The sequence below is a fragment of the Ahaetulla prasina genome, chromosome 7, assembly GCF_028640845.1.
Source record: "Ahaetulla prasina isolate Xishuangbanna chromosome 7, ASM2864084v1, whole genome shotgun sequence".
Taxonomy (NCBI): domain Eukaryota; kingdom Metazoa; phylum Chordata; class Lepidosauria; order Squamata; family Colubridae; genus Ahaetulla; species Ahaetulla prasina.
The window spans coordinates 83109816-83233723 of NC_080545.1; the positions used below are offsets into that span (position 1 = coordinate 83109816).

Consider the following 123908-nt stretch of genomic DNA (forward strand, 5'->3'; position numbering starts at 1 on the left):
GCAACATAGTTTCTAGTTTTGGCCAATTATTTCAGTGGGGGTAAGAATCTCCTATGATTGTTATTAATTATTAAAAATTCTTTTAATTCTTAAAATTAAAATTCTCAGAGTTAACAGATGAATGGCAAAATGAGGACATATTCTCCTTTTCATCTTCATATCCTGTGTCTGCCAGGCATGCCCTTAAAATCAAATATTGGGTCTTTTGTGGGCTTTTTTTATTGTTTTCACAACAGTAGCCATTCAAACATTCAGACCTTATAAATTGTCTACTTTTTTCCGTTCTCTTGTCCATTGACAGAAATGGCAGCCTAGTTTATCTTATTTAATTAACTTCTTAATTTCATCAATTGCCTTCAAATATATTATCACTATAGTCTGGAGATTGCATGACTTATATGTTTGCATGGTGAAATTTGGAGAGTGCATCATTATCAATTCTATATTATCACTAATATATGTTCTTTTAAAGCAAAGAGTTGTTGGAAAAATAATGTGATTTTAAAAAATACTTTTTCATGCTGGGAAAAGTAATTTCATACAGATGCAGGCCTAAGTACTTTTTTCTTTCATTTTTCACTGTAATTTTGGTTGTGGATACCAAGAAAGTTAATTGTAGGTCTGTCCTCTTTTGTCTTTTGGTAAACCTCACTATGCTGGAATTTCCCTGGGTCAAAATTCAGCTTCTGAAACTATTTTGAATTATGTGTTGTCTTATATTACAGGTAGTTCTCAACTTAGAATCACAGCTGTGTCCAAAATTTCTGGGACAATTGTTAAATGAGTTTTGCCACAAAAATAATTGCTACCAACTTGCCTTCCATTGAGGACCTGTATACTGCACGAATCAAGAAGAGGGCCGTGAAAATATTTGCAGATCCCTCGCATCCTGGACATAAACTGTTTCAACTCCTACCCTCAAAACGACGCTATAGAGCACTGCACACCAGAACAACTAGACACAAGAACAGTTTTTTCCCGAAGGCCATCACTCTGCTAAACAAATAATTCCCTCAACACTGTCAGACTATTTACTGAATCTGCACTACTATTAATCGTTTCATAGTTCCCATCACCAATCTCTTTCCACTTATGACTGTATGACTATAACTTGTTGCTGGCAATCTTTATGATTTATATTGATATATTGATCATCAATTGTGTTGTAAATGTTGTACCTTGATGAACGTATCTTTTCTTTTATGTACACTGAGAGCATATGCACCAAGACAAATTCCTTGTGTGTCCAATCACACTTGGCCAATAAATTCTATTCTATTCTATTCTATTCTTTTACAACCTTTCTTGCCCCAGATCAGGGGTGACAAACTGGCGGCCCGCAGGCCAGAGGCATCACGCTCAGGCCACGCCCACCTCAGCTCTGTCAATAGGGAAAATGTCGCGAAACACCAAGTGACGGCAACGTGATGCGGTGAGTTTGACACCTGTGCCCCAGATGTTAAGTGAGTCATTGCAGTTGTTGAGTTAGTAACATGGTTGCTAAATGAATCTGGCTTCCCTATTGACTTTGCTTGCCAGAAGGTCACAAAAGGTGATCACATAACCCTGGGACGCTCTGACCGTCATAAATATGAACCAGTTGCCAAGCAGAATAACAGAGTTGTAAGGGACCTTGTAGGTCATCTAGTCCAGGGGTCTCCAACCTTGGTCACTAAAGACTTGTGGACTTCAACTCCCAGAGATCCTCAGCCAGCTTTGCTGGGAGTTGTAGTCCACAAGTCTTAAAGTGACCAGGTTGGAGACCCCTGATCTAATCCAACCTTCTGCTCAAGCAGGAGACCCTATACCATTTCTGACAGATGGCTGTCCAGTCTCTTCTTGAAAGCCTCCAGTAATGTAGCTCCCATAACTTCTGACCAGGCAAGCTCTTCCATTGGTTGATTGTTCTCACTGCCAGAAAATTTCTCCTTATTTCTAGGTTGAATCTCTCCTTGATCAGTTTCCATTTATTATTCCTTGTCTGGCCTCAGGTGCCTTGAAAAACAGGTCGTCTCCTCCAGTCCTTCTTTTCATTAAACTAGACATACCCAATTTCAGCAACTATTCTTCATATGTCTTAGCCTCCGGGCCAGTGGTGGGTTTCAATTTTTTTTACTACTGGTTCTGTGGGTGTGGCTTGGTGGGTGTGGCATGGCTTGGTGGGCGTGACTTGGTGGGCGTGGGGGAAGGATACTGTAAAATCTCCATTCCCTTCCCAATCCAGGGGAAGGTTACTGCAAAAATCTCCATTTCCTCCCGATCAGCTGGGACTTGAGAGGCAGAGAATAGATGGGGGCGGGGCCAGTCAGAATTTTTACTACCGGTTCTCCAAACTACTCAAAATTTCCCCTACTGATTCTCCAGAACTGGTCAGAACCTGCTGAAACCCATCTCTGCTCCAGGCCCTTAATCATCTTCGTTGCTGTTCTCTGCACTCTTTCTAGAATCTCAACATCTTTTTCACTGCATGGTGACCAAAACTGGACACAGTATTCCAAGCGTGGCCTTACTAAGGCTTTATAGAGCAGTGCTAATTTTGATCAGGTGACTGTGGCGATGCTGCAATGGTTGTTGGAAAAACAGCCAATACTCACTTTTTTCAGAGTTGTTGTAACATTGAACGGTCACTAAACAAACGGCTTTAAGTCGAGGACAACCTGTATATTCTATTACTCCCTGCTCTTTGTGCAAGAAGATCGATGAGATGAAGCTTGTTTCTAGCGAGCATAATGCCTGCTCTCTGTCATCCGCTTCCTTAATCATTTTTCATGAGAATTAATTTCCTTTCTGCCCATATCGATTACAAAACGATGACAGAGGACAAAGTCCCATGCAGCTTAAAATTCCATGCAATAGGAAATCGCTTGATAACATAACTCCTCTGAATGTTGTTCCCACGTTCCAGAATGATGACAGCTTTGCTTTCAGAACGGAGCAATCAGAAGGAATCCCAAAGGCCTGGAGAAATATCATAAATGAATGCATGAGATAAGCAACTAAGTATAACTTTCAGGAGCAACCATTCCCCAACTCCCAACACAAACAAACAAGCAAATAAGTCATGAATGGCAGACATTATATATTACTTCTCTGTTTGTTTGTTATTCTGCTATTTTTAATTTATAAGTAAACCTAAGTGGCAAATATACATATTACTTCTTCCTCCTATTTTTCCCCACCAAAACAACTTTATGAGGTGGGCTGGACTGAGAGAGATGGCTGGCCCAAAGTCACCAAGAAGACTTGCATGCCAAAGGCAGGACTAGAACTCACAGACTTTTGGTTTCCAAAGCTAGCACCTTAACCATTACACCAAACACTCTCCCTCCATTTCTGTTGAAGCTCAGATGTAGCTATAGCATTGTCAGAAGGCCACAACGAGTTCAGTTTTCTGGAGATTTTCCTTTGGCACACCTCAGCTAGAGGTTTGCAAGGTTTGCAAGTCAAGGAGAGGACAAAGCTGCTTCCCTTCAAACCTAGCATTTGATGGGTGCAAGGTGCATTGATGTCTCTATATTTTTCTCGGTAAAATGAATCTGGAATCAGAAAAGGCAGAGAAAACCCTTGGCCTAGGAACCAAGACAGAGCATTGCCTTGGAAAAACAACTTTCAAATCTGTTGAAAGCTAGACAGGCATGTTTAGCTATTCCTTTCCAATATAAAAATATATATGTAGCCTAGGGTTGAACTGCAAAGCCCTAGGTGCTCTCAGAAATCGGCTGTTTGCTTGCAGATATTTCATTACCCAACCAGATAAGATCATCAGTATGAATAAGTACAGAGCCGTGATGGTGAACCTATAGGCACACGTGCCACAGCTGGCACGTAGAGCCCTCTCTGCGGGCACATGAGCCATCGCCCAGCTGAGCTCCACCGTGCATAAGCATACGCATCTCTTGCTGGCCAGCTGATTTTTGGGATGCGCGAGGGGCGGGGTGCATGTGGGAGATGTGCATGCATGCGCAGGGGGTCACGAATGCATGCGCTGGGGGAGGGGGTTGCACGTGCATGGCCAGGGGTGGGGGGAGCACAGGGGGTGGGATGGGAGCACTGGGTGGTGTGGTGTGCCCCCCATGGCCCGTTTTTGGTCCCAGGAGGCTGCCGGGAGGCCTACTATTTATTTATTTATTTTATTTATTTATAATTTAATTTCTATACTGCCCTTCTCCCGAAGGAGTCAGGGCGGTTTACAGCCATATTAAAAACCAACACAGAGTACAAACAACAAATTTAAAAGCAAAATTAAAACCAAATATTTACAATAGGCCAAATCAAACTAAAACGGTCATAGACCGACATAAAACCCATTTAAAATTTCCATTTAAAATTTTGCTTAGGCCAGTCCCGCGCAATGAAATAATAAGGTCTTAAGTTCACGTTTGAAGGTCCAGAGGTCGGGGAGTTGGCGCAAGCCCGGAGGCAGCTCATTCCAAAGGGCCGGTGCCGCCACAGAGAAGGCTCTCCCCCTGGGGGCTGCCAACCGACATTGTTTGGTTGACGGCACCCTGAGAAGGCCCACCCTGTGGGAGCGCACAGGTCATTGGGAGGCTATCGGTGGCAGAAGGCGGTCTCGTAAATAGCCCGGTCCTAAGCCATGGAGCGCTTTAAAGGTGATAACCAGCACCTTGAATTGCACCCGGAAGGCTACCGGCAGCCAGTACTAGGCCCAAAATGGGGTGTGGGGGTGCAACATGCCCCCCCCCAATAGCCTGTTTTTGATCCCAGGAGGCTACAGGGAGGTCTACTAGGCCCAAAACGGGGGGCGGGTGGGTCACGCATGCATGTGCTGGGGGGTGGAGGGTGGGCAGGAGGGTCACATGTGCATGCACTGGGGATGCATTGCATTACAGGTGCTGGCACGCTTTTGACACATTTCAACAAAAAGGTTAGCCATCACTGGTATAGAGTTTGTTCTCTATCTGTATAGTAGCTTGCCCTGCCCATGTTGCCTTCTTTCCTCTTTGGTAGTTCTTTAATTAGGCTATTGTTTTCTGCTTCATTGTTTACTTGATGTTAATCCCTGTTTATCTAGGTGTTGCTTATTGGAGACTATTTGTTCTGTTCTTTTTGTTTCTTTCTTAGCTTTTTTTATTGACTCTTTTGATTAGTGTGTAAATACAGTTGCAATGTATGGCTGTGAAAGTTGGACCATAAGAAAGGCTGAGCGCCAAAGAATTGAGGCCTTTGGACTATGGTGCTGGAGAAGACTCCTGAGAGTTCCTTGGACTGCAAGGTGATCAAACAAGTCAGTCCTACAGGAAATCAACCCTGACTGCTCTTTAGAAGGCCAGATCCTATCACTTGAGAAGAGCCTAATGCTGGGAAAGATTGAGGGCAAAAGAAGAATGGGACAACAGAGAATGAGGTGGCTGAATGGAGTCACTGAAGCAGTAGGTGTGAGCTTAAACGGACTCGCGGGGATGGTAGAGGATAGGAAGACCTGGAGGAAAGTTGTCATGGGGTCTCGATGGGTCAGACATGACTTCGCAACTAACAACAACAATGGTTTGTTTCAATGTGTCTATTGACCTGATATTTTGTTCCAGTGTAACAAATGCAGTGCACATAGTGGATTGCTTGTTTAATTCAGATTTAGCAGTCATAAAGCTACAAAAAGCAAATTGGATTTTAGGCTGGATCAGTGGGAATACCTTGTCCAACTCATGATTAGTAATAGTTCTATTTTATTTGGGTTGGACAACTATAGATATTGTGTTTAATCCAGACAAACAGGGATCAGAAAATCCAAAGGATTCTATATTCTATATTCTAGGTATGAAAAAAGCTCAAAGGAATTGGGAATATTTCACTATCTGCAAATAATAGAAAAGATGTCACATAAATATTGCAAGAGCAGAAGCAAAGAGCTTGAGATCAGATGATGGTTACCAAAATACATGGTTACCAAAATACCCTTCACTTCCAAGGCAATAAATTCATTACTATGTTAAGTGGGAGAGAAAGAGATTCAAGGGATAAACCCTGAGGCTTATCCTGTAAACAGAGGACTTGAGTTTGCAGAAAGGAGCTTCATTATTGGAGCTTCTTGTTCTGGGATATCTATCTGAACCTTGTCGGAAGTGATCAAAAGCCCCACCTGGTTTTTGTATGCCCTTAGGGGGCAGTTCAATTGCTACATGGCAATCACCATTTCAACCTTTTTGAAGACACTTTGAGAATATCTATCTTCTTGATGCTTTGCTGCCAACTCCAGAGTATAGATTTGAGCTTCTGGAAAGAAGTTTATCACTCAATCCTAGGGGAAAGCCAGACAGAAGCAGATTTTTCCACCATGTGTCATTTGTCAGCAGCAGCAGTTTTAAATTAGGGGAAGTCAGATTTTGCTATTCCTAAATGTTTCTAGCAATAATAACACTTTCACAGTAGATTCCCAACCCCAGACAGCTAATAAGATGCATTCAAGTGCAGGCTGGACAACCATCAAATCGGGATGGTTTATAATAATAATAATAACAGTTGGAAGGGACCTTGGAGGTCTTCTAGTCCTATCCCCTGCCCAGGCAGGAAACCTTACACCACCTCAAACAAATGGTTATCCAACATTTTCTTAAGAATTTCCAGTGTTGGAACATTTAATTTGGAATTTAATTTGGATTCCTGGAGTAGTTTACAGGATTGGACTAGATGATTTAAGCACTGCTTGGATTAGATTAGACTAGACTAGACTAGACTAGACTAGAATTCTTTATTGGCCAAGTGTGATTGGACACACAAGGAATTTGTCTTTGGTACATATGCTCTCAGTGTACATAAAAAGAAATGATACATTCATTAAGAATCATAAAATACAACACTTAATGATAGTCATAGGGTACAAATTAGCGATCAAATCATACTAGGAAACAATCAATATAAATCTTAAGGATACAGCAACAGTTTACAGTCATACAGTCATAAGTGGGAGGAGATGGGTGATAGGAATGATGAGAAGATTAAAAGTAATAGTAAACTTAGTGAATAGTTTGACAATGTTGATGGAATTATTTCTTTAGCACAGTGATAGCGTTTGGGGGAAAAAAACTGTTCTTGTGTCTAGTTGTTCTGGTGTGCAATGTATATATAACGTCATTCGGAGGGTAGGAGTTGAAATAGTTTATGTCCAGGATGTGAGGAGTCTGTAAATCCAACAGCTCCTCTCAGTCTCACCCTCAGGAAAAGTGGGGGGGGGGCTCAGAATGCCCTTTGTCCACGGGCCCGCTTTGGTTTCCTTCCATGACTTTTCGATCAGCTTGTGCTGAGACCTGGAGCTCTGTCTTTGGACCGCCGTCTGGGCAGCCTTAAGGAGCCGCTCCAAGGACACGATGCGGGGAGACGGGGCGGCGGCGCACAGGTGCCCGAGGAGAGCAGGAAGGGAAGGAGAGCCGTTCTCGTCGGAGAAGGAGGAGGAGGAGGAGGAGGAGGCAGTGGGAGGAGAGCCCGCCCCTGCATCGGGCTTGCCTGGGTTTGGGAAAGAAGAGAGAGCGTGGACGAGACGGGCGAGAAGAAGAGAAGAGAAGAACCCGCTCGACGCTCGGCAGCGGGGCGAGCGAAGGAAGGAAGGCAGACAGGAAGAAAAAAAGCGGGGAGCCGGGGCAGATCGCCTGGCCGAGGAGTGAAGGGAGAGGGACGTTACCTGCGGAAGGTGGGCGGAAAGCAGCCAAGGCTCGGAGCCCAAAGCAGAAGGGGCGAGAAGAAAGGAAAGGAAAGGAAAGGGAAGGGAAGGGAAGGAAGGAAGGAAGGAAGGAAGGAAGGAAGGAAGGAAGGAAGGAAGGAACTGACTGACTGACTTTGGGACAACTTCGATGTTGGTGTCCCGGAGCAGCTATTTGGCGCCGCCGAACTCTTGCAGGCGCCAGAGCAGGTGAGCTTCGCGGAGGAACCGAGCGGGGCGAACGCTGCTACGGCAACAACAACCGCAGCAGCAACAGCAGCAGCATGTTCGTTTCTTCCGGCTTCGACTGAGTCGGGATGAGGACCCTCGCGTTCCTTCTGGGCAAGGCGCTAAGGAGAAGGTTTCGCCTCCTGCTGGTCTTCGGGCTGCTGGCCGTGGGGCTCTGCGCAGCCTACCTGGAGCTGGTGGTGTTGGCCGACAGGAATGGACACCCCCTGAACCACCGTGAGTTACCTGGGGTCGGTGGCTGGCTGGGTGGGTTGAGCAAGGGGATCCTCCCTGCTAAACTAGGTAGCTTGGGAGAGTTTGGTCCCTGCAGGTGCCAAACTTGGCTTAAAACTGCAGGGCGCTTAATCCGCCTGACATCCGCTTTCAGTCCCCTCTTTAGAAAACTCACAAGGTAAGAGCAGAAAGCATCTTGGTAGGTGCCCTGAACCACAGGAAGAAGCCCTGTTGTCTCAACCGTTCTCATTGAGCCCCAGTCCTGGGGGGGGGAGGCAGAATGCCACAGGTTGGCATCTGGATGGCAGGTGATGGCGTCGTTGGTGTTTGTAACTGTACAGGCCCCATCGGCACTTCGCCACAGCTCCACAAATGCCATGGCAACATCCCTTTTTTACCTGCACTGTTCCCATGTGGTTGCCTTCATCTACCTTCCCAGCCCGCCAGCCAGGCAGCTTTAACTCATCCTTTCTCTGTACTTCTAAATAACACGTCTCCCTTTATTGTAAAATACAATGACTGTGAGGGAGGTACCTGCCATATGAGTTGCCCCTGTTCTTCGTGGGGTGGGGAACCGTGACAAGGATGGCAGGATGGTGTTTGGTGGTACAGGTGGTGAATCTGATGCTGGGATAACTTTCGCCAATTCAAGGATGGGTGGATAACACTTCAACTAAGCAGTGGGGAAAATGCCCACCGTAAGGCTTAATGGGGCAAATGTAAATACATGCAGTATTTAGGGTGCTGTTAGTGTGAAAATGCCTATTATTATACAATGTACTAAACACTTACTCAGGTAGCCCTCGAATTACAACAATTCATTTAGTGATTGTTCAAAGTTACAACGGCACTGAAAAAAGTGATCTATAACCATTTTTTTTACAGTTACCACCTTGGTAGCAACTCCATGATTATGTGATCCAAATTCAGACGACAACTGGCTCACGCGTCTGACCGTTGCTGTGTCCCCTTTTGTAACCGTCTGACAAGCAAAGTCAATGGGGAAGCCAGATTCACTTAACAACAGGGTTACTAAATTATCAACTGCTGTGATTTGCTTAGCAACTGAGGCAAGAAAGGTCGTAAAATGGGACAAAGCTCACTTAAATGTCTCGCGTAACAACATAAATTTTGGGCTCAATTGCGATCCTAAGTAGAGGACTACCTGTATAAGCATTTCATTTAAAATTAGGCAGAAATGTACGATTCTAGACAAGTACCTAGCATGCAGTCCTTGACTTACAACTGTTAGTCTTTGACTTACACCAGTTCTTGACTTACAACTGTTTGTTCAGTGACTGTTCAACAGCACTGAAAAAATATACTGTTTTATATTGTTTCCTGATTGCTTATTTGTTCCCTATGACTATCATTAAGTGATATACCTTATGATTCCTGACGAAAGTATCTTTCCTTTTATGTACGCTGAGAGCATATTTATTTATTTATTTATTTATTTTGTCACAACAATATATGTAACTATCATATAGAAAGGTTATATAGTATATAAAGGTATAGAAGAAAAGAAAAATAACAGGACAGGAACGGTAGGCACATTTGTGCGCTTATGGTCCTCTTAGGAATGGGGTGAGGTCAATAGTAGAAAGTTTTTGGTTAAAGCTTTTAGGATTATGAGAAGAGACCACAGAGTCAGGTAAAGTATTCCAAGCACTGATGATTCTGTTACAGAAGTCATATTTTCTGCAATCTAGATTAAAGCACCAAGACAAATTCCTTGTGTATCCAATCACACTTGGCCAATAAAGAATTCTATTCTATTCTATTCTATTCTATTCTATTCTATTCTATTCTATTCTATTCTATTCTATTCTATTCTATTCTATTCTAAAAGTGACTTATGACCAGTTTTCACACTTATGACCATTGCAGCATCCCTAGGGTCAAATGATTAAAATTTGGCCACTTAGCAATCAGCATGCATTTGTGATGGTTGCACTATCCTGGGTTCATGTGGTCACCATTTGTAACCTTCCCAGCCGGCTTCTGACAAGCAAAGTCAGTGCTATCGTCACTTCATGACAGCATAATTCACTTAACAACTGCAGCTTTTGCTTAACAATTGTGGCAAAAAGAAGCCTAAAATGGAGCAAAACTCACTCAACAACTTGTCTTGCTTAGCAATGGAAATTTTGGACTCAATTGTGGTCATAAGTCAAAGACTACCTATACTTGGAGGGAAGTATGCAGTGGAGTACCCCAAGGCTCTGTTTTAGGCCCAGTACTCTTCAACATCTTCATCAATGACTTGGACAAGTGTATAGATGGGGAACTTATCAAATTTGCAGATGACACCAAGCTGGCAGGAATAGCCAACACTCCAGAAGATTGGCTCAAGTTACAGAAGGATCTTGACAGACTTGAACATTGGGCTCTATCTAACAAAATGAAATTCAACAGTGAAAAAAGTAAGGTTCTACATTTAGGCAAAAAAACCCAAAATGCACAGGTACCGTATATGTGGTACCTTGCTCAATAGTAGTACTTGTGAGAGGGATCTTGGAGTCCTAGTGGACAACCATTTAGATATGAGCCAGCAGTGTGCAGCAGCTGCTAAAAAAGCCAACATAGTTCTGGGCTGCATAAACAGAAGGATAGAATCAAGATCACGTGAAGTGTTAGTGCCACTTTATAATGCCTTGGTAAGGCCACACTTGGAATACTGCATTCAATTTTGGTCGCCGTGATGTAAAAAAGATGCTGAGACTCTAGAAAGAGTGCAGAGAAGAGCAACAAAGATTATTAGGGGACTGGAGGCTAGAACATATGAAGAACAGTTGCAGGAACTGGGTATGTCTAGTTTAATAAAAAGAAGGACTAGGGGAGACATGATAGCAGTGTTCCAATATCTCAGGGGTTGCCACAAAGAAGAGGGAGTCAGGCTGTTCTTCAAAGCACCTAAGGGTAGAACAAGAAGCAATGGGTGGAAACTGATCAAGGAAAGAAGCAACTTAGAACTAAGGAGAAATTTCCTGACAGTTAGAACAATTAATAAGTGGAACGACTTGTCTGCAGAAGTTTTGAATGCTCCAACACTGGAAATTTTTAAGAAAATGTTGGATAACCATCTGTCTGAGATGGTGTAGTGTTTCCTGCCTGGGCAGGGGGTTGGACTAGAAGGCCTCCAAGGTCCCTTCCAACTCTGTTGTTGTTATTGTTATTGTTACTTGTTTCTTCTGCATATCCAGTTGATCCAAAAAAGGGACCAAAAATGGTGGCAGTGTTAAATTGGGCCAAACCATCTTAAAATGTTTCTGGTAACAGGCTGTGGTCCTTCTGTGAACTTTCCAAAAATCACTTTGATTCATGTCAGAGTGTGCACAGTGTGACTATGTGAGACAACCCAGAAGCAAATACAATAAACAGAGGTTTGTATTTAACACATACTTTAGTTGGACCTCAAACAAACAGCAACTGGCAATTACAACACGGAAGCACACACCCCAACAGGGTCTCTTCTTATTACAGGCTCTTAAAGTGATATCAGCCCAAAAACCTTGCTGACTCATTCCCAGCTTTACATCATTGTAGCAGCTGGTCAGCTCTTAAATCTTTACCCTGACAATTCAGAAATCTACCTTACCTTCCATTTTCCTTCTTCTCTCGACGAACAGAATAGCTTTTGCTTACCTGTCATCTGTTCATATTACATGCTCATAATGTGCAGGTTTCTGCCTGTTGAGCATCATCTCAAGGGAGCAGTCTTTATTTTTTCCAGGAGTGATTGGTTGGTTCATCTTATAGTTCATCTTATTATTAGCCATCTCCATCTTTGTAAATCATTTATGTCTTTCTTTCTACTGTGTCTTTTTCAATTTCATAGTTGCACAATGGAAAAATAACTGCTTTACGGATTCTAATCTTTCTTGCCACAGAAATAACCAAACTTATTTGTCATAAATTTGTCACTGCCTTCCTCCTAGGATTAAGAGACTGCTCATATTTTTCCTGCCCCCGAAAACCATCAATTATTATGAATTCACTAAGCATACTGGTTGATATTACCTTTGTCTCCTTAATATTTAGTATTAACCCAAATTTTTCACATTCCATTTTAATCTTTCAATGAATTTTTCAAAGTTGTCTTTACTTGCAACCAGGAAAGTGCATCTTTAACTGTTAGGGTTTCTGTAGTCAGTTTTAATCCCAATTGTCACCTTTTCTAATCCTTCCATTCTTCTAAAGTATTTGCTGTATAAGCTAAACAAATATAGGTCCTATATGCACCGTCTCTCCATATTCTGAATTGCTGTTTCTTTCAGTTCTTTTCATTCTTTTACTTTAATTCTCATTTATTTATCAATAAATATAAAGTACCTAATATTTTCCTGCTTGTTAGTTTCCTTTTTTTTTCTTTTTGTTTTTGAGGAAACAATTGCATCAACTCATTCGAGCTGTCTTGAGTTGAAACTGAATGTACACGTTTAAGTAAATATGTTTTGTAACTTTACTGCTGACTTTTTACTGCCAACTATATAATATTATACTAATGGCTTGTAAATTTACTACCAGCTTCACCCATGACTCTGCTTATCAGAAGCGAGCTGTGAAGGACACAAATGGTGATCCCTTGACCATGGGACACTATATAATGTTTGTAAATACCCACCGGTTGAGAAAAATTCCATTTGCAATCATGTGACGGTCGTAAATGCAAGGACTAATCGTAAAGCCATCATAACTTTGAACGGTCACTAAACAGGGCAATCATTAAGAAAGGGCTGCCTGCCAAATACATAAAGCTGAGAGACGGGTCACGTCTTTAATACATTTCTTTAAGGTACCTTAAGGTAAATGCAGCCCACTATATAGGAATTGGCCATTCACTGACAGTGGGGCTAAAAGGCAGGATTTTATAACTTTAGAAGTAGGCAAAGACTACATCATTTGTTTCAGTTGGAAGAAATGTTCATCTGGATTCAGTTCTAAGTGGGAAGAAAGACACTGGAAACATGGAGACTGCTTGGAAAGATGGTTTAATGGTGGACAGGACCATATGGGTTTTTTGGGTCCTGGGCAAAATGAGCACATGGGTGAGAGAGATTTATACCCTCTCTTGAGCCCTGCCTTGGAGCTTCCTGTTCCTGTGTAAGAAATGAATTCTGATTGGTTGTCAGACTTCCATGGGGCCATGCAGGGGTAACTTTGTACGTTGTCTTTTGAGTCCCAGGTCTGGTTGAATCTTGCTGGGTGATGACGTAATGAAGGGGATTTGGACAATTCCTATTAGGGCTTAGTGGCTTTGTCCTGATTTGGATCTTGAGTGAAGGCTAATCCTATCATGTCTTGAGGGCCATGTCTTTTGTGTTGTAGATAAGCTGGCCCAGCCTTTCATCCTGTAGATAGGATGGCCCAATCTTTCTGGGGCTGTTAACAAAAGTGGAGGCTGCTTTCCAAAAGCATGTATCTCCTTTTCTCATCCAGGGAGGTGGATCTCATCCATTCTGCCTTTTTAATATTTCTTAGAATATTTCATTCTTCTAGGAGAGGGGTGGGTGCTAACTTCCTACACATTGCTGACTGGGGAATTCTAGGAACTGAAGTCTTCAAGTTGTCAGGGTTGAGAAACATTGAATTATATACCAAGGCATCAAGTCATTTATTTGGGTTGGGTTTAGTTTTTGCAATCCAGCCTTGACAGTTTATACTTTATGACTTGATGGCCCATGAACTTGAACAGTTGTGATTTATTCAGTAAATCATGGTCCATTGAGGACCTGTATACTGCACGAATCAAGAAGAGGGCCGTGAAAATATTTGCAGATCCCTCGCATCCTGGACATAAACTGTTTCAACTCCTACCCTCAAAACGACGCTATAGAGCACTGCACATCAGAACAACTAGACACAAGAACAGTTTTTCCCCGAAGGCCATCACTCTGCTAAACAAATAATTCCCTCAACACTGTCAGACTATTTACTGAATCTGCACTACTATTAATCGTTTCATAGTTCCCATCACCAATCTCTTTCCACTTATGACTGTATGACTATAACTTGTTGCTGGCAATCCTTATAGAATAGAATAGAATAGAATTTTATTGGCCAAGTGTGATTGGACACACAAGGAATTTGTCTTGGTGCATATGCTCTCAGTGTTACATAAAAGAAAAGATACATTCATGATTTATATTGATATATTGACCATCAATTGTGTTGTAAATGTTGTACCTTGATGAAGGTATCTTTTCTTTTATGTACCCAGACAGCATATGCACCAAGACAAATTCCTTGTGTGTCCAATCACACTTGGCCAATAAAATTCTATTCTATTCTATTCTATTCTAATTCTAAAAGCTGGAGCCTAAGTCATTTGATGAGATAAGAACTTAAGGGAGGATCTATAGCAGGAATGGGTAATTAATTTTTCCAAAAGAAACTGGGACTACAGGTAGTCCTCCAGTTATGACCACAGTTGAGGCCAAAATTTATGTTGCTGAGTAAGACATTTGTTAAGTGACTTCTGCCCCATTTTATGACCTTTCTTGCCACAGTTGTTAAGTGAATCACTGCAATTGTTAAGTTAGTCACACAGTTGTTAAGTGAATTTGGCTTCCCCCTTGACTTTGCTTGTCAGAAGGTCACAAAAGGGGATCATGTGACCTTGGGACTCAGCAACGGTCATAAATATGAGGCAATTGTCAAGCGGTTGAATTTTGATCACGTGACCTGGGGGGACGTTGCAATGGTCGTAGGTGTGAAAAATGCTCATAAGTCACTTTTTTCAGTGCCGTTGTAACTTTGAATGGCCACTAAATGAACTGTTATAAGTCGAGGACTACCTGTATTGTGAAGGGATGCCATTGCCCTGGCCCCTACTGCTGACATTCCACTACAGCCCATGCCTCCCGAAAATGCCATTCCACCCACCGATTCTGACCCTCCACTCTTCGAGCTGTGCCCCACCTCCTTCTGCCATTGCCCTGCCAGTGGTGACACGCCACCTTCCAACAACAACATCATTTTGGCTGCAACAGCTTCCTGAAACCCTCTGCCAGCGAAAACAGAGCTCAGGAGGGCCGCCCGAGGCTCTTCTGAGCTCTGTTTTTTCTGGCAGAGGCACCTTGCTGTTTCCAGGGTGGCCCCGCGAGCCAGATCTAAGCACCTCGCAGGCCGAATCCAGCTCCCAGGGCCTTGACTTTGACACCCCTGAGCTATAGTAAAAAGGAAGACACAAACGTCAGTATTTCCTTCCATCTGCTATTCAATAAGTAATAGGAATTGTTATCTGAAGAGTTGTAATCAATCAAAATACATAATTTTCCTGTGTCAGTCGGTGCCATATGAGAATTGAAGCATAATACCTTTGGGAGGCCTTGCATTGGGAAATGTTCTGCGAAACCACCATTTTATTTATTTATGTATTTAATTTTGTCATAACAATATACACAAGCACCACACAAAAAGATTATATAATATATAAACATATATATGAGGAGAAACAAGGAAGTATAAGCATATATACATATACATATACATACCCATACACACACACACACACACACACACACATATATATATATATGTTTTCTGAGGTTTCACCTACATATGTGTGTGTGTGTGTGTGTGTGTATATATATATATATATATATATATATATATATATATATATATATATATATATATATATATATGAGAAGAAACAATAGGACAGGAACTGTAGGCACGCTTGTGCTCTTATGCACGCCCTTAAAGTCCTCTTAGGAATGGGGTGAGATTTGATTACATGCAAGTTTTAACTGTAGCTTTATCATCTCAGTCAGCATAACTAAAGGGAAAAGGCTACTCGTACATAGTTGGATCATTTTATCTAGTCATCTGCACGGCTGGATGCTAGTGACTATGAATATACAGCCAGGTAATTATCTGAAAACAGCATTCAGAGGATATCCCAGAGTACAGGGGATTAAAAATGGATTATTTGCTCTCTCCTCTTAGAGAAAAGGAGAGGCCATTCTTTAACTGCATGGCATCCTTGTCTATTTCTGTGTCAGTGACTACTCACCTTAAGAGCTGTGGTGGCGCAGTGGTTAGAATGCAGTACTGCAGGCTACTTCTGCTGACTGCCAGCTGCCAGAGGTTTGGCAGTTCTAATCTCATTGGCTCAAAGTTGACTCAGCCTTCCATCTTTCCGAGGTTGGTAAAATAAATAAATAAATCTGAAAGCATGGAAGACTAAACTTCCAAGATTAGATCCTGCAGTGCAAATAGTCCTTGACTTACAACCACAACGGAGCCCAAAATTTCCTTTGCTAAGCAAGGCGGTCGGTGAGTTTTGCCCCATTTTATGCCTCTTTTGTTTACCACAGTTGTTAAGTGAATCATTGCAGTAGTTAACCGAATCATGTGGTCATTTAGCAAATCTGTCTTTACCCCATTGACTTTGCTTGTCGGAAACCAGCCGGGAAGGTTACAAATCAAGATAATCATATCCTTTTCCCAGGAGTGGTGAGGGAATGGAGATTTTGCAGTATCCTTCCCCTGGACTGGGGTGGGAATGGAGATTTTGCAGTATTCTTCCCCTGGACGGAGATTTTGCAGTATCCTTCCCCATGGAGTGGGGTAGGAATGGAGATTTTTCAGTATCCTTCCCCTGAACTGGGATGGGAATGGAGATCTTGCAGTATCTTTCCCCTGCCACACCCACCAAGCCATGCCCACAGAACCGGTAGTAAAAAAATTTGGATTTCACCACTGGGAAAACTGTCATAAATACATGCTGGTTACCAAGTGCCCTACTTCTAATCATGTGATCATGGGAATGTTGCAACAGTCGTATGTATAAAAAACAGTCGTAAGTCATTTTTTCTCCAGCTTCGAACAATCCACTAAATGAATGGTTGCAAATTGAGGATTACCTGTAATAGGATCCAATCAAACTAAGCAAGTAAATATGATAAAGTCTGTGCAACTTAGAAGTCCTTGTTTGCTTGGTGTGGCTGTCCCTCCTCTGCCTGTGCATGTGTATATGTGTATATAAATAATGTCAGACTCTTAGGAGACATGGATTCTCTTTCTTTCACATAGCAATTTAAAAGACAGCTGCCAAAAGCTGGAGGAAAATATACCTCTGTTTAGTTTAAGAATTTGCTAGTGGCTTGTGAAAGTAGTCTTTGAGACTACAAGCACTATCATGCTGCCAGTAAACATTTATTTTGAGGTGTAGCAATGTGAAGCATTTTTTTAAAAATTTGCTATTTTAGCTCAGTAAAATTTCCACCTTTTGCAGGTAAAAGCCAGCTCAAGTTTTTATTTCATTTCATTTTATTTTCTGTAGGGGGGATGGTTCCAAAAGAAGGCCTCAAGGGCTTTCGGGGATAGAGTGGTTTCAATATTTTATTTATTCTTCGCTTTTATTATTTTGCTTAATCTGTCCCCAAGGTGAAAAAATCTAAATACAAGCAACAGTTATATAACACTGCTGTTGCTGATGCAATATAGCCTGTCTCTGCGTTTGTTGTTCTAAAATCAAGGTACAATTTTTTTTTCTCTCCCTCTCTCTCAATAATTTCCCAGGTCAGTATTTCCTTGTCTGTTTGGTAACAGAACATTCTCTGTTAAGCTCTTGATGTGTGCGGTGGTTTCACTGGCTAGGAAGGTACCTGGTTGAGACAAGCTATTATATGATCTCTGCTGGAAAAGAGTAGACTGCTTCAGTCTAGGGGCAAGAAAACATCAGTAGCTGATCCTGAAGTACAACACTTAAAGAACTTAACCTTTATTGTTAATGACAAGGGATGCTCAGAGTTTCATTTCAATCCCACCTGAAGAGTGGTACTCAGATTTAAACCTGGTTTAAGGCATTCCAGAATAGAATAGAATAGAATAGAATAGAATAGAATAGAATAGAATAGAATAGAATAGAATAGAATAGAATTTTTTATTGGCCAAGTGTGATTGGACAAACAAGGAATTTGTCTTGGTGCATAAGCTCTCAGTGTACATAAAAGAAAAGATACCTTCATCAAAAATTATAAGGTACACCACTTAATCATAGGGTACAAATAAGCAGTCAGGAAACAATCAATATCAATATAAATCGTAAGAATACAAGCAACAAAGTTACAGTCATACAGTCAAAAGTGGAAAGAGATTGGTGATGAGAACGATGAGAAGATTAATAGTAGTGCAGACTTAGTAAATAGTTTGACAGTGTTGAGGGAATTATTTGTTTAGCAGAGTGACGGCGTTCGGGAACAAACTGTTCTTGTGTCTGGTTGTTCTGGTGTGCAGTGTTCTATAGTGTCATTTTGAGGGTAGGAGTTGAAACAATTTATGTTCTAACAGTATAGTAAGATTCAATGTGTTCTTGTTTTGGCTTGGCATGATGCGACAGCCTAAGTCTGTGGGTTTTAAAGCATGCGTTCTCTATATGTGATCCATATTTTGCTTATAGTCTCAAGCAGGAGGCAACACTTGGTTCAACAACTTGTTTATGCCTGGAAGCTAAGAAAGCTCAGGCTGGGTTCATGCTTGGTATGGATTCCACTAGAGAATTACTAAGGCTGTAGGACAGATTGGGAAGTGAAACAATTAAATCCCAAATGGCACATAATTTCTGTAATCCTAGCAATATAACTGCACAGTTGTATTAATGAATCCATATGGAATCAAGCTAAGCTCGTAGGAGGCTTTATTTCCTGAGGCTGAAGCGAAGATGAAAACGTGGCCACAAATGATATAAATAATATTTTTCTCCTGTTAAAAACTATAAAACAACTAAAAAAGAACTAGAATATTAAAATCAAACAGGGGCACAGCAAAAATTATAGTGCCAACAGCTTATAATGTAGGTTCAGGACTAACTACGGCAGGGGTCTCCAACCTTGGCAACTTTAAGACTTTAAGACAGCTGGCTGAGGAATTCTAGGAGTTGAAGTCCACAAGTCTTAAAGTTGCCAAGGTTGGAGACCCCTGAACTACAGTATAATGAATCAAAGGGGAGGGAACAGTCTCACAGTTAGGGTCACCTATGACCAAAAGGTTCTCTGTCAAGCTGTTACATAGTGAATTCCTGATATAGATGCAACATTCTTAAGATGGAATCCTCACCAGATTTTAGTGCTCAGACAGACACCGAGGAAAACATTGGTCTGTCAGCTCATCATCATCATCCTAGTCATTGTCTTTCCATTATATTATAGGATGAAGGCCTCTTCCACATGTTTCCACCCTAAACGGTCCTGAGTTTTCTTTTGCCAATTGGACCCACAATACTTGTTGATGTCATCCATCTTGTTTTAGGTCTCTTTCGTGGACACTTTTTTATCAAGTGGGATCCATTCTATGACCGCCATGGTCCATCTGCTATCAGTTCTTCTTGCTATGCGACCAGCCCATTTCCATTTCAATTCTTTTACTTACCTGATGATATCGTATACTTTTTACAGATAAATCTTATAGATTAACAGAGTTGGAAGGGACCTTGTAGGTCATCTAGTCCAATCCCCCACCCAAGCAGGAGACCCTACACCATTTCTGATAAATGGCAGTCCAATCTCTTCTTGAATATCTCAAGTGATGAACTCCCACAATGTCTGATGGCAAAGCTGTTCCATTGGTTGATTGTTCTCACTGTCAGAAAATTTCTCCTTATTTCCAGGTTGAATCTTGTTCGGTTTCCATCCATTATTCCTTGTCTGGCCTTCTATATTTTGGGAAATAGCTTGACCCCCTCCTCTCTGTGGCAGCCTCTCAAATATTGGAATACTGCTATCATGTCTCCCCTGGTCCTTCTCTTCACTAGACTAGACTTTTGTTTGTTCTCTAATCCATGTGCTGGTCATTCTATCTTGTCTTGTAATGCCGATTATGTATCTTTCCATAGCAGTTTATGCCACTCGTAGCTTTTGTATCAGTTGAGAGATTAGTGTCCATGTTTTGGTGGCATATGTTAGAACAGGTAGCACACCCTGATCAAACATTTTTCTTTTGAGGCATAGGGGGAGGTTGATATCTAATCCTAATTCCAGGATAAGATTCTTGAAATGTTAAGGGGTGGGGAAAGCATATTGACAGCCAAAGCAACACCTTGAAATAACCTTATTTATTCCTTAGTTAGGTTATTCCTTTGCATAGTTTGAATAGTTTGGTGGGACGCGGTGGCTCAGTGGCTAAAACGCTGAGCTTGTCGATCAAAAGGTCAGAAGTTCAGAAGTTCGAATCCCTAGTGCTGCGTAACGGGGTGAGCTCCCATTACTTGTCCCAGCTTCTGCCAACCTAGCAGTTCAAAAGCACATAAAAAATGCAAGTAGAAAAATAGGGGCCACCTTCGGTTGGAAGGTCACAGTTTGGCGTTTAGTCATGCCGGCCACATGACCACGGAGACGTCTTCGGACAGCGCTGACTTTGAAACAGAGATGAGCACCGCCCCCTAGAGTCGGGAACGACTAGCACATATGTGCGAGGGGAACCTTTACCTTTACCTTGAATAGTTTAATGAAGTGTAATTTTGAATTGACTGTGACTTCTCTGGCAATCTCAAAGGCAGCGTCACATATAGCACAGTGCAATAATCAGTTTTAAGATTAGCACTACAAGAAACAATGTGCCCAGCGTTCCTTTATCCAGGAACAGCTAGAGCTGGAAAAACACATTCTTTGCCAGAAAAAACATTCATGCTTTCATTCAGGGTGCTAGATTTAGAAGAATCCCTAGAATCTACCCATCTGTTTTTTCAAAAGGAATACAATCCCATCTAAAGTAGGTAACCTCCCTGGAATAAGGCAGCTGCCTATAAGGAGGCACCTATAATGTGCACCTCTTATTTTGATGTGATCATGTTGCATCTTCCTGATGTGATCATGTTGCATCTTCCTGGCCAACATATCCAGAGATATTTCTAGAGTCTTTTCCATAGCCTTCTTAAGAATTAACAAGATTTTACTTCTCTTATTAAGGTCGTCCATCAAGAGGGAACTAAAGCTAATTCAATCCTCTTACCAGACTGAAATAGGCCAGATCATGCATGTCTTCTAAGAGTATCTGAGCACCTGTACAAGTCCTCTCACAAGCAGTCCTTCTAAGGGCTCTGGGAAGTAACAGGGTACCACGGCTGCAAATATTCTGATTTAAATATATCTTCCTCAGTTGGAAGCATATCAGTCATCAAACTGAAGGGTGAATAGTGTTCATGCTTATGTCATGCTTTGTCAAATATGCATTAGATAATATATATAAGCATGAACTGAATCTATAAAATGAATACAAATAAAAGGAACATTAGGACAGGGACGGTAGGCACGCTGGTGCTCTTATACACGCCCCTTAGAGACCTCTTAGGAATGGGGTGAGGTCAACAGTAGATAGTCTTCGATTAAAATTTGGGGGTTTTGGGGATGAAACCACAGAGTCAGGTAGTGCATTTCAGGCATTGACTACTCTGTTGCTGAAGTCATTTTTTCTGCAATCAAGTTTGGAGCGATTCACTTTAAGTTTGTATCTATTGTGTGCTCATGTATTGTTGTGGTTGAAGCTGAAGTAGTCATTGACAGGTAGGACATTGTAGCAGATAATTTTATGAACTGTGCTTATCTATTATACTATTATACTAGTATATTAGTGAAAATATTTACAGACCCCTCGGGTCCTAGATGTAAACTGCTTCAACTCCTACCCTCAAAACGATGTTATAGAGCACTGCACAGCAGAACAACTAGACACAAGAACAGTTTTTTCCATCACTCTGCTAAACAAATAATTCCCTCAACACTGACAAACTTAGTTACTAAGTCTGCATTACTATTAATCTTCTCATCGTTCCTATCACCCATCTCCTCCCACTTATGACTGTATAACTGTAACCTTGTTGCTGGTATCCTTAAGATTTATATTGACTGTTTCCTAATATGATTTGATTGCTTATTTGTTCCCTATGACTATCATTAAGTGTCGTACCTTATGATTCTTGACAAATGTATCTTTTCTTTTATGTACACCAAGAGCATATACACCAAGACAAATTCCTTGTGTGTCCAATCACACTTTGTCAATAAAGAATTCTATTCTATTCTATTCTATTCTATTCTATTCTATTCTATTCTATTCTATTCTATTCTATTCTATTCCATTCTATTCCATTCCATTCCATTCCATTCCATTCCATTCCATTCCATTCTATTCTATTCTATTCTAATTCTATTCTGTATTATACTAGTACATTAATATCACTTCTCTTTCTCTGAAACTCCCCTGAAGTTACATCAATTCAATAAAATGAATAAAATCATTAAATGTCAGGGTCAAAGAAACAGATCCACAGGTGTAGAATTCAAACTAGCTACTTTATTTTTCTATGCCAATTTCACAGGAATCTTCCCAAATTGCCAGCTTTCACCTGGGGAAGCTAGATAAAGCTCAAAGCCATTCATGGGTGGGAGTCCGGGTTACATAAGATATCCATGCCTGAACCCTCCTCCTAACTGGGAACAGTTGCTCTCTCCAAAAGAACAATGCCAGGTGAAAGAATTGATTGAGAAGCTAATTTTAAAAGTTAATTAAAAATATCTAACAGAAACATTGTGGCCGAATGTATTGCCGATAGGAAATAATTTCACAGGACCTTGGCGCTCTTGTTTGAAACCATAGTTTACTGCTAGCAAATGCTGATTAATTAGTGTGGCTATTAACTTGAGTATGTGCTGAAAGAGTAGTTAAAGTCAACTTATGCAGAAAGGAAAACTGGATAATATTTCCAATCTGATGAAATGCTGCTGCTGATTTTGTAAGTACCATTCGTGTGCAATCCATCTTTTTCAAAAATTCTGAAACTGAGGCAACTCTGTTTCCTTAAACAGAGAAAGGGAGGGTGGTACGTATGTATGTGTCACCAGGGGACAGCTTCTCAAAAAAAAAAAAAAAGTGGTTAACAATGGAATAGATCTTCCAGAGAGAATATTCCCCCTTTAGTACATTAATACACGGGGCTTGTTCTAACCCACAAGCTAATGAAGATTGAAACTGTTCTTGTCAACTGTAAAAATCAAAGTTCATAGATGTTGCTATTTGCTGTTCTCTTATTTTATCAACTCTGTGTCAGGAGCCGAAAAATCTCAAGGAATTTCTGTAAATTGACAGGATACCACGATTTAGGGGTTTTCCCCTCCTCCCACATAGCTATAATGTACAAAAAGAATGGGGAACTATGGGCCTGTGGACTTCAACTCCCAGAATTCCTGAGCCATGGTCATAAAGGGGCCATAGTTCCCCATCCCTCATGTAGAGGAATAGTAGGTTTTATATCTTTCCTTACACCCACAACGCTCAACAACAACTTTATTGTTATTATTAGCAGAGTGGCAGAAGACAAAGCACTCAGGCCAAACTTGTTCTTCTGAATTTTCCACTTCTTGTTTCTCTGCATTTTTCAAATAAGGAACATTTAAATTCTTTCCCATGCATTCTGGATACACAATCTGTGTACCAGCCATTTGAGCATTTGTTCAAATTACTACAATCCCATCCTATCCCTTTAAGTGGATTGTTTGCAAATTGTCATTTGGGGTGGAGGGTATCGATAGAGAAACAAAAAGAGCTTATTTTTCTAAATAACCAGGTTTTTTTTCTTAGCCAGTAGGCAGAGTTTAATCCCTGAAATGATTCAAACATGTCTTTCAGACGTTATAGCAGCTTCAGTCATCCGTGGACAATGTACGTACAATGTATGAAGAAAAATTGAGCTAGTGGTTTCATCAAGGCTGAAGAAAACAGTTTTTAAATTTCTGTCCAAGGTTTCTCTTCCTCAAGCCAAAAGTGCAAATGGAATTCAGGTAGTCCTCGACTTACAACAGTTCATTTAATGACCGTTCAAAGTGACAACATCACTGAAAACAGTGAGTCATGGCCGCTTTTCACACTTACAACCATTGCAGCATCCCCCGTGGGGGTCATGAGATCAAAATTTGGATGCTTGGCAACTGGTTCGTATTTATGACGGTTGCAGCGTCCCAGGATGCGACCTTCTGACAAGTGAAGTCAATGGGGAAGCCAGTTTCAATTAACAACCATGTTACTAACTTAAGAACTGCACCGATTCACCTCCCAAATGGTGGCAAGAAAGGTTGTCAAATGGGGCAAAATTCACTTAACAACTGTCTCACTGAGCAACATAAATGTTGGTCTCAATTGTGGTCATAAGTCGAGGACTACCTGTATATTCTTTTTAAAAAGTCCATCTGGTAGTGCAATGGTTAGAGTGCAGTACTGCAGGCTACTTCTGCTGACTGCCATCTTGCCTGCAAGTTGGCAGTTCAAATCTCACCACGCTCAAGGTTGACTCAGCCTTCCATCCTTCCGAGGTGGATAAAATGAGGACCCAGATTGTTGGGGGCAAGAGGCTGACTCTGTAAACCAGGGGTGTCAAACTCGCATCGTCATGGCGTTGTCATGTGACGTATCGCACCTTTTTTCCCTAAACCAGGGCATGACGTATCTGGCCAGTGGGCAGCGAGTGTGACAGCCCTGCTGTAAACCTTTAGAGAGGGCTGTAAAACACTGTAAAGTGGTATGTAAGTCTAATTGCTATTGCTATCAGTCTTTTTTCTTAAAGCCTCCTTCCATGAGTTCTAGTCTCACCTTGGGCACAAAACCAGCTGAGTCACTTTCGCTGAGTCCTCGGAAGGGCTGCAAATGGCAAAGGGAATGGAAGTGACGAGGAAAAAGAGATGAAAAGAGGGAGGAGAGCAAGAAAGATGGAAATAGTAAAGGAGAAATGAAACAGGCAGGAGAGGAAAAAAGCGGGGAAGACAAAGAAGAGGAAGAGGACATGAAAGAAGTTTGATATAATGTCATCCCAAAGGGACGGCATCCCGAATAAGATAGCCCTCCCTCAAAGTAGTGGGTGCAGAATTTACCTCTAAATCACGCATCTAGTCTGTTACTCAGAATCAGAGGGTTTATACAAACGGGGCGGGGGAGGGGAGCCAGTAGCATGTGACCAATATTTACACAACTGTGGTGTATATATTGTATACCATTTCGTGTTAAGTTCAAAGGTTAAGGGAAAAACAAAAACAAAAATTGTGTCAGGTGGGTGAGGGCGGAACAGCAAAAGGCATCTAAGTTGGAAAACACCTTCTGAGGACAGTTCTATGTTTCACCAAAATCTTTTAAGGGATGAATGTTCAGGCTTGGAGAGAAGGTGGTATAAAATTCCCCACTTGCAAGCAAAGCTTTCTTATCTGCTGAGCTTCTTCGGAGCTTTCCGTTCTGTTTCGTAATGTTTGACTTTCCCTTGGGTTCTGGGTCGATTCTGAATCGATCTGCCTTTGATGACCTTTAAGGAGCGCTTTGCGCTTCTACATAGATCTTCGGGACTGCGTTTTTTCTTTCTTTTTCTTTTTCTTTCTGGGGGATTTGTACTGCTACGTGAATTATCCTGAATAAATAAACCAGAGAGTTATTTAAGTTCACTCGGGAAGGTTGAGTGTTATCTATTATCTCTAGGCGCACATATTGATATTATTTTTAATCTGAGGAGAATTACTGTTGCTTATGAGGCTTGCATTTTGAATCTGAAAGTGCAACGTAGCTGATTTATAAAGGGGTGCTAGCATTTTTCTGAATACTACCATGTATGGTTTGTAATAAAATGTATTGTTCTGGCTGCCAAGTTTGCATTTTTCCTCTTTTTATCAGTAAAAATCGCATTTTTGACCCTCCCACTGGGTACTTTGTCCTATTCCCCACAACAGTGCGTCTCTTCTCAGATCTTCCTCTGGCTATTAAAGGTCCCCAACCCTTGCATTAGAATGAGCTTAAGAAGTTGCAATCTATTTACTTCCATAGACATCTAGAACATGACGTCGCCTTAGCGGCGGCATTATTACCCAAACCATGTTGTTGTTGTTAGTTGCAAAGTCATGTCTGACCCATCACAACCCCATGGACAATGTTCCTCCAGGCCTTCCTGTCCTCTACCATCCCCCGGAGTCCATTTAAGCTCAGGCCTACTGCTTCAGTGACTCCATCCAGCCACCTCCTTCGCTGTTGTCCCCTTCTTCTTTTGCCCTCCATCATTCCCTCTTCTCCAGTGAGTCTTTCCTTCTCATTAGGTGGCCAAAGTATTTGAGTTTCATCTTCAGGATCTGGCCCAAACCATATAAATGCATAATTTGCATAGGGTTCCATTCCATTCACTTACCTTCACTACCGGTTCACAAATGTGAATGTGTGCAAGTGCTTCGCTTGCAAGCACTACCTCCGTGCATGCGCAGAGCATCAAAAACGGATACCACTACTGATCTATTGCATCATCTATGCAATGTCATTTAGTCACTGATAGCATTGATTGGATTCGCAAGATATGCCAAACCCTAAACCATCAATTCCAAACACCGGCAGTTTGGCTCATGCAGTGCATTAAGCCAAACTCAACAAGTTATGTTGTTGTTGTTGTTGTTTTGGAATGTTTTTTTTATTTTTTAGACGAACAAACATAAAAGCATCTTCAATACAAATACAAAAAGTGTGTCGGTTGGTTGGTTACAAATCTTTTGTGCAATTTCACCATCTTCATAACATAAGATTTATCTAATTTTACATTTTACCAATCTGATATATATCCAAATATTTTGGTCAATTAATCATTTATTTAACTATAAGAATTTCTTTCCTCATTTCGTATAAAATATTATAAGTTTTATGTTAATTATATTACATCATTCATTTCCTCATCTTAAATCAGTGTGTATTTCAACAATTCTTCCATTATAAAAACCTCTATCAAACTTCATGAACATATTTTTTTATCTAACCATTGATAAAATAAATCCCATATCTTATAGTGTTGTTTATTTTCCTGCTCTCTAATTTCAAATGTCAATTTACTCATTTCAGCACATTCCATTCTTTTCTTAATAATTTCATCTTGCGTTGGTATTTTCTCATTTTTCCAGTTTTTAGCAAACACAATCCTAGCTGCTGTCTCAGTTAATATCTCAGTTCTCTATTATAAGTTTCAGGTATGCTCCCCAATTAAAAAAACCTCTGATTTAAGGTCTATGTGTTTTTTTATCATTTTTTCCAACCAAGTTGTGTTTTTTGAGGTGTTGGCTAATTAACCAGTTTTGTTTCCAAAGACCTTTATAATGGTGAAAAGTTCAAACCATCCCTCCCTTCCTCCCTGTGGGGCAGGGGTGAAATGCTCCCGGTTCGGACTGGATCGCGCGATCCGGTAACGATGGGAGCATGTAGTTCGGAGAACCGGTAGCAAAAATCCCTGCCGCCCCCCACTGCTCACACCTCGCTGTTCCTCTTCTCTGTCCCTGAAGCTCTCGGTGGTGATATAGCTGCAAACGGCCTTAAATGACTGCCGAGGTACTTCAAAGGGCCGCACTACGGCTGATCAGCGCTGTAGGCCGCTAGTAGACCGTGCCTCTATTTTTAAAAAAGGTAGACCAGTGCCTGCCAAAAAAAAGGCACTTGGTAGACTGGTGCCTCCCAGTAAAACGCAATTGGTAGACTAAAGCCTCTATTTTTAAAGAAGGTAGACCGGTGCCTCCCAAGTTTTGTATACTTTATTATTTTTGTTATTTATTATTATTGACCATGCCCATTCAGTCACCTGACCACCAAGCCACACCCACCAATTAAGCCATGCCTACAGAACCGGTAGGGAAAATTTTTAGATTTCACCCCTGCTGTGGGAGTGGGGTGGGGGAATGGCTTTTACTTTATTCCTTGATAAACTCTTTGTAAATTGAACAAACTGAGCCTGGCAATACTCCTGTTTATGGAAAAAGGTGGGAAGAAGACAGATGTCATAAAAACTCAGAAGGCATTTGGAGGTGTGGGGGGCGGAGTGCTCAGTCCCCACCTATCCATATGCCCAGGCAGTTTTTGCCCAGTCCAGGAACACCTGATAATGCTTTCAATCTCAAGAGTGAAAGCAGTGGCATAAACAAAGCCAACTCCTATTTTGTTTTCTCCTGCCCAAACTTGCCTACAGTATACAAAGAAGCACCATTCTGATGAAAGTCCTATTAAATCTGCAGTCAGCTTCCTAAACCTCTGAGCAGCATGCAGGTATTCAGCCCATGTTTTCCAGGTCTGACTCATGGATTTCCAACTGTTTGAAAAGATTACAAGGTAAAGGGAGTGCCTTGAGAACAGGGCTTAAAGAAGAAGATCTTGCTATAGTTTGCTCATGACTACCAAATGAATGGGACTCTTAAACTCTTGGAGCTCCACAAAGTTGACTGTGAATCCAACTTAAACCCTTTGATTTAGGGAAGGGAGGACATTTGCTTTGATCGCGGCTGAACTGGAAGGCAGAGCTCATGCGCTGTAGTAAGACATAATACTTGGGTTTTAAGTGAATTCTCTGAGTTTATGTTGTCCTATTATAAGTTAGAATTGCTGTTTGTGATTTCAATCATTTATGGCGTGAATTGTTTAAATGGTTATTTTTAACTTTGTCTCCTGCCCAGAGTCACGGCCCTAAAATGGGTCATAAATTTGTAAAATAAATAAAATTGAAAGAGGAACAAAGAGAGACAAATAAGAGTACAGATTTTTTGGGGGGTAATTTTAGTTATGTTGTTTTAAGTTAAGGGGATTTGGGGGCAGGTATTGCCACAATATATTGTGTGAATGGGATCCTTATAGTATGGAAGCCCATGGCTTATGGCTAAGTAAACTCAGCTAGTTATGGGTTATTCAAACAGTAGGTTTGTGTGTGAATCTAGTTGTATGATTGCAGTTATTGTAGAAAAGCAGCATTCCCACCAAGTAACATTTTCAAATATCTCTAACATTTTCAAAGTGGGATGCATTTGATTTAGATAAATAGTTCTCCTGGATTAACCTCTGTGAAATGTCAGAAATGCAGGTAGTCCTCAACTTACAAAAGTTTGTTTAGTGACCATTCAAAGCTATGACGGCACTGAAAAAAGTGACTTTTGACCTTTTTCACAGTTACGACTTTTGCAGTGATCACATGATGATGGGATGATCAAGGGCCGGAATAGCTCAGGCTGTAAGGAGCCTGTTATTAGAACACAGTAGCCTGCAATTACTGCAGGTTCAAGCCCGGCCCAAGGTTGACTTAGCCTTCCATCCTTTATAAGGTAGGTAAAATGAGGACCCAGATTGTTGGGGGGGGCAATAAGTTGACTGTATATAAATATACAAATAGAATGAGACTATTGCCTTATACACGACGTTATAAAACAACGTTATAGAGCACTGCACACCAGAACAACTAGACACAAGAACAGTTTTTTCCCGAAGGCCATCACTCTGCTAAACAAATAATTCCCTCAACACTGTCAGACTATTTACTGAATCTGCACTACTATTAATCGTTTCATAGTTCCCATCACCAATCTCTTTCCACTTATGACTGTATGACTATAACTTGTTGCTGGCAATCCTTATGATTTATATTGATATATTGATCATCAATTGTGTTGTAAATGTTGTACCTTGATGAACGTATCTTTTCTTTTATGTACACTGAGAGCATATGCACCAAGACAAATTCCTTGTGTGTCCAATCACACTTGGCCAATAAAATTCTATTCTATTCTATTCTATTCTACACTGTAAGCCACCCTGAGTCTTCGGAGAAGGGCGGGATAGAAATGTAAAAAAAAAAAAAAAAGTGATCAAAATTCAGACATTTGGTGATTGGTTCATATTTGCAGCCATTGCTGCAGCCCAAGGTCATGTGATCCCCTTTTTGCGACCTTCTGACAAGCAAAGTCAATGGGGAAGCCAGATTCACTTAGCAGCCAGGTTACTTACTTATTAATGGCAGTGATTCACTTAACAACCGGGGCAAGAAAGGTCGTAAAATGGGGCAAAACTCACGGAACAAATGTCTCGCTTAACAATAAACATTTTGGGCTCAATTGTAGGTCGTAAATTGAGGATAACCTGTAGTTCTTATTCCCGATTTTCAGTCACATGGAAGCTCTTAGGAGGTTTTCCAATTGATTAGTCCCAGGAACGTTTGCAGATATTTGGACCTTGCACATTTTTGGACTTGTGGTAGAAAAAAAATAAATTAACCTCCACATTTTAATTTTAGTACAGAATTTCACTTGGGTAAGTCATACTTAGGAAAAGAGACTAAGGCTCCTTTGTTCAATTACTAATGGGCGGCTACAGTGCTCCAGATTATACAGGCTCCAGATCCATTTAAGTAAGAGGGGAAAGATAAGATCTTGGGAAACAATCATTCTTCTCCACTTCCATGATAATTAGAATAGACCCACCAGCTTGCCCTAAGGCTACACGATAGTGTTAGTGAATGCCAGATTGGTTGGTTGATAATAAGCAATCAATTCTCTATGATTTGGTCTTAAAATAAAGGCAGACGTATATTGCATCATTAAGATTTGGAGGCTTAGCTGATCTTATCTAGATGTGGCTGCCAGGATTTCAGATAGAGCACCAACAATAGGCTTGGCTGGCTAAGGGGCAGAGTGGGGTGGGAGAGGGGAGGCAACATTTTTTTGCTCAGTTCAATTGCTGAAATACCAGGAGGCTACAAAATCTTGCAAGCTATTTTCAAAGTTATTGTGGTGGGCAGTTGGGGGTGTGTGAAATTGTTGAGCCCACTTCACGATTTACTTGGGAGAATCTCTGTATTCTACAGCATTTCTTCACCAGGAGAAGTTCAGGAACAAGAATTCAAATATTAGTGCCTGGATTACGTTGATGAGGATAGATTGGGACGGCGGTAGGGTTGTTACAACGCAGTGTTTTCTAACGTCCAAATATATAGATATCAACTCCTGGAAATCCCAATGTTGCCCGTGATGGGTGGAGAGTTCTGGAATTAAAGTCCACGCATCTGCAGTTGTCATACCTTGGAATGACTGCTGTTGTATCAGAAGTTCTCTATCTGGCCTGTTAGCAAATGTTTTGCTCAGAAAGATCTTCAGAAGCCCAACGATTCATTGGGGAAGTTAACATTTGTGCTAAGATTCAGACTATCCCACTTTTGGTAAACTGCAGGGGTGGGTTTTGCTTACTTTTACTACCAGTTTGTATTGTGCCCGCGCACGCATGTGCTCTTCTGCGCATGCGCGGAAGCTTCTGTGCATGCGCAGATCGCTTTTGATGACGTTCGGGTCAGTGGGCAGAGCTGCTCGCCGATTTTAGTACTGGTTCTATAGAACTGGTGCGAACCGGGGGCAACCCACCACCGGTAAACTGCCTTAAATTTTGAGGAGACACAGTGATAAAATGTTCTAAGTCAACAAATCTCAGTCCACTTCAGTCTTGGAATTCGATTGGCTGGAATATGCTGTTACCTGCGGAGACCAGTAGCGTAGCTGAATGCAAATATGAAAGGGGACATTTCAATTATTACATTTTATATATATATTTCAGAAGCTAAAGTCCCAACGGTGTCATTTAATAACTAGACCTCCAATAGCACTACAAAACTCAGAGCCACATGTCAAGGAGCTGCTTGTGGAATGCGCTTTCAGAACAACTCAGGCAAGGCTTATTTCATCATGATTTATTTATTAAACCAAAATTGTCTGAGTTCACCCTTTGTACTAAAACCAGTGTTTATAAACTAAAATGGATTTGGATTTGCATGATTAACTGGGTCAAAAATCAGACAAACCACATTATGAATTAAATTGTTAGTCCTGGAGCAAATCCGGATCAGTTATTTAAAGACTGGGTTCACACATTGTCCTAATTTATGACTTGCTTAATGATGTTTTATTGGTTCAACAGTTGGTTGAACTTCCAGAATATACAAAACCAGAGGTTCCCAAACTTTCTAGGTTGATGGCCCCTTTAATGTCTCAGTAATTGTTTCACACTCCTCTAGCTAATAGATTGCATGATATTTAACAGGTATCAAGCACTGCTGTGTATTCCTTAAAAATTTACCGCAGAGCAGTGGTGAAATCCAAATTTTTTTACTGCCGGTTCTGTGGGAATGACTTGGTGGGCGTGATATGGCTTGCTGGGTGTGTCTTGCTGGGTGTGTCAGGGGAAGGGTACTGTAAAATCTCCATTCCCACCCCACTCCAGGGGAAGGATATTGCAAAATCTCCATTCCCACCCCATTCTGGGGCCAGCCAGAGATGGCATTTGCCGGTTCTCCGAACTACTCAAAATTTCCGCTACCTGCCTGTCAGAACCTGCTGGATTTCACCCCTGCCGCAGAGCCCCTGTGATTAGTTCTGGACCACCACAGTGCACCTGTTTACAAACTGTGACACTAAATCATAAACATGTTTTACAAACTTCCGCTGGATTCACATAAACCAGGTGTGTCAAACTCAAGGCCCGCAGGCCAGATCCGGCCTGCAGGGTGCTTAAATCTGGCCCATGGGGCTACCCTGGAAACAGCAAAAGACTGGCCCGCAGTGCCTCTGTCAGCAAAAACAGAGCTCGGGAGGGCCGCAAGCAGCCTTCCCGGACTCTGTTTTCACTGGCAGAGGGTTGCAGGAAGCCGTCGCAGCTGGAAACAGAGCTCAGCAGCCCATTTTCAGCGGCAGAGCACTCGGGCCACCACAAGCGCCCCGACACAAGTGACATCAAACTAGTCACGCCCTGTGGCTACATCCATCTCCCCACCCTGAAGTCAAACACAACTCTGCTGTGGCCCTCAATGAAAAAATGAGTTTGACACCCCGACATCGACATTAATTCGAATCTGAAGTCACCAAGTATCTGAATGGCGCAGCTTTACATTATGTGTGGATGCAGTCAATCTGTGGGGTGGCTTAGAGCTGCTTCAGCAGAGAGAATGCAGGCTTGTTTCCTTCTTACGTAGTTGTGGCAGCAAGTTTATATTTAGCTGGCAGTATGCGGCCTTGTGGCCAACATAAAGAAAGAATCCCTACTAATCATTACCTCACGCTTCCCGGCTTGCCAGAGCATTTAAACTGCCTGGGTGGAGAGTAGAGTGATAAATTTAGATGAAACGCTCCCTTGCCAAGAGCTATGTGTCTGACCTAGCTAAGCTTTGGTGAGATAGAAACCAAGAACCCTATCAGTTCTCCTCTTTGAGTTTCCTAGGGTGTCCTTATTCCAGAAATGTGCAGCGAAAAAAAGAAAATGCCTTTTAGAAGAGAGGACTGCTGGGTAGTTTATGGTGAGATTGCTGGACACTATGAGCCCTGCATAGTGTGAAGTTGAGAAATGCCTTTCTCCATGGAGCTCTTGAATTATGCCGGAAGGCAGCTGATGGATGCATGTGTGGAATGCCTACAGGGCTTTCCTGAAAGAAGCCTGGCAGACGAATAAAGACATTCAGAGGATTCCCTGATAGAATGGGCTATTTATATTGCACACACATGTATGCACTCATTGCAACCAGCAGCAGCTTTAGTGGAAGATTTCCAAACAGGGAAAGAAATGCAAGAAATGCAGGATCGTTTTCAGAGAGCCCATATAACTGCAAAACTTTATTGCAGGAGTCCTCGACTTACAATCCCAGTTGGGGATGGGAATTTGGGTTGTAAGTCATTGTGTAGAAAATGAACAGGTTAGGCTTAGGGAGGTGAGCGGTATCAAGTGCATCATCAGTTTGGCATCCCTTCATGTCCACAAGAGATCTAAGTCCAGCTCTCCTTGAGTTCCATTGACTGTCCCACCAATTTGCCTTGACTGTTACCGTGTTTCCCCGAAAATATGACCTACTCAGAAAGTTAGCCCTAGCTTGATTTTTACACATGCGTCCAATATAAGCTCTACGCCCAAAATAAGCCCTAATTAAGACCTGCCCACTCCAGGGTGCACAGGTTAAAAATTAAGCTAGCGTGGTGATGGAGTTGTGGAGCTGCCCTACTACTTTTTTTTTTATTTAATTTTGTCATAACAGTATACATAAGCATTGTCATAAGTAAAAAAACATATCATGAAAATATATATATATATATAAGTAAAGAATATGCATTAGCTATATTAATTAGATATAATAAAGGGAACAATAGGACAGGAACGGTAGGCACTTTTGTGCTCTTATGCACGCCCCTTATAGTCCTCTTAGGAATGGGGTGAGGTCAATAGTAGACAGTTTTTGGTTGAAGATTTTGGGATTTTGAGTAGAGACTATGGAGTCAGGTAATGAGTTCCAAGCATTAACAACTCTGTTGCAGAAGTCATATTTTCTGCAATCAAGTTTGAAGTGGTTGACATTAAGCTTGAATCTATTTTTTGCTCTTGTAATATTGCGATTGAAGCTGAAGTAGTCATTTACAGGAAGGATATTGCAATAGATGATTTTGTGTGTTAAACACAGGTCATGTCGAAGTCGACGGAGTTGTAAGTTTTCTAATCCCAGGATTTCAAGCCTGGTGGTATAAGGTATTTTGTTGTTTTCGGAGGAGTGAAGAACTCTTCTAGTAAAATATTTCTGGACGCGTTCTATTGTATTTATGTCAGAGATGTGGTGTGGGTTCCAGACTGATGACAAATATTCAGGAATAGGTCTGGCAAATGTTTTGTATGCTCTAGTTAGTAGTGTAGAATTTTTGGAAAAGAAGCTGCGTAAAATTAGGTTTACTACTTAGTGCCTTTTTTGCTATGTAGTTGCAGTAGGCTTTGGCATTTAGGTCATTTGATATGAGAACTCTTACTTACTTACTTACTTACTACTTACTTACTTACTTACTTACTTACTACTACTGCAGCAGAGGTCTTCAGGAAAGCCTTGATGGATGAAGAACTTCCTGAAGGCCTCTGATAGCGAAAAAGAGGCCGGGGCAAAGTGTGCAAGTGAGGTAAGTCAGTGGATGACATCCCCCCCAAAATAAGACCTGGTACCCTGTTTCCCCCAGAAGAAGACATCCCCTGATAATAAGCCCAATTAGGCTTTTGAGCGCATGTCAATAAGGCCAAGCGCTTATTTCAGGGTTCCAAAAAATATAAGACAGGGTCTTATTTTCGGGAAAAACATGGTAGTAGTTCAGATACCCGTAGAGAGATTGCATAGAACAGGGGTCTCCAACCTTGGCAACTTTAAGACTTATGGACTTCAACTCCCAGAGTTCCTCAGCCAGCAAAGCAAAGCTAGCTGAGGAATTCTGGGAGTTGAAGTCCACAAGTCTTAAAGTTGCCAAGGCTGGAGACCCCTGGCATAGCATAAACCTTTGAACAATCTTGGTTCCTGATTCCTTGCGCCTGACACATTGGGGTTGTAAGTTTTGGCACCACATGACCAGACTCAAGACCAGAGAGTTTTTATGATAGCTGTTAAGTGAGTCACCATAATCATTAAATAAACCACGCATGTAAGCAAACCACATAGTCGTAAGTGCAAACCCACTTTGCACAGTGGCCGTTTTTTGCCGGAAAATGGCAACAGTGTTGCAATATATGATCACGTGACCACCATCAATAACTTTTGAACAGTGATCAAGCAACCAGTTGTAAGAGGAGGACTACCTGCATATGGTCCATGGATTCAAACTGCACCACTGTTAGGGTTTTCATTTTGTGAATCTCATTTCTCAGTTCAAGTCTTTCTACAATTTATGCCTGCTGCTAACTGAAGATGATTTTGGGAAAAGCATTGTATTGGATTAGTGTGGCAGTGTATGTGTCAGATGACACTCAATAGTTGTTCACTCATGAAGCCTACTGGAGATTTTTGTCCTGGTTTCAATGAGTATACCAAATGTAATGCAAGATTGTTGTTGTTTTTTTCATTAAATAATGCCACCCAACTCAGGAACTAAGTCTGCCATTATTAACTTGTTTTAGGACAAACTTTCCTCCATACTATGACCATTCCATTACATGCAGGTGCAGATTGCAAATATCTCCTGACTGTTTTATATCATCTTTTTAAAAAGTCCACTGAGTTATAAACTTTGCTTGCATATGTTTATTAAGCTAGAGTTGAATTACAAACAGCCTCTAGAAATTCACTACAAAGGTTGTAACTAAAGAATATAGTTGAAAATTTCTCCAGGGAAGAGAGAAATCCACTAGTCGGTTCTGAAAGCTATTACCTTTAGTAAAGTTCGTAGCACTGCTGTTGAAAAAGCCCAGCAGAAGGCCAATGTCAGCTTTGAAGATTTAACTGAAGTGTGGGAAGTCAGGGAATATGCAGACCAATGGATTACGAAACACATGACAGCCCATCTGGTCCTCCTAGTCTTCCAATGATGTATCCATCACCTCTGTGATTAAGTCCATATATTTTGCTGCTAGTTATTCTCTTCTTTTTTCCTCTTCAACTGCTCCCAACATTATAGACTTCTCCAGAGAGGTTGGTTTCACACAATGTCTCCTTTGTGCCTTGATGGAGAATTCTGGGTTGATTTGTTCAATGATCCTTTTTTCTTCTTCTGTTATCCATGGAATTCTTGGGACTCTTTTCCAAAACCAGAGTTCAAAAGCATCATAGAAGAAAGAAAGAAGCAACTTAGAACTAAGGAGAAATTTCCTGACAGTTAGAACAATTAATAAGTGGAACGACTTGCCTTCAGAAGTTGTGAATGCTCCAACACTGGAAATTTTTAAGAAAATGTTGGATAACCATCTGACTGAGATGGTATAGGGTTTCCTGCCTGGGCAGGGGGTTGGACTAGAAGGCCTCCAAGGTCCCTTCCAACTCTGATGTTATGTTATGTTATGTTATATAACAGGACAACCATTTAAATATGAGCCAGCAGTGTGCTACAGCTGCCAAAAAAAGCCAACACAGTTCTAGGCTGCATAAACAGAGGGATAGAATGAAGATCATGTGAAGTGTTAATGCCACTTTATAATGCTTTGGTAAGGCTATACTTGGAATACTGCATCCAGTTTTGTAAAAAAGATATGGAGACTCTAGAAAGGGTGCAGAGAAGAGCAACAAAGATGATTAGGGGACTGAAGGCTAAAACATAAAAGAATGGTTGTAGGAAGTGGGTATGTCTAGTTTAATGAAAAGAAGGACTAGGGGAGACATGATAGCAGTTTTCCAATATCTTGAGGGCTGCCACAAAGAAGAGGGAGTCAAGCTATTCTCCAAAGCACCTGAGGATAGGACAAGAAGCAATGGGTGGAAACTAATCAAGGAGAGAAGCAACTTAGAACTAAGGAGAAATTTCCTGACAGTTAGAACAATTAATCAGTGGAACGACTTACCTGCAGAAGTTGTGAATGCTCCAACACTGGAAATTTTTAAGAAGATGTTGGATAACCCTTTGTCTGAAGTGGTGTACGGTTTTCTGCCTAGGCAGGGGGTTGGACTAGAAGACCCCCAAGGTCCCTTCCAACTCTGTTATTCTATATTCTTTCTGCCTTCTTCAAAATCCAACTTTTGTTAAGTTTCACAGAGAAATTTGCCATGGCTGCCCAATAAGTGCTAATTAGATTGTCCTGCTGACCCATAAAACTTTCTATGAAATGATTTTTTTAATTGCTTCATTATTTCTTTAGCCACTTTCCTGTCCATCTCAGAACAGGGATTCTAGGCTAGTGGCCCCCAACCTTTTGGGCACTAGAGCACCAGCTTTCCACGGACTGGAAGGGGTGTGGTTTTGTGTGCTGCCTGCATCCTGCGAATGGGACTTCGCTTGTTTGTGCAGCCTGGTTTCTGGCATGCCATGGCCTGTGCCAGTCATGGACTGGCGATTGGGGACCCTGCTCTAGGCATCAAAACCAAAACCAAACATAACAAAACCAAAACATAGTATAGAAAAATATATGGACAAGTTCTAAAAGTCTTCCATTCAGAAGACTTAGAACTAAACAAATAAACCAACAAAGCTCACTTATCTTCCTGACCCAAAACTTTGGAGAAATAGTCAGATCTTGAATAATTTACAAAAGGCCAACAGGGTTGGGGCCATCTGGATCACTGGGGGGGTGGTATTCAGTGGTGGGTTGCTATCAGTTCGCACTGGTTTGGGTGAACCGGTAGTAGCAATGGCAGGAGGCTCCACCCGCCCACCCGGACGTCATCAAATACGCTCTGCACATGTGCGCGAGCGAAGTGACTGTGCATGAGCGAACTGGTAGCAAAGGTAAGTGAAACCCACCCCTGATGGTACTCCATAGGGAAGATGCAATGATAGAGAAAGCAACCAAGAATGAAATTCTTTTTCACCCAACGGAATGAAAACTAAGAGAGAGAAAAAACCGTTTGGGAATATCCGAGTCCAGCTTTCATTTTAAATTTTTCTCTCTAACTTCTTTTCCATCTTTCTAGGATGGTCAGTATATTTTTCAACCCAATAGCCATCATGTATTGTGGCCAGCCGAGGCTGGCAGACTGCCCCAATCCATGCTTACCACATTAATCAAAAGCTGGGTGGAGTTCCATATGTAGCAAGTGGGCTGCATTGAATCATGGTTGCGCAGGCTTCCCATAGTTATTTAAAGCTAAAATCAGTAATCTGGTGTCTGGAACAAAAACCCATATTTCTTCCTTGCAGTAACAGAAATCACTGAGGATTTTTATTGCTTTTGATACTTTTATTTTATTTTATACTTCAGTCGGTGTTCTTCTAGTGATGGCCAGTCCTACAAGAGTATGTGTGCTCCGCTAGTTAAAGATGCCAACTTGTTAAAAACATGAATGATTATTTGTGAATTGTTGTTTTAACAGACTAACAGAGCTGGAAGGAACCTTGGAGGTCTTTTAGCTCAGCCAGGAAACCTGATACCATTTCAGACAAATGGTTGTCCAATCTCTTCTTTAAAATCTCTTTAAAATGAAGCACCCACAACTTCTGGAGGGAAGTTGTTCCCTTGATTAATTGTTCTGTCAGGAAGTTCCTTCTTAATCCTAGATTCCATCTCTCCTTAATGGCTTTCCATCCATTATTCATTATCTTGCCCTCAAGTGTTTTGGAGAATAGGCTGATCCCCTCTTCTTTTTAATAGCTGAAATGTATGAAAATTGCATAGCATAATAGCAGATGATGCATGAAAGACATGAAGAATTAGGGAATACACAGTCTTTAAGTATCTTTGAGTCCCTGATACTGTTCATAATCTTTGGTTACAAACAGTGGTGAACTACCGGTTCTGTGGGCATGGTTTGGTGGGGGTGGCAGGGAAGGATACTGCAAAATCCCCATTCCCTCCCCACTCCTGGTGGAAGGATATTGCAAAATCTCCATTCCCACCCCACTCTGGGACCAGCCAAAAGTGATATTTGCTGGTTCTCCGAACTAATCAAAATTTCCACTACCAGTTCTCTGAACTACTCAAAATTTCTGCTACTGGTTCTCCAGAACTTGTCAGAACCTGTTGGATTTCACCCCTGGTTACAAGGCTTCAGTGGTTAAGGAATTATTCAGCTACCATCAGGTTGTCTGGAAAAATCCAGTTCCAGCAATGGAACTTGCTAACTTTATGGCATTTTCGAAACTTTGGTTGTGAAATTGAATTAATAACAATCTTATCTTTTCCTTGCCATGCTTCGCTTCCTCATGCTTTCAATAGAGTGCTTTATTAATTGTCTGCAACGTGTTCCAAGAAAAGGTTAAAATAATAGCAGGAGTGTGCATGCTGGTTTTTCCAGTTGTTTTTAATCCTATATTACACAGTTAGATCACAGTTAGGTTGCCACAAAGAAGAGGGAGTCAAACTATTCTCCAAAACACCTGAGTGTAGAACAAGAAGCAATGGGTGGAAACTAATCAAGGAGAGAAGCAAGTTAGAACTAAGGAGAAATTTCCTGACAGTTAGAACAATCAATAAGTGGAACAACTTGCCTGCAGAAGTTGTGAATGCTCCAACACTGGAAATTTTTAAGAAAATGTTGGATAGCCATTTGTCTGAAATGGTGTAGGGTTTCCTGCCTGGGCAGGGGGTTGGACTAGAAGACCTCCAAGGTCCCTTCCAACTCTGATATTATTATTATTATTATTATTATTATTATTATTATTATTATTATTATTATTATTATTATTATTATTATTATTATTATTATTATTATCTTTGTCATACTTCATTGTCATTGTAGATTTCTGTTCTGCAAATTTGGTAGCAGCTAGGATATTTGGAAGAGAAGGGACAGAGGAGGTACAATGCAAGATTAGATCATCTGTGTAACAATGTTATGGACAGTACAATTGTAGGAAAAATACATCCCAAAGGTCTCTTTTATGGATTCTTTGTACTTAATCCACAACTTACAACCAGTTGCTTAGTAATCATTTGATGTTACGATGTCCATAATGCTGGGCACTTGGCAACTGGACTGTATTTACAACCATTTGCAGGGCCCCATGAGCAGATTTTATTCTTCCCTTACTTTATTCCCTTTATCCCTTTTCCTTCCCCCTTTTTCCATTGCCTTTATTTCTGTTTGTGTTTTATATTAAGAAGAGAAAATTAATAAAACTATTTAATACATGACCACATTTTATAAATTTGTCACCAAAAACCAGTTTTTACTTCCAGTTTTCAGCAAAAACACCCATAGCACCAATTGATTTGCTTAACAAACTAATCATAACTAATATGTCATTTAAAAAAGTCTTAAAATCAGGTCAGTCACACAAGCGACCCATTTTATGACCATAGCAATTTACAGCTGTAATGGACAGGTTTCATTATGGTTATAAGTTGAGGACTACTGTATTCAAAACATGCTTTAATATTTGACATGGAGTAAAATATAGACAGGAAAAAGGTAAATACAACCAAGAGGAAGAAATGCAAATTCAATTGTTGTGGGGGATTTCAGATTATATATTATGGTCATTATTATTTGGACTTTTATGGAAAAAGGCAAAATTTGAACCTTGGAGACCAAATAAAAATGGTATTCTAGTCAGTTTATTTTCATAATTTCTCTTCAAACACATCTGATCTTTTTGTAATTTGGCATAATGGATATTGACTCTGATACACCTACATAGGTTCCTATGAAGTATTTGTCCACTTTATGTTTATGGAATCTGACTCTTCTTACATTTGACTTTTTGCTGGTGCTTATTTAGCTTGCATCTAATGTAGCATGATTTATTTGCATAAAAGAGCCAGACTAAAGATTATATGTTTGTTTGTTTGTATGTATGTATGTATGTATGTATGTGGATATACATATATATATATATATATATATATATATATATATATATATATATATATATATATATATATATGTCTCATTTGTCCTCTTCAGGCTTCAGTTTCAGAAGCACGAAGCTGAAGCCTGAAGATGACGAATGAGACTTCGTCGAAACGTCGCCAAGACACTTCCAATTTTACGCGGGAGAAAACCCGAATAACCAAAGACCTACACACACACACACACACACACACACACACACATGAACTATATATATATATATATGAACTCAATAATTATGCAGCTGTATATATTAAAGGGTAATAATTTTATGTGTTTTCTTTGGTCTTGCTTTTTTGTGCATGTGCTTATGGCTTCTCTATCCAGTCTAGCAAATGAACCGATCTAGATGGCTTGGTTTTTCAAATTCAAATACCATTACAAATGAGCCAAGACAGAAAGTCCACAAATGGGCAGTTTGTTGAATACTCAGTAAAATATCCACTAAGTGGTCATAACAAGGGTGTGCTGAAAGTAAAGTTCAATTAAGCATCACTTTTTGGTCATGAAAGCTCTATTATTAGCACTTATTTCTCTCTCTGTGTGTGTATGTGTTTGGGTGTAACCTGTAATTGAAAGAAAGAAAAGGCAAACCTATATGTGGAATGGTTGGTTCTCCAGATGTTTCCAAACTACAGTTCCTACAATTGGAATACTGCACTACACACTTGGAATACTGCATCTAGTTTTGATCGCCATGATGTAAAAAAAGACACTGAGACTCTAGAAAGAGTGCACAGAAGAGCAACAAAGATGATTAGGGGACTGGAGGCTAAAACATATAAAGAACGGTTGCTGGAATTGGGTATGTCTAATTTGAGGAAAAGAAGGATTAGGGGTGATATGATTTGGCATAATGGATATTGACTCTGATGCACCTACATAGGTTCATATGAAGCATTTGTCCATTTGTCGTATGAAGCATGTGTTCCAATATCTCAGAGGCTGCCACAAAGAAGATGGCGGGGGGGTCAACCTATTCTCCAAAGCACCAGAGGGCAGGACAAGAAGCAATGGGTGGAAACTAATAAAAGAGAGAAGCAACCTAGAACTAAGAAGAAATTTCCTGACAATTAGAACAATTAATCAGTGGAACAACTTGCCTTCAGAACTTGTGAATGCTCCAACATTGGACATTTTAGCAAGAACTTGCAAGGTATTAAATCTGTATTATAGGCTTCAACATTCTCCCATATTGGACAAATGTTTTGCTGCTGTGTCCTCCCACCTTTGTTTTGCAGGAAAGCAATTACCAATCATTTTTCTTCATATGACAAGCTCCTCCTGGTTATACTTATGTTCATGTGCATGTGTTAGTTGCAGTGGTGGGATTCAGCCAGTTCGCACCACTTCGGGAGAACCGGTTGTTAGCTTTCTGAGCAGTTTGGCAACTGGATGTTGGAAGAAATCATTAGGGCAGAGAACCGGTTGTTAAATTACTTGAATCCCAGCACTGGTTAGTTGCTTAAAGAAACTGCCCACTTAGATGAGATAGGCAGTGTAGAAATGAAATGGATGGATACAGTGGTGGGATTCAGCCAGTTCACACCACTTCAGGAGAACCGGTGGTTAACTTTCTGAGCAGCTCGGTGAACTGGTTGTTGGAAGAAATCATTAGGGCAGAGAACCGGTTGTTAAATTATTTGAATCCCATCACTGGATGGATGGATGGATATAGATAGATAGATGAGAGAGAGAGAGAGAGATAATATTGTTTTAAAAGCTACCGGTCATGGTTAAATCTAAATTATATCTGTATTCAATAACAATAGTTAATACAGTGTAAATCATATATTGTGACATTGTGTTAAAAAAAACCCAAATTTCAAATGTGATGTAAGACCATGTATTCATAAATGATGTCAAAGTTGAATGAATTTTGTGTAACATTTTAAATATTGTGGCAAATGTTATTTTTCTACAAATCTGATCTGTTTATGCTGAGAATTGGAAGCCATGTTGCCTTTACCAGAAATTTCCTTATCGGAGGCATTTAATAACCTTGGAAACAGATATGGCCTGAAAAGTCAAAATATTTTTTATTCTCTTGAAGCTCATCACTCAAGTGCTCATTTTAGCTCCTCAGTCCCCAGCCATAAGATATCCTAAATTCAAATTACCGGTTCTGTGGGTGTGGTTTGGTGCGGGGTGGGTAATGTGACTGGGTGGGTGTAGCCACCTTTTTTTTTTTATTGTTAAAAGCATTTTTTTACAACCTCTTCGGCTGAAGAGGTTATAAAAAATGCTTTTAAAAGATTCTGACAATCCCAGCTGAGCTGCGCAATCATCACAGGCTTTTTTTTTTAACTTTTAAAAGCATTTTTTCGGCCGGGCGGGCATGGACGGGGTGGGAGGGATTTTTGCTACCGGTTCTCTGAACCACCTGCCGCCATCGCTACTGGATCGGGCAATCCAGTCCGAACCAGGATCATTTCACCCCTGCCTAAATTCTTTACCCTCATATCATTCCAATCCAGTTGAACAAGGCCTCCTTCATGTGCTTACTTAAAGATAAGTACAATTACAAGCTGAGTGGTTATATTCTTATAATAAATAGAAAATAATATTTGGTTAACCGATCAATTGAGATGAAGTAAATGACTGTAAAACCAGAAGATCATAGAACTTGGAGGTCTTCTAGCCCAGGGTAGGAATCCTCAGCCCATACCAGCCCAACTTTTGTTTAAAGAGCCTCTGGTGGCTCAGCAGACTAAGTCTGTCTGTTATTAAGACAGCTGCTCGCAGTTACTGCAAGTTCAAGTCCCACCAGGCCCAAGGTTGACTCAGCCTTCCATCCTTTATAAGGTAGGTAAAATGAGGACCTAGATTGTTAGGGGCAATAAAAAGTTGACTTTGTATATAATATACAAATGGATGAAGACTATTGCTTAACACAATGTAAGCCGCCCTGAGTCTTCAGAGAAGGGCGGGATATAAATTCAAAAAAACAACAACCAAAACCCTCCAATGGTGGAGCATCTACAATTCCAGAAGACAGCTCCATTGCTTAATTGCTTCAGCTCTATTGCTTAATAGCACTCAAGTGCAGGAAATCCCTCCTTTGAATTTGGGTCTCCTTCTGTAAAGCTTTCACCTGTTAGCTCTTGTGCTACTTTTGGCAATTTTGGAGAATAAATGTATACTGTCAAACCTGGAGCAGCCCTTTAATTATTGGAAGACTGCTATCATGTGTCCTCCTTAGCCTTCTCTTCTTTAGGCTAAACATACCAAGTTGCTTTAACCATTCTTTGTAGGGTTTAGGCTCCAAGCTTTTCATCATGTCTATATGTCGTACATTAGAGCTGGCTTTAAAATAATATAATAAATGAAGCAGTAATGACATATAAAGACACATACTGGGTGTTCCCTGGCCAGATTAAGAAGACACAACAAATTCTGCAGGCTTTCAAAGTGGATTTGGAAACAAAAAATATTTCAAAAATATGTTGTAGCATGAAGTATGATAGACATCCCTCCTTCTAGAGCCCTGATACTTTTTCTCAATTATTGTTATTCAAAAAGCAATGACAAAATGTTAAAATATTCCCTCAATGACGGGACATTTGAAAAATGTGAAAGGATTTTTGAAATTTAAAATTACATAGTACACACCCAAAAGTAGGTTAGCTTTTTCTTTGGTCTTTGTTCCATGTGGAACAAAGCATTACAGACTTTTTTTTGTCTTAAAAAAGACAGTTGATGTAAAATGTGAATATACATATTACCCTGCCCTTTAATTGATTCCATGCTACATGGAAAGAGAATCCTCTGGCTGATTTTTATTTTAAACCTGGAGAGTTTTGATCGTGAAGAGAGGAACTCATATTCCACTTGTACCAAACTGGAGGAAGAAATGCTGTTATCGCGATAAGTATTTCCATAACCTGTGTATACTCAATAAAGCCAAGAAATATTACAACTAGAATGCCTGTAGCATTTATGGAATCCATACCGGACATTGCAAAAGTTCAGATCCCACAAGACGAGCAAAAAAGATACTCTGAAAAAAATGCTGCATCTAATAATCATCTAGATATTGAAGCTCAGATTTGATAGCTCTTACCGCTAAGAAATCATGGAGCAATTATTTTCATGCTGATATTGATGCATGGAAGGAGCCATTAAACTCCAAGCAACAAGCAATTCCTATTCTATCAATCCCAGATGGCAGCAACAACTCCCCCACCCACACCCACCCCTGTTGCAAGGCATGGAGGTCCAGCAGGAGTCAAAAACCACCTGGGCACCTCTAGCATTTCTAAATGACAGCTGTTCCTCCCATTTGTGGTGAAGGGGAAAAAAACCATTTCATCAAGACTTATCCTAGATCCCTCTAGTCATTTGTGGAATGAGTGTTGACAGGCTATACTTGTTATTTTGGCAACCGCTCCGGTAAGAATTACAAAGGAACAGGATAGTGAAGTCAATAGCAATAGCACTTAGACTTATATACTGCTTCACAGTGCTTTACAGCCCTCTCTAAGCAGTTTAGAGAGTCAGCATATTACCTCTAACAATCTGGGTCCTCATTTTTCTGACCTCGGATGGATGGAAGGCTGAGTCAACCTGGAGCCAGTGAGGATTGAACCCCTGGCAATGCTTATGAAGACCAACCAACTGCTAATCAGGGTGAAAAACATTTGGAGAGAAGCTGGAGAATGAGTATTTCTGGCAAAACTATATTTTATTTGACACTGTTGTTCAAACCAACACTGAAGGAATCATGGCCAGCTCAATAAAGCTGTTCAGAATTTCCACATACTGTAATTGTTGCTTGAAAAGCTGGCCTTTATCAAAATTTCCAAGAACTTCAATTAGAGAAATAAGTTAAGATTTACAGACTGCAGGTATCTAATACGTTGAAAATGTCGATGGAGATTCTCAATCATCCAAGTCATGGTTGCCCCAAAACTGTTTTCCCAAAAGGCAACTGGGATTTCTTGGTGGTTGTTTTTTTTCTTTTGAAAACGTTTCGCTTCTCATCCAAGAAGCTGAACTCTTGTTTTCAAAACAAAAAAACCCAAGAAAGTCCAGTTGCCTTTTGGAAAAAGCACCTTTGGGACAATACATACTTTTCTTAAATTGACATTATGAAATAGAGTTGGAAAATACAGTACCTTAGAAGTCACCTTGCCCAAGGCCTTGCTTGGTGCACTAGAGCCTCTCTAACAAATGACTATTCTACCTCTGCTTCAAGAACTTCAGTGAAGGAGAACTCACAACTTCCTGTAATGGTTTTGTTCTACTGGCTAACAGCTGATATGGTCACAGAAATTCCTCCTTGATATCAAGCCTGAACTTACTGTCAACATCCGAGATGTTTTGGAGTTGCCATAGTGAGGGGGGGAAGGGGGTCGCATGGGGTGCATTACTGCAGGGGTCTCCAACCTTGGCAACTTTATGACTTGTGGACTTCAACTCCCAGAATTCCTCAGCCAGCACATGCTGGCTGAGGAATTCTGGGAGTTGAGGTCCACAAGTCGTAAAGTTGCCAAGGTTGGAGACCCCTGCACAACTGGATGTCAGGTGCTGGGTGTTGCAACGGGCGCACGAAGGGGGGGCGCCACCGACTTGGAGGAGCCCTGGAAGAGCGAGGCAGCAGCAGCTAGAGAGTCTTTGCTGGAGCAGGCCTGGAGCAAGCCATCGGGGCCAGGACTTGCTGAGCCCTCATAATCATTTGGCCGGCGGAAAGCCTGTAATGCTGGCCAGATTTCCATTTAACTGTTGTGCCAAGTAGAGAGACGAGTAAAGGGGAATTGTTCTACCAATGGTGTGACCTCATTTCTTACTGGCTAGGTTCGGAACAGTGGCACTTACTTCCTTATTGTTTTAACTTTATCCTGCCCTTAAGGCTTCCTCTTCTGTATGATAACCCTTCACATTTTTTAAAGACTGCCTTCCTTTCCGTCTTCATGTAGGTTAAATACATCCAGATTCTTTAACAGTTCCTCATAAGGTTTGGTTTCCCAACACCATACCGTATTGGTAGATTTTCTCTGAACATGTTTCCATTTTTAGTTCTTTTTGAATTATAGTGCCTAGAACTGGACGCCATATTCCAACTGGAGTCTGAACAGGGCAGAGTCAAGTGGAACAATTGCTACCTATAATCATGCCACTGGCTCATGCTTACCTTGTAATTGAGGAAAAATACCCAGATTCTTTTTACATGCAGTAATACTGAGCTAGGGCTCCCCCATCCTATATCTGTGCTTTTCACCTTGCAGATTTCTTCGGTTTATTTGCATCATCTTCCTCTCAGATTACTGCTCAAGCCTCTAAATCCTTTTGATTTGCATCCCTCCAAACTCTGTCATCTGCAAATTCCATAACCGTCTCCTAAATTATCTAAGAGTATAGGGTGTAGGATAGAGCCTTGTGGCACTACGCTTCTTCCTTCCCTCCAAAGTGAAGTAGAGCCCTTAATAAGCACTCTAAAAACCATGATTCCATTTAAAATTAGCATCATCTACCTCATATTTTAATCTTTTATGAAGGAGAATGTCATGACGTATTCAAAGAAATCCAGGTACACTATTTCAATGGTATTATTCCAGGAGTGGGTTGCTGAGGGTTCGCAGGGGTTCGGGAGAACCTCTAGCTAAGATTTTGTGCAGTTTGGAAAACCCCCAAATCCCACTCCTGGCTGGCCCCACCCACCCACCCCCCCGCTCCTCCCAGGAATCCCCACACGGCCCGTTTTGGATGCAGGTAAGTGCAGGGCGTACGCGGAGGCTTGGGGAGGGCAAAAAATGGGCCTACCGGAAGTTTGGGAAGGCACGAAATGGGCCCGTTTCTGCCCTTCAGATGGCCTCCAAAGACTTGGGAGGCCATTTTCATCTTCCCGGAGGTTTGAAAAAAGCCTCCGGAGCCCAGGGAGGGCAAAAACGCCATGGTGCAGGAGGCCGACTAGGCCATGCCCACCATGGCCACGCCCACCAAGAAGTACTAATGGCCAAAGGAAATTAGTGGGAGGTAAAAGTAGAAGAAATTCAAGGTGGGTGGATTTAGATCTCTTATGAGCACGAAGGGACTCATGACTGATGATGCATTTGATGCATCATCAGGCTCATTCTGGTCATCTCCTACAGCCACTTCTGAAAACCTTGCCAAGAAAACTGCAGGGACTAGTCCAGGTAGTCTTCAGCAATCAACACTAACTTAAAGTAGGGGTGAAATGCTCCCAGTTCAACCCGGTTCGACCGAACCGGTAGCGATGATGGCCAATGGTTCGGAGAACCGATAGTGATGGCAACTCGAAGCTCTGCCCACCTACCTGGTTGTCATTATTTCCTGGTTTTAACCAGGAAGTAACCTGTTTTTTACCCTCTGCACATGCGCAGAATGGTTTGCACACGCACAGAGGGTTGGTGCACGCATGTGACGCACATACGTGCGGCGCGTGCACTTCCGAACCAATAGGGAAGGTAAGTAGATTTCACCCCTGACTTAAAGGCACACACAAACAGAAGATTACTGTTTAGGACAATTATTTTTAGATTGTTTAACTTTGTTTAGTTGTCATGGTGCGATGATTTCTGATAACTTCTATTCTACAAGTGTCTGTACTCTGCCTTACCTGGCAAGAAATAAATCTTTCTAAATGGACGTTTTACAGTTGGGTGATTTCCTTGGCTACAATTCTAAGCTTCTGTTTGACCCGTTTCCCTGCTGACACTTCCGAAATCCCTCTCTTCTCACTTCTCCCACCTTTTGGAATTTAAATAGGAAGAGGTGTCTTATGTCACCATTCTTGGAGTATGGCAATTCTAATATCCACTCATCACATTTTCCCTCCCCCTCCTAAATTTAGCATCATCATTCGCAGCAAGGGGATACATTTAAGCATTGAGAGGAGCTTTTGACCACCTAACAACATTTAATATCAGTGAAGATATTTAAAGGATTGCTCAAATTTTATTTATTTATTTAACAAACCTGTTTGGCCACCCATCTTATATATAGGGCTGTGGGAAGCTATCAGTTAAAAGAAAATAATAATAATTTAAAAACAGCAAAAATGACACAGCAGTCAAGAAACTCGGTTTAACACAATTAAGACAACTAAGACTTCTAAGCAGAAGCTAATCCCTGTTATCAGGGCACCAGAACTGATGGCAAAGCCATGTTTTCAATGTCCTGTGAAATATTTGTTGCTATAAGGCTGAAGAACAAATGCTTTAAAAACAAAACAAAAAAACCCCTCTGATGATCGCACGGCTCAGCTGGGCATGATGGGGGGGCAGAGATTTTTGCTACCGGTTCTCCGATCCACCCACCGCCATCGCTACTGGATCGGGTGATCCAGTCCGAACCAGGAGCATTTCACCCCTGACCTCACCCTATTCCTAAGAGATCTGTAAGTGGCGTGCATAAGCACACCAGCGTGCCTACCATCCCTGTCCTAATGTTCCCTTTAATTGTATTCATTTTATGTATTCAATTCATGCTTATACTTATATATATTATCTAATACGTACTTGACAAAATAAATAAAAAAATAAACTCTTTTAGTATAGTCTGTATTGTTTTAGATTTTATTTCTTTAGATGGGCCTCCAATCTTTGTTGCCTAATGTAAGCCTCCCTCCCCAGCATTTTACTGGTTTTAAAGATTAAAATTAAGAAGACCATCACCTCGTCCCCTATCCGAATTTCTGAAATCTGACCACCTTCTTGTTTCAAATCGTCTGTGAATCTCGTGATCTGGTTTGGTTTTGTTCCACTGAAACATTACATTGAGAGCCCCATCCACCCTGGAACAAGAGTGAGAAGCAAATTCTGTGTGTTAGGTCTAAAATTATTGCAAAGCTCCACCATTAACCAAGGCTTGGCTGCAGATTGAAGGGCTATAAAATGCAGCAAAAGAATGCCCCTAAAAGTTCTACTCATTCTCATTTTACAGGTAAAATGAAACTGGACAAGTTAAATCAGACATATTACATCTGACTATACTTCCTCAATTCCCGCTTTCATTAAGTGGCTTCTTTGCTGGGGTTTTGTTTTGTTTTTGTTTTGTTTTTGGACTCAAGGGTGCCATGCACATTGCTTTATTTTAATTGGTTTAATAAGCAAAAGACCTAGGTAAGACAAAGGGGGAAGGAACAAGGGAACAGCTGCTGAGGTCTCTGCGGAATCAGTTCCACTATTTCTATGGAAACTCCTGTGGTTAACTTGGTGTCTAAGACATTAGGAGAAAGACTGAAAGGTCTTGGTAGATCAGGGTATCCAGACAGGTAATGTTCTGGTTAATGGTCTTTTATGTGGCATGGGGAGAGACATGAATATCATAGCTGTTCTGCCAATCATGATGAAGTCTATAACACCTCTAAAGGATATAGACCTTCTTTATCATTTCTGGATTAAATTTCCAGTTTCCAGTTTCCATATACGTAATGGTTTAAAGTACCAACTAGAAATCACCTAGAATACAGTAAGAACATCATGCTCAGAAAAGTCTTTTTATAAAAATGAAAAATGTGATGCTAATAATAATTGCTAAACTGATTCTGCCTTTCTGGACTATAACTTGCTTCTGAATGACCTATTGGTCTAAGCAGGCATTTAGTAGTGGAACTTAAGGTTTATATTTTGCACGTGCGTGCTTGAGAAACCATTTGGAAGAAGTGCTTTAGACTTGAGTGTGAGCGTAGCACATGTCTTCTATTCATTAGAGCAACCTGTGCAAGCCTGAAAAAAACAGGTCCTGGCATTAAGGATTCATCCATTAAACTTAATGCAACTCCTAAGACAGGGGTACTCTTTCTTCTGACTTGTATGGAAGCTAGAAAATGTCAAGTTAGAGAGAGGTGAGTTTATAAGTTTGGCATGTGAGTTTATTTGTTATAGAGAGGTGCTACTGTGAATTCACAGTTACTCATCAATAATTTCAAAAGATTGGAAACTTTGTGTTTGTGTGTAGCTAGAGATAGAGGCATGTGTATGTTTGTATCCATAAGATATTTACAATCTTCTGTAGCTTTAGATTGGTTTCTGCCAATTGGGTCCTCCCCAGAGGAGTTGAAGTAAAGGTTAAAAGGTAAAGGTTCCCCTCGCACATATGTGCTAGTCGTTCCTGACTCCAGGGGGCAGTGCTCATCTCTGTTTCAAAGCCAAAGACCCAGCGCTGTCCAAAGATGGTCTCTGTGGTCATGTGGCCAGCATGACTAAGGCACACGGAACGCTATTACCTTCCCACCAAAGGTGGTCCCTATTTTTCTATTTGCATTTTTTACGTGCTTGTCTGAGCAGAAGCTGGGACAAGTAACGGGAGCTCACCCTGTTACGCAGCGCTAGGGGTTCGAATCACTGAACTGCCGACCTTTCGATCGACAACCTCAGTGTCTTAGCCACTGAGCACCTCTCCAAATTGGGAATTGGGGTCCAACATATCTGGAAGATACCTTGTTGGGGAAGCTTGCATTAGCTCATCCTGTTCAACTGATAGTGAGCTAAGAGATGCTGATTTATTTAAGCATGAAGCCATGCTGATCTGCAATGGCGAGTTAACATACTGCGATTGCCTCATCAACTGATACTATATATGGATCTTGATTATCTGAGTCCCCAAAGCAATCCCTGGTGGCCTATTTCTGAGCCAATAACTTGATCAAGTCTTGGCTTGTACACTAGCCTATTACTTTCTAGGTGCTAACACTGTTGGAAGATTGTTTTTCAGCCCTTTCGGTTAACCATCTGCCAGGGTGGCATGAAAATGCCCTGGTTCCACTTGGATTGTTTGCCAGACTCTTTACAAAGGCAGATCACTTACTTGCTTGAAAAGAGGAGATGACAGAGGCATAAGAGGTCCGGCCATCATTTATTAATAGCACCGTGTTGCGTTTCCTTTTGCCTCTGAAGTCCTTCAGAGAATGTAGAGAAAAGAAGAGAGGCGGCGATGATGTAAAAACTGGAGCCGGAGCCCATCGAGAAATTTGAGAGATTTCCACCGGGAATCCGAAACACAAGTGGGAAAAGAGGAGTCGTATATTTTCATAGACACATGGTACAAAATGGCAAGACAGAGGAAGGGCCAGATCAACTTTCTTAAAAATATTTAAGAATTTAAATTCTATGTCCAAGTCTTTCAAAGCAATTTATTTGTGATTTACCAAACAAATCAAAATATATCAGAAGAGCATGATAGACTTTTGTGAGGAAAGCTAGGTAGGAAGACTGCAAAGGATGGGAGATGTTGGTCAAGTCATTTTCTGTGTTTGTATTTCTCAACCTTGGCAACTTTTACGATGTGAGTGTTGGAAGAAATATCCATCTGGCTCAGTTCCAAGCTGGGAGAAAGACACTGGAGACAAAATGGAGGCTGGAGGCTGATTGGAAAGAGGGTTTAATAAAGAGAACCACCAAGCACATGGTTCTCTGGTGCAGCTGACCACATGGAGTTGAGAGTGAGGGGCTTTTATACCTTCTCTTGGGCTTTGCACTTGAGCTTCCTGTTCCTGTACAAGAACATGTATTCTATTGGCTATTGTCAGACTCCCATGGGGCCATGTGCAAATCCTAGGAGTTTTGTCTAAGTTTGGTTAAAGCTTGGGCCGATGCAATGTCCTTAGGAGATTTTGCAATGCAGTGAGCTCTGCTGCTAGACAATCCTATCTGGAGGGTCATGTCTTAATCCCATCACCCTAGAGTTGAAGGTCATCTTGTAGATAGGATGGCCCAGTCTTTCTTAATGGGCACCAAATAACTGCTGGGGGCAGGGAGCTGCTTTCTGTCTTTAAAAACATGTTTCTTCTTTAGGGAAATATAATATTCTGTCTTTTTAAATATTTCTCAACATATTTTATTTTTCTAGGAGGGGTGACTTCCCTCATGGGGAATTTGACTCCCAGAATTCCCCAACCAATATGCTTTGACCTTTATGAATTGTGTGAGAATTCAAATAAAAAATAAAATAGAATCTATTTTAAATCTATTTCAGCAAGTCATTAATAATTGATGATGAACATAATCCATAGGTAGTACTATATGCCATTAAAATTATATATATTGTTACATTTCTCTATTGCTTTGGTATAACAGGCAAATTGGTAGATGCAAATAATGTGCAAATTAATATTTTAATTGCATCCAACTAGTCTATTTTGGTCAATAGCTTTTGAAGAAATTGCAAAAATTATCCAACCATCTTTTCTCAATAAATCTTCCCTTGTATGTATTTATTATCTGCATTTCCTAAAATGTGCAAATGAATGAATGAATGAATGAATGAATGAATGAATGAATGAATGAATATTTTAATTTATATACCGCCCTTCTCCCGAAGGACTCAGGGCGGTGAACAGGCAGATAAAATACAGATACACACAATAGTTAAAAACATCCCTTAAAAAACTAATTTAAATTTGCCCCAAATGTTAAAATAACATACTCCCCCATAAAATTACAAAACTTTAAAAACCCATCAAATTCAATTAAAATTTAAAGGTAAAAATCAAGCTAGTCCAGCCATACAAAATAAATAAGTTTTAAGTTCGCGGCGAAAGGTCCTAAGGTCAGGTAGTTGTCGAAGTCCGAGAGGAAGTTTGTTCCACAGGGTAGGAGCCCCCACAGAGAAGGCCCTCCCCCTGGGGGCCGCCAGTCGACACTGTCTGGCTGACGGCACCCTGAGGAGTCCCTCTCTGTGGGAACGTACTGGACGATGGGAGATAGAGGCCGGCAGTAGACGGTCCCATAGATAGCCCGGTCCTAATGCATCATAGATTCAGTTTCTGTTGCTGGTTGCTAGGTTGCTGTTGATCAGCAATACTTAAAAGTGTGGGCAACAGTTTTGGCTGAAAAATTAACACCTTTATTCACATCTGATTTATTACTACATTAATTGCATTTTCTGAGAGCCCCAAATATGATTGTTATCCTAAATAAGCTCAAAATCAAAAGTTACATTTGACTGTTAATAGACTCTTATCTCTTTTAGATTTTGCAAATAGCTATTAAGAGTTGCAGTTTTGTAAGATTTATAATATGTTTATAAGGAAATTACCAATGAGCTAAATTGGTAAAGCTATTTTTCCCCAGTTAGTAAGAGATCAATAGTTAGTTGTCATTCCCTTTTAATTTTAGGGAGGCAGTTCTGGAATAACTATGCCAAGTGGCATGTTTTGCTTCTTGACAGTTCTAAAGGTGATATGCAGAACATAAACAAAGGTCAATATAACTGCTATATCACATTCACTATTTTTCATACATAAATACATGCGTATATACCAGGGGTGAAATGCTCCCGGATCGGACCGGCTCGCGCGATCCAGTAGCAATGGCGGCTGCTGGTTTGGAGGACCGGTAGCAAAAATCCCTGGCCCCACCCCCCTGCCTCTGCTGAGCCCCACCATCAGCAGAGGGTTTTTTTTTACTTTTAAAAGAAGGTTTTGCTTCAGCCGAAACATGCCTTTGTTGCCTTTGAGGATCCCGCCCCTCAGCTGAGATCAGCAGAGCCTTTAAACTTAAAAAAAAATTTAAAGGCTACTCTGGGGATCTCACCTGAGTTCCTCATCAGCAGAACCTTAAAAAACATGTTTTCTGTAGAAAACATGTAGAAATCCTCCTTTTAAGAGATTCTAAGGCACTTACCTGATTACTGATCCACCGCATGGCTTTTTTCCCAGCCCGAAAGCCCCAGTTTCACTTTCAGCACCAGACAGAACTAATCTAAACTTAGCTAATCTATTTCATCACTGAGCTACTAATGCTGGCTGGCTTTGCTAGCTGAGGAACTCTGGGAATTGAAGTCCACAAACCTTAATAATAAAATAAAATATTTGTGCAGCTTTCTGAGATTTGGTGTGTTTCTGTAGTGTTTCACTCTAACTACACAAACACACAAAATCTCAGAAAGCTGTATGTGGTATTGTGTGTGTGTGTGTGTGTGGGTGGGTGGGTGGGTGTGGTGTTGTGTTGTATGTGTGTAAAGTGTGAAAGTTGGTTTTTGAGCTTTTTGTGGCTGTGAAGTGCAGCTGCTTTTACATTGTGTGTGAGTCAGTTGTGTTGTGTTGTGTTTGTGTGTGTAAAGTGTGAAAGTTGGTTTTTGGTACCCCTTATTGTTTTTTTATACTTTGTTTATTATTTTTATTATTTATTGTTATTGGCCATGCCCACCCAACCATCTGACCACCAAGCCATGCCCACCAATTAAGCCACGCCCACAGAACCGGTAGGGAAATTTTCAGATTTCACCCCTGGTATATACATACATACATTTGCTTGTTTTTCCTGGAATAATGTTCCCCCTCTTCTGCAAATAATCCACTACAGCATTTAACCTCTACCAACAGTCTTAAATAGGGGACGTGGTGGCTCAGTGCCTAAGACACTGAGCTTGTCAATCAGAACGGTCAACAATTCGGCGGTTCACATCCCTAGCACCACATAACAGAGTGAGCTCCCCCAGCTTCTGCCAATCTAGCAGTTTGAAAGCATCTAAAAATGCAAGTAGAAAAATAAGGACCACTTTAGTGGGAAGATAGCAGTGTTCCATGTACCTTCGGTATTTAGTCATGCCAGCCACATGACCACGGAATTGTCATCAGACAGCGCTGGCTCTTCAGCTTAAAAACGGAGATGAGCACTGCCCAGTGGTGAAATTCTACCAGTTTGCACCAGTTCGGGAGAATCGGTAGTGATAAAAACTACTGGTTCGGGTGAACCAGTAGTAAAAAAAACCTACCGATTCCTCCGAACCAGTATTTCTGATGATCAGCTGTGCCGTGCAATTTAAAATCGGTAGAAAGCAGGAAATCCTGCTTTCTATGTGAATCTAAATCATGCGGCACAGCTGTCTCCCCTCCCCTTGCTGTTATACTTGCCTTCCAAAACCTTCTTTTTCCACACGTTTGGTGTGTATTCTGCATGTACACGCATGCAGTGTGCATTTTGTGCATACTGCGCATGTGCGGCCAGCATGTGCGGCCGGTGAACCAGTAGCAAACCGGTTCAGATTTCACCACTGGCACCACCCCCTAGAATCGGAAACGACTAGCACATATATGCGAGGGGGAACCTTTATCTTTGTTGTGATCCATCAGCAGCCTGGGGAGCTGTCAGTGGAATCAGACTGCGATGAGCCTGTTCCTAATGCCCGCAGGAGAAGAGCTGCCAGAAGGCAGGAGCAGTTCAAGCAGAGAGGTCACCTCGGGAGTAGGGCCAAGAGATGATTGGCCCCTCCCATAAGGTTTAAAAGGAGACCAGCACCGGTGTCTCAGTTTGCCGGAAAGCAACGTCGCAGCTGCGCTCTTTGCTCTGTTCTCTACTCTTGACGTTTATCAGAAAAGACCTTGGCAGTTATCCAGATTGAACCAGGTTTGAGATAACCAAAGACTGTTTGTTTGTGAAGCCTTTGTTTTGTTTCGAGTTACCCGGCGCTGGGAATGAATTAATTCCCAGCTGTTTGAATAAAGTGTATTTTTACTAAGGACTACGTTTGTTGCTACCTGCTCGAGTCGGGGTCACAACAACCTTTACCTTAACAGTCTTAAGATAGCCTGTGAGTAGGTTTATCTTTGTTGCAGGATTTACATAAACAAGTTAAAGAAAAGAAATATTTGTGGTATTCCATTCCACTACAGGGATTGTGTCACACAGATGTGACTTGTTTATTCAGAGTCTCAGTGCCTTATTGCTTGTTCCTGCTGACAGTTTTTCAAAGGATTCTTGCTGTTGTAATGTTTCCATTTCCTAAACAAAGTTTAGTCAAATGGTCACAGATTCTGGTTTTACTACACTCACCTTCTCCTGGCAGAGTGCCTGTGCCCTTGCCCGTGTGTGTGTGTGTGTGTGTGTGTGTGTGTGTGTGTGTGTGTGTGTGTGTGTAGTGCACACTTTAGAGTCAGTTTTAACTCCTGGTACCTGCCTGGACATTTCAGAAGTTATCTTCCTAGGGCAAAGAAAGAGTGACCAGCTCAAGGTCACCCAGCTGGCTTTGTGCCCAAAATGGGACTTGACCTCACAGTCCCTTAGTTTGTAGTCTGATGTCTTAACGTCTACACCATGGGTGTCAAACTCAATTTCATTGAGGGCCACATCAGGGTTGTGTTTGATCTTGGGGGCCCGGGGTGGGCATGGCCAGCTTTTGTGTTGGGGGTGCCGGTGGTGGCCTGAGCACTCTGCCAGTGAAAACAGGTTCCTGAGCTCCGTTTTCAGCTGCAACAGCCTCTTGCAACCCTCTGCCAGTGAAAACAGAGCTTGGGAGGGCCGTGTGCAGTGGTGGGATTCAAATAATGTAACAACCGGTTCTCTGCCCTAATGATTTCTTCCAACAACCAGTTCACAAAACTGCTCGGAAAGTTAACAACCGGTTTTCCCGAAGTGGTGCGAACTGGCTGAATCCCACCACTGGCCCTGCATCCCTCTCGAGCTCTGTTTTCACTGGCAGAGGTACCACGGGCCGGACCTTCACTGTTTCCAGGGTGGCCCCACGGACCAGATCTAAGCACCCTGTGGGCTGGATCCAGCTTGCAAGTCTTGAGTTTGACACCCCTGCTAGCTAAGAATTAGGATAGTTCTACTGATCTTCAAAAATTCAAAGGTACCCATAGAATCAGAAGGCTGGAAGGGACGTTGGAGGTCTTCTAGTCCAACCCACCCCCCAAGGCAGGAGACCTTATACCATCCCAGACAAATGGTTGTGCAATCTTTTCTTGAAAACCTCCAGTGATACAGTACCCACAGCTCCGGGAGGCCAGCTGTTCCATTCATTAATTGTTCTCCCTGTCAAGAAACTTCTCCCTAGTTCACTTAAGGAAGGTTGTATTATGACTTCCAACCCTGTACATATGCTGGAAAAACCTCCATTACAAGACTTGACTTTCTGCCCTTATCAACTTACTGGCTGCTTGAGGCAAAAAAAAGTGCATTCTGCACTTTTGCCTCCTTTCCTTGCACAGAAAACCTGTTCGTTTATAATGCGAGACATTTTATCTTATTCATTCAGTCTTATCCAGAGCAAATAGTGGTAGAATATTTGTGAGAGAGTGACATTCATACCTTTGTAATAAATTAATAAATATTATATACCGTATTTTTCGGATTATAAGTCACACTTTTTTCCCTTCTAAAAGAGGCTGAAAATTTGGATGCATCTTATATTCCGAATTTAGCTTTTTTGAAGCTTTTTTTCAGCCCTAATGAGGCACTAGCAAGTTAAGCAATCTCCATGGTTTGCCTGGAATTTTTTCATTGCTTCTCTCTCCAAAGATCAGTTGTGCTTTAGAAGCTGTTTTTTTATCCCCAAGCAGGGATAAAAAAATTCTCCGGAACCAATAGTTAGGGATTCTCTGGAACCGGTAGTTAAAAATGCTTTAATGCTGGCGACCCCCAGGGGGAGAGCCTTCTCGGTGGGGGCACCTACCCTCTGGAATGAGCTTCCCCCAGGACTTTGACAACTTCCTGACCTCCGGACCTTTCGCCGCGAGCTGAAGACGTTTCTATTCTTCTGAGCAGGACTGGCTTAACAGGGGTTTTTAATTGGATTTTAAATGGGGTTTATTTTATATTATGTATTTTATATTTAATTTAGGACATATTGAATAAGTTTTTAAAATAGTGATTTTATTGTAATATATTGTATTGTTTTTATCTGGCTGTTCACCGCCCTGAGTCCTTCGGGAGAAGAGTGGTATAAAAATTAAAAGATTATTATTATTATTTAAAAAGTAAAAAAAAAAGTTCTGATGATCACGTGTCACAAAGCTGATCTTTGGAACGGTTTTTTGTTTTTTGTTTTTTTTACTTTTTAAGCATTTTTTAACTACCAGTTTGGGCAAACCGGCCCAAATCAGTAGCATTTCACCCTGGTCCTCATTTTACCCACCTCAGGAGGATGGAAGGCTAAGTCAACCTTGAGCCTGGTGAGAGAGGGCTGTAAAGTGGTATATAAATCTAAGTGCTATTGCTAGTGCTATTGGTTGTCCTTCAGTTTAAAAATTTTTTAACAATTTTGTTTACATGTTGTCATAGCATCGCATATTGTATGGGACATATCATATACATAGTATTGCATCAGATTAAAGGGTATAAGGGTTTATACTTCTGCAGTAATCGTATTGCAATTTTTTTTAAAAAAAACACAAGGGATTTTATTTCACTGTCTTTTTTGTCTGCACAGGATATGGAAGCTGGAGTGAACTGGCAAAAGCACTGGAAGACCAAAACAAACCGAGAGTTGATCCAAGTCTGAAGTTCTATTTGCCTGTAAAGACAAACATTCAGGTAAACAAAACACAGAACTTTATGTGCATTAAGAGATGTTGTTAAGACTATTGCTTAACACATTGTAAGCCGCCCTGATTCTTCGGAGAAGGGCGGGATATAAATTCAAATTTAAAAAAAAAAATTGTTAAACATCTGATTTTACACATTATAACAGCTGCACGAATAACATATGCACAAAATTGCATATGCACAAAAAGATACCAACGGATGAAGAAGTGATGGGGAAAGTTTTAGAGTGTACCAAAATGAACAAGTTAACAAAAGAAATTAAAGAGAAAGAAGAGACAGATTATTACATAATCTGGAATAAATGGTATGAATGGCTTGAGTCTAGAAATAAAGGGAAAAAAATAAAGGGGAGAAATTTAGAATGTACAGAATGTATTAGAAATGTACAATAAGTAAATAATATATTTATTATTTACTTATTGTACATTTCTAATACATTCTGTACTTCTAGAAAAGTAAAGCTGTTAGTATTAGATAATGTAAATAAAGAAAAGGGGATAAGAAAGAAAATAAAATAACAAATGTGATATGGGGGTAGAGGTATAAAAGCAAAAGAAGACCACTAAGAAACACTGTTTAGAAATAGGAAATATTTATGTTATATGTTGTGTGTTTGTCAGATTGTGTATTACATTAAAACAATAAACAGTATTAAATCTAAGAGATGTTGTTAAACAGGTACAGTTTTGAAGTACATCACTAAAACTGCATTTAAAAAAAAACACACATCTAACAAATGTAACAATCGATTCACATAGTGGAGATAGGAATGGAATCCTGATCTGTTATTAAAAGTTATTCCCCCCCAAAAATGAATCATTTCACATTAAACAGGAAAGAGCCCCCCCCCCGAACAATGAAATATTTAGAGAACTATTAAAGTCCCAAAGATGGGGGGGGGGCGTTTCCTGAAAAAAAGTCAAATGGAATTTCTTTTGTTTCAATGCACATCTTCAAGGAAAAACGAAATCCAATTGCCTTTTTTGGGAAAACAAAACAAAACCCCACCTTTGGCACATAACAAAAGGTAAAACTTAAGGTTTAGAAAGATAGCTGAGTAAGTTGTGGAAAGCTAATGTCACATAAATCAAAACCAATTTTCCTCCCGTTTCAGAATTTAAATTGCTAGAATAATTGGTACAGTAATGTTTGCAGGATTTTTTTTTAATTCATGGACCTTTGTTTAAATTAGCATGATGCTAATCTTTCTTATTGATATAACATCTGTATTATTCAATCTCTGATAGAGCTCGGAAAAAAGATATGTGTGCAAATTTAGCATTTCCAAATACCTGTAAATCTTTAAAACTGTGTTCAGCTGTACAGAAAAAACACCCTCAACTTTTTTTCTCTTGTTTCTCCATCCGATGAATTTAGAACCAAACACAACAAAAAAGCTGGAACAATAGGACCAGTTCTACAGCCTCGGAGAACACTGCTTCCGGGATACCCAAGGTTAATCTCTCTCTATGTAAAATCTCCTAACTATAAAGTTACAGTATATAACTAGAATAAATATAACTAGCAATAGCACTTAGACTTATATACCACTTCATAGCGTTTTACAGCTCTCTCTAAGCAGTTTACAGAGTCAGCCTATTGCCCCCAACAATCTGGGTCCTCAGTTTAACTGACCTTGGCAGGATGGAAGACTGAGTCAAACTTGAGCCGGTCAGAATTAAACTGCTGGCAGTGAGTGGAATTAGCCTGCAATACTGCATTCTAACCACTGCGCCACCATGATGGTCTCAGAAAAAGTCATTTACATCCTGTCCTTGCATCACTCCATGGTTCCAGGATTGCAATTCGGGGTCTTTACAAATACTATTTATGTTATTTATGATGCTATTTAGTTGCAGCATCTTGTGGTCCTGTCATCATGATTTGTGAGGTTCCCAGCAGGCTTCCAACAGGCAAAGTCAATTGGATTGGCTTAACAACTGTGTGATCCACTTATCAACTTCATGATTCATTTAATGACCCAGTGAAATAGTCGTAAGATTGGATCTAGTCATGTAATGACTCACCTTATGACCAGATCAATTTTCAGTGCAAATTCCGCTCCTAATTGTGGTTGTAAGTCAAATAGGTATACCTATATTTAACAATCTTGGGCTTCTCTTCTATGTATTCAATTGTGGTACCTAAAGACAGCAGAAGTGTTGGTTCCGTACGTTTCTTTTGTGATGGAGTTTCACAACTGCATGGTTTCTCCTGAATCTATTGTGGCTTAAAATTATGCAAAAGTCGTTTAAGGCAGTATATATAATTCACTTTTTAATGGCTAGAATCCTATAAATATTGGTTTATATATTCTTGAAGCATCAACACAATGTCTCCATTCTTCCAGGCTCCCTTTTATCTAATTTATTTTCATTGGCATTTTCACATTCTCCATATTACATGCAGATGATTTGCTCCAGAGATAGTGAACTGCCAGACTTTTTTTTTTTTTAAAAAGGACAAAGCTATTCCTTTCTTCCTTTCAGAGCAACAAGGGTTGAAAAGGACCTTTCCCAACAAATTATGAGGGTTGTTTCGTTTTATCTCACTGAGCATCAATCAGTCTCCCTTTCATCATGCGTAACCTGCTGTCCCCACATGTTATGCTGCACAGATCATAAGCAGCTGAGATTGGGCATCTGAGACGGATAGAGATGTAGCCTTGGTTAGTGTAGTGGTTAAGGCACCAGGCCAGAAACCAGGAGAAGGTGAGAAGGAAGGTATATTACCGAACCTTTTCGGCACTGAGTGCCGAAACTGGAATGTACAGGGGAGCGCTGCAAACCGGAAGAGCAGCTCTCCGGCATGCGCATGTGCACCAGGGAGCTGCTCTTTTGGTTTCCAGCGCTCCCACGTGTGCAAAGACCAGCTGGCCAGGGTGCATTTGCACAGCAGAACCCGGAAAAGCAATGGGCAACGGCTGGCGCGCCCGGAGAGATGGCTCTGCATGCCACTTCCGGCACGTGCGCCATAGGTTCACCATCAATGGTATATTAGGTATGTGTGCAGCCTTGAAGTTATTTATAAAATTAATATATATGTTAAAGGTGTGAATGAAAGATGTGTCTTGTCTTATTGAAAGGTGTGTGAGTGTATATCAAGGGTGAAGTGCTCCCGGTTCTGACCGGATCTTGCGATCCAGTAGAGATTGTGGCCGGTTGTTCAGCAATCCGGTAGCGATGGCGGAGCAAAGCTCCGCCCGCCCACCCGGGTGTCATTACGCCTGATTTCAACCAAGAAGTAATATGTTTTGCGCATGTGCAGAAGGTCAGCGTGCGCATGTGACACCCGTGCACAAGCGAAGCAAGCACGCATGTGCAGCGCATGCACTTCCGAACTGGTAAGGAAAGTAAGTAGTTTTCACCCCTGGTGTGTGTGTATGTGTGTGTGTGTATTTATACACACACACACACACTTCAATAAGATAAATACAGCATCTTTCTGTATATAATTTTATTACAAGTTTTAAAGAGGATGATAAAAATTAATTTAAACTAATTTAATATAAGGAGGAAAACAGAACAAAATCAAATCAAAGAGAAAAATAATGCAAGAAAGGAAGAAAGTAAAAGAAAAATAGAAGAAAAATTAAAAAGATACAAGGAAGCGGTTTCCAATCTCCTTTATAGCAATTATAATAAATTTGCCTCTTTTTCTAAAGTTACAATACAACTCTCTTCTTTCTACAAATAGTCCTCAACTTATGACCACAACTGAGCCCCAAATATCCATTGCTAAGCAAGCCAGTTATTAAATTTTTCCCCATTTGACAACCTTTCTTGCCACTGTTGTTAAGTGAATCACTGCAGTTGTTAAGTAAGTAACATGGTTGTTAAGTGAATCTGGTTTCTCCATTAACACTACTTGTCAGACCTGCTTGCAAAGGGCGATCACATAACTCTGGGACACTGCAACCGTCATAAATATGAACCAGTAGCCAACCCTCCAAATTTTGATTACATGATTATAGGGATGCTGCATCATAAGTGTGAAAAATATTCATAAATTACATTTTCAGTGCCATTGTAACTTTGCATGGTCACTAAACAAATGGTTGTAAGTCGAGGACTACCTATATAATATATCTGGTTTAATCATGAAAACTATAAATCATAAGTTAGGGTTTTTTGGTTTTCTGCAAAAAGTCCATCAGGGGTTTTTAGTCAGCAATAAATGTAGATAACTGTCATTTCTCTAATCAAATAAATCTATCTGGCCATCAGTGAGATAATATACTTCTAAGAGATAGAGGACAATTGAATAATTATTATATAATTAATAATTATATTACAACATAGGGGAAAAGGCTTTGGTTAATTCCAGTGATGGGTTTCAAAAAGTTTTACTACCAGTTCTGTGGGTGTGTCTTGGTGGGCGTGGCATGGCTTGGTGGGCATGGCTTGGTAGGCATAGCAGGGGGAAGGATACTGTAAAATCTCAATTCCCTCCCACTCCAGGGGAAGGTTACTGCAAAATCCCCATTTCCTCCCCATCAGCTGGGACTCAGGAGGCAGAGAATAGATGGGGGTGGGGCCAGTCAGAATTTTTACTACCGGTTCTCTGAACTACTCAAAATTTCCGCTACCGGTTCTCCAGAACTGGTCAGAACCTGCTGAAACCCACCTCTGGTTAATCCCCTAACTTTACTCAGCACAATGTAGCCCAGTTTTGCTTCTGCTCATTCACAGGGGTCTAGGACAACTCTCCACGGCCAAGTTGCCACAGCCAACCCTCCGCGGCCAGCTTGCTGCAGGATAAGGTTTACACTAATATCAAAGAAATGGTGCAATAGAATCATTAAAGAAAGGATGCAAAAGGGAGAACAAAATAAAATGTGAATGACAAAAATTAAAATATTTTTAAAAATTATTTTAAATAATTAAATTGAATTGTTGAGTTGTCCCACTGAGAGTTGGCCACGACGAATTGTCCTGTGACGAGTAAGCCCTGGCGAGTTGTCCCATTCCGCATTCACCCCATCCATGCTTTTGCTCTTTGATGCTCACCAGACTCTGCCAGGAAACTGCCGAAGAAATGAGCTGCAGCTTTTGAGGTTACATGTGTTTTTCTCCTCAGCTGATTTCTCTTCTAAGCCTCCTTTTGGTAACAGTCATTGGCCTTCCAAACTCTGCTGCATAAGACTGGCTGTTGCTCTACTTGTTGGGATAAATCTTATTTGATGAGTGATTTTCACTTAGTAGCTGGTTTCTAGACCAGCGGTCACCAACTGGTGGTCCGTGGACTACTAGTGGTCCGCGAGAAAATTTTGGTGGTCCGCAGAAAAATCATTTGCATTTTTAATATTGCACTAAATCAGGGGTCCTCAAACTATGGTCCCTGGGCCAGATACATGCAATGAATATTTGTGTTGCTGCAGAGAGTCTCCCCCTTCAGGGTCTTCTTGTGTGGGTTGGAGGGGGGCAGAAATTCTAACTTGGAGTGCGCTTCAGCCTCCTGGTGCAGGGCTTTGGGTGAAGGCTGGAGGGAAACGCTGCTGATGGCAAAGAGCCGGAGGGCCTCGTTCCAGTGGGACTGCATCATGGCCTGGAACTGGCTGACCATCTCAGCCCGCTGAGCCTCCAGGCGCCGATACTTGGCCTTGCATTCCCGCAGGTCTTCCCTCTGCTTGGAAAACCTATGCTCGTAGTCCTCAATGAGGTGCTTCTGCTGAGCCTCCTTCTTGGTCAGATCCAATTTGAGCTGAGCCAGCTGTTTTGCCAATTCTTTCTCGTGGTTGCTGCTTAACTCCAACAACTACTTCCTATTGGGGCCCTAAGGAGCCAGGGGAGGAGTGGCTGGCAGGGGAGGGGAAAATAGAGGCTGGTGAGATGCCCCTCAACATGAGTGACATTGAGTTGGCCACGCCCACCCAGTCACATGACCACCTAGCCACGCCCACCCAGCCTTTCATTAGGCAGATCATATTAGTGGTCCGCAGGATTTTAAATTATGAATTTAGTGGTCCCTGAGGTCTGAAAGGTTGGGGACCCCTGTTCTAGACTCATCTGGTTCAAACCATTGGTCTTCATACAGTATGTCCAAGTGCCCATTTCTTAGATTGTTTTGTTCTTTCCTTGCTTCATGGCTCTGTTGGATGTTTTTTTCTTCTTACCTTCCCCGAGTAAGTCACGTTACTGACTTCTGTTAGAATCCACTATGTTCACTAGAGATTTAGACGCTACATTTCTGGGCCAGGGATCTGTGGGGAGATGAAGAGAGGATGATTATATGGGGCTTGGATACAGCTTGTAAGAGTTAGAAGAAGAAGAAGAAGAAGAAGAAGAAGAAGAAGAAGAAGAAGAAGAAGAAGAAGAAGAAGAAGAAGAAGAAGAAGAAGAAGAAGAAGAAGAAGAAGAAGAAAAAAGCACGCCTGAGAAGAATCAATATCCCAATGTGTGGTGGCAAAACTTTATAAATACTAGCTTGAGGTAATGTGTTAAGAAAAAAACAAACAGAAGGGGTGCAAATATAATAAACGAACTTTATATTTAGAAGTAGATGTGCATATTTCAAGGAATACATTTCCTAAAGTTTACAATAATCTGAAACATATTAGATTGTTTCCCTAAAGATCTATAAATTGTCAGCTGTCTGAAGGCCATTTATAAAATGTAGAATAAGGAAATATTCTCTGTAACCTCCATTTTTTCTTTTTCTCACAATTCCTTTCTGCTTCACAACATGTTGTACGTGTCCTTTATCTTTTCTGAGGAAGCTTGTGACCTACGAAAAAATTTGTTACGGAGAAATGATTAGGGATTTGCTGGCTGCACAAGAGCTGTCAATCACAAGATCTGTCAATTTGTTCTTTCATGTTGTTCTACAGAATCTATTCTCCTCATAAAATTTGTCCCCAAAGAAGTGGACATTAGAAGTGAGAACTTGAAATCCATTTTAAAAAAAAACTATTTTATACCTCCTGCTTGTAGGTTGATTGGTATATTTATGATGCTCTGTGTAAAACCAGCAGTGCCTACAAATGTAAGTCAGGATACTCATACATTAGGATTCAGTGCCAGTTCCAAAATATGTTTTTAAGGTGTTGGTAATGTCCATAAGGTAAAAAGGTAAAGGTTTCCTGTCCAGACATGTCCGGCTTTAGGGCACGGTGCTCATCTCTGTTTCTTAGCCAAGGGGGACAGTCTTGTTGGAAGACACTTTATTTAGTCATGTGGCCAGCATGGCTATATAGCAAAGGTGTTACTTTCCCGCCGAAGTACCTATTAATCTACTTGCATTTGCATACTTTTGAAGTGCTAGGTGGGCAGGAGTTGGGGCAGGAGCAGGAGCTCATCCCGTTGCGCAGAGGTTGGGACTTGAACCAGGGCTCTCTGTGTCTTTAACCAATGAGCCATGGCACCCCCTTAATGCAGTGGTGAAATTCAAATTTTTCAAGCTTCCCTGCCCCCCCACATGATGCAACTCTGTGGAGGTTGCAGGCAATCTGTTTACTATTTTTAAGAACACTCACTCTTCCTCCTGGACTTCAGCTGCCCTAAGAAGGTCTTTCAAGGAGAAAGTTAGTTTGACAGCTTTGTGGGTGCTTCTCAGTTGAATCGTTTGAATTATTTTATTTTATTTTTGAACATGAGTAGACATCACTTTATTTTATTTCTTTTTATATGGTATGAGGCGAAGGGATTTTTTCCCCCTCTCTCTCTCTAAGACTTGCAGTACAGAGCATGGGATAGTTTCTTTTATCTTCTTCTCATCAATGGAAATTTGGCATAAGATAACTTAGTCACTGGCTGCTTTTTTAAGGAATTAAGAAATGAAAATGGTGAAAATAGTCTACTTACTAGTCATTGCCCTTCAGAGTAAAAAAATTACCGGTAGTTGTTTTCTAGTACTCATTTAGAACTGAGATTCTACATCTAGATGGAGATGTGTTAGTCCTCAGACAAGACAAAACTTCATAAAGTTCTCAAGTTAAAGTTTCTATCTAATTTGGCTTCATTCTGGACCTTGGAAATCCTTAGATTATATCCCAGTTCTGTTGCTGCTCATTTACCCCTTTAATAAAATGTAAATGGCGATTGCACCCATCACCCAGAAGAAATTTGAATAAGCTATGGAGAATATTGATAACAGGGAATTGCTACTGATTTTAGGCTTTGATACGTATTTTCAGTTAATTGACTATCTCGTTCATAATTTACACTTTATAATACTTGCTTTAGAAAAAACATTGGTGTCAGGCCTGGAAACCATACTAGACTTTAGGGTTCCAGACGCTGCCACATTTTTCCCCTGAGGGGAAGAAGGCGGGTTGAGGGGTATGGTAACATTCTTCAAGCGGTCAAGGTCGGATGGTGTTCACATCTGCAGGAAGAGTGGCGAGAAGATATTCGAATGAACTGGGAGAACGTGGGACCATGTGACCAGCAAAGGGGTTAGGGGGGTGGGACTCTTGGGGTTTGTATAACTGGGAAAAGAATCCGGAAGTTCAGTTTTGGAATTTTTTTTTTTAATTTACATTTATATCCCGCCCTTCTCCGAAGACTCAGGGCGGCTTACAGTGTGTAAGGCAATAGTCTCATTCTATTTGTATATTTACAAAGTCAACTTATTGCCCCCCCCAACAATCTGGGTCCTCATTTTACCTACCTTATCACTCATCGTGTGCCAGTTTCCTCATGCTAGTAAAGAACTCTGAAAGACAATGGCTTCTGAGTTTTTTTTATGCAGAAGAGGTTTTTCTGGAACCTTGACAATTGGCACATTCCAGTAAAATGTTTAGTATACAATAGTTGAAGCAAAGTGAACCAAGCTGTCAAAACATACCTGTCAGTGTATCTCCTGTGTTATTGTATCAAGTACTATATTTAAAGATGCATTAAATTCAATAATAGAATTAGATAATGTGAATTTCAAAGTTACCTAGAGGTAATATTTTAATTACATGCACCGAATAAGTAAATCTCCACACCTTTAGTTTTTCATAGATAGTTCTATTGCATTTGTCATTCCAAAATATTAACCATGTTGCTGTTTAAATGTCTTTTTTCTCCAACCTGCTATGAGTCTATCTAAAGATAGAAACTGAAGCCAAGAACACAATTAACTTTATTTCTACTTGGAAGCCACTTTTGGACTTTGTCCTTGAGGTGGGGAAAAAATGAAACTTTGATTTTGGATTTTGTCAATTAGATAGGTTTGCTGTTATAGAAATGGCTAGTTTATATTACTTATAATATACTTTTATATAAAAGTAAAAAGTTGAGGTTTGATGCTATTATCTTATTCTACTTCATCAAAAGGAGTTAGAAGTCAATGCTTTTTGTATTTTATATTGTATTTGGATAAACTAATAAAATTTTGAATGATAAAAGTAAGAAATTAAAGGATCCATTATTTTACTTATTTAGGTATTATTTGGATGGAGTCAAAAGAATTAATTGTGGAAATAAAGGTTTGGTTCTGCACCAAGAAAAGAAGGAGGGAGGGAGGGGAAGAGTATGAACAGTTTCTTCCGAAAATGCACAATTTAGATTGAAGAATCACAGTTAAAAAGCATAGCTATCTGAACCTTTATTGACTCACCTGAGCTTTCTGGATAAATTCCCAGCAAGCCCAGGTGTAAGATATGCCTACAAGTCACACACCTCTGGAAGACAGCATGTTGAGGAAATGTTGCATATAATAAGATAAAACATGTATCTACAATTGCAATTCCCAATATTTCCACTATGAAGAGCATTACTTTGCCATCCATAATAACATAACATAACAACAGAGTTGGAAGGGACCTTGGAGGCCTTCTAGTCCAACCCCCTGCCCAGGCAGGAAACGCTACACCATCTCAGTCAGATGGTTATCCAACATTTTCTTAAAAATTTCCAGTGTTGGAGCATTCACAACTTCTGAAGGCAAATCGTTCCACTTATTAATTGTTCTAACTGTCAGGAAATTTCTCCTTAGTTCTAAGTTGCTTCTTTCTTTGATCAGTTTCCACCCATTGCTTCTTGTTCTACCCTCAGGTGCTTTGGAGAACAGCCCGACTCCCTCTTCTTTGTGGCAGCCCCTGAGATATTGGAACACAGCTATCATGTCTCCCCTAGTCCTTCTTTTTATTAAACTAGACATACCCAGTTCCTGCAACCGTTCTTCATATGTTTTATCCTCCAGTCCCCTAATCATCTTTGTTGCTCTTCTCTGCACTCTTTCTAGAGTCTCAACATCTTTTTACATCGTGGCGACCAAAACTGGATGCAATATTCCAAGTGTGGCCTTACCAAGGCATTATAAAGTGGTACTAACACTTCACGTGATCTTGATTCTATCCTCTGTTTATGCAGCCCAGAACTGTGTTGGCTTTTTAACAGCTGCTGCACACTGCTGGCTCATATCTAAATGGTTATCCACTAGGACTCCAAGATCCCTCTCACAGGTACTACTATTGAGCAAGGTACCACATATACGGTACTGGTGCATTTTGTTTTTGGCCTAAATGTAGAACCTTACTTTTTCACTGGTGAATTTCATTTTGTTAGATAGCGCCCAATGTTCAAGTCTGTCAAGATCTTTCTGTAACTTGAGCCTATCTTCTGGAGTGTTGGCTATTTCTGCCAGCATGGTGTCCTCTGCAAATTTGGTGAGTTCCCCATCTATCCCTCGTCCAAGTCATTGATGAAGATGTTGAAGAGTACTGGGCCTAAAACAGAGCCTTGGGGTACTCCACTGCATACTTCCTCCATGTGGATGTAGTTCCGTTGAGGACTACACGTTGAGTGCGGTTGGTCAGCGAGTTACGAATCCATCTGGTGGTGGTGCTGTCTAACCCACATTTTTCTACTTTATCTAGTAGTAGGTTATGGACTACTTTATCAAATGCTTTACTGAAGTCCAAGTAAATTATATCGACAGCATTCCTCTGGTCTACTAATTTTGTCATTTTGTCAAAGAATGCGATAAGATTAGTCTGGCATGATCTGTTTTGACAAACCCATGTTGGCTTTTGGTTATTACTTTGTTTGCTTCTAGGTGTTCGTGATTCGTTGCTTGATTATCTTTTCCAGAATCTTCCCGGTATTGAGGTCAGGCTGATAGGTCTGTAGTTTCCTGGATCTGTTTTTTCCTTTTTGAAGATGGGAACTACATCAGCTCTTTTCCAGTCCTCTGGCAGCTCCCCTGTGCTCCAGGATCTTTGAAAGATATAGTTCAGTGGTTCTGAGATCACGTCTGCCAGTTCCTTCAGAACCTTGGGGTGTAATCCATTCGGTCCTGGTGATTTGAACTCGTCTAGGGTAGACAGGTGTTCACTTACCATTTTCTTCCCTATTTTAACTTGTGTTTCTAATCTGTTTTTTGTAGTGCTGTTTTTGATAGGTTGGATTGTTTTTTCCTTTTTTGTAAAGACAGATGCAAAATATGAGTTAAGTAGATCTGCTTTCTCCCTGTTGCTTGTCATCTTATTGCCACTTTCTCCCAGCAATGGGCCAATTGTTTCCTTGACTTTTTTCTTGTTTTTAACATGTTGGAAGAAGCTTTTTTTGTTATTTTTTACTTTTGTCGCTAGCCTTTGTTCATTGTGAGCCTTAGCTTTCCTCACTTCATCTTTACAGGCTCGGGCTATTTGCTGATATTCTGCCTTAGTTATTTGCCCCTCTTTCCACTTTTTATGTTTAAGGATCTCCATATAAGGCAGAGGTTGGCAAAGTGATACCTTCAGTCACCCCCAGCCCATAGAGTTCACACAATCGGTTTTGAAGGGTCAAATTTAGATCAAACTGAGTTAAATAAGATTATTGTGTTCCTATTTGAAATATCCAGATTTGGGAATCCCACAAGATTTTGGCCATTTTTTAAAAAGAAACAAAAATCTAGTTCAGTGCTTGGAATATGATCCATTTGCAGTACCCATGTGAACCACCAGTCATCCCTAAACACAAGTTAAGAATCACAACTTGCAAATCACCCTAGTTGATTACATTTTCATGGAGAATGCCATGTAACCTTCCTGAGCGGCTCATTTATCTTGTAATCTTTAGCCATTTAGTTGTAAAATAATGTAACAGCTATAGGGGCGTTTTGATAACAAAAACTCTTGCATTTTCATATATCTGCAGTTCCAAGGTCAAGTCAATCTTCATGTTTTTGAAGACTGGTGTGGTGGATCTATTGAACAATTGAGGAGAAATCTTCACTTTCCTTTATATCCTCATGTGAGTATCCTTTTAGGTCCATCGATTGGTAATGTGCCATCAAGTTGTTTTCAACTCCTAGCAATCACATAGATCAGCAGTCACCAACTGGTGGTCCGTGGACCACTGGTGGTCCGCAAGAAAATTTTGGTGGTCCGCAGAAAAATTATTTGCATTTTTTTATATTGCACTAAATCAGGGGTCCTCAAGCTATGGCCCATGGGCTGGATACATGCAATGAACGTTTGTGTTGCTACAAAGAGTCTCACCCTTTGGGATCTTTTTGTGTGGGTTGGAGGGGGGGCAGAAATTCCAAACTGGGTCTGCTTCAGCCTCCTGGTGCAAGGCTTTGGGTGAAAGCTGGAGGGAAGCACCACCGGTGGTGAAGAGCCAGAAGACCTCATTCCAGTGGGACTGCATCATGGCCTGGAACTGGCTGACCATCTCAGCCCGCTGAGCCTCCAGGCGCCAGTACCTGGCCATGCACTCCTGCAGGTCTTCCCTCTGCTTGGAAAGCCTATGCTCGTAGTCCTCAATGAGGTGCTTCTGTTGAGCCTCCTTCTCGATCAGATCCAATTTGAGCTGAGCCAGCTGTTTTGCCAATTCTTTCTCGTGGTTGCTGCTTAACTCCAACAACTGCTTCCTATTGGGGCCCTAAGGAGCCAGGGGAGGAGTGGCTGGCAGGGGAGGGGTGAGTAGAGGCCGGCAAGGCACCCCTCGATGTAAGTGACATCGAGTTGGTCATTGCCCGTGCTCTTTTTCTCTGAATAGCCTTGATCTTATTTCATAATTCCTAACTATTCCTTTTTGTTCTTTCTACTCCATTCCTTTATCTTACTCCAGCTCAATTCCATAATGCTAACATTTCCCTTTTTCTTATACTTCTAGACACGGACTACTTTGAAGAAGCTAGCAGTATCACCAAAATGGAGAAACTATGGATTGCGGATATTTGGTTATCTGCATCCATACAAAGATGGTAAGGGGAGAGTAGAATTGGCTGTACTATGAATAATTTTATAAGTATGGAATATTTTGGCTCTAAGAGACTTCCATAGCTTTGAGATAACACTATTAATCTGGAGAGAAATGTAAAATTTGTTACTACCGGTTCTGTGGGTGTGGCTTGGTGGTGGGGGTAATGTGACTGGGTGTGCATGGCCAATTTTTTTTTACTTTTAAAAGCATTTTTTCTACAATCTCTTCAGCTGAAGAGGTTGTAGAAAAAATGCTTTTAAAAGCCTCTGATGATCCCAGCTGAGTTGCCTGATCGCCAGAACCTTTTGAAAGCATTTTTTTACAGCCTCTTCAGCCAAAGAGGCTGTTAAAAATGCTTTTAAAAGGTTCAGACGATCCCAGCTGAGCCGCGCGATCATCAGAGGCTTTTTTTTTTTACTTTTAAAAACATTTTTTCGGCTGAAGAAAAAATGCTTTTAAAAGTAAAAAAAAAAACCTCTGATGATTGCGCGGCTCAGCAGGGGATGCAGAGGGGAGGGCAGGGATTTTTGCTACCAGTTCTCCGAACCACCCACCGCCATCGTTACCAGTTCGAGCGATCCGGTCCGAACTGGGAGTATGTCACTCCTGCTATTAATGTGTTCTTTATATTTGCTACTCCCTTGTGCAGGCCCACATGTAGATTCTGAACTGCTGCTGAGTAAATACATAAGAGTGTGGCAGAATATATGTCATAGATTAGTATATGCTTAAATCTGTTGCACTAAATTCAAGTCCTTTTTTTAGACAGTGTCATTTTTATTGCAGATTCATGTTTGAATTGGGAGTTATCATGGGTTTCTGGACACAGAGACAGTATTCAATGTTTATCACCTCTTGCTCTATTCTGTATTATTACCCCTTACATTTTCTACTGTTTATACATTTCTTTTGTCTTTTCTGTTTAAAATTTACACTCCTCACCAAATACAGGCAGTCCTCGACTTACAACCACAACGGAGCCAAAATTTCCCATTGCTGAGCGAGACATTTGTCGAGGGAGTTTTGTCCCATTTTCTTGCCACAGTTCCTAAGTGAGTCACTGAAGTTGTCAAGTTAATAGCATGGTTGTTAAGTGAATCTGGCCCCCCCCATTGACTTTGCTTGTCAGAAGGTCGCGCAAGGGGATCACATGACCACAGGACATTGCAACCGTCATCAATACGAGCCAGTGGCCAAGCATCTGAATTCTGATCATGTGACCATGTGATGCTGCAACAAGCGTGAAAACCAATCATAAGTCACTTTTTTCAGTGCTGTTGTAACTTCGAACAGTCACTAAATGTTGTAAGTCAAGGACTACCTGTACAGTACAAATTTGTATAAGCTCCAGAGGTAAGTTGTGTTTGAAACTTCTTTTTTTTTTTTTATTCAAAAAGTTTTACAAAATTTTTTCCCCCTTTCCCCCCCTCCTCTCCCCTCCCTTCGCAACCCCCCTCCCCCCCCCCCCCGACTTCCCGGAACGGGCACAAGGTATAGTTAAAAATAAAACAAACATATGCTAAAAAATTTTCATCCCAACTAAATTATACCCCTACAATCATCAATTCCTAACTTCCCCCAAAAACAATCAAGAATAATGCATCATAATCATTCAAAAACAGTCTGATAACTCTTAGTCTGATATCTACGTTGAATATAGTCAATCCATTTTTTCCATTCCTTTAAGTATCTTTCTTGCGTATTGTCTTTCAAAAAGGCTGATATCTTCGCCATCTCAGCCAAATTGGCAACCTTCAATATCCATTCTTCTATTGTAGGTACTTCTTTGTTTGAAACTTCTTAAATGGATATGTGGCATCACAACTGATGCTAGCTGGACTTCTTTGGTAGATGGTAAAAATATGGATGGTTAAAAAAAGTAAATCGCATTAATACACATTAGGAAAATGGTTCTCCTTGAATATCAGTTAAGAGTGCAGATATATATCCCAAAAGGTTTAACTGTTTGTACTGCTAGCGGATTTATTCCAATTTTTGCAAATTCTTACCATGTGAAATATTAAAGAAACATCATTATATCATTCAATAGAGATGATATTTTTTTGTTAAAGATACATCACTCTGCTTCCACTGGCATGGAACACCATTGCCCATCTTTTTCGAATATTTCTTACTTTTAAATCCAGTTTTGCCTTTAAATTTCTGCAGGTATGTTTCAGTTTGCGATTGGGGCTGATGACAATGCCGAGTTTTGGCTGAGCCAAGGGAAAAACTTCTCAGAGCTTCAACTGATGGCCAGCATAGGCAAGGTAATCAACCACGTTCTTTCAATTCTTTACTTCATGTACAACATACACTTGGTGGCACAGTGGTTAGAGGGCAGTACTGCAGGCTACTTCTGCTGACTGCCGACTGCCTGCAATCTGGCAGTTCAAATCTCACCAGGCTCAAGGTTGACTCAGCCTTCCATCCTTCCGAGGTCGGTACAATGAGGGTGCAGATTGTTGGGGGACAAGAGGCTGACTCTGTAAACTGCTTAGAGAGAGCTGTAAAGCTGTATGTAAGTCTAAGTGCTTTTGCTGTTGCTTCACTTCAAAGGAAAAGAGGGAATTGGTTGTCTGTAAAAATTAATAAATATTATGCACTTGAAATCAATACAACTTTATTATATCGATTTACTATTGAGGTTAATTAATGCTTCAACCATTATATCTTTATGTCTAACAGCTGTCATATATTCTTGAATGGTATCCCATAGTGCAGTGATGGCTAACCTTTTCTGGACTGAGTGTCCAAAGAAATACACGCATGTGCGAGAATGCATGCATGTTTGCCCGAACCCCCAAAATGTGATGTGTGCGGTCCCCGCACATGCGTCCTGCCCCACCATGCATGTGCATGTGGCCCCTCCATGCACCCTAATGCACACGCCCACCTGCACACCCCCTACCCCCGACACATGCGTGGCAGAGATCCGACAACCAGCTGGCTGGTGGGAGGGGCATGCGCATGCACAGCGGAACTGGGGTGACAACTCGCATGCCCATAGAAAAAGTGCTGCGTGCCACCTGTGGCACACGTGCCATAGGTTCGCCATCACGGCCATAGTGTATTAAGAATTATAGAATTACCTGGGACTATTACAGAGACCAGGGATACCAATTGTCGGATTTGTAGCAGGATACAAAATGAGAAATGCTGTAACAATAAAATGAGAAAATAATCTAAAACAGTTTCCCATTTAATTCTATTATCTACAGACAACCAACGTAACATAGAACTCCAGAAGAGTTAAGGGTATATATCACAGTAACTTGTCATAACCACATATGTTTATAATATGTTGGATCTATTAATTCAAGGGCCATAGGGATTCTGATTCTAGTTTTCATGATCTCAAACTACGAAAATAAACTCTCTTGTGATGTTTGGGTTACACCAGTGGTAATCAACCTGGTCCCTACCTCCCACTAGTGGGCATTTGAGCTTTCATGGTGGGCAGTAGGGGTTTTGTCCGATACTGAAGCACTTTCCTTTTTTTAATTTAATTGACTTTTTAAAAAAATTTCATAGCATTATTTAAAAACATTGTCATTAGGTTTTCATAAAATTCCCCGTGACAATTTAGTTTGACCGCAAACAAAAGAGCCTCGTCCCAGAATAGCTCATGCATCTCCCCCACACCACCCAGCTGTAACAGACAAGCAGAGCTGGTAGCCGGTGCCCCCCCAAAACAATCCACGATGCGCAAGTGGCACGCGCAGACATCGATACACGGCACATTACTGTGGAACCGGTGGGCAGTTAGAAAATTTTACTACTAACAGAGATACAAAAGTGGGCGGTAGGTATAAAAAGGTTGACTATCCCTGGGTTACACAAATGAAGATGATAATGAAAAATAGGCAGAACGTTATAAATTTACATTTATGGATTATTGTCATACGAAGTCACATTTAGAAAGGATTTGGATATTTTAAAAGCAAGATTTTTTTTTTAACTTTATAAAATTAAAAAATGGCGACAAAAGGTGTAAGAGCATGCTATCCTACCTTCTAAAATTTTCATGCTTTTTGTCTGTGTTAGCCGGCTCTCGAAATGTCTTATTTCATCCATTCATTCACGCATGCATGCCTGTATACATTCATTCAATATTAATAGCTCCTAATTTTTGCTCCATCTCCGCTTCTCCTTTTGGCCCCATTTACTCAGTCACAGCCACAGTGCGCCCATCTAAATGTGGGTCAGCCAAGAACGACACTGTAGCAAATTGCAAATCTAGCAGCTGAAAAACCTCTTCCGCTTCTACAGTTCATCTCTTCTTATATCTCTCATCCAGCTTTGACAGAAATGCTTTTTCCATCTCTAAGGCCAGGAGCAAATAGCAGTCAAGAGCATTCCTGTTTTTAACTACCATTGAAGATGTTTATTTTGTTATTTAATCTGTGGTTAATCTCTTGTACACAATTACATAGCGAGTGAAAAAAAATGTGTTTGGGCTTTGTGCGACTAGAGCCTAACATAAAAGGAATGTTTTGTATCTTTGTTCAGACTGGAAAAGAGTGGACGGCACCAGGTGAATTTGGGAAGTTCAGGAGCCAAAAGTCAAGGCTTGTGAAGTGAGTAAGCGGAGATCTTAATTCTGTTTTGTACATTACTCAACTGGATGCAATCCAGGTAGCCGTATCTTCTTTCCTATCTTAAACTCAGTTTGCAAGTCTTTTGTCATTTTGTTTGTGTGTGTGTGTGTGTGTGTGTGTGTGTTTCAAATATTTCTAAATCACTGTGACTTCAAAATATTTGCAAGTGGAGTTTTTACTTGCTCAAAATAATTTCAGAGTGCTCCCTAGTGGCCAGTGGTACAATTTTCTGCACATCTATTGATCCAATAGAAGAGAATATTTGTACAATTTTCTGCATGTCTATTGAGCCAATAGACTAGAAGAGGTTCAGGTTGAACCGTGGGATCCTTGGTGCTCTCTGAGTTTGGTGGGTTTCTTGCAGACATCACAATACTAAAACCAGATAGCATCACCAGTGCTAATGTGCTGGACACTGATGATGTTACCTCGTTTGATAATGAAACGTCTGCAAGAAAAACACCAAGCTCAGAGACTACCAAGGATCCCACATTATTGAGCGCTCTTTTCCCCAGGGCTGTTTCCCCATTTGCACTAACTTTGACATAAACAACTTCTGTCAATATCTGTTGTGACCATGGCCCAAGTATTGATTTCTAAATACAATTCAGTCCTCAACCAACTTATTTTCTTAAAACAGCTGAGAATTAATTCAAAACAAAATTCTTAATAACCAATATGTTGGCCTTATCACCAACCTTTGATGTCTTTGGCAACCTGCTTTTCTTGGCCAAACCCCCCCAAAGTTCAAGAGATGCTGACGAGAAGCACGGAAATCAATGTTGCTTTCCTACAAAGAACCCAAAGGCTCGTTGCTGCTCTTTTAAGTCTTATGGGAGTGGCCAATCATCTTCTGGCCTTACTCCCGAGTTGTCCTTTTTTCTTCAGCTGCTCTTGCCTTCTGGTAGCTCTTCACATGCGTGCAGTAGGAACAGGCTCCTCCTGTTCCTCTGCCTCTCTGCTGTCCACCTCTGGAGGCTCCGGAGTCCGCACATTCCTCCCAGATGGCCCTGGCCCCATCTCTGCCTCCGATGCAGAACCCTCGTCTGGGCCTTCCCCTGACTCCAATACTGGCTCAACATTCTCCCCAGCCTCCTTACTGTCTGACTCCGCTGCCAGGTCCACAGGCTGGTGGCAGACCATAACAATATCTTGTTTATACCAATTTTCCTTGGGATGGCTCTCCTTTTGTTCCTAACTCACGAGTGAGACAGGTTTATGTCATCCCTCGATGTAGCAATGTTAAAGGAGCGTTTCCCTCTTTAAGGCAACTAGATTCAGTGGCAGACACAAGGTGCTTCCCTACCCATCACATTAGAGGCTAACTGAGATGTTTAGTGGGTGCTTCAAAATTATCCTGCAGTACCAATAATGGGGGTCTTTTTCACCCCAACCAGTGATGAGTGGAAGAGGGAGAAAACAAAGCATGAGAACTCTGACCAATCACGCAGTGCTCATGCTGTATTAGGACAATTCAATTTAGTAGCGACACAGAGCAAGAGGCCAATAAGGATTGGCAATATAAGCACACTCAATGTCACCCCGGTGTAATTTTCGACTGACTTAAGGATAGTTGGCTAGTGCTTTAACCCAGCAGTAAGGGAAGAGCATCTAATAATAATAATAGAGTTGGAAGGGACCTTGGAGGCCTTCTAGTCCAACCCCCTGCCCAGGCAGGAAACCCTACACCATTTCAGACAAATGGTTATCCAACATTTTCTTAAATTTTTCCAATGTTGGAGCATTCACAACTTCTGCAGGCAAGTTGTTCCACTTATTAATTGTTCCAACTGTCCTTAATTCTAAGTTGCTTCTCTCCTTGATTAGTTTCCACCCATTGCTTCTTGCTCTATCCTCAGGTGCTTTGGAGAATAGTTTGTCTCCCTCTTCTTTGTGGCAACTCTTGAGATATTGGAACACTACTATCATTATAAAAAGTTTTATTTTTACAATCACATCAAATAATTCATCCAATGTACAGTTATATACAATTAGTCGGGCTTGCCCAGTCACCACCCCCCTTTTTAACACTCTTCCCTCTTCTACCTTCTTTTACTTTCCAAACCTTCCTCTCCTTCTCTTATCTACATCCGCTCCTCCCTCCACCCTACACCTTCCTTCTCCCTCTACTATCCCTCTTCCTTCCTCTTCTCCTCTTTCCTACCTCCTACTCTCTCTTTTCTCCCTCCTCACCGTTCTAAAATGGTAACTATGCAGACCCGATCCTACATTAATTATATTTCTTCAATAATCCCTGTACATTAACCATCACTCCATCTCTACCAAACCCCCAATTCCCTCCCCTTACCCCCACCCCCATCCCGACTTCCCAGAACAAAATGCAGGGTATCAAAACTAACAATCATAATCCAAAATAATTCCTAAATTATAATCTCTAGTCACACCACACTTAGTCACACTCTCAATTCCCTCTCCTTCAAAAATATATCTAATACAAAATATTTCCTAAATTTACTCATATGCTATTCAATATTTTTTTATCTGATACTTATTTTAAATATAATCAATCCACATTTTCCATTCTAAAATATATTTTCTAGTGTATAGTCTTTCAAGTAAGCGGAGATTTTGTCATCTCTGCCAGATTTGATACTTTGAGTGTCCATTCTTGATTGTAGGTAATTCTTCTTTCTTCCAATACTGAGCAATCAAAAGTCTTGCGACTGTTATTAAGTTCAAAATCAATTTAGTCTCTATAGCTGTATAGTCCATAATTATTCCTAGTAGAAAGAACTGGAGTAAACTTAATCTTCTTTTCAAAATATTCTGCATGATCCACCATACTTTAATCCAAAATGCTTTAACTTTTTTACAAGTCCACCATATATGGTAATAAGTAGCATCTTCACAATCGCATCTCCAACATTTAGCAAGATCTAATATGTGTTTCTTGTAAACAGGTAATGTCATTTTAAATTGTTTCAAATAATGAAATACTTTCCTTCTCTTCTACGGTGAATTCAGGCCATTAACATTCCAAGATAGGAAACTTTTGGAACACCAGCCAGATCACATTTTACTTTAGGCCTTGCTCCTCCCACTGTTTCCGTTGTAGTAGTTGCCAGTTGTTGTTGTGCCTTCATCTCTTGTTCCTTGCGTTTAGCAGCAGCTCTTGTCAGCCTTTGTTCTTTTGAATCTAAACCCGTCGTAGGTATTTCCAACACTTGTAATAAATCTTCTTCCATCACAATCTGTTCTTGTACCTGCTTCACTTCTCTTCCTTCACTTCAGCCTCCTTCTTCTAGCTTCCAATGGGGAAGACTTCCAACTTTAATACCTCAACATAAAATTCTCTTGCTTTTCCAACTGTATTGAAACGATGTACTTTCCTGCATAATATACTATTATACCAGTTGGAATATCCCATCTATATTCAATCTGATGTTTTTAAGTTCATTCACCAGGAAGGCAAATTCCTTCCTCGCCCTTAACATTTTGGTGGAATTTCCTTTAATATCAAAATATCTTGACCAGCAATCTGAATCTTCTCCCCTTATATGAAGCTTGCAAAATCTGATTTCTCACTGTTCTGTTTGTAAAATAAATAACAACATCCCTTGGCAACTTTTTTGCCTTGCTATCCAAGAATTCACACGATATATTTTATCAATTTGATAAGCCACATCTGCTGGACGAGCTGCTAATATCTCAGCAAATACTTCAGAAAAATTTCCTTAAATTCTCTTCCTTATTTTCTTTCAAACCTCGAATTCTAAGAGCAAATTCCATATTTCTATATTGTATCAAAACTATTTCATCCTCTGTTTTTTCCATTTTACTTTGAAATTCATCCATTTTATTTTCTAATTTTAAATTATGTTGCTTAATTTCTTCAACCTCCTCCTCCAATAAAATCACATTCGTTGCCAAACTTCGTACTGCCATTACAAATCCTTCTTTAATTTCTTTATTTCCCACTTTAATTTCTGATATCTGCTCTTTCATTTCAGACATCTCATCAGTTATTACTTTAAATTTTTCTTCTATAAAGCCTTTTAAGTTCTCTTGTAACGCCTCTAAATTCAATGTTCTAGTCTCTGCTGTATGAGCTGGAGAGGCACCAGCTGATAAAGTTCCAGAGCTCTTTGTTACAGTAGACTTTAATTGTTTGGCTGCCATCTTCTATAAAATTATATATTTATTTATTTCCAACTTAATATTCACTTTAAATCTTCTTAACCTCTAAAAAACACAGTCTTTTAAAGCAGTATTTAAAAATCTCCCCTAGATTCTATCAGCAGGCAGCAAAGAGTTAAAGAGTAAAAGAAGCAAGTAACATGCAAATTACCAACTGCAGACAAACGCTGAAAGTATCACTTTCGCTTTCCACTCGTTAACTTGTTAACAATTCGCCTCCATTTTTTTACTGTTTTCAAGCTTGTTACAAAGTATCGGGGAATCGGCTTGGCTACTTGCATAAAGTTCTCCCACTTTCGTTCTGTCCGGTATAATCCTTTATTGTCCAAAATAAATCTCGGCGTTTGGTCGTGGTGATTGGTTCCGCCAAAGCAGAAGAATCCTCGGATCTGGAGCACTTCGGGTTACTGGAGGGAACTTAACCCTTCAAACCCCTTTTTTCTCAGGGGCTTTAGGGAAATTCAACCTCTGCCCTCAGCTCACCACCTTCTCCTTCTCCCGAAGAAGGGGTTTTCCGAACCGCTGGACAGCAGATTTAAGCTGTCCTAGCGATTCCACATAATCCAGAGGTTGGTGATCGTAAAGATCACCGCCATCACCTACGGTGCCAAACCGGAAGTCCGGAACACTACTATCATGTCTCCCCTAGTTCTTCTTTTCATTAAATTAGACATACCGAGTTCCTGTAACCGTTCTTCATATGTTCTAGCCTCCAGTCCCCTAATCATCTTTGTTGCTCTTCTCTGCACTCTTTCTAGAGTCTCAACATCTTTTTTACCATTTGCCATGCTTTATTTCCACATTTTTCAAATGCCAGGTATACATTCACATGTTATTAATGGATTGATTGAAATGATCATATGGCACCTTAATCATCTGTACATTGGATGCTCCATACGCTGGAATTCAACATGCACAAAGAACGTATTGTGGTTTTCTCCTTTAGCCTGCCATAATATTACTATGCCTGGCTAATTGATTGACTTTACCACCGAGAAGGTCCAAAATATTATAGAACCTAGAGGTGGGACCCCTTAGATAGAAAGTTGAATCAAGAGAAGACGTGAAGAAAACAGCCCCACGTGGGACTTCTCACGTGAGAAGAAAGTAATCTCATCATTGCCCTGAACAAGTGGGTTTATGCTTTTCTTGGAAACTAGTCCAAAATGTCCTCTTTATTTTCAATAACTTTAATACACTGTCATCATCATCATCAAAATCTTTTAATGACCCCATAATCCCTGGCGGGGTGGAGTCTGGGCAACTGAGTGGAGCTAGCAGAGGGTTTTAATGGCCGGATGCCCTTCCTGTCACCAATGCGGAGTTTTGTTCAGCAGATATATTCTCAGTGTGCCCAGAGAGAGAAATATCTGCCTCTACCCAGGATCGAACTCACAGCTTCCGGATTGTGCGGCAAGAGATCCACCTCTACGCCACCGCACCACGCTATTACTTTAATACTCTGTATTGATAGCAAAAGACTTACTTTGCTTTTAATCTCTGATCTTCCCTTACAGATTATCAGCTGCAAACAAATATTACTTTGAAATTCTGCACAAGCAGGATGACAAAGGAACAGATCATGTGGAAGTTGCAGTAAGTTCATTGGCTAGATTTGTATTTGGTTATCTGTACAGGGATTTGATTTAGGAGTTTTGGCAATAGACAATTTTCATGGACCAAGTTTTTCATTTCTTCTTGTCAGACAGAGCATCTTCTATCTGATACAGCGTGTAAAGTTAATCGTAGTAGCAATTTCCCATATCAACAATGAATCAGATAGTTAAATTAGTCAAAATGCTCAAAACCACCTTAAGTGTCTCTAGGTGGAAAAGGGGGAGGAGGGAGACGAAACTGAAGAGGGGAAAAAATAAAGAAAAGATTGCATGTATCTCACATCCTACCTGTTAAGTTTATCATATTCCAGAGACCCAAATAGAATCTGTTGGTTCCATGTTCTTATACCATTAAATCCAGTGGTGGGTTTCAAATTTTTTTACTACCGGTTCTGTGGGTGTGGCTTGCTGGGCATGGCTTGGTGGGCGTGGCAGGGGAAGGATATTATAAAATCTCCATTCCCTCCCCACTCCAGGGGAAGGTTACTGCAAAATCCCCATTTCCTCCCAATCAGCTGGGACTCGGGAGGCAAAGAATAAATGGGGGCAGCGCCAATCAGAATTTTTACTACCAGTTCTCCAAACTACTCAAAATTCCCGCTACCAGTTCTGCAGAACTGGTCAGAATCTCCTGAAACCCACCTCTGGTCATACTCAATTCAGTTGTACTAAATTGTACTCTCTACTATTAACTTTGCGAAGCTCTTCTGCTGAGTGAAGCAAGTCCTAAAATTTCAGATCAAATTGTATCTCAATCACTAACTGTACAAAATACTTCTGAAATAGTTCCCTTGACTTTGTCGATCAGAAATTGTAACCTGGAAAATCAAACACAGCTCAACAGTATTCTTCCAGAAGTCCGTAAATCATTAGGTTTTCTTTCCTGAAAGGCCACTGTAGTTAAGGTGCATTTAGATTAATCTGTTTTCTGTCCCAGTTAACAAATCTATAAAATCTTTACGCGTCTGTCTTCTTTCAGTGGAGATTGGATGATCCTGAAGCCAAATTTACAATGATTGATTCTGAATTCCTCTCCCTTTATGTTGGTAAGTCTTTGCCACCAAACTGTAGCCATTCTTTTCTGACTTCATTACCCCTTTTTATCTGAAATGCATTGTCACAAATGCCTAGCGCACAGAAAACAGATGTTTTCTAAATATATTTAGATATTTGGTGGATTTCACTGGGTGTCAAGAGACAAAATTGATTAGTACAGTTTCTTGACTAAGGCTCCATTTAATGGTCCTTTACTATATGTTCCTATCAAATGAGATGAAATAACCTTTTGTTATTTATTGACACCTTTGTGGATGATGTTATGCCATATTATAGTTCTCTGAAGTATAACTACTGTAGATGTTCTAAAGTTGACGATGGGGCCAGTGGGAAACTATTCAGAAAACTGAAGCTATCACAGAAACAACATTTAGGGCCATTCCTGTCTCTTATTTATCAGAATAATCTTCTCATCATTACCATCACCCATCTCCTTCCACTTATGACAGTATGACCGTAACTTTGTTGCTTGTATCCTTACGATTTATATTGATATTGTTTCCTGATTGCTTATTTGTACCCTATGACTATCATTAAGTGTTGTAAGTGTTGTACTTTGATGAAGGTATATTTTCTTTTATGTACACTTGAGAGCATATGCACCAAGACAGATTCCTTGTGTGTCCAATCACACTTGGCCAGTAAAAAATTCTATTCTATTCTATTCTATTCTATTCTATTCTATTCTATTCTATTCTATTCTATTCTAAATAGGACACTATCAGAAATTTCCCCCGAGTGATATTTCAGTAAAATCTGGTTAGTAAGAGGTGGTTCTGAAGATCTCCAGATGCCATTCCATATAAGGGCATTGGAGATTTAAATCAGCACTTTGATTTGCCTTCGAAACCTATTGACAATCAACGTAAGGCTCACAAAATGAATGTCACAAACTCAAAGCACTGAGCACCTGGCGACATGTGAACTACTTCGTTTTGGACCACTTGTAGTTTTCATATGGTCTTCAAATGCATTCTATGGCATTGCAGGAGCCCAGACGTAATGATATTGCGAGTCACTCTAGCAAGGTCCTCTTGCTCTAGTTATATTCCCAACTGGCACACCAGCTGGATCTGGAAAATAGACCTTCTGGGCACAACCCGTGGCTTCTCTTCCAGTAGTAGCTCTATAACAGTGATGGCTAACCGTTTTGCCGTTGAGTGCCAAAAGCATAGGGAGCGTGAGGGGGGTCACGTGCGTGCATGCCCACACCCATAATGCAATACCCCCAGAGGTGGGTTCTAAATTTTTTTACTACCAGTTCTGTGGGCGTGGCTTATTTTGTGGGTGTGGCTTGATGGTCATGTGATGGTGGGTGTGGCTTGATGGTCATGTGACTGGGTAGGCGTGGCCAACTCAATATCTCTCCCCTCCCAGCCATTCCTTGTCACACCCAGCCTCAACGTATCTATAGTTCTGCAAAAATGTTGTTCACCTTTTTTCAACTTTATTATCTACATACTATAGACCAGGGGTCTCCAAACTTGGCCACTTTAAGACTTATGGACTTCAACTCCCAGAATTCCTCAGCCAGCTTTGCTGTCTTAAAGTCTTAAAAGTGGCCAAGGTTAGAGACCTCTGCTATAGATGCACTTTTATGGACCACTAAAAGGAGGAAATGGCTCACATGCTTTGCCCAAGAGTATGATAGACAACAGTCGTTTAAGGGGCTGCTAGAAAGAAGTGGGGGGAAAGTATTTTCCAAAGCACCAGAAGGCAAAACAAGAAGCAATGGATGGAAACTCAACATAGAGAGAAGCAGTCTAAAACTAAGGACAAACTTCCTGACAGTATGAACCTATATAGGTTTCAGTCATAATTTCACATATAAAATAGCCATTCATGTAATACAACCTGCATATTGTTCAAAACAATCATTAGTATTATGGCTGATGTTTGACAGCAAGCCTAAAATCTCCATTCCCTCCCCACTCCAGGGGAAGGTTACTTCAAAATCCCCATTTCTTCCCCACCCCACTAATCTGTTCTGGGAAGGAATCAAACTCCCCCCTCTTCATTTCCCAAATAAAATATCCCAGATAATTAAGGAATAATCAAGCTGCTAGCAAGGAACCTGCCTGGAATTCCACATTCCTGCCAGCTGCATAAAGGAAACTTTGTAAACAGAAAACAGCTACTGGTGCTTAGAGGTGGAAGCTGGAAGTTCGGCTCCATTTACAAGCAGGCAGAAAACTCATTCAAGACAGGATACTTCACAATGGAAATCGCCTAAACCTTTATAGAAACACAAAGCCCATGTTGCACAAACCTCAAAACTTCAAAAACATTGAATCATATAAGAATTCCTCCTCTTATCCAATTTATTGTTCAGCTGACCCAGAAAGGAGCTTCTAGCCCCTCTGTCAATTTAAAATGACAGCGTTTCCTCCCCCACTTCTTCTTTGCCAAGCGATTTCCTGGCTGAGAAGCGAGCCGATCAATTGGGAGGCTTCTTGGCTTCTCAATTTAAAGGGACAGTGTCTTGTTTTTTTTTTCTCTTCTTCGACAAGTGAGTCTTGATTTTTTCCTTCTAGCCGATCAGCTGGGAGTTGGGAGGCAGCAATAGATTGGGGGCAGAGCCAGGCAGAATTTTTACTACCGGTTCTCCAAACTACTCAAAATGTTTACTACTGGTTCTTGCGAACTGGGGAGAACCGGTAGCAACCCACTACTGAATACCCCCCAGCATGCCTCGTGCATGCACGCATGACCCGTCTCCAGCTCCCCCATGCATGTGCAAGTGACCCCCCTGCATTCCCCCTGCCCCTCAGCGCATGCACACGTGACCCACGTGGCCCGTTTTGGGCCTGGCAAGCCTCTCTGAAGCTGCCTGGGACCAAAAGTGGGGGAGTGCACCGCACCCCTGTGGCCCGTTTTGGCATGAGGGGGCACACCGCTCCCCCTGCACTCCACCAACCTCCACACATGTGCACGAGACCCCCGCACATGCACGCACATCTTCCTCATGTGTCCCGCCTCTGCGCCAGAGACCCAAAAGTCAGCTGGTTGGCGGGAGGCATGCGCAGTGAAGCTGAGCTTGGCAATGGCTCACGTGCCCGCAGAGAGGGCTCACGCATGCCATAGGTTTGCCATCACGGCTGTATAAGTTCCCCAAGATATGGACTTTTTTCTAACAGGGAAAAAAGCATGTTAAGAACAGAGTGGAAGAGATGAAGTAACAAGTTTGAAAGAATGGGAGAAAATGTAACTATATCAGGTCAGAGTTGATGTAATTTTCTCCCTGTGCTATCTCTGTTTCTAGTGCATGGAAAGGCTATGGATACAGGGCAACTGGGAGAAAAGGGACCTTTAAGTATGCCTCAAATCATTTCATTCCCCTGACATTGGAGTATTGGTAAAGACAGCATAGAATTTCATAGGACAGCATTTCCTATCCTGGGATCATTAGACATGCTAAGAATTTTTGATTTTTTGTCTGGAAATTGCCAACCTAAGAAGACCGAATCTAGTCTACTAGATGTCTTCTAGAAGTCATATTTTCTCAAGTACTGCCTCATGTCCTAAAAAAATAAATTATTTCTCCATTCTCCCATCTATCATAGAATAGAATAACACAGCTGGAAGGGACCTTGGAGGTCTTCTAGTCCAATCCCCTGCTTAGGCAGGAAAACCTATACCAGTGATTGTGGACCTTTTTGGCACCGAGTGCCCATACTGGAACATGTATGCATGTGCGTGCATGTGTATGTACTGGAGCGCCAGAAACCCAAAGACCAGCTGGCTGGTGCACATGCACGCACTGACCAGCTGGTCTTCAGTTTTCCTGCATATGCGTGCGTGCTGGCCAGCTGGTCTTTGCGCACACCGGAGCAGTGGAAATCCAAAGACCAGCTGGCTGGCGTGCATATGTCATTGTTTTTGCCAGTTTTGGCTGTTTTCAGCCTGGTTTTCAGACTGTTTTGGGCCCTTTTCTGGCACTCTAGCACTTGCAAAGACCAGCATGTGCACACTGGAAACCAGAAGAGCAGCTGGTGACGGTGTTGATGCCCAGAGAAAGGGCTCCACGTGCCATCTCTGGCATACATGCCACCAGTTCGCCATCAAGGACCTATATCCATAGCCATATCAGTGGGCAAGCAAGCTCAGCCTGGGGCTTCTGGGCCCACCAGAAATAGGGAATTAGGCTGTTTCCTGCCTCTGGTTTGGAAGGCCCATTTTTCTCTCTCACCTGACTCCAGAGTCTCTCTATGAGCCTGGGGAGGGCAAAAATGGCCTTTCCCACCCCGGTTTCCCAACTTCCGGTTGGACAGGAAGTGACTTTTTTGCTGTCCCCAGCTTCCAGAGCCTCTCTAGGAATCTCTGGAGGCTGTGGACAGCAAAAAAGTCACTTCCTGTCCAAGTGGAAGTTGGGAAACAGGCTTGTTTTGACCTCCAGAGGGCCTCCGTGAGGTGGGGAAGGCTGTTTTCGCCCTCCCCAGACTCTTAGAGAGGCTCTGGAGCCAGATGAGAGAGAAAAACGGGCCTACTGGGCCATCACATGCCAGTAGCAGGGGGGAGCAGGGGATCGCACATGCATGCACAGGGGCAGGGCACATAGATTTATGGGTGTGGGCACGCGCACGCACGACCCGCCTGGCCCCCGCTCCTGGCACGCGATGGCAAAAAGGTTAGCTATCACTGACTTATACCATTGCAGACAATTTGTTGTCCAATCTCTTCCTAAAAAACCTCCAGTGTTGGAGCACCCACAACTTTTGGAGACAAGTTGTTCCACTGATTAATTGTTCTAACTGTCAGGAATTCACACTTCATTGGTAGGAATCCTACTTCAATCGTTACTTCATTAGTGTTTCTTCCTTTATCTCTTAGACGAAACTCTTCTCAAAATGGATGAAGTTGGTCATATCCCACAGACACCAGCCACTCGGGCAAACCAGATGCTGCCTAGTCAGGACACTGCAGAACATCCAGCTGACATGCTGAAGGCTGACCCCCGGGACACAATTTATGCATGTAAACATTCTGATGTTCTGCTTGACCGCTCTTTAGAGTTCAGCTGCATCAGTAGGGCAAGAATAGTCTTTTCTTTTTTTTTAAAAATCTAATACAAAAAAGAAACAAGACCAAATAAGCCTCCTAGTGACCAAAACTCATTCCCCAAATACCCTCTGGAACAATCTGATCTTCACAAGACTCACACAGCTGTGCTTCAAAAGCTGACAGGGGGCTTTTATATATGTTTGTCTATGCGTAGACAATGCTTCTGCTGGAACCACCAGCAAAACAAACTGGCTGGGCAGGCACATACATGCAGAGACAATTGGGGAAGCTGAAGTGCTTCATTGGCACTATCGTGCTTTTCAAATCACCTCTTTCGAAGTCTCTGCGTAGCCCTAATATTCAGAAACGAAGGAAGCCAAACTGCGTAAATTAATTCAAGATGGCCTGCTACCTGACTTCAATGTTTTGATAGATAATGTTTGACAGCTTGGAAATGTAGCCTTTGCAATTGCCTCCTTTTTCATTTATTTTTTGATCTCCCCAGTGCCTCTCTTAAGGAAATCCCATATCCGCCGGATCTTTCCAGAATGTCAGTACAAACCAAGTTATGTGGTCAATGGATTCAAACTACACCGCTACCAGGGCCTTAATTTTGTGAGTGTCTTTTCTCAATTCAAGTCTTTTTTTACAGCTTACGCACATTGCCAACTGAAGGTATAAAGGGATGGCTTATACAGTAGTGGCCAAAATTGTGGAAACCTTTTGGGAAAAGTGTATTTTCTAAAACTAGCGAATAACGCAATTTTTGGGGGGGAGTAGTATCATAAAATTTTATATCAATGGAAAGATAATTTAATCAAGAATGTAATGCAATAACTTTTATGAAGAATTTTGCTCTTAGAATAGCAGTTATAAAGAAGAAAAGTGAAACGAGATATACAAAAATTATCACCATAGAAAAAATAAGATGTACAAAAATTATCACCATATCAGTTAATACTTAGTGGGTAACCTTTATCATGAATTACGGCCTTACAACATCTTCCCATGGAGTGAACCAAGTCTTTTAGTTCTGCAGCTGTTATAATGTGAACCAAGATTGATTGAATGATTGCTTGTATTAACTGGGTTTTATTGCTGGGTGGCTTCTGACTAACAAGTTTCTTTAAACGGCTCCATAGATTTTCAATTGGGTTAAGGTCTGGGCTATTCCCAGGCCCTTCCAGCAGTGGAATATGATTATCTTGAGATGCCCCCTCCAAAAAGTGGTGTTATTAGCCATCAAACCTCAAAAATACACTTTTCCCAAAAGGTCTCCACAATTTTGGCCACTACTATATTGAAATAGCATAGTTGTACACAGCATCATCTGGTAGCTGTCTATCAACCAACAAGTTGAATAATCTTGAACCCTTTTTAAGAATTTGATCCTGATGAGTATTCCACATTAGTTTTGGGTTTATTATTTTTTCACTAATTATTTATTTGCTTTATTTGCTTCCTCTGCTGCCATAAAAAATAGTTTTGAGTCTTACCAAGCCTTCTTTTATGTCAATGGGCCTACCAATTTTTATGTCAATGGGCCTCATTATACAGCAGCAGAAATAGACCTCTCAAAATGTTTTTTAAAAACCCAAATCTCACAAGTTCATTACAGTTGTCTAATGTTATTTTTCACTGATTTTACCCTTAAGAGTTCAAGATCCCAGATGAAAGCTCCCAAATATTATCCAAAATTTTATTTCAAAGCTTTTAAAAAGAATATTTTAGATAGTATAATTTTTGTTGTATGGCATTTACAGATGCCTCTGATATTATACAATAACCAACCTATGCATTATGATCCCACCAGACAGAAAGTTTGGAAACTAAGGTTACCTCTTTTCTTTTCTTTCTTTCTTTTTTTTTTGTATGGTCAGTTCATACTTCCAACCTTAGTGTGAAGAAGCACAATTTCTTATTTCTCATGTACGACATGACACCTTAAAATTCTGGCCCTAATTGGTAAAATCTGCTGCATTAAATTATCCTCTATTACAGTAATTCATTCTCTTTTTAAAGTACATTTTCCATTTGAAAGAATATTGGTAGAAATTGTCTCTATGTTGACATTATGGCTCTACTCCATGCTTTCTGGGAATTTCAGTTGAATTCTTAGTGCATCTGCAGTGCCCTGAACTGGGAAAGTTTGGACTAGAAAATCCTATAAAATAAAACGTGCTGCTTACAGTGGGAATAACCTCAACTAATTAAGTAGAGGGTTGATCCTGAGTATCTCTGTGTTAATCAAATCATATTACAAGTTTTGGGATAACTTCCTCATACCCAACTGTATTGATTTGCGACTTATGGGAATTGAAATCCAACACAGTGAAAGGCTGTAGAATGAATAATTTTCCTGGAAAAAAAAAATATGGACAGTATGTTGTTCTTGGGAGGCCACGAAGGGTTTGAATGACAGAGGTGCCAATTTACCTTCGTTATGGGCCCATGGCTTTGTTTGTTTCTAAGAGTGAATATTTGGCTGACAGGCCAAATATTAGGACATAAATGGGTTTATTAAACTGCCTTTCCAAGCTTGAATATCATAGAGCCAATTTGGAGAGCCAGGGTGGTCTACTCGTTAAGGCACTAGGCTAGAAAGTGGGAGACGGTGAGTTCTAGTCCTGCCTTAGCCATGAAAGTCAGCTAGTTGACCTTGGGCCAGTCACTCTCTCTCTCAGCCTGGTCCATCTCACAGGGTTGTAGTTGTTGTGGGGAAAATAGCACCCAGAAGATATATTGGTTATAGTTGCCATTTTGAGTTATTTGTAAAAAAAAATATATATAGGAATTAAATTAAACTAAACTAAACTAAACTAAACTAGACTAGACTAAACTAAACTAAACTAAACTAAATATAAATATAAATAAACAAGCAAGCAAGCAACCTGGAACTTTTAAAATTGCAAATAAGTAGTAGGAATGATTGCTTCTCTCTTACTTTAAGATAGATTATGACTCAATCAATATATGCTTGTTATCATAGGTTCAAAAAGAAATGTATTTCAACTCAAATACATCACAGCAATATATGTGGACATAAGTCAAGATAAACATACAGTTTTGGGAATAACAGCATGGTTTGTCCTTCACTCAGCAAAATACTCTGCTCAATTCTCTTTGTGTGTTTCTAGGTACGACTGTCCTTTGTGTATCCCAATGACTACAGCCGGTTGACACACATGGAGTCACTTAACAAATGCATCTACCAGGAAAGTGAGTTGTATCTGGACAGGTAAATTAACTCCTGCCATAACCTTTTTATGGCTGCTAAAATGTTTTTCAATCACTGGAATTTTCCTTAACGCCTATGGGAGAATAGAACAGAACAGAACAGAATAGAATCTTTATTGTCACTTTAAATGTATAGTAATCAAGCATACATTAAAATGAAATTTCGTTGCATTCAGCTCTCAAAAGCTAACCATTATGCATCTACCCACATAAGCCAATGACCGATAAGAGAATGACTGCTTGAAAAGACATTGAAAAGGCCATTAAAATTTTGGTTTTTTGTTTTTTTTTACTGCATCAGCTAATTTTTTGATGCTCATGAAATATTGATCTCAGGCAGGGACAACTCCACCAATTGCCACCAATTCTAGCCACAAATCCTTGACAAATGGATTCTCACTATTTTAAATCAGAAAACAAAATTTTAATGGTGCATAAGTCTTTTCAATTCTTTGACATGTAATTTTTTCTGTATTTGAGGAAAGGCAAAAGAATACAACTGCTTGTCTGAAGCTTGAAAGTGGCACATTTTGGGAAAATGTCCTGACTGTGGAAAATGTTTTAGTCAGAATTTCCACCTCATGAGACACCTGAGAATTCCAACCTGGTAACACACCAGAGGAGTCAGACAGGAGAGAACCCCTTTAAATAGGCAGCTCCCTAGGTGGTTCAGTGGCTAAGATGCTGAGCTCATCAATCAGAAAGGTCAGCGGTTCAAATCCCTAGTATAGATCTCCTGCGTGAGTAGGGGGTTGGACTAGATGACCTCCAAGGTCCCTTCCAACTCTGTTACTGTTACTTCGAAAATTGTCATCGATCAATTCTCTTGGTTGCATAAAATTGTTCCCAGAAGCTGAAGAATTACAAGTAGTCCTCCCCTTATGACCAGTCACAAAATGACCATTGTAAGTTACAATTCGTCTAGAAAAAAAAATTTACAACAAGGTTCTGAAGTGCCTAAACTGCACTCCCCACCCACCCCCGAGTCATGTGATCACACTTCAGGTGCCCCGCAACGTGGGTGTATTTCTGGCCATTGGCAGCATCCCATGATCCTGTAACTGTATTATATGATGGTTTTGCCAAAATAGTTCCATAGCAGGTAATGCGTTCACTTAACAACTGCAATGTTTGTTTAATGACTGCTGCAGTCTGGTTGTCTCAAAGAAAAATAAAATAAAATTGGGTTGGTTGCCTGACCCTTTTCGTAACTATCATGACATATGACCATAATGGGCAGGCTCTATTAGGTCGTATGTCAAGGAGGGGATATCGAATGCTGGCCATGTGAAGTAATTGGCATCAATCTTGCAGGTTTGGATTTTCTAAATACATGCAAATGGATCCACCAGAAGATGGATCAAAAATACAAGGTATGTATCTTTATGTCAGATGTGGAAGCTAGCTTTATCTTTCTCCCTCTTGTGCTTTAAGGCTGATTATTGATTTAAAAAATGCATTAGCATTTAGCATTAGATTAAATCTAATTATCTAGTTTAGCATTGTGTTTGATTCCTTATCTCTGGAATCCACAAAGAATAAATTACTAATTTGGACAAGATGTTCAGATCTTCGTTGTTCATACAAAAAAATACATCAATACAAAAAAATGAAAATGCCATCACTTTTTCCCTTTTAAACAGCAACCGAGGCAGAATTTATACTATGGCCACTCTTACAGAAGCTGTATTTTAGGTTTTCTTTTAAATTTAAACACTAATGCTTAAAAATAAAAGTGAAATACCATCAAAAATTGGGTGAAATAGAGTACATTATATAGTTTTAGCACAACTAGTTTGTAAATGAAAATTAGGGTATCGTTTTTCTGAAGTGTGTAACATTTTCTGGATGGAGAGACATTATAGTTTAAAGGGACTTACTTCCTGAGAGTAGTTGCTGAAACCAGGACAAAAAATATATCGGAATTAGTTTCATTTACTTATACTGTATGTATAGCAAAACTTAAATGCTATTGATATGAGTACAGACAAGTGAGTCATCATATGACCGGATCCAATTTTATGACCATTTTTACCATGATCGTTAAACGAATCACCACGGTTGTTAAGTGAATCGTGCAGTCATTAAATGAATTTGGTTTCCTCAACTGACTTTGCTTGTCAGAAGCTGGCTGGGAAGTCACAAATTGCAATTTTGTACTGCAAGGTACTGGAACCATAATAAATGAAAGTCAGTTGGCAAGCACTCAGATTAGGGGATTGGTCTCAATGGTCGTAACTTTAAGAATGGTCCATAAATCACTTTTTATTAGGCTGTCGTAAGCTATCTTTAAATGAACAATCATAAGTCAAGGACTACCTGTGTGCTATATAGAGAGTATATAGATAGGTGGGGAAGTTCCATGGAGCCTTTTGTAGATTATCTTCAGCACCTTTAATGTGGATAATTGGGATGCATTATCTCTAGACAAATGAGAAACAGGTTTTTTTTAGCACTTCAGTTTTGTAAATACAACAATAGCTCTCTTCTACTTTCTACAACACACTTCGAAGTGTTTTATGCATCGCTTAGCTTAAGAAACAATAACTCTTTCCTACTGAATTGAAGCAAGAAAGTGAGCAATGAAGATTAACTTCGTTGCTTAGTCAAAGCTTGGAGTCAAAATAACAAGACACAAGATGTATAATTTTATTATTTCTTTTTAAATAACATGTTGTTAGTGAAATCTAACTACTAGAAGATATGATGAAGTACAACCAAAAATATAGGACTGGTAATAGAACCAGAAGAGGATATATAGAATAGCAATGAAATGAGAGACATTTGAAGAAACTAAAAATATATTCATGTAGTGTTAAGATAGAGCTAGCTCAATGGTTAAATGTATTATTAAATCTAGCCATGTAGACCATCTGTTCCTCCTAGGTTTTGGTACAATTTGTTATTTCAGTACGATGATATTTATGTAAATATTCTTAGAGGTTTCATGTTCAATGATTTAGGTGCCTTAGAGTATAGAATATACTAGATCAGGGGTAGTCAACCTGGTCCCTACTGCTCACTAGTGGGCGTTCCAGCTTTCACGGTGGGCGGTAGGGGTTTTGTCCGATACTGAAGCACTTTCCTTTTTTTTTAATTTAATTGACTTTTTAAAAAAGTTTCATAGCATTATTTAAAAACAGTTTCATTAGGTTTTCATAAAAATCCCCGTGACAATTTAAATTTCTGAAAATATATTATTTGTTTCGCCTGTGCATAAGTTTAGTTCATGTTACCTAAGTGAAACTAAATGGCGCTATAGTGCGACCGCAAACAAAAGAGCCTTGTCCCAGAATAGCTCACACATCTCCCCCCACACCACCCAGCTGTAACAGACAAGCAGAGCTGGTAGCTGACGCCCCACCCCCAAACCCAATCCACGATGCACGAGAGGCATGCACAGATGACGATACATGGCACATTACTGTGGAACTGGTGGGCGGTTAGAAAATTTTACTACTAACAGAGATACAAAAGTGGGTGGTAGGTATAAAAAGGTTGACTACCCCTCTACTAGATGAGCTCCAAAATCCCTTCCAACTCTGTTACTGTTATTTTTATGCACACAGGAAATGGCTTAGTTTGTGGTAACTATAATTTCTTTCAGCTTATGAAGAGGACAGTTTTGATGAACCTCAATATGCAGATCCAGAAGTAGCAGAGATAAAGACAGAAAAAGACCATGTGGCAGCTGATCGGTATGACAATGATTTTGCCAATTCACTTCAGAAACGTCGGAATATCTTGTCAGTTACCCCAAAAAAGCAGAAGAAAGATGAGAAGAGATATAAAACCAAAGCAGAAAGTTATTCTACACCAAGGACCTCCCATCTGATATTCAGTGCAAACTTTCCAAATCTTCCCGATCAGGACAGGAACATACATAGATCAACAACCAAAAGGAAAGTAGGAAGCAAGGATTTGCAGACAGACAAAAGACTCAAGGTGACTAAGGAATGCGGGAATTCAACAAGAGAAGCCAGTCAAGCTCAGTTAGGCTTCAATGCAACCAGAAACCAAAAGGCCTTATTGGATACCATAAAAACTAGAAGGAATCCCCAAAAAGTTGAAGAAACTGGCAAGAGAAGCCCTAGAGAACAGCCTATGCATGAGGACCAATGGCTTAATCAAGTAGATTCCTACATAGCCCGACATAAAGCCGCAGATGCCACTAATGTCATTATTGGCAGGAGGGATTTAGATTCCAAACCGCAAGTCGGGACTGATTCTTCCCACCAAGCAACCCGAAAGCAAGAGCATGTTACAGTAGTGGAAGAAGAAAATGAAGACGAAGAAGAAGCAGAAGAAAACGAAGATGACATATTTGCTGCTCCTCCTCTTCTCTATGACCCCGTAGTGAATTGGAAGCAGACTTTCAAGGGCAGCAATCTAGACTTCCAAGCTTTACGGTCAGACTGGATTGATTTGAAGTGTAACACTTCCGGGAACCTGCTCTTAAAAGAGAAGGAAGCCTTCACGGTGGTTCAAGTATTCCTTAAAAAACTGAACCAGAAGACCAAAGGGTAAGATGGAAGGGGCCTTGCAGCCGCTCTGATCTTTACAGAATGGGAACTGTAGTACGCAAAATAAAATGGGATTTCATTACGCATTATATAGGTCTAAATAAGTGGTTAGGAGTAACTCCGGATCTCAATGTGATGATGTTTTATTAAAGTCTTAGGAAGTAAGGCATGTAGAGTAAGGGGCTTTACTATGGTTTCTACTATTCAGACCATTTTGGTTGGCAGAGGAAGAGAAGAGAAGATGAGATGAGATAGCCTTTATTGTCATTTGTTACTGTAAGCACACTGGCCCACATGAAAAATGGAATTCTGTTGCCTGCTCTCAAAAGAAAGTATATATCTACCCAAACATATACATAACACACATATACATATGCTATATAGACATTTATGCATACACACACAAACACACCCATACTTACACAGACACACACACAAATATTAATCACTATCCATTTTGAATACGTAGCAGAAAGAGGACGAAAATCTCCAATTGTGTGGCCAAATCTCACTGCAAGCTAGACAAGGCAGCGGGAACAAGGGTGCTGATCTTGGGTGCAAAATTAAAGATGGGTTAGAGGGTTATCATGGGCATGCAGCTTGACCGCAACAGGAAGATGGTGTATATAGGTTCACTTACGACTTACGACCACAACTGAGCCCAACATTTCTGTTGCTAAGCGAAACATTTGTTAAGTGAATTTTGCCCTATTTTCCGACTTTTCTTGCCGCAGTTGTCAAGTGAATCACTGCAGTTGGTAAAGTGAAACACTTCAACCCTCAAAAATAGGAATCAGTTGCCAAGCATCTGAATCAGTGGTGGGTTTCAAATTTTTTTACTACCAGTTCTGTGGGCGTGACTTGGTGGGCGTGGCAGGGGAAGGATGATGTAAAATCTCCATTCCCTCCCAATCCAGGGGAAGGATACTGCAAAATCCCCATTTCCTCCCGATCAGCTGGGACTTAGGAGGCAGAGACTAGATGGGGACGGGGCCAGTCAGAATTTTTACTACCGGTTCTCCGAACTACTCAAAATTTCCGCTACCAGTTCTCCAGAACTGGTCAGAACTTGCTCTGACCAGAACACCTTGGTCAGAGGTGTTGTCAGAACACCTCTGATCTGAATATTGATCATGTGGCCATGGGATGCTGCAAAGGTCATAAAGAATAGAATAGAATAGAATAGAATAGAATTTTATTGGCCAAGTGTGATTGGACACACAAGGAATTTGTCTCGGTGCATATGCTCTCAGCGTACATAAAAGAAAAGATACGTTCATCAAGGTACAACATTTACAACACAATTGATGGTCAATATATCAATATAAATCATAAGGATTGCCAGCAACAAGTTATAGTCATACAGTCATAAGTGGAAAGAGATTGGTGATGGGAACTATGAGAAGATTAATAGTAGTGCAGATTCAGTAAATAGTCTGACAGCGTTGATGGAATTATTTGTTTAGCAGAGTGATGGCCTTTAGCAGAGTGATGGCAGAGTGAAGTCACTTTTGTTCAGTGACATAACTTTGAGCGGCCACTAAATGGCCTGTTGTAAGTCGAGGACCACCTGTATAGGCTAAATGTATTAATTCTGGTTTAAAAGCCACTGCCAGCCTTCCCAGGTAGACCAGACAGAAAACATAACCTAATGAGCTAATTATTGTAAGTCTATATTAACAGTAATCTTGCAAGTCTGAAAGAACAGTTCTCCTTGCCCTCTCTTTACAGCCTGAGAAGCTAGAGAGGGTCCTTTCTGAGTTTCTTTCTCCACCCAGCTTGCAACTGAAGGCTATGGCCTCTCTTATTTGATTGCTCCCTTGCAACTTTCCTTTTCCCTTTCTCCCAAGGTCCTCCTCACAGATCCTTGCAATTGTTCTGCTGACAAATGAAGCAGAGGTGGGATTCATCAGGTTCTGACCAATTCTGGAGAACCGGTAGCGGAAATTTTGAGTAGTTTGGAAAAGCGGTAGTAAAAATTCTGACTGGCCCTGCCCCCATCTATTCTCTGCCTCCCAAGTCCCAGCTGATTGGAAGGGAATGGAGATTTTAGGTTATCCTTCCACTGGAGTGGGGTGGGAATGGAGATTTTACAATATCCTTCCCATGCCATGCCCACCAAGCCACACCCACAGAACCGGTAGTAAAAAAAATTTGAAACCCACCACTGAAATGAAGCATTCTAAGAGAATAACGTAAACAGCTGCACTTCTGTGCAATCAGCCGCGGCTTTAAGATTGCCTTATCGTTTTCCTTCTTTAATCCATTTAAGCAAAAGGCCACGAATAATTTGCTTATATGGATTAGTCGAATAATAGTCTAATATTAGTCAATATTAGCAGCGGTGGGATTCACTTACCCTCCCTACCGGTTCGCATACGTGAGCGCTCACGCATTGCATCCGGGCGGATGGGCGGAGCCTCCCGCCATCTCCACTACCGGTTCGTCCAAGCCGGACAGAACCGGCTGAATTCCACCTCTGAATATTAGTCAGTATTGTCTAATAGTCAATTAGACAATAGTCGAATCATCAGATGCTGAATGCCAACGCAAATAAAAAGTTATAGCAGACGCAGTGCATGTTTTTACCTACTGCATGATCATGTTCCCTAAAGTGGGTAGAAAACAACAATAGATATTTAGAAAAGATAATATAATGGAAGTCTTAAGGATATCTGAAGGATCTTTAGCAGTCCAAACCGAATTAAATCAAGCAGGAAATACATGGAAGATCTTTGCTGAGCATCCAGGGCAGTGGAGCTATGCTTGGTGGACCCCAGCCCTAACCCCAAAATCTAAACTAGACTGCTCCCATTTCCAGGCGGTTCCAGTTAGAGCGCATCGTGAATGTGGAGAAGCGTCAAGACTACCTAAGGGGCAGCCGTTACTTTCTGGAGCTGGAACTGTTGGAGCAGGGAAAACGGCGAGTCCGTTTCTCAGAATATGTCTACGCACGTGGCTGGCATGGAGGCAGCAGCGGAGAGGAGGAAGCCAATATGAAGGAGTTGGCATGGGGCCACCGACGTCACCTGATGACCAGCAGGGATGAGCTTGTGCTCTGCTGGCCGTTAAGCTTCTTATGGAACCACCGTGCGGTTGTCCACTTTATAGTGCCTGGTAATGGGACAGAATTGATATCTTTAAGTGAACAGAATTCATTTATTTTTATTTTTATTTAATTTGAATTTATATCCCGCCTTTCTCCGAAGACTCAGGGCGGCTTACACCATGTTAAGCAATAGTCTTCATCCATTTGTATATTATATATAAAGTCAACTTTTATTGCCCCCAACAATCTGGGTCCTCATTTTACCTACCTTATAAAGGATGGAAGGCTGAGTCAACCTTGGGCCTGGTGGGACTTGAACCTGCAGTAATTGCAAGCAGCTGTGTTAATAACAGACAGACTTAGTCTGCTGAGCCACCAGAGGCCCCCTAATGTTGTGTGTATTGCTAGAATGTTGTGTGTATTGCTAGAATAACAATTTTAAGCAGGAGGAATTGTATTTATAAAATAACGGGTGCTCGTTGAGCTTGGTGGTTTTCTTTCAGACAGCACCAAGGTCCCCACAGTTCAACCTTGAGCTACAGATATTCTCTTTATATTAGAATTATATTTAATTAGCTATTCAAAATAAGAGGATAAAAGGCCTCTGCAAAAAGTGGTCATAAGTCTCTTCTTTTGGTACCAACTTCAAATGATCACCAAATGATAGGTTGTAAATCAAGGACTATGTGTATAAAATATTTAAGTTGGCACTAAGCCTTGTGCCTAACCTTGTATTTGGGGCAGCTCAGTCCAGTCTTAACGCTGATCTTGCTTTGACTCTCTTCTTTTTCTTCTTCTCTCAATCAGTGAAAAATCAGGCCCGCTGGGTGAGGCAGTTCATTTTTGACATGGAAGAGCTATTTAGGATTACTAAGGACCCCTATTTCAATGTCATCATCGTAGACTACAGCAGTGATGACATGGATGTAGAAAAAGCTCTGAAACTGTCCACTTTGCGTAGGTAAGGATCTATTTCCTTTAGGAAACATGTTTTCAAATAGAAACAGAAATCACCATACACCAAGTCTATAAAGAATTGATGCAATGAAATTTATTAGTGAAAGAACTTCCACTAAGGCTATGAATTTCTCTTTTATCACCCATTTCCATTCTGGAGGGCTGGATTAAATCACTGCAGGAACTAACCAGTTTGGAGTTTCTTGTTGAATTCAAAATAAGGACACCCTCAACCCAAGGCAGGGGTTCTAGATTTAAGCATGATTAACTCAGCATTTAGAATCATCTCCAAAAATGATCAAGTATTTCTTGAGAATGCCCAATCTTGAAATATGTTTAGTCTTACATAAGTTTTTACAAGATCAGAGAGATATTCAGTGAAATCCCACCATATCTATTAGAATTTTAGCCATGTGTTGATGTTTGGAAAAAAAACCAAAACCACTTACTTTTGTCCTAAAGTATTCATTTGGGTCATCCAGTTAATTCTACCTATAATTGGCTCCTTTCACTTGTAACATTTCACATGCTGTATTTAGTAACAGTGAGGTCAGTGGTGGGATCCTGCCGATTTAACAACCGGTTCGGCAATTGCGCACTTCGCAGTTTTACGAAAATGTACCTTCCGCATTACTGCTGGGGAGTAACACAGCTGAGGCACAGCAATCCGCTCTACCATGCGAATCAGCTGAGAAGATACAGGTCAGTAAAGTGCAGGGACAGGTGGCTGGGCCCACCGGATCATCAGAGCAAACCAGTTCGCTCCCAGCTGATCATTGGAGCTACCGGTTCACCCGAACCGGTCAAAATCGGTAGAATCCCACCCCTGAGTGAGGTGCAGCAAATTTACCTTGTTAGTATTGCATCCTCTTGCTTGTAGGAATGACAAGTCACAACCCTACTTTCAGATTTTCATTTTATGGATGGAAGACTGAAATTAAGAAATAGTTTCATTTTAAAACAGACGGTGATTTATAACAGCTTTGAGAAAGGATTGCAAGAATTTGCACTGCCCACTCTGTCACAATTATAACTTCCATTTTCTCTCACTTCTCTCCAGCTACCAATACTTGCGATTGGCTGGGAATTTTGAGAGGTCTAAAGGTCTGCAGGCTGGCATAGACAAAGTCAGGGTGAGTGGTAAGAGTTTGTAATGTAGACTGTTATATGGCTACAACGATAAGGAAAAGGCATTTAATGATAATCATCTTAGCACAATGATTTTCAAATAAGATGATTCCAGCTGTATTGGCATCTCTGCTTCACAAGCTGCATTAACTGTTAGTTTCCAGGCGCATCACTTATAAAGCTCAATTGGGCACATGCCAGGTTATCTGAGGGACTATCTCCCACAGTTTCTGAATGGCTAGCACACATTGGCACAGTTGGTGTTCTTTGGGTCTCTGAAACAGTGCTATTTATAGGATCCCAGGAAGCATGCCTTCTCTGTCATTGATCTCCCACTGAAAACCATGTGGCTTGGTATTCCATCAAGGTTTGAAGCTCTGGAAGCTTCTCCCAAGCTTTGGGTTAAGATGGATGGAGTCCCTTGTGTCTCTGGCTAAGTTTTTGTATAAAACTGTCAGATCCGATCAGAACTGTGTTTTGTTTTGTTCTGTATTGTATTTTTATTGTTTATCACATTTTGAGCTTCCCAGAATCAGTTGGGAGTCAGATAGCTCATGAATTGAATACAATCAAATGAATAGGTAGTTCTTTTTAAAAAGATGATGTTTAGTTTAGAGACAATCAGTTATTCAGAAGAAGATTGGAAAATAGGAGGAAATGCCTTTTTTAAGGAAAGGAGAAAAGGCAATGGACAAGCTAGAGAAAAATTAACCTTAACAATTAGATTAAACTTTTCAATGTTAACAATATTTCAGCAATTGAGAAAAAAGTGGAAAGGATTTTTGTTTCCTACAAGCTTTCTCAAAATAATTTCTGCATTTTCAAGAGATGCTTGTCCTGTGGTGGGATTCCATACATATGGGAAGACTTGACAGGTTTACGTTTCTATACTGGAACAAAACCAATAGAAAAGATACGGAATATTCTCTTCAGCAGTCAGAGTAGAAATAGCCATGAAGGTACAGAAGCCCCTGGCCTAATTGGAGGAGATGATTCTGCAAAGTGGCATCTTCACCAGCCTCCCTAAAGCTTGATTTAGATTTGTCCACAACTGCACATAGGCGTCAACGCATACCTACACTGCAAAGGGTTGATAGGTAAGCATCAGTTGCAAATAGTTGAAAACAGGCCAATGTGCACACCTCTCAAGTACCAATCTGCACATGTCCTGCATGCTAATTGGTTGATCCTACTTCCCCTTGGTGCTTTGCAGTTTGAGTGCCCCTTGGCCAGAACATTATCATTCAGAGAAATAAAAATGCAACAGCTATGCAACCATCTGAACTGTGGTTCAGTGATGTGCAGTGATGGAGAAGCCTAACCCAACCGTCACACTCTTCCTTCATGCAGCATTGGCTATTTTGTTGTGTTTTGTTGGATCTCTTTGATCTGGCTTCAGTCTGCCTCAGCAGCAGGCTGATGATAAGAGGATGGTACTAGGATTTGTCTTCTGTAAAAGTTAAGGAGCCACCCCAGATCTGGGGCAAAGAGGCTGTGGAGACAAGCCCAATGACTTAGGACAGTGATGGCTAACCTTTTCGGGGCCAAGTGCCAAAGGCGCACGTACGCACACCCATAATGCAATGCTTTTGTGACCCCACACACACATGGCCTACCCCCACGCATGCATTCAAGACCCCCACGCATGCACGTGTGATCCTGCATGTGCGCTCTGCCCCTACGCATGACACACATCTCCCGCATGCGGCCTGCCCCCACACACAGAGAGCGAAAACCAGCTGGATGGAGGGAGGCATGCACACATGTGCAGCGGAGCGGAGCTGGGGCGATGGCTCACGTGCCCGCAGAGAGGAGTCTGCTTGCCACCTGTGGCATGCATGACACAGGTTTGCCATCATGGATTTAGGAAGTAGTGAAATTAACAGCTCTATATCTTTGCCTACAGGATTCCCACAGCATCATTTTTCTTTGTGATTTGCACATCCATTTCCCGGCAGGGTTCGTTGACTCTGTTCGGAAGCACTGCGTGGAAGGGAAAATGGCCTTTGCACCCATAGTTATGAGGCTGACGTGTGGTGCAACTCCACAACAGCCAGATGGTAAGGGGTTGGTTATGGGCAAATAGCAGATAATATTTTGGTGTAGTGTTGGGATTTTTTTGAATAATTTAATCGTAGACCAATTTCTCTATACTTGGGGAATAACTGCTTTCTTCAGATAATGGAGAATATTTTATTCTGTTTACTTTAACTGAGTATGGCTTTACCTTCACCAGTAAGAGAGCCAGTTTGGTCTAATGGTTAGGCACCAAGCTAGAAAGCATGAGATTGTGAGTTTTGGTCCTACCTTAGGCATGAAAGCCAACTGAGTGACCTTAGGTCAGGGGTCCCCAAACTTGGCAGCTTTAAGACTTGTGGACTTCAAATCCCAGAATTCTCCAGCTAGCTAGTCTTAAAGCTGCCAAGTTTGAAGACCTCTGCCTTAGGTCAATCATTTTGTCTCCACCGAACTTATCTCACAGAGTTTGGGGGAGGATAGGAGGAGGAAGGTGTGTTGGATATGTTTTCTGCCTTAAGTTATTAGAAATCAGGATTAATCAGGGTTAGAAATCATAGTCTCCTGGTTGCTAGCCTGGTATTTTGTCCTCCGCACGAAACTGGCTGTTCTGTCCCCTCCCGGCCTCAGCCACGCGAGCTGGCTAAACGAGCTAGTAATTGAGTTCACGGCTGCTATCAGTCCTGGCAGGGAATCTGCAGCTGCCTGCCAAAGTCTCCCTTATCTTGGGGTTGCCGGGCAACCAGGAAGTCAGCAATCCAGGCCAAATGTTCAGCTCAATTCTCCACAAGTCAAAGAGTTCAGCTCACTTCTCCACAAGTCAAATAGTTCAGCTCAATTTTTGCTCGTCACGGAGCAGAAGAGCAGCCAGGGCTGCTTTTATACTCTGTGGGGTGTGGCTCCGTGACTCAGCACTCTCTAGGCCTGCCCCATCCCTTCCTTTGTTGTAGCCGCCTCTCATATCTCCGAAACCTGGGATCTAGCCAGGCCTGGTTGCCATCAGTCGGGTCTGGAGGCGTGGCCTGTGGGGGGAGAGTCAGGGGACGGAGGCCTTGTTATCTCTTCCACCTGGCCTGCCTCTGGCTCCTGGAGCTGAGCCAGAGGAGCCAGTGCTCCAGAGGTAAGTCCTGATGGCCCTTCTCCCTCACTTTCCGAGTCACTTTCTGGCAGGGGCCCCAGCTCGGGGGGCACAGTCACAACACTGGCTTTCTATTCATTTATTACAAACCCCATACAATAAAAATAATTGGTTCCTAAACAATGAACAGGCATACACAAAATCTTATTCAATATCAACGATTTGACAATGAACTCATTTTGGCTTCAATTTGATTCTGAAATGTTTCAAATCAAAATCAATACATGCATTGTGGCTACATTATTATTATATTAGACACAAGTCCAATTTTCGGTTGTGTGAAGAATCTCTGATCAAGTGAATTTCTTGAACTGAAATCTCGTATAACTTTCACAGCAATGTTTTTAAAAAGCTGGGGGAGGAAATCCTGTCCAATCCTATATGTAAAGCTCTAACATGTTACAGAGAAAAATTCTAGCTGAGCCTCTTCCCAGTCATAACTTTCTTCATTTGTTCAACACTGTTTTCTAGAAGAAGGTTGTTTGGTTATTTTAACAGCTACAACTCAGTGCTGAAGATGTGGAGTCCTTTGTGCTCTCTGAGTTTGCTTTCTCCTTGCAGACATACTGATGGTATTATCCAGTTGGGTAATGAAATGTCTGCAAGAAAACAACCAAGCCCAGAGAGCATCAAGGCCACTTTAACCTCTGATCTTCAGATATTCTCTTTGGCTGATAGTTCTGAGTATGTTAGAAAGCAGTCGGTCATTAATGTAGCCCAAAAAATCTGGAGGTATTATCTTGTGGAAAAATACCAAGGGATGAAATTTCAGTGAAAGAACAGTTTTAGATCTATTCCCATTACCTGCTATAGTATTAAATTTCCTTGCGGATGCTGCTAGCCATCGGAGTTTGAAGTTTGCAAGCCAATTAAATCTACTTCATGCCTATGCATTTAGATGTCATGGATGGTCTGGGGACTTTATTTTTTGGGGAAAAAATGGCTGATAATGATTAGGTTTTTTCCTTTATAGGCTACTGGGAAGTTAATGGTTTTGGTCTCCTGGGCATATATAAATCTGATTTGGTTCGTATTGGCGGAATGAACACACAAGAGTTCCGTGACAAATGGGGAGGAGAGGACTGGGAACTCTTGGACAGGTCAGTAAGAATTTGGTAGCTCTCTTTGAAAATAGTCCACCCAATGGCCATTTCCAAGAGAAGAATTGTATCTAGGTAGCACTTGACTTGACTTGACTAGTACTTGACTTGACCTATAACCAGAATCGAGATGAGTATTTCTGATGTTAAGCAAGGTACTTGTTAAGTGAGTCACGCCAAATTTTATGAACTTTGCGCCATGGCTGTAAAGCGGATAACTTTCTGTTGTTAATAATATGTTTGTTAAGCGAGTCTGTTTTTCCCCATTGACTTTGTTGTCAGAAGGTCACAAAAGGTAATTGTCAGGGCTCCGACAAATGCCCTTATTAACACATGAGCCTCAAGCCAAGTTTCAAAAGAAATCCAGTTATTTATTAGGAGCAACATGTTGGCAGCTTCCCAAGTGTAGTCAACTCTGCCGCGCGTAATTTACGGCTCAACTATGACCCTTTCCCCGCCCCTTAGGCTGTGTCATAAATCACATTCTCCAACGAGGCACTTTCATGGGCCATAGAAACCACACCTCACAAACCAGCTCTGATAATCTGAGATCCAACCTTTGAGGAAGGTATGCGTGGAATGTGGCTGCTGAATTGCTCCATCAGTTCTCCCCCCCTTCTACTCATGGCAACTCGAGAGCAGACTAGAAATGCTTTGTGAGTTGACAGTGATCACATGACCCCGGGACACTGCAGCTGTCATAAATACATGCCAATTGCGAAGCACCCAAAATCTCATCACATGACCAAGGGGATGCTGAAACACTTGTAAGTGCGAGTACCTGTTATAAGTTATTTTTTCCCAGTGCCATCATAACTTCCAACAATCACTAAACAAATGGATGTAAATCAAGGACTACCCTTATATTGTCATGGTGATTTAAACAAAACAAAACAATCACGCCATTTTATTGGCTAACTTGATAACCTTAAGAAGAAACTTTACATACATTTTTCAGGAAATTTCTATTGGGATTTTTGTGCTTCACATATTTCTAGAGACTATTGTACAACCCAGCTTTTCCGAATATGACATTCTCTAAATGTGTTGGGGATAAAAGTCTAGAATTCCCAGGCATCATGATGTAACGGAACTAAGTACCTATTGTACCTCAGCCATATTGATATGTTTTGTGACTGGCCCTCTTGCTTTTATGTTCTTTAAATGTGGTAGCATCCACATTTGCTTGCATGACTTTGCTATAGATTCATTTTGGGACACTACTGCAATTTTTAAAAGCCAGCCACAATAAGGGTTTTTAAAGAATTATAAAGAATTTTAAAAGAATTATATTGTCAACTCGCAAAGCATTTCTAGTCTGCTCTCCAGTTGCCATGGGTAGAAAGTGGGGAGAACTGACAGAGCAATTCAGCAGCCACATTCCACTCATACCTTCCTCAAAAGTTGGATCTCAGATTACCAGAGCTGGTTTGTGAGGCATGGTTTCTAAAGCCCACGAAAGTGCCTCATTGAAGAATATGTGTCGTAAATCATGTGCTGTAGAGTTGATTACACTTGGGAAGCTGCTGACATGTTGCTCCTAATAAATAACTGGATTTCTTTTGAAACTTGGCTCGAGGAGTTAATTAGGGGATTCGTCAGAGCCCTGACATATATAGCCCATATTTATCAAAGACTGTATATCGTACCTATTTATTTTATATTGAATTTATAACCAAGAAATAAATAAAGGGAGACTAGTATAGATCTAGCAGAAGCAGTATGCTCTATCCCATAGTTGGGTATACCAGGTTGCCCTGATAGACTGGTCTCACCAGAAAAAAAAACACTTAATTTATTTTTATTTTATGGTTGATTTTTAACCTGAACATTCTGTTTCATCCTAGAATATTTTCTCTATGTTCCATTGGACAACCATTGACTGCTCATCTGTCAATGCAACAATAAATGTGTCTATCTTTCAGGGCTATAAGGATCCTTCTTTGCAGGGCTAATTTTTTTTTCATAGCCTTTGGAGCTGATTTTAACAATTTTTCACACAACCTTGCTCAGAATGCTTTCTTTCTTGCATTTTAAAATGTATATTAATTCTAAGAAGCGAAAAGCAAAAAATCTCCAAATTTTAAAAGAGAAGGAGCAGTAAGGATTACTTACCTATTTTGTTGTCACATTATAGAACTCAGCTGTGAGTCACTGAGAGGAACATTCTTAAGGCAATAGGCCCTGGCATAAGAATCTGAGACAACTCTGGATGAGAGGCATTTGGCCAAGGCAAAGTTGTCTCATTTTAGCATCAAAGCAAAGACAGACTGGCTGTTAAATGAGTTTTATACAGTGGTGGGTTTCTACCAGTTCGTCCCGGTTCAGGCGAACCAGTAGTGGCGCCGGGAGGCTCCGCCCACCCTCCCGGACATCATCACGGATGCTCTGTGCACGCACAGAAGGTTCTGCGCATGCGCAGAAGCGCTGCGCACGCTCACAGTTACGAACCGGTAGCGAAGGTAAGTGGAACACATGTAAAGCAAACACTATAAATCGTTGTTTGCCATCCAAAGTAGCTATGTTTAAACCCAAAACAAACAAATCACATAGCAGTTTACAGTGTAACGTTTAGCATCCATGCAGGCAGTCCTCAACTTATAAACTATTTTTTAGCTACTATTCAAAGTTAAAATAGCACTGAAAAAAGTCACAATGAATCCTCGCTCTGACAACCATTGTAATATCCCCATGGTCATGTGATCAGAATTGAGGCACTTGCCAATAGGCATGTATTTATAAATAATATAATAAATAATTTATAAGCATCCCCGGCTCATGTGATCACCATTTATGACCTTTGACAAGCAAAGTTAATAGGAGAGGCTGGGTTGGCTTAACGACCACATGATTCCCTTAACAACAATGGCAAAAAATGTCTCTAAATCAAGCACGATTCATTTAACAACCGCCTTGCTTGGAAATTCAAATTCTGGTCCCAATTGGGGTACTAGGTCGAGGAATAACTGTAAACAGTAGGTCAGAAATGATGCCGATTCTATTCTTACGTCATTGCACATCATCCAAAATCACTTGTCAGGAGATGGGATGCTCTATAAATTTGATAAATGAATATTGAAATTTCCTCCACCTTCTCTTACAGGATATTTCAGGCAGGCCTGGAGGTAGAGCGACTTTATCTCAGGAATTTCTTCCATCACTACCATTCCAGGAGAGGCATGTGGAATCGACGTGTGCTGCAAATCTGACCCATCTTTCTGAATCCCATTTTGCGTTTTGTCTGGACACATTACTAAGAAGACACTCATTTTCTTTTCCACGGTGATCACAGCATGAATTTTGATGCTGAAGCAAAACAAACAAACAAAAAAAGACAAAATGGAGAGTTTTTCATTTAACCACTGGAAAGAACTAGCAAGAGACTGATCCTGTTTTCCACAATCTTCCGTCCAAAATAGTTGATTTTCAGAGTGTGAAAAACGTTCTTACCAGCATATCACAGTCTTCGCTCACTGAAGAGTCTCTTTATCGTGCCTTTTTTGTATGGATTTTTTTTAAAAAAAAACCAGAGTGCTTTTAATTCATTCATAGCAAAACTTTTTAAAAAGCAATGGTGTTGAAAAATAAATGAATTAACACAGGCTTCCATGAGGTCTAAAATCCTGAAGGAAAATCTCCAATATTTGAAGGACAAATTTTCTATCACCAAAAAGTAAAATAATAGTGTGAATGACTACAAATAGAAAGGTGCCAGAACTGAAATGCCTTACATAGTGTGTTACAAGAGGATTATACCCTCTTTTTAAAGACAATGGTCTCTTTTGTTGAGATAATTTTACAACCAAAAAAAACACAACTAAAATTCATGCCTTTGGACTAAAGTCAATCAATTTTTTGATTCTGCATAGTGCTGTTCAACCAATGCAAGATATATTAAGGAATTTCTCTTCATACTTTCTTTTTTATATATTCTTATATTCTACTCAGGACTACGAAAGATATATCAGCTTTAGAAAAATGGATATATTTTTTCTTCTCTGCCCAGCGACTGTTTCTTTGTCTCTATCAACAGGTTATTTGGTGGACTGATAGTCAAACTGCATCTGAAATCTTGCTGGGATCTGAATTATTTTTGGCAGACGCATGGGTCCATCGTGATAATCATAGGAGTGATACTGCAGATAGGAATATGACCCTGAAACTGCCTGCTCTTCCTTGAATTCCCTCTGTTAACACTTGGGAGATTGACTGACTGATTGATTGACAGTCCCAGACATCGGTACTAAGAATCAAGATCCATAGTCTTCAACGGCTTTAATATACTTTATTTTTTTTAATTTATTGTGCATTCTTAACTATTTTTAGTTGGTTTCAGTTTTTTTATTTTAATGTATTATAAAGCATTCTAAGAGATTTTTTTGAAGGGTAAGCTATTATCGTTCGTAAAATTATTTAATAAGTTATACTTTGGGATTGAGTTTTCAAATAGAAAAGTGGTTTGCATCCATGTAAGAAAAGGAAGCCGATCAGTCGATTTCCTGATGGCAACTTTTATATGAGGCCGAATGTGGATTCCCTATTTGGAAAGTTTATGATCACCTTAGATCAGTGTTTTTCAACCTTAGCGACTTTAAGAGGTGTGGCCTTCAACTCCCAGAATTCCCCAAGCAGCATAATTAGTTGAAGCCCACACTTCTTAAAGTTCTCAAGAGTGAGAAACACTGCCTTAGATTAAGCACAGAACGTCCTAACTGAGGAGTGTATGCATGTGTGTGCATATGTATATCAATGTGTATATGCACATACATAAATCAAGCAATGACAATTAATTTCATAGAGTCCCACAAATGGCCGTCTTAACTTTACAGCAATGATCACAGTAACAGAAACAAGCAGCTTGATTCAACAGAGCCTTTTATAAAGGAAACAGAATCTATCCTGTTTAATGAAAGTATGAATGTGAATAGAAACTATGTCACTGTTTTTCAACCTTGGCAGCTTGAAGATGAGGTGGATTTCAACTCCCAGAATTCCCCAGCCAGCGTTGCTGGCTGGGGAATTCTGGGAGTTGAAGTCCACCTCATCTTCAAGCTGCCAAGGTTGAGAAACATTGATGTGAGCCTAACGCAAAAAAAAAAAAAAAAAAAAGGCTACCTTTTTAAGAAACCGAGCTCTTAACAGTCTTCAAGCTAAAGTCAGCCCACATAGTCAATTCCATCAATCATCAGGAAATTGTAGATTTTGATTCTTTCCACCTCAGTGGGCAAGCCTTTGCAAACCTTATGTCCTCTGTCTTAGTCTAAGAAGACAGCTATCTGCTGTTCTCTGTTAGCCTGTGGTAAGAGCCCTTGCTTCAAAAACTAGGGAATTAAAGAAGAAAATGAAGCTGCTCGTATTATTTCTCCGGGAGAAATCCCACATCTCTTTCCCCTTGACGAGTTCTTATGGCGGATTTTGTTCCGGCTTCTGCCGAGTCCTTTCACGTGGCCGTACATACTAGGCAGGGATTCTCAGGCTGTCTTTATGGCAAAATATTAACGTTCTCAATTTTGTTACCCTGAGATTCTTATTAACTTGTTCGTGTCAGTTTTGTTGTTACCGTGTGCTGGTTTTTGTTTTGTTTTGTTTCATTCGGGAATGAAGTTGAGGGTTTTGTCTTCACTATCAGTTTGTTTCGGAAAGGAGGAAAGGAAACTGCTACCTTGAAGAAACAAATAATCACCGGATATAAAAACAGATATGCTGTCTCATGATTAAGGGATATCATCCTGAAAAAAAAAAATTTCCTCCAGAATCCTTGCTTGAATTAGGTGGATGAACATCTGGTTATGAAATATGAAATGCATGAGTCCAGTTTAGCTTCTGGTGACATCAGGGACAAGTCCACCTAGGAACATATGGGCAAAGAAATGAAAATTATTTTCCCTTGCCTTCTTCCGGAGTGCTTTTTTTGTTTACTATTTTCTAGCCCAGGCCCCTGATATTTCCTGGTGGTAACTCATCCTAGAAGTACCCCAGATTGTCTGGAGCAGGGGTCTCCAACCTTGGCAACTTTAAGACTTGTGGACTTCAACTCCCAGAGTTCCTCAGCCAGCAAAGCAAATACTGTCAAAATAGCCATGCAACAGGGCCATTTTGACATTATTTGCTTCCCTCCAGACCAGGGGTTTCCAACCTTGGCAACTTTAAGACTTGTGGACTTCAGCTCCCAGAGTTCCTCAGCCAGCAAAGACTTGCCCTTTTAAAAGTCATACGATGTGCTTTCGATCATCTGGTCATTTGCTCCTGCAAGCTCCAGCTAGACGCAGTCAAGGGTCTCCTAGCAATTATTAAATTTCTTAAGGTGTTTTTTTTTTTAAATCTGTGTTTTGATGCAAGATCCTAATTTTTTCAATCACTGGAATTGATAAGTAGAAGACAACCATCCCAAATAAAAGACATTCATACAGATTTGCGGATTTGTCTATGCTGGGGGAAAAATAATCCCAGCTGCTGTTCTGGGACTCGCAAGTGTACTGCTTAAATCAAAGCTGACTATATGTCTCCATGGAATGCAAAAGTCCTGTTCTCAGGAAATACCCCATAAGTACAAGGAAAGAGTTATTTGGGAATCTGCATCCTGGCTGTACGAAGCAGGAAAAGATGTACGATTATTGTTTGGCTGTGCTGTACTCTGGAAAAGATTTATGTCCTGATTAGGGAAATCAAAGAAAGTTTTAACTTTTGCCGCCAGGAAATAAGCTTCACACTTCCAAGAGATATAACACATCTTCGTTTTTGCTTTGCTTTTAGCTTTTATCATGGAGTCTTGATAGTTATAAGATATTTTTGATAGGTATGAATTATGTAGCATTCTTTCCTGATTGACTCAAAGAAGTATTGTGCAGAGGAACGAAAAAGCACTGACTCTCAGAAAGTTTGCCAGTTATCTCCCTTGGTTTTTAGAACTTTATGAGTACCTCTTAGGTAAATATTAGGATATTTAATTCTTCTGGGCATTAAGGCAAGTTGCAAATACTTTATCACACCAGCAGCATTTAGGAATTAGATGTTTAAACACTCCAAGATAGAGTCTGGATTTTTTTATTTTTTATTTTAAATGCAATCGGAAAGAATTCAGTCACTCTGTCTAATGAAGTATACTACAGAAAAACCCCACAGTGGCTTATTCTGTGTAAGCGGCTGTGAATAATTTGACTGTGGTGGGATAGAAATGATTGATAAATAAATGCAATATTTCAAGCCTGAGCATTATTGCTGGGTAAAAATAGTGTGTGAAAGAAAGAGCATGAAGGCAGGAAGGTAACACTTCCTCGTGTTGCTTGGATAGATACAGGAATTTAGCCATTGAGGTTTTTCTCCCAGAAAAGAGAGACTTAGTTTATGGCAATATGTATAGCAAAATACTGTATTTTTCGGAGTATAAGATGCATCAGAGTATAAGACGCACCTTAGTTTTTTTGGGAGAAAAATAAGAAAAAGGCTGATTGGCAAGTGGATCAGCCTCTCAGAATACCCCCAAGCAGCTGTTCCCAGAGGTGAATTTTAGCAACAGGTTCCTTGGTTGTGAGCTCTGTGCCTTGCTTTTTTTTTTTTTGCTTTTTTTCTGCCTCTGAAACTCTGTTTCAGAAAAAACTTTTTTTTTATGTCTCTGAAAACCTTTAAAACACCTTCAGAAAAAAAGCCTTTGAAGCTTTGTTTGGGGGGTTCTCTTCTGAATCTCTGTTTGGAGGCTTTTTTTCTGAAGCTCTGTTTGGGGGTTTCTTTTCTGAAGCTTCTTTTCAAGCCTCTGAATTCTGAAACCTCCGTTTGAGAAGCTGGGCGGGGCTACATTCGGAGTATAAGACGCACCCAAATATTCACCCTCTTTTTCGGGGGGAAAAGGTGCGTCTTATACTCCAAAAAAATACGGTATGTAAAAAAACTTAACAAATTCAAGGGCAGGGGTGTCAAACTCGCAGCATCATGTTGGCGTCGCTTGACATATCACGACTTTTTCCCAGTTTGCTAAAACGGGGGTAGGCGTGGCCAGTGCGTGACACATCCGGCACCCATGTTTGACACCCCTGCTCAAGGGTGTTCTGACCCATAATTCAACTTGGATTTTTTTAAAAAAGAATTATTCTTTAACAATAAATCAACAAAGATTTCTCCAATACAGCCTTCCTCTGTCTGCTGCCCACCAGCTCTATTAGACGTCCTTTGTGATAATCCCTAACAGCACAGCAGAGGAAGGAATGAAGATTGAATTTTGTATCAAATCAGTTGAGAGAGACAAGAATGTGACTCTGTTAATCTATATCTGAATAGACTTATTGTTCTGCTGTGATTTCTTTTTCAAGTCTACCTTCTCCTTTTTCATGAATATCTAAGGTGTGGTTTGGGTTTTTAAATTCTCCATCTCTGAAATGTGTGCCTTAAATGTGATCTAACTTTTTCTTTCAAGAAAGAATGAATTCTGATTAGTTTATAAATACAGGTTTCTCCATGAAAATTTTATATCGTCTGGGGTTGGTTTAGTTCGTCCTTTTGAAACAAAGAATTCTGTTCGGTTTATAAATACAGATTTCACAATGAAAAATGTATGGTTGTGTTTGATTGTCCTTAGTTTGTCCTCCTGAAACAACTCACCTTATTCATCTTTCAATGATAACACATATAATGAAGTTATACTTTAATGTATACTTTATTAAATAAACATAAAACAAGTAATTATGGAATATAAAACAATATCCCAGGTCTAAGTCCTACAACAACATTACCCTTTTAAAATGAGTGGGATATCAACCTTGTCAAGTGTAGAAAATGTATTCAAGAGAAATTTCAAGAGACATCGTTCTGGGTTCAACGCCAGGTGCTGAATCTCCATTTTAGAGAAGGGATGGACAACTCCCATTGTTATAGGGTACAACTTCCAGATATTGAATCATCTCGGCCGGTGGCAGGAATAATTTGAACGGTGACTTCTGTATGTTGTGACTATGTTCAAACAATAGGCCATGCTATGGTTTGTTTAATTGTGTGTTATTAACTGACAATTGGCTAGATTCAGAAAGCACACAGCAAAGTTATAAAATATGACTTATCAGCCATATCGGCATCACAAAACACTGCTCAAGAAATGTTTCATGCACCATCTAATTGTGGTACCTGGGAGGGGGGAGACACCATTTTTTGATTTTTCCCTAGTTGAAAGCTGCTTTGCTCATTTGGAAAATGGTGTCTAACCATCCAACTACTGTCTTTCTTCTTTCTTGAGAAAAAGGCCAAATAGATGGAAATACCATGAAGGGCTGCCCAGAGACGACGTCTTTCAAACAGCAGGATTCAACTTTCCAATTTTAATTTTTTACAATACCTAGTGCAACTCTACTTCAGGGACATTGTGGGAAGTTAAAAAGAAGCAAGCCGTGGGGAGCAGTTTATAATGTTAAGAGCCCTTGATAAAGGAAGCAGCTGAAGCAGCAGAATAAATACAGAAAGCCAATACAATTGTAGATTTCGAGAGGTTGTTTTCCCTTAAATGTATTTGATGACGCTACTTGGTGCATTTCTGCAGGCATGTGGCTCCCTCTTTAAATTCCCTGCAGGGCTGTAGTAAGTAGGTTAGCATATAAATGTATTTTCCCAAGGGGCTCCCACATTGAACTAAGCAATAATGAGCTCGTTTGTTTAGCTTAGCCTGGTGCATGAATAGTGGCTTAAGTAAGGGTTGCAAATGTGATATGCCAACTTGGAGACATGCATTGCCTATGGTCTCCTGGCATTTTCCTAGTTTGTTTTGGGAGACTAAATTAAACAGCCGTTTAAGTGCAATAAGTACAAAAGGAAGCAAGACAAGCTAGAAATTGGTCAAACAAGTCACTGTTAAAACATAGTTTAGGATGATATGCATACAGGCTCTAATGCAGGGGAAGGTTTTCAGAGTCTTACAAAAGGGATTTGTTTAATTCAGCATATGTTGGCTTTTTTAAAAAAAAATCAGTCAAATAGACTATTGTTAGAGATAGCCATAAGCATTTTCAGCAGATGCTTCATTGGGCTACAGAGAATTGGGGAGCGGATGCACAGGTGTCTGAGGTGAACAGAAAGGGAAGGAGAAGGAGGCAATGGGAAGGATGCTGTCAGGGATCCTGAAATAGCAATAGCATTTAGACTTGTATACTGCTTCACAGTGCTTTACAGCCCTCTCTAAGCGATTTACAGAGTCAGCCTATTTCCCCCAACAATCTGGGTCCTCATTTTACCAACCTCGGAAGGATGGAAGGCTGAGTCAACCTTGAGCCAGTCAGGATCAAACTCCTGGAGTGAGCAGTCAGTTAACCTGCTCTACTGCATTCTAACCACTGCGCCACCACGGCAATGGGCTGGCGTTTGGGAAAGAAGGAACTGCATGGAAAAGGACTGGCTAGAACAGGGGTCTCCAACCTTGGCAACTTTAAGCCTGGTGGACTTCAACTCCCAGAATCCCCCAGCCAGCAAAGACAGATTAACAAGAACATTTGAAATCCCACAAACTCCATGGAGAAAAGGTAGCAAATCCTGCAACTGCAGTAGAACGTCAGAACTGAACTACAAATGATCCTTTTCTGCATTTAGAAAAGTAAGACACATTTTTTTAAAAAAAAGCTGGCTGGGGAATTCTGGGAGTTGAAGTCCACCAGTCTTAAAGTTGCCAAGGTTGGAGACCCCTGGGCTAGAACAGTGTGCTCAATTAGTGGAAGAGCAAGCATAGCATGATTGAGGATAGAACTTAGGAAGGTCAGCCAGCACCAACACTTGATAAACAAAAAACCAGCACCAGGTCAACTATCAGAGAAGAAATTATATCCTAATCAAGAAACCATCAAGAAAGAAGCGTTACCGTAATCAATGCTGGTAGGTCAAACTATCATACGAACAGCCAACAAATTCACTTCCGTGCCCTGAGAAATAAGCTCTGAGAATACGAAGAACCAAATAGTTTCTCCCCTTATAAATTAACTTGTATGCCAGTCTCAACCAGAGATTTTCATTAAAGGATCGATCAAGCAAAATCTCTGGGAAATTTCCAAATTGGAAATTTGGAATCTTTATGAGAAATCATTAAAAATAATGATTTTTATTATTAAAATAAAATAAATAAATAAATAAATAAATAAAATCATTGGCTCTGATCCGTGCAAACAAGTATGGTTTTAAATGAATCTGCTGGTTTATGAAATTTAGTAGTCTTTTTTTTTTTTTGTAGTCTTTAATAGTCTTTTTGGTCTGATCTGGTTAATTTGCTTTTAGATCCCAGTGGGTAGAATTGCACCCTTCCTTCCTGAACTGGCTGTTTGAAATTTTGGGAGTTCTAGCCCTAACACATTTGGAGGACACCAGGTGGGCGACAGCTGATTAAACCTGTTTCTTGCATGAATCAGGATAAAATAATCAAAATGACACTAAATCATGGTTGCTCAGCATGAAATTTGAAACTGTTTAAACTGATTTCAGATTCAGCTCAAAACTCAGGTGGATCCTCTAGGTTTGGATGACATGTTTAACCAAAAAGACGGTTAAAATTGTGACTGAAGAGCCATGAATGAATATTCATTCAATGAAGACACAATCATTTCCTTTAACCAACTATGAATAGTTCAAGCTCTATAATTATAGGTAAATCCCAGGGTAAATGAAGCAAATAAATTTATGTGAATTTAGGCCATTAAGAATGAATTAGTTTCACATTAAAGGCAATTACTAGTTTTAGACACTGCCCTAAATCATAAGGGGTTGTTTCATTTTGGCTTAATGTATCTGTAATCAGTCAATTAATTTGGTTAATCAACTGTGATTAAATCAGTTATAAATTAATGCAAAAAATATAGCTAATCACTAACTCCTCATTTCCAATGATTTCCTGTATCCCGTTTGGGTGACAAATTAATGATAATGCTTAGAGATCTGAAATGTGTTTAACTCATCCCTTTTGTTAGGATTCAGGCTTGGACCTGAGGCAGAAACAACACTGGTCATTCTGTGGATGATAATTGTTGGAACCTGGAGTGTGGGGCATGTGCCTTCCTAATAGCAATAGCACTTAGACTTATATACCGCTTTACAGTGCTTTATAGCCCTCTATAAGAGATTTACAGAGTCAGCCTATTGCCCCCAACAATCTGGCTCCTCATTTTACCCACCTTGGAAGGATGGAAGGCTGAGTCAACCTTGATATCAAGGTTCCAGAAAAACCTCTTCTGCATAAAAAAACTTAGAAGCCATTGTTTTTCAGAGTTCTTTACTAGCATGAGGAAACTGGCACACGATGAGTGAAATTCCAAAACTGAACTTCCGGATTCTTTTCCCAGTTATACAAACCCCAAGAGTCCCACCCCCCTCACCCCTTTGATGATCACATGGTCCCACGTTCTCCCAGTTCATTCAAATATCTTCTCGCCACTCTTCCTGCAGATGTGAACACCATCCGACCTTGACCGCTTGAAGAATGTTACCATACCCCTTAGCCCCCCTTCTTCCCCTCAGGGGAAAAATGTGGCAGCGTCTGGAAACCTAAAGTCTAGTATGGTTTCCAGGCCTGACAGGCATCCCCCCTTGGAAAAGAAGCTATATCCTAGGAAAGAAAAAGAGTTGATAAAGAAGAGTGTCAATGGTCTACACTTCCCTTCTACCCCCCCCCTCCCCTCTCCAAGAGGTTTTTTAGGTTTGTCAGGGAAAGTGTCGTGAAATTGTTTAATCAAATTGTCCGCATTTACTTTCCAACTTTTGACCCAAGTAGATTCAGATAATGGATATCCCTTCCAGTGGACTAAATATTGTAATTGACCTCTGTATAATCTAGAGTCAAGGATTTTCTTGATTTCATAGTGGGTTTCACCTTGGATTATCAAGGGTGGTGGGGGAGCGGCAGGTTGAGGTCTCAGACCAGACTGTCTAGCAGGTTTTAATAAGCTGGTATGGAATACCGGGTGTATTTTCCCCAACATTCGAGGGAGCTTGAGTTGGACAGTAACGGGATTAATAATTTTTACAATGGGGAAAGTACCCAAAAATTTTGGACCAAATTTTCTGCTGGGTATTCTCAACCTCAGATACTTAGTAGATAAAAAGACTTTATCTCCAATGCGAAAAGGGGGTTGAAGGGAACGGTGTTTGTCAGCTTGGGCTTTGTAATTCCGAGCTGTCACAGCCAAGGCCTGGCACACGATGAGTGAAATTCCAAAACTGAACTTCCGGATTCTTTTCCCAGTTATACAAACCCCAAGAGTCCCACCCCCCTGACCCCTTTGATGGTCACATGGTCCCACGTTCTCCCAGTTCATTCGAATATCTTCTCGCCACTCTTCCTGCAGATGTGAACACCATCCGACCTTGACCTCTTGAAGAATGTTACCATACTCCTCAGCCCCCCTTCTTCCCCTCAGAGGAAAAATGTGGCAGCGTCTGGAAACCTAAAGTCTAGTATGGTTTCCAGGCCTGACACTTGAGCCTGGTGAGATTTGAACTGCCAATCCTACCATCCTTGTGGTTATGTTCAATATCATTGATCTTAATATCCTCCAGGATTGCCTGTATACTTTCCTGGTGGAGACCATGTTTTGCAGTTGTTCTGCTTCTGAATGAGTAATCCCAATTAGTAGATGTTCCTGTGGTGGCTCCAAAATTGGCTAATGCAGGGTTTAATCTTCTCTCTCTGGTTATTCAATAGCAATAGTACTTATATACCGCTACATAGTGCTTTACAGCCCTCTTTAAATGGTTTACAGAATCAGCATATTTTTCCCAACAATCTGGATCCTCATTTTACCGACCTCGGAAGGATGGAAGGGTGAATCCATCTTGAGCTGGTGAGGATCGAACTTCTGGCAGTGGAATTCAAAGTTAACCTGCAATACTGCATTCTAACCACTGAGCCACCACAGCTCTTATTCAAGTAGTGCTATTTGACACTTGCAAGGACTCACAAATGATTTTAGAGTTATCCTCCCTAGCCTTGGCATTGTAATTGCTGTGGAACCTAAACCCAGGAGGAGCAAATTTCCAACAGAACTACTCCAGCTACAGCCCTCTTGTTGCTCAGTGAGATCCCCGGGAGAACTGCCAAGTTTTAGTGCCAGGTCATGACTAGCTACAATATTGCCCCATAGAGAGCTGGCATTTATAGATGTACTTTTTATATTGAGAGTGTGAAAATCCGACCTTGACCTCTTGAAGAATGTTACCATACTCCTCAGCCCCCCTTCTTCCCCTCAGAGGAAAAATGTGGCAGCGTCTGGAAACCTAAAGTCTAGTATGGTTTCCAGGCCTGACACTTGAGCCTGGTGAGATTTGAACTGCCAATCCTACCATCCTTGTGGTTATGTTCAATATCATTGATCTTAATATCCTCCAGGATTGCCTGTATACTTTCCTGGTGGAGACCATGTTTTGCAGTTGTTCTGCTTCTGAATGAGTAATCCCAATTAGTAGATGTTCCTGTGGTGGCTCCAAAATTGGCTAATGCAGGGTTTAATCTTCTCTCTCTGGTTATTCAATAGCAATAGTACTTATATACCGCTACATAGTGCTTTACAGCCCTCTTTAAATGGTTTACAGAATCAGCATATTTTTCCCAACAATCTGGATCCTCATTTTACCGACCTCGGAAGGATGGAAGGGTGAATCCATCTTGAGCTGGTGAGGATCGAACTTCTGGCAGTGGAATTCAAAGTTAACCTGCAATACTGCATTCTAACCACTGAGCCACCACAGCTCTTATTCAAGTAGTGCTATTTGACACTTGCAAGGACTCACAAATGATTTTAGAGTTATCCTCCCTAGCCTTGGCATTGTAATTGCTGTGGAACCTAAACCCAGGAGGAGCAAATTTCCAACAGAACTACTCCAGCTACAGCCCTCTTGTTGCTCAGTGAGATCCCCGGGAGAACTGCCAAGTTTTAGTGCCAGGTCATGACTAGCTACAATATTGCCCCATAGAGAGCTGGCATTTATAGATGTACTTTTTATATTGAGAGTGTGAAAATCTGAGCTTGGAGCAGAACCTTTAAAATTAGGAGCTTCTTTGCTTCCTGTCTTCTATTTCAGCACATGTTCTAATTCTTCACAATTGCTTGAAAAGATTGAGTCTGAAGGGCACTAAAACAAAATTAGCAATGTCAACAATAAATATAGTTATGGCTCCTTAGAGGCTGACAAACTATTTATTGCATGAGCTTTTATGAACCCATTTCTCACTTATATAGTTATTTAATATCAGATTGAAAGGGAAGGCATATCTTTTATATTTTGACGCATATATATATATGTAGGCCCAGACAAGATAACTCCTTCTTGCTTAAAAGTCTGTGCTGACCAATTGGCCCCCATCTTCACCCATATTTTCAATAAATCACTAGAGATGTGTTATGTTCCTTCTTGCTTCAAACACTCTACCATCATCCCAGTGCCGAAGAAGCCCACCATCAAGGAACTGAATGACTACAGACCAGTTGCTTTAACATCTGTAGTCATGAAAACCTTTGAAAGGCTAGTGCTTTCCTACCTGAAAACCATCACGGATCCGCTGTTAGACCCCTTGCAATTTGCATACCGAGCAAATAGATCAACAGATGATGCTGTTAATATGGCTCTGCACTACATCCTACAACATCTTGAGTCTCCAAAGACCTATGCAAGGGTCCTTTTTGTAGACTTTAGTTCAGCATTCAATACCATCATTCCAGACATTCTTCTAACTAAGCTAAACCAGCTACAGGTACCGGAACAGACTTGTAAGTGGATCACAAGCTTCCTAACAAACAGGAAGCAGCAGGTGAAGCTAAGCAAGATCACATCAAATACCTGTACAATTAGCACAGGGGCCCCCCAAGGCTGTGTGCTCTCCCCACTTCTCTTCTCTCTGTATACCAATGACTGCATCTCCAATGATCCATCTGTTAAGCTACTGAAGTTCGCAGATGACACAACAGTGATTGGTCTCATTCGAGACAATGACGAATCCGCATATAGACAAGAGGTCGAACGACTAGCCTTGTGGTGCAACCAAAACAATCTGGAACTGAACACACTCAAAACCGTAGAAATGGTGGTAGACTTTAGGAGAAACCCTTCCATACTTCCACCTCTCACAATACTTGACAACACAGTATCAACAGTAGAAACCTTCAAATTTCTGGGTTCTATCATATCGCAAGATCTCAAATGGACAGCTAACATCAAAACATCATTAAAAAGGACAACAAAGAATGTTCTTTCTGCCAACTCAGTAAGCTCAAACTGCCCAAGGAGCTGCTGATCCAGTTCTACAGAGGAATTATTGAGTCTGTCATTTGCACCTCTATAACTGTCTGGTTCGGTTCTGCAACCCAACAAGAAAAACACAGACTTCAGAGGATAATTAGAACTGCAGGAAAAATAATTGCTACCAACCTGCCTTCCATTGAGGACCTGTATACTGCACGAATCAAGAAGAGGGCCGTGAAAATATTTGCAGATCCCTCGCATCCTGGACATAAACTGTTTCAACTCCTACCCTCAAAACGACGTTATAGAGCACTGCACACCAGAACAACTAGACACAAGAACAGTTTTTTCCCGAAGGCCATCACTCTGCTAAACAAATAATTCCCTCAACACTGTCAGACTATTTACTGAATCTGCACTACTATTAATCGTTTCATAGTTCCCATCACCAATCTCTTTCCACTTATGACTGTATGACTATAACTTGTTGCTGGCAATCCTTATGATTTATATTGATATATTGACCATCAATTGTGTTGTAAATGTTGTACCTTGATGAACGTATCTTTTCTTTTATGTACACTGAGAGCATATGCACCAAGACAAATTCCTTGTGTGTCCAATCACACTTGGCCAATAAAAAAATTCTATTCTATTCTATTCTATTCTATTCTATTCTATTCTATTCTATTCTATTCTATTCTATTCTATTCTATTCTATATATATGCATTCTCTTGGGATAAAATAGGTTCCAGCTAACCAGATAATTAACTTTTATTGTTCAAGATATCAACTCACAAACACAGCGAATAACAATGAATACAGTATTGAATATATAGAAGCTATACATTACCTTTTAAAATCCCTTATTGTTTTACTAGGCTAACTATTAAACAAATGTATACAGCTGCCCAAGTACATATAAGCGACCCAAACCTTAAAAATGGAAACACTGTCATGGAATGAATTTATCATGTAATGAATTTTGCATTTTTGTCCTACAACATTTAAAGAACAGGTAAGAAATTACATAAAGATTAGAGAATACTTATAGACAAAACAGAGGGGAATAAATTCAGTAGCTGGGAATTCTAGTAATTTTATTCCCAATATATGAGAATATCATGTTCATAAAAAATAGATCGTACAAAATCCTCTAGTAATATGTGAGGAAGTATAACTTCAATAAATATTTCCTTGGAAACATATGCAAAATTTCTTAAGCGAGTCAATTCAGCCGATATTGTATTCAGAGCATTGCGCAATCTCTCACTTTCTTGGGTTAATCAAGAAGCAATCTGGTTGCATGACGATCAAATAAAGTAGAAAATAGAATAGAATGTGAGCTCTTGGATATAAAAAGCACACTATAAGGAAGACAAAGAACTGGAAATATAAATACCAATTTGCCTGCTCTTCTTGAATCCAATAAGCACTAGGGGGAGTTATTTACAGTACAATCCTTCTCAGAAACATTTCTAACCCAAAACGTAACATGCATATCATGTCTCTTGCTGACTCAAGTTTCTCTAAGACAGGACTAAATTAAACTTCTCTGGTGAGAAGAAACCAGGGGTGAAATCCAGCAGGTTCTGGAGAACCAGTAGCGGAAATTTTGAGTAGTTCGGAGAACCGACAAATACCACCTCTGGCTGG

At 40.7% G+C, this 123908-nt stretch overlaps 1 protein-coding gene across 2 annotated transcripts; it reads left to right on the forward strand.

Annotated features, from left to right (window-relative positions):
• Positions 1 to 7471: 7471 nt before the first annotated feature.
• Positions 7472 to 111057, forward strand: B4GALNT3 (beta-1,4-N-acetyl-galactosaminyltransferase 3). 2 transcript variants are annotated; one of them, XM_058190261.1, is made up of 20 exons: positions 7472 to 8116; positions 59247 to 59350; positions 60740 to 60817; positions 71434 to 71529; positions 72397 to 72487; positions 74656 to 74756; positions 76999 to 77066; positions 82763 to 82841; positions 83841 to 83907; positions 88748 to 88891; positions 89424 to 89533; positions 92056 to 92156; positions 93470 to 93528; positions 95763 to 96678; positions 99500 to 99795; positions 100535 to 100688; positions 101745 to 101817; positions 103719 to 103872; positions 105940 to 106066; positions 109170 to 111057. In XM_058190261.1, the coding sequence occupies exons 1-20, from the start codon at positions 7969 to 7971 to the stop codon at positions 109273 to 109275; spliced, it is 3072 nt and encodes a 1023-aa protein (XP_058046244.1). In that variant the 5' UTR covers positions 7472 to 7968; the 3' UTR covers positions 109276 to 111057. The 2 variants fall into 2 exon arrangements, with proteins under 2 accessions (XP_058046244.1, XP_058046245.1); XM_058190262.1 differs by lacking the exon at positions 7472 to 8116 and adding an exon at positions 27997 to 28216.
• Positions 111058 to 123908: the final 12851 nt, after the last annotated feature.

Excerpts from the sequence above, each read along its gene's own strand:
- B4GALNT3 (XM_058190261.1), top strand. The coding sequence starts at position 7,969 with ATGAGGACCCTCGCGTTCCTTCTGGGCAAGGCGCTAAGGAGAAGGTTT. Across the intron at positions 72,488-74,655 it reads TCTGCATCCATACAAAGATG|GTATGTTTCAGTTTGCGATT; the intron begins GTAAGGGGAGAG and ends AAATTTCTGCAG. Across the intron at positions 88,892-89,423 it reads CCGGGACACAATTTATGCAT|TGCCTCTCTTAAGGAAATCC; the intron begins GTAAACATTCTG and ends TGATCTCCCCAG.